This window comes from Beta vulgaris, chromosome 8 (assembly GCF_026745355.1).
Source record: "Beta vulgaris subsp. vulgaris cultivar EL10 chromosome 8, EL10.2, whole genome shotgun sequence".
Classification (NCBI taxonomy): Eukaryota; Viridiplantae; Streptophyta; class Magnoliopsida; order Caryophyllales; family Amaranthaceae; genus Beta; species Beta vulgaris.
The window spans coordinates 8734500-8867519 of record NC_079209.1 but is presented as its reverse complement, the minus strand read 5'-3'; the positions used below and the strand labels follow the sequence as shown (position 1 = coordinate 8867519).

Sequence of the window (133020 nt, the reverse complement as noted above, 5' to 3'; positions counted from 1 at the left end):
CTTTAACTCCGAACAAGCACACCCTAACCTGTACATCGTGTCGATAAGTTCAAATTTGTGGAGACGTTAATGCTAGGTAAGAGGTTGATCCTGTGAATTTCGAGAGAACCCAAAGGCAAGTGCCAATTATTAGCACAAGTACTAATTGTAGCAAGAGTCAAAGACAAAAAGACACCAACCAAAATATGTAGAATAAGTACAACCCTATTTGCAGAGGCACGGAGGCAATACAACACGTTTACAACATCCCCTGTATTTGTACTTTTATTTTTTTAGTAGACAACTTCGAACTTCCCCTTTATTTCCATGACACTCGAATCCGACACAGTTACATGAATAAAGAGTCTGAGTAACATATATTTCCATGGTAATTCTAGATACCAGCTAAGTAACTACAACAATATAAGCATAATGCAACACAGTTTTTTTAGGAGGGGTGGGGGGAAAATGCTATTGTTATGAGTTAGTACGGAAAAGCTTAAATACGGATGCGACATAAAGGAGGCACGTAATTGAAAATTTAGACAACCATACAACAACTTCAACGTTAATAAGTGCGAAAATACATGCTAAGTTCTCAAGGAAAGAAAACTACCATTTCAATGAAGGTATCATCTCATGATATCCCTCTAACCTTAGTAATAATTATCATTTTAATGTTAAATATGTTAATAGATAAAATAAAACTCAGGCCTCCTTGTTCTCCAAATCTCAATATATAGAAGCAAAAATAAAGATTAACTTACCACTTTAGTTGTTTGTGACTAAAAATTCCAACTAGTCCAGCAATTCCCCATGTTCATTTGCTTCTAATCCTATCTCTGAACAAATGACTGGAATTTTGAGTGCAAACTATTGGTCAAAAGAAACATGAAATAATAGAAAAATTAAATCATGACCTTGTTCTTCACATCTCAATAGAGCTCTGACCTCTTAATTCTACACATCTCAATAGATACTCCATTGCTTATAGATGACAATTGACAGCATGATTTTCAAACTCAATATTATGACATAGAAAAAGCTTAACATTGCTAAAACACATATAATGGAAATTTAAAGTTGTTATTCATTCAATCTATTTCATAAAAATTAGCTACATATCCTTTTCTTTAATCTCCTTTTCGAGCACTTATTTATTCGACTATCAAAGAATATATTCTACCATTGCACATTAAGATGTTCCAAACACCTCATTGTTTGAGTTAGAAATAATTATGTCCATCAAAAATAGAAGTTTTACATAAATGCACAACAAATATTTCATGTTTAAAAGACTTGTCAAGATTCAAAAATCTTTTCTACATATTTTAAGTTAGGCTTACAAAAACGAAACTTCATTAGGAAACACCAATTGCTAGGTAATTTACTAAACAATTGGAGACCATACCACATTATATCTTCAGAAGTTTCTATTGCAATACTAATGTTTAAGTAGAGATAAGGAGGATGTTATTAACCTTAAGCTTAGTGATCATAACCAAACTAAAGACCATCATGATAATTTGGGATTCTTTTTATGGAGGTAATTCATACAACGTAACTTCAATGAAGAGATTAAGATTTTACCAAAAGGTGATCAAAATACATTAATTATGCAACTCTATCACTAGACTCCACCACTGTAATTTGATTATATATAGTACAAAATTATATATTAAGATTTTAATAAACTATAGTGGCTACTTAGTGATGAGAATCATCATAAGTACTTTCAAGCTCCACTTTAAGCCAGTCAAGAGAGCCATTGGCTCTTTTCTTTGACTTGTCCCTCAACCTCAAATTTTTATTATAATAAATGGAAGATGCATTTCCATGTAGATCGACAATATATTGAGAGTTCATCATTACCTGAAGAACCAACATGCATTGACTAGAGAACACTATAGGAAAAAGAGGAAGGGCTACGTGTTTTAGATAACGCATCCCTTAGGTATGAAGGGATGCGGTTAGCCAAAAAAACGCAACCCTTCGTATACGGAGGGCTATGGTTTTTAAGGTAACCACAACCCTTTAAGTGTAGGGCTACGAATTTTTCCAAATAACCATAACCCTTCTTTTTGGAAGGGCTGCGGTTTATTGACGACCGCAACCCTTCACTTTTAGTGAAGGGTTGCGTTTAGCCCTTCGCTTTCAAAGAATTGCGGTGAAGGGATAAACACAGTCCTTCGCTTTACTTAAAAAATGTGCACACACTTAGAACTACACACACAACACGAATTTTCCTCACTAGACTCTATCACTCACTGACTCACTCCCTTACTCACTCTCACTCACTTACGCAAAGTTATTACTCACCGAATCCCTAATTCAACCACTGAAGCAATTGCTTGTGCATTTGTCAACTTCTCGCTGCATTTTTCAACCTTACTTCTATGTCAATCATAGGCCCTTGACACGGTTTTGGAAGTCGGAGACAACAATTTTGAGCGGCACACACTACATTCTATCACTCCGTTCTTCATTGCTTCTACCACTAAATCATAAACAAATGGATTCAACATACTTAGATCTAATATCAAACCATAAAGCAACTCATACACAATTATCATAGTACAGTTAAAGGTTCACATTTTCATCAGCTCAACTAAATTATTATATATACTTAAATGTTGATATAAAGTTCAATCAGATCCCATCTACAATTAAATTTAAACTAATAAAAAACCCAATAAAAAGCAATCAATTATATACTCTTGTGTACTTACGAATACGCCGACGCCGACAAAATCATGAACTAATTACGACTTTAATACAATAACAAGCAAAAATCACATCTTGCTCAATTAAAATTCAAAAGCTAATCCTTTGTACTAATGTTTTAAAACTCAATTAAAACAAAAATGTATACTAACATAAATCCAAAACATTAACAAAAAAAAACATATCAACATAAAAAATTAAAAATAAAAAATAGAACAATTTCATAACAAATCTAGGGCACAATTCTCACAAAGAAATTTTAATCGAACAGTGAAAATCAAAAAAAATCATAGCATAATTAAACCCTTAAAACGAAAAAAGGATTGAAATCGCATCTAGCTATCATTTGAAACCCTAAAACACGGAAAAAAGATTTGAATCCGCAATGAATTTGAAAAACAAAATGAAACAACTTTACTGATGGCAGGAAAATGAAACGAAATCGCATCAATTGGAATCGCCTCACTGAGTTGTTGGGCTTCGCTGATGGCGTTGTTGGTGAAAACAGGAGGACATGAAAAGAGAGAAATGGCGGTGAAAACCACATCCTTTGTTTTTTGTTAGGGCGTGAAGAGAGGAGGAGAGGATGATATATAAGAGTCAAGAGACGAAAGGGGGATGAATTTCGTTGGTTAGGGTTCAATGGGAGGAGAGAGATGGTTGGGTGAGAGGTGAGAGATGAGCTAGAGATGAAAGGCAATGGAGTGTTATGTTGAGGAGAGAGAGTGAGAGGGGTGTCTGGTAGGGTGAATGAGAAAGGAGAGGGGTCTGGTAGGTGAAGCGAGAGAGGATACATTGGACCGTTTATTTTAGGTCTTTCCTTTTGGGTCGTAACCGATCCAGTTGGGATGAACCAGAGTAATTAATGAAAATTGATCCGATTTTCCACACAGTCGAACAGTTAATTGTCCAAAATTTAGCACCCATATTTTGGTTATTTACTGATCCAGTTTTGAGAGAACTGAATCAGTTTTATTGTGTACATAAGGTTTTTCCACTAGTGATTGGTTTTTGAAGTAAAAAAAGAGGGAAAAAATTTGAGACTTAATCTCATCCGTTGATGATTTCGATCCACCGTGTTATTTTCCTAGGAACACTACAAGAGGAGGGGTGAATTGTAGGTGTAGAAATAAACGTAACTTTTTGCGGAAATTAAAACTTAAATGAATAAACAAGCTAGAGGAACACATGGGATTTTTACGAGGTAAAACTTCTTGGGCCCAACAAGAAGAAACAACCTGACCATAGCGATTTTAAACTCAACTCTTTCACTAATTAGGCCGGAGAACTAACTCAAGTCACACCTTGAGTTCTAAACAAGCCGACTCAACAGTAGTTCCTCTCAACTTCACTCGAAGTTTATCTACTCATACGCTTAAAAGCTCTTCTTACAGAACTTCACTCAAAGTTCCCTTACCCAAAAACCAAAATACAATTGATCGAAATAAGCTTAGTGGAATTAGAGTAAGAAAGCAAAGAACAAATGGCTATTATGAGAGAATGAAGGCACTGACACTTAATTAGTTAAACTCATTTAGACTTCAATATTTATAGTGACAATCACAAAGAACGTGGGAGTAAAACTCGATTTCATGTTAAGTCCATTAACCCATGATGTTCCTTCCCTAAGGAACACGTTTTCATCATCCATGATCCCATGATCTCAATATGAACGTGGATATATTTAGCCACAACTCCTAAGTAATAGGAGTTCCTTGAGCTTTTTCCGAAAATCAGTTAGTTTAAAAACACTTTATATTAAAACTAATTTTTAATCTTTAAGAAAATAATATCTTTTAAAAAAATTTTATAAAACCGGATAATTATTTTCTTATATTTTCCGAAAAACAAAATCTTTTTTAAACATTTTCTATTTAAAACTGATTTATCATTAAACTGTTTAAATTAGATAAAACTAATTTCCTATAATTTAGGCATGACTTACTCAATTGCATAATTGTACCTTATATCTTGCACGCCTAAGTCTAGTTCCTTTATAAACCAAGTTCCTTTAACAGATTCGTTTAGTGCCACTTAGTTTGTTCCTTAGAAAGGAAAAAACTCTCATTCTCAAATAAAACTGCCACTGTTTCTACCATTCCTTACTTTGTTACACTGGAACTAGAAAATAAAACGCCTAGCTTTTATTCTTCTTGATCCAATGCTTGCTCCAGTATCAACTTATAGAAATTCTTTCTTAGCCTTTGAAATCCTCTCTTGACTTCTTCCTTGACTTCGTATTCTCCCAGTTCCTTTCATTGATACTTAAACATCATCACTTAAATAACTCATTAGTTCACTACTTAGTTTGCATCTTTGTTTCTTTGTCATCATCAAACAGGTTCAACACACCGGATGATATATTTAGATACCTTATCTCTCCACTCCTCTACTCACTTCTACTCTCTCATTTTGATTTCTCCATGAGTCTGCTCTCCTCTACTCACTTTTCCTAACTTAATCCGATCACCCTCACCACACCAACACTCCTCACGCAAATTCGGTAATCTACCACCCAACATATCATTCTCTCAACCCCCCTCTGAAGACCACCAGTCCACCAGTCACGCCAAGCCATGACACCACCACCACCATTCATACGCATAGATTTTCACTCGCCACCCACCACGCCAACAATAGAAGGGCCAATCTAAGTCTTCGCTTCGCTCGTCACTAACTTCAACCATTTGGAGATGTTTTATCTCCTTCGCCTCGCGAATCGAAGAAACCCTAATCCGCACCTTGCAAATTCGGTACTATTTTTAGGGGTTTTTATTTTATTTGAAATTAGATTTAGCGGATTAGATATGATGAATTGATATTCTTGATAATTGTATTTCAAATTTTGTTTTTAGGGTCTCTTTTTATTTTTTTTATTTTGCTTATGTCGTTTTATTTTATTTTTGTAGGATCTCATTTTTACTTTTTTCCCTATTACTGTATAATTAATAATTCGGTTTTTCATCAGGTTCCCCTGTGGTTTTTCAGAAAGCATGGGGTACCATTACTTTTTTAAAAATGCACCATGTACCCTTACTATTTAAATAAAATTCACGAAATTCCCTTAATAACTAACGATATCATGTTTTCGTTAGTCATTAACCCTAATTCACCCCTCTTATCCTAAACACACCTAATCCCTTAACCCATAACCCTATGTAACGCCCCGACCTCTAATCAAGTGTTATTAAGTTAATTAATCAATTATTAGCAGCGGAACCTAGATAGTCGGCGCGATACTACCGTACTTTCCATTAGGAAAATACAAGGAAACATAAATTCATAAGCTTAAACATATTATAACATGAAATATAATACGAATCCAACATTAGTCTTGATTAATAGGAACTTAGTTACTAATCAGAGTCTGATATTAACTTAAATTAAAAACCATGAGAGTCTACTACATAAGACTAGATATTAAATATATCCTCACTGCTACGCCATCCTGCTATCACCATCGGTACCTAAAACATAAAACAAAACTTCGTGAGCCGAGGCTCAGTAACATACTATTATAACATCGTAAATTCATTTCAACTCATTTTATTTAGAAACATGGAGGAGAGAACAAGTAAAACTATTTCACAAACATATCATATCATGTTACAATATCTTCTTTATCATGTTCATCATAATTGTTCATATTATTTGGTAACTTGGCTCGTACGTACAACAGAAGGGATGCCTACCCAAAATATAGTAACATCGTAAACGGAAGGCAGTCACCCAAGGACAAAAGCCTTCACTAAACGGGAGGTGGCGTTAATGCCCATGATATAGAAATGCGCATTGCCACCCGAGGACAACATCCCTCACTAAACGGGAGGTGGTTAACCGGCCGGGAGGTACGTACACGACCCAGGATAACGGGATACATGCCAAGAACCATCTTTCACTTGAATTTATCATGTTTCATTTCTTTTAAGCATCTCATCATCATCGTGAATAATTATATTCTTTCATTGCATCCATAACATCGTCATCATCATTTTATAGCATCATATCATCATAACCATCATAAAGATTTCAGTTTCCGAATCCATATATAAAACATAATATTAATCATGATCATAAAAACATACTTCGTAGGGAATGCGAGTATTAGCAGTAGACGTGACCTGAATTCCTACTTAACAATCTTGATAGCCTGGGGAGGCTTGTAATATCCTTATCTTCTTTAATCTATTCAAGAATATTTTATTAATGAACGTTTCATTAGTTAGCTTTTAAGCCTAATATTAGCTAGCGTTTATTAATGTCATAACGTTCTTATAACGTTGTAAAGGTCTCATTAAAGGTCATTATTTCTTGATCGTGGTGCAATCATAAATAGGTGAAATAACTCCTTTGGTTATACTTTTAGAATTATTGAAACATTAAAGTTATATTATTACATAACCTATAACCATTCGAAAATATATTATTATTCGAGCTCATAGTTAATCACCAAATAATCGTCTATTATTAAACTAATTAAGTTTAAAGCTATAATCTCTTTCAAAAAAAAAGGTTTAAAGCTATAATAGAACCGTTAACATTATTATAACATTATTTAATCACTTACAACTAATAAAGCAAGCTAACTAGTTATTATAAGTGAATTTAAGTATTAGTGAAGGTAATAACAACCTAAACTTATATTACAAATAACAAGCTTATCAAATTAGTTTTAATTAGTTTTAGTTAACTCAAACAACTTAGTCATTAGGAATTATAGCCCAAACATAGTTTTAGGAAATATGTTAGGTGGTTTAATTTAAATTAACTAAATTAGTCATAAACTCATAACAAGTCCAGTTCATCATTTAGCCCAACAACATATTGTTCCCGGTTCTAGCAAAAACCGCAGCAATATATTAAAATAATATTATTTTAATATATTATTGTGGTTTTGGACAAAAACCGCAGCAATATGTCCTTAAAAAGTTTTTAAAAAATGCTAGGGTTATAAACCCATCTCTCTAACCCTAATCATTATTTGTGCACCTCTCCTCTCTCCTCTCTCACACCTGTCCTCTCTCCTCTCTCACGCTTGTCCTCTATCGTCTCTCCTCTCTCACATGTTCTCACGCCTCTCCTCTATCCTCTTTCCTCTCTCCTCTCACCCTCAACTTTGTCTCACGTGGCTTATACGTGCATGTTCGTTCAACTTTGTCTCCTCTCTCACATGTTATCAATTTGCTTCCCTCTCTCCGGCGAGGTTTGAACTTCGCGTGGTGGGAAGGCTTTCACCGTCTGCTCGTTCATTCTTCACGTCGACGTCTTTTGTGCCTCATTCTCGTCTGCTCGCGTGGTGGGAAGCTTTCACCGTCTGCTCGCATGGTGGGAAGGCTTTCTCCGTCTGCTCTCTCTCTTTCGTCCTCACCTGCAAAACGCGCAAAGGCTTTGTCTGCTCCCTCTTTCGTCCTCACCGGCAAATGCGCAACATAATTTTTCGTTTTTTTTTTTTGTTTCAGAATTTTCTGTTTTTTTTTTTTATTATTTTTTTTTTTCATTTTTTTTTTGTTTTCAGAATTTTTTTTTTTCCCTTTTCACCAAATTACATAGAAATTCGATTGCTGAAGAAGCACAGATTAGTGAGAAAGGCTATTAAAACTTCATATTTTTTTCCTTGAAGTACAGATTTTCATAACTTATTAACTTCAATTCGCTAAAAAGGAAGCATTTTTCTAGAACATGAATAAGTTTCATCAAAATTTATAGATATCACACAGCTAATACCCTTAAATCATAGGAAAACGAAGCATTTTTCCAATACAAAAGGATAACTAATTCGAGTAAACTCTAGGAAAACAAAGCATTTTTCTAGTACAAAAGAATCAAGCTTCAAGCACATGATTTATCCCTAACATTAGTAACAACCACTTGCATTTGCATATACTAACCAGTTTTTTTGGCACTTTAAACCACTATTAAGCTCAACAAAGATAGAAGTGGGATTGTAGAACTTGATATTGCAACGGACGCGTCACCATAGATGGTACTGCGCATTTTTAAGAAGAGAGGAGTATAAGTCATGGAGGGTACCGGAATTAGAGTACCATGAGGAATTAAGGAGTATGGCATGTTCTTGAGGCTTTATTTCTTCTTTAACTCCGAACAAGCACACCCTAACCTGTACATCGTGTCGATAAGTTCAAATTTGTGGAGACGTTAATGCTAGGTAAGAGGTTGATCCTGTGAATTTCGAGAGAACCCAAAGGCAAGTGCCAATTATTAGCACAAGTACTAATTGTAGCAAGAGTCAAAGACAAAAGACACCAACCAAAATATGTAGAATAAGTACAACCCTATTTGCAGAGGCACGGAGGCAATACAACACGTTTACAACATCCCCTGTATTTGTACTTTTATTTTTTTAGTAGACAACTTCGAACTTCCCTTTATTTCCATGACACTCGAATCCGACACAGTTACATGAATAAAGAGTCTGAGTAACATATATTTCCATGGTAATTCTAGATACCAGCTAAGTAACTACAACAATATAAGCATAATGCAACACAGTTTTTTTAGGAGGGTGGGGGGAAAATGCTATTGTTATGAGTTAGTACGGAAAAGCTTAAATACGGATGCGACATAAAGGAGGCACGTAATTGAAAATTTAGACAACCATACAACAACTTCAACGTTAATAAGTGCGAAAATACATGCTAAGTTCTCAAGGAAAGAAAACTACCATTTCAATGAAGGTATCATCTCATGATATCCCTCTAACCTTAGTAATAATTATCATTTTAATGTTAAATATGTTAATAGATAAAATAAAACTCAGACCTCCTTGTTCTCCAAATCTCAATATATAGAAGCAAAAATAAAGATTAACTTACCACTTTAGTTGTTTGTGCTAAAAATTCCAACTAGTCCAGCAATTCCCCATGTTCATTTGCTTCTAATCCTATCTCTGAACAAATGAATGGAATTTTGAGTGCAAACTATTGGTCAAAAGAAACATGAAATAATAGAAAAATTAAATCATGACCTTCTTGTTCTTCACATCTCAATAGAGCTCTGACCTCTTAATTCTACACATCTCAATAGATACTCCATTGCTTATAGATGACAATTGACAGCATGATTTTCAAACTCAATATTATGACATAGAAAAAGCTTAACATTGCTAAAACACATATAATGGAAATTTAAAGTTGTTATTCATTCAATCTATTTCATAAAAATTAGCTACATATCCTTTTCTTAATCTCCTTTTCGAGCACTTATTTATTCGACTATCAAAGAATATATTCTACCATTGCCATTAAGATGTTCCAAACACCTCATTGTTTGAGTTAGAAATAATTATGTCCATCAAAAATAGAAGTTTTACATAAATGCACAACAAATATTTCATGTTTAAAAGACTTGTCAAGATTCAAAAATCTTTTCTACATATTTTAAGTTAGGCTTACAAAAACGAAACTTCATTAGGAAACACCAATTGCTAGGTAATTTACTAAACAATTGGAGACCATACCACATTATATCTTCAGAAGTTTCTATTGCAATACTAATGTTTAAGTAGAGATAAGGAGGATGTTATTAACCTTAAGCTTAGTGATCATAACCAAACTAAAGACCATCATGATAATTTGGGATTCTTTTTATGGAGGTAATTCATACAACGTAACTTCAATGAAGAGATTAAGATTTTACCAAAAGGTGATCAAAATCATTAATTATGCAACTCTATCACTAGACTCCACCACTGTAATTTATTATATATAGTACAAAATTATATATTAAGATTTTAATAAACTATAGTGGCTACTTAGTGATGAGAATCATCATAAGTACTTTCAAGCTCCACTTTAAGCCAGTCAAGAGAGCCATTGGCTCTTTTCTTTGACTTGTCCCTCAACCTCAAATTTTTTATTATAATAAATGGAAGATGCATTTCCATGTAGATCGACAATATATTGAGAGTTCATCATTACCTGAAGAACCAACATGCATTGACTAGAGAACACTATAGGAAAAAGAGGAAGGGCTACGTGTTTTGATAACGCATCCCTTAGGTATGAAGGGATGCGGTTAGCCAAAAAAAGCAACCCTCGTATACGGAGGGTATGGTTTTAAGGTAACCAAACCCTTTAAGTGTAGGGCTACGAATTTTTCCAAATAACCATAACCCTTCTTTTTGGAAGGGCTGCGGTTTATTGACGACCGCAACCCTTCACTTTTAGTGAAGGGTTGCGTTTAGCCCTTCGCTTTCAAAGAATTGCGGTGAAGGGATAAACACAGTCCTTCGCTTTACTTAAAAAATGTGCACACACTTAGAACTACACACACAACACGAATTTTCCTCACTAGACTCTATCACTCACTGACTCACTCCCTTACTCACTCTCACTCACTTACGCAAATCTCGAATCCCTAATTCAACCACTGAAGCAATTGCTTGTGCATTTGTCAACTTCTCGCTGCATTTTTCAACCTTACTTCTATGTCAATCATAGGCCCTTGACACGGTTTTGGAAGTCGGAGACAACAATTTTGAGCGGCACACACTACATTCTATCACTCCGTTCTTCATTGCTTCTACCACTAAATCATAAACAAATGGATTCAACATACTTAGATCTAATATCAAACCATAAAGCAACTCATACACAATTATCATAGTACAGTTAAAGGTTCACATTTTCATCAGCTCAACTAAATTATTATATATACTTAAATGTTGATATAAAGTTCAATCAGATCCCATCTACAATTAAATTTAAACTAATAAAAAACCCAATAAAAAGCAATCAATTATATACTCTTGTGTACTTACGAATACGCCGACGCCGACAAAATCATGAACTAATTACGACTTTAATACAATAACAAGCAAAAATCACATCTTGCTCAATTAAAATTCAAAAGCTAATCCTTTGTACTAATGTTTTAAAACTCAATTAAAACAAAAATGTATACTAACATAAATCCAAAACATTAACAAAAAAAAACATATCAACATAAAAAATTAAAAATAAAAAATAGAACAATTTCATAACAAATCTAGGGCACAATTCTCACAAAGAAATTTTAATCGAACAGTGAAAATCAAAAAAAAATCATAGCATAATTAAACCCTTAAAACGAAAAAAGGATTGAAATCGCATCTAGCTATCATTTGAAACCCTAAAACACGGAAAAAAGATTTGAATCCGCAATGAATTTGAAAAACAAAATGAAACAACTTTACTGATGGCAGGAAAATGAAACGAAATCGCATCAATTGGAATCGCCTCACTGAGTTGTTGGGCTTCGCTGATGGCGTTGTTGGTGAAAACAGGAGGACATGAAAAGAGAGAAATGGCGGTGAAAACCACATCCTTTGTTTTTTGTTAGGGCGTGAAGAGAGGAGGAGAGGATGATATATAAGAGTCAAGAGACGAAAGGGGGATGAATTTCGTTGGTTAGGGTTCAATGGGAGGAGAGAGATGGTTGGGTGAGAGGTGAGAGATGAGCTAGAGATGAAAGGCAATGGAGTGTTATGTTGAGGAGAGAGAGTGAGAGGAGGGGTGTCTGGTAGGGTGTAATGAGAAAGGAGAGGGGTCTGGTAGGGGAAGCGAGAGAGGATACATTGGACCGTTTATTTTAGGTCTTTCCTTTTGGGTCGTAACCGATCCAGTTGGGATGAACCAGAGTAATTAATGAAAATTGATCCGATTTTCCACACAGTCGGAACAGTTAATTGGTCCAAAATTTAGCACCCATATTTTGGTTGATTTACTGATCCAGTTTTGAGAGAACTGAATCAGTTTTATTGTGTCACATAAGGTTTTTTCCACTAGTGAATTGAGTTTTGAAGTAAAAAAAGAGGGAAAAAAGTTGAGACTTAATCTCATCCGTTGATGATTTCGATCCACCGTGTTATTTTCCTAGGAACACTACAAGAGGAGGGGTGAATTGTAGGTGTAGAAATAAACGTAACTTTTTGCGGAAATTAAAACTTAAATGAATAAACAAGCTAGAGGAACACAAGGGATTTTTACGAGGAAAAACTTCTTGGGCCCAACAAGAAGAAACAACCTCGACCACTAGCGATTTTAAACTCAACTCTTTCACTAATTAGGCCAAACAACTTTGTTACAACCTAATTCTAACTCAAGTCACACCTTGAGTTCCTAAACTCAAGTTTCCGAGCCACTGTTCCCTTAACAGTAGTTCCTCTCAACTTCACTCGAAGTTATCTCACTCATACAAGCTTCACTCAAAGCTTCTCTCTTACAGAACTTCACTCAAGTTCCCTTACCCCAAAAACCAAAATACAATTGATCGAAATAAGCTTAGTGGAATTAGAGTAAGAAAGCAAAGAACAAATGGCTATTATGAGAGAATGAAGGCACTGACACTTAATTAGTTAAACTCACTTAATTACTTAGTCAGACACATTTTGGAACTCATTTAGACTTCAATATTTATAGTGATAATCACAAAGAACGTGGGAGTAAAACTCGATTACATGTTAAGTCCATTAACCCATGATGTTCCTTCCCCTAAGGAACACGTTTCTCATCATATCCCATGATCCCATGATCTCAATATGAACGTGGATATATTTTAGCCACAACTCCTAAGTAATAGGAGTTCCTTGAGCTTTTTCCGAAAATCAGTTAGTTATAAAAAACAGCTTTATCATTAAAACTGAATTTTTAATCTTTAAGAAAATAATATCTTTTAAAAAAATTCTTTATAAAACCGGATAATTATTTTCTTATATTTTCCGAAAAACAAAATCTTTTTCTTAAACATATTTTCTATTTAAAACTGATTTTATCATTAAAACTGATTTTAAATTAGATAAAACTAATTTCCTATAATTTAGGCATGACTTACTCAATTGCATAATTGTACCATTATACTTTTTCACGCCTAAGTCTAGTTCCTTTTATAAACCAAGTTCCTTTAACAGATTCGTTTAGTGCCACTTAGTTTGTTCCTTAGAAAGGAAAAAACTCTCATTCTCAAATAAAACTGCCACTGTTCCTTACCATCCTTACTTTGTTCCTTTACACTGGAACTAGAAAATAAAACGCCTAGCTTTTATTCTTCTTGATCCAATGCTTGCTCCAGTATCAACTTATAGAAACTTCTTTACTTAGCCTTTGAAATCCTCTCTTGACTTCTTCCTTGACTTCGTATTCTCCCAGTTCCTTTCATTGATACCTTAAACATCATACACTTAAATAACTCATTAGTTCACTACTTAGTTTGCATCTTTGTTTCTTTGTCATCATCAAAACTAGGGTTCAACACACCGGATGAGATATATTTAGATACCTTATCTCTCCACTCTCCTCTACTCACTTCTACTCTCCTCATTTTTGATTTCTCCATGAGTCTGCTCTCCTCTACTCACTTTTCCTAACTTAATCCGATCACCCTCACCACACCAACACTCCTCACGCAAATTCGGTAATCTACCACCCCAACAATCATCATTCTCTCAACCCCCCTCTGAAGACCACCAGTCCACCAGTCACGCCAAGCCATGACACCACCACCACCATTCATACGCATAGATTTTCACTCGCCACCCACCACGCCAACAATAGAAGGGCCAATCTAAGTCTTCGCTTCGCTCGTCACTAACTTCAACCATTTGGAGATGTTTTATCTCCTTTGCCTCGCGAATCGAAGAAACCCTAATCCTCACCTTGCAAATTCGGTACTATTTTTAGGGGTTTTTATTTTATTTGAAATTAGATTTAGCGGATTAGATATGATGAATTTGGATAATTCTTGATAATTGTATTTCAAATTTTGTTTTTAGGGTCTCTTTTTATTTTTTTTTATTTTGCTTATGTCGTTTTATTTTATTTTTGTAGGATCTCATTTTTACTTTTTTCCCTATTACTGTATAATTAATAATTCGGTTTTTCATCAGGTTCCCCTGTGGTTTTTCAAAAAGCATGGGGTACCATTACTTTTTTAAAAATGCACCATGTACCCTTACTATTTAAATAAAATTCACGAAATTCCCTTAATAACTAACGATATCATGTTTTCGTTAGTCATTAACCCTAATTCACCCCTCTTATCCTAAACACTAACCCTAATCCCTTAACCCATAACCCTATGTAACGCCCCGACCTCTAATCAAGTGTTATTAAGTTAATTAATCAATTATTAGCAGCGGAACCTAGATAGTCGGCGATACTACCGTACTTTCCATTAGGAAAATACAAGGAAACATAAATTCATAAGCTTAAACATATTATAACATGAAATATAATACGAATCCAACATTAGTCTTGATTAATAGGAACTTAGTTACTAATCAGAGTCTGATATTAACTTAAATTAAAAACCATGAGAGTCTACTACATAAGACTAGATATTAAATATATCCTCACTGCTACGCCATCCTGCTATCACCATCGGTACCTAAAACATAAAACAAAACTTCGTGAGCCGAGGCTCAGTAACATACTATTATAACATCGTAAATTCATTTCAACTCATTTTATTTAGAAACATGGAGGAGAGAACAAGTAAAACTATTTCACAAACATATCATATCATGTTACAATATCTTCTTTATCATGTTCATCATAATTGTTCATATTATTTGGTAACTTGGCTCGTACGTACAACAGAAGGGATGCCTACCCAAAATATAGTAACATCGTAAACGGAAGGCAGTCACCCAAGGACAAAAGCCTTCACTAAACGGGAGGTGGCGTTAATGCCCATGATATAGAAATGCGCATTGCCACCCGAGGACAACATCCCTCACTAAACGGGAGGTGGTTAACCGGCCGGGAGGTACGTACACGACCCAGGATAACGGGATACATGCCAAGAACCATCTTTCACTTGAATTTATCATGTTTCATTTCTTTTAAGCATCTCATCATCATCGTGAATAATTATATTCTTTCATTGCATCCATAACATCGTCATCATCATTTTATAGCATCATATCATCATAACCATCATAAAGATTTCAGTTTCCGAATCCATATATAAAACATAATATTAATCATGATCATAAAACATACTTCGTAGGGGAATGCGAGTATTAGCAGTAGACGTGACCTGAATTCCTACTTAACAATCTTGATAGCCTGGGGAGGCTTGTAATATCCTTTATCTTCTTTAATCTATTCAAGAATAATTTTATTAATGAACGTTTCATTAGTTAGCTTTTAAGCCTAAATATTAGCTAGCGTTTATTAACGTCATAACGTTCCTTATAACGTTGTAAAGGTCTCATTAAAGGTCATTATTTCTTGATCGTTAATAACTTCTTAAGGTGACTCGTTAATCAACTAAATAGGTGAAATAACTCCTTTGGTTATACTTTTAGAATTATTGAAACATTAAAGTTATATTATTACATAACCTATAACCATTCGAAAATATATTATTATTCGAGCTCATAGTTAATCACCAAATAATCGTCTATTATTAAACTAATTAAGTTTAAAGCTATAATCTCTTTCAAAAAAAAAGGTTTAAACTATAATAGAACCGTTAACATTATATAACATTATTTAATCACTTACAATAATAAAGCAAGCTAACTAGTTATTATAAGTGAATTTAAGTATTAGTGAAGGTAATAACAACCTAAACTTATATTACAAATAAGCTTATAAATTAGTTTTAATTAGTTTTAGTTAACTCAAACAACTTAGTCATTAGGAATTATAGCCCAAACATAGTTTTAGTAAATATGTTAGGTGGTTTAATTTAAATTAACTAAATTAGTCATAAACTCATAACAAGTCCAGTTCATCATTTAGCCCAACAACATAATCAAATCAGATTTATAAAACTTAGCCTTAGTTATGAGTCCAAGGTTCTAGGCCCAAACTAGTATATTAACAAAAGGTTTTAAACTTGGGCTTGCATTAAAACTTAGAAAAAATCAGAATTTCTTTCAATAAATAGAAAGGCCTTTACCTCTGCTACTAAGAGCAGGGGGAAGAAAATCGCGGCAGGAGGGGCGCGAGCTCCGGCGAACAGCAAGTGACGGTAGGCGGCGATCGGCAGCGACAAGCAGTGAGACGCGGTGGCGAAGGTCGTTTGTGGTGGCATGGCTGGCGCGTATAGCTGGGTGCATCGCGACGAAGAGGAACGACGAGAGAAGGGAGTGTGAGGAAGGGAGAGAATGCGAGGGTGTTGGTGGCTGGCGGAGCTCCGGCAAGCGACTGCCGAGGCAGGGGGTGACAAAGCGCGGCGCAGGTGTCACGCGAGGTGGCCGACAGTGGTGTGTTGTGGGAGGTCCGAAACAGAGGAGAGAGAGGGAAAAATTGGGGTTTTCTTTTGGGTTTCTTTGGGTCACGTTTTCTGGCAAATTGTGAATGAAGTTTGTGGTACTTGCAAGGTGGTTCGTAGGTGGTGGTGAGGTGAGAGGTGAGAGGATGAGAGTTGTTGTTGATGGTGTTCTTGGTGAGAGATTTTCATGGCTATTTATAGTGAAATTAAGAACAAAAAACCAGTGGTTGGGAGGGAGAAAATTGAAGTAAATATTTTGATTTTTGACTTGAGGAAGCTAAGAAGATGGATTGGTGACAAAATATTTGACAGAGGAAAAGAGTGGAGGGTCTTGGCATGCTTGCCAAGTGCCATGGATGAGTGAGGAAGAAGGCAAAAATAATGGAGTAGTTGACCATGGAATCTTTTTCTCTTCTTCCCTTTTGTTTTGTAATCCAAAAATCAGAAATTTTCCCACACTTTCACTCTAAACGTGGCTTAGTAAAATTTTGGTGAAATGTTGATATTTTGTGCTTTAGTAATTTAACAACAAATACTAATCTTCTTGTTTAATTCATGAAATCGTAAAATATAAGTTATCGTCACGTAGATATTACCATTTTAAGTTGGTAAATTTTATGTTGTAACTCTATAATCGTTTTATTATATGTCGCTTAATTAGTGAAACGATAAAATAAAATATATTTTAACTAATTATAATTAATTATTTACTTAACCACGTTTAAGTTTTTAGGATATTACACCATGTCGCTGTCCCTCCCCCACCACCCCAGCAGCCCCATTTCCCACCTCTGCAGGCCCCCTTCCCCCCTTACCCCACCCCCGCAGCCCTCCCTTCTTCGCAACCTCGCAATCCCCTCCCCCCTCCCTCTCAACCACCGCACACAACAAACCACCGCACCGTACACAATTTTCACTTCTCTCTCTTCGCACAAGCAATCAGCAGCCATGGCCCCTATCACCCGTAGCACACAACAGACCCGCCCCCAACCCCCTACATCACACAACAGACCACAACACACATAAACCGATGGGGTGGGGGAAATTTGAAGGAATCGACGGAGGAAGGGGAATTCGAAGGAAATTGGTGGGGAAGGGGGGGGATTCAAAGGAAATCGATGGGATGGGGGAAATCGAAGGGAATCGATGAGGGTGAGGGAAAATTGAAGAAAATCGACGGGGGCGGGGGGAAATCGTCGGAAATCGACGAGGATGGGGGAGGGAAGAGGGGTTGCGGGGGCGGGGTGGGCGTGGGGGGCTGCTAGGGTGGTGGGGGATGGTTAGGGTTAGATGGGTTAATTAGGGTTAATGACTAACGAAAACTTAACACCGTTAGTCATTAAGGGCATTTCGTATTTGAAATAGTAAGGGTACCTGGTGCATTTTTTTAAAAGTAAGGGTACCCCATTAATTTTGAAAAACCACGGGGGTACCTAGTGAAAAAACCATTAATAATTTATGAAATTTTATAATTTCAAGGTTTGTATAATTTATGCATTTTTCAGTATACTTTTTTTTATTTGTATTTAATTTATCTGTGTAGTCAAATTATTTTTTATGCATTGAATCTGTAAGTTTTTTAAATTATGTTTTTGTTTCTTGGAGTAGAAAGTGAAAATGCTGGTGAATGGTGGTTGGACTTGGATACAATAGTGAAGCTAGGTAGGAAAAGGCTGAAAGGGAATTAAAGGGTCGGTTCGTCCTTCTACAAATAAAGGTAGCAGGGAAGATAATGGGTAATGGGAGGGATTTTTTTTTATTTTCAAAAATTGATCAATCAAAATATTTTATGGTTTGCTCGGGTAAGGTTGGGTTGGAATATTTTTGGGTTGGGTTATAGTGGGTCGGAATGGATCGGGGTCGGGTATATTTGGGTCGGGTAGGAACTGGATCATGTGGTAACTAGGTGGGTTTAACTAGGTCATTAATTGACGGGTGGAGTTGGGTGCCGGTTAGTTTTGGGTCGGAAATATATTGGGTCTGGGTCATTCTACATGGGTCCAACTGGGCACGGGTCCAACCTGGGTCATCCCAGTTCGGTTTCGGTTTCCAATTCCGCGGGTCCAACTGGGCACGAGTAGACGTTAGGTCGGAATGGGTCGGCTTTTCAACTGCCCACTCTCGGCTCGTAACAGGTTAGGTCTGGATCGGATGTGGGTTCACCCGTGGCTCGGTCAAGTTATTGACACTTGTAACCAGCCTTCAAGGCTTTATTAATATAACAACCTCAATTATAAAAAAATATGAAGTTATGGATTAATTTCTAAATTGCAATATATAAAGTTCTAAAATTGATATTTTCGGTATTTCAAAACGATATTTATAATTTATGAAATTAGCAATTATAAATTTGGAAATTATACATTATAATTTATGAGATTAGTCTATATTAGACGAAAAAATTACTAAATTTAAATACTAAAATTAAACTTTATAATTTATGGAATTAGTTTATAATTCAGAAAAAATATACACTGTACTTTGAAGTCATTAGCAAAACATACAAAAGGATTGTAATTTTTTTAAAAAAAATCTATTTTAACTCTTAATTATTTTTTTTGTTATATACTTTTCTTTGGCATAAGTTAATAATATTGTTGAAGAAGATGGCCAAAGAAAGAGTTGAAATATTTTTTTCGTAAATTCGATTTTATTTATTTTTTGCATAGAATGATAATTGCTGAAGTAAATTGTCATATTCCTTCATCGATTACAAATGAATTTTTTGTATTATAAAGTTTATTTCAGAAATTATAATTGATATTTTTTTATACCATATCAAATTTAATATAAAAAACATTAATTTCAGAATTTAAAAAGTATAATTTAGGAAATTATCTATAACTAATTTTGAAAAGTAAAAACTGTTTTAAATACAAGTACACAATAGAAATACATTGTATTTAACTTTATCAATAATATCTAACCATAAATAACATAATGATGACGTGTACAAATGCTTGGTTCATATTAAAGTATTATGGTAGCCTTTTCCTTAAGAAGACTATTGTAAAATTTTCATGTATTTATAGGGAAATCCAAAAATTAGGGAAGAGTTTGATTTATAAGGTCATATCCATAAACGTGCGCATTGGATGAACAACATGCACCATTTTCTCTATTGATACTCTTGTACTGGATGATATAGAGGAAGAGAGTGAGGAAGAGGAAGAGAGAAGAAGCCAAGCAAGTAAGTTGAGTGCATGTCGTTTCATGTGCGAGTTTGAAACTAACAAATACTTCCTCCGTTAAGAAATAGTTGCACCGTTCCCAATTTGCATTGGGTTCACTATTCACATCTTACACTTTGATTGTTCTTTGGTGGTTTATATTTTAGGATAAACATAGTCATACGATATATTGTTAGATTCGCCTCAATGTATATTTTTTTTATATCAACTCTTTATAGTTTTTACTTATTGATAATTAAAGATGATTAGATTGAAACAATGTATATGCAAGCGTGAAACATGAAATGGTTCAACTATTTCTAAAAGGAAGAAGTATAAGAAAAAATGTATTTTTGAGATGTGCACGTCGCGCCAGGTCTGCTCTACGCATGACGCGGACAGTATGTGGTAAACATATGTCACTTGCTAGTTGCTACTCGCGGGAATGTTGCGCTCGACACATGATTCTTGTATCAATGTTGGAGGTGTTATAGGCGTTTCATAGTGGAGATGCCAAAATGGCATCTCACATAAATTTGGTACCAAAGTTAAGTCAAAGCGGTACCAAAATAGAGTTATTTGGTACCAAACCGAAATTTGATACCAAATTAGAGTTGGTACCAAAATACTCTATTTTAGTACCACTTTGACTTAACTTTGGTACCAAAAATTTTGTGAGATGTCATAGTTGCCAATATTTTCTCTAAATGTTGCATGTTATGCTTGTTGGTGGTGTATTACAATCAGCGCAGCGCGTCAGGTTGCCACAACGATATGATGCACATGATCTCCTGATTTTTTTTAAAATATTGTATCCTAGAACGATAATTTTGATTGATTTTAGAAGATTTTAAACTGACTTTATCGAAAATAGCCTAATTTATTAATTCCTTTAAAAAACCTAATTTATTAATTTAACGGGTAAATTATATGCGTTTCAAAGAAAGTACAAAAATGAGCTTGAAAACGGTTCTAATAGTAGGTTTAAATTGATTTTTGAAGATAATAAGTTTGAGAATGAACTTTGAAACAAAATCTTACAATGTTTTTCTAAGCTCCTTCCTAATTTTTCTTTCATCCAGAGACGCTAGTATACTTTCAACAAACACTAAAATGGAGTGAGATGAAAGAACGAAATCAAAATCAAAACAACGAATCCATCACAAAATCAAAACCGACGAATCCATAGATCCTGAAATACAAACCACAAAATCAAAATTGACGAATCGAATCAAATTAAAAGTGTGCCCTAAAAAATAAACAAAATAAAACGAGAAAAAATAAACTAAAAAATAAGGAAATATATTGAGTAATGAAGAAGTCGTATTTTGACGGGTTAGATTTCGAAAAAACTAAAAAACGAGAAAAAAAGAGGGAGTGTACCTTGAAGTTGACTAGATTTCAATAACCGCCATTGAAGGATTCACTTAGAATGGCAAAACACCACGAAATTGTTGTTTGTTGTTCTTTGTTCGATGTTTGTAGTACAAGAGCGGCGCGAAATTGTTGTTTGTTGTTGCTTTTAGTGTTTGAGGGTGAGGGTGAGAGAGAGGGGGTTTGAGAGTGAGAGAGAGAGGCGATGTTCGCCGGAGAGAGAGAGTTTGAGGGTGAGAGAGAGATATTTCATGAGTTTGAGGGTAAGAGAGAGACGCGAGAAGGAAAGAGACGCAAGAGAAGAGAGAAAGACCTACTGGAGTTTTTTAGGGTTTGAGGGTAGAGACGTGTTTAAGAGGCGCAAGGGGGGCTTTTTGGCTGATCTGCGTCAGATGGGCTAAGGGGTCCGACGCAGATTAGCCTTTTGCAACGTACTTTACTAAAGTGCGACGCAAATATGGCTTAACGATGTGCGTCAGATAGGCTTCAGTGTCCGACGCACATGAGCTATATGTGTTGCACATCGATAGTGTACGACGCATATAGCTCCTATCTGGTGCTTATGCAAGGGTGTTTTGTGTCGTACTCTTAATAGCATGCGACGCAAATTATGTTTTTGCATCGTTTTGCCTTTCATGCGACGCAAATCGTCCTTTTTCTACTAGTGAATTACATTCTCGTACAATTCCCTTTAATATTCGATAAATAAGTTTTCATATGCTTATGATTTAGTACCATAATACAAAATAAAATTACAAGTACACTTTGCGAAAAGAATTCTCTTTAATTTTCACAAAAATCTTTTCTTAAAACACACACATACATAATAGGGGAAGAGAACACGAATAGAGATGGGCATAAGCCATGTCTCTAGACATTTAAGGAACGTCTCCCCACCTTTCTTATATATTCTGCTTGCAAGACTTTTAGGTAATGACCCTACACAAAGGAGCAATATTCACTCCATAACACATAATGAGCAACTTGGTCCACAAATATTGTTCACTTTCCCCATAAAAACAAAACTAAAACATAATACTTGTTTCCTTAGTAACACAAACATATACTTTCCAAACTTATATCATTGTTTTCAAATATCGTATTACATATTCAATTCTCGAAAGTATATAACAACTTAAAACTTCCTTTGCAATTTATAAAACAATTGAATTAGGAATCAAATAACACATTTAACATTCTTGAATCTCAATACTTTTATTACAACTCCATCTCAAATTTTAAAATAATCTTGCTTACCACAAATGTATTAAAAGAGAATAATCTGCATAAACCGAATATAAATCAAATGTCTTCTGCGGTCAAAAGACTCAAAACCCATAACATAATCCAAATGTATTATATATTTCTTAAAGTAATTTCCAAAAATTTAGATAATCAGGATAATAATATATAATTAACCTGTAATCAAAGCTGTTTAAATTTTGGGCTATTACATAAATCTCCAACTCCATAAAGATCGACAACCATAATACACCTCAACAAAAATACCAATAATTAACAATCATTCTCAAACACTACAATTCAGAAAAAATAAATTGACTCTCTTATACTTCCTAAACTCTTTTATGGACTAATTACACATCCTTACAAGCTAACTTCATGCCTCAATAATAACAATAATCAACTATTATTCTAAAACCAATCTCACAATATTAATCTCTAACTTCAATTAATCCCAAGTCTGAATTTATAGTGAACTTTATCAACAACATAATTGACAAAAATCATATTTTATAAAATGACATAAGAAGGATTAATACATATTCTTAGCTTTAATCCACTAAATAAAGAGGAAGATTCAATCTGTAAGTTTAAAAAACTACCGTAAACTGATTTTTTGCATATCAAAAGCAAGACTTAGAACTCAATTTATTTGTAAAATCAGAAATTGAAATAAAACCCGTTTGCATGAGGTATTTGAATTCGTGGCATTGAAAAAGGAGGAAGAACACTTAACTTAATCCTTCCAATGAGATGAGTACCAACCAATGACATTAACAAGGAAACAACCTAGCAACAGCAAAGTTGGTAAACAAAGCCGAACACGGAAGCAACGCAATACAAAGTACCTCATGTTGGAGACAATTGCAGAAGGGCATATCTTCTAGCTCACAACTCTAAATTGGGTGATTTTTGTGCCTAAATTCAATAACTCGAAGAGATCTACAACTTTTATGAAGAAACAAGGAGCAAATTTGGATTTCATGTTGGAGACAATTGCAGCAACAGATTGACGAAAACAGAGGAGAGAGAAATGAAGGCAGCAACACACACCCACAACTCATGAACCGAAATTAAGGATGTTAGAGAGTTGCACATCGGATTTTGGGGTATGAATCGCCGGCGAGCAGCATCGGTCAGAACAGACGCAATAAGAGAGGATGGAGGAAGGAAAGAGCCACCATGAACAGAGAGAAGTAAATGAGGGATTTGGGCTCCTCAAGTTTTGTTGGAGGAAAGACTGGAAATTTGAAAACAAGGTGAACTTGTGGCTTGTCCATATTAAGCCATGAAATCTTCTTCTCTTTTTATCTTTAATAAACAATTAGGTTCACAATTGTAATTCTACAATGTTGCTTCAAAAGCTCATATGTAAACTCATAAATAAAATTTAACATAGTTTATATTTCTTAAAGCAATTTCCAAAAATTTAGATAATCAGGCTAATAATATATAATTAACCTGTAATCAAATCTGTTTGAATTTTGGGCTATTACAATACAAGTACTACTTGGTCAATTGGCAAGACTTTTACTTTAAATCATATATGTTTTCTTGCCAGGTGCAGTGTTTGGGGGTAGGCATCGTTTTATCTTCCCTTTTATTTATTATATCATATATTTATTATATTATACTTTAAATCATATATTAAATCATTGTCAAGTTTTTTATTTATTTTATGATTTTTTCACCAACACTAGGGGAAAAAAAAGGAAGGGCTGCGGAGGAAGGGCTGCGCTTTTTCTAAAAGCGCAGCCCTACTAGTGAAGGGATGCGCTTTTGTACAAAAGCGCAGCCCTACAGAACAGAAGGGTTGCGCTTTTTCTAAAAGCGCAGCCCTACTAAGTGAAGGGCTGCGCTTTTATAAAAGGCGCAGCCCTTCTGACTAAGTAGGGCTGCGTTTTTGAAGAAAAGCGCAGCCCTTCTTAAAAAAATTTGAAAAATTCAAGTTCGCAGGCTTCAAATATTAAGCGAGATTCGTCAAATATATCCCTCATTCTTCTCTCTCCTCTCTCACGTCCCTCATTATTCCTTTTCCTCCTTCTCTCACATTCCTCCTCCCTCTCCTCCTTCTCTCTAATCCTCTCAAAAACTTCCAGAAATGTTGCGACAAAAACGCTGAAATGATTTGCACGAATCATGCCGACGGAGTCTGATTGCCTATTGTGATACCTTTTCGGAAGCGGAACGAGCCAACGAGTCAAACACATCGCTACGCCGTGACGTTTAGGCTTTTTAAGCCATCCGAGTTCGTTTAAGCCTCCAAATAGCCATTTTAAGTTTTTCCGAAATTTTTTTTCCAATTAAATTATGTATTAGGGTTTTGTTTTATGTATTTAAACATTATTAGGTTAATGTTTGGAGGTAGTTCTTGTATTTTCAGATCTATAATGTTCTTGTATACTTCTCTTTGTTTATATATTTTGATTAATGTTCTTGTATACTTTTCTTTGTTTTGATTAATGTTTTTGTATACTTCTCTTTGTTTATTTTGATTAATGTTCTTTTATACTTCTCTTTGTATATAATTTTCTTGTATTTTCATCTTTGTTTTGATTAATGTTCTTGTATACTTCTTGTATACTTCTCTTTGTATATTAGTTTTTGTTCCTTTTTTTCATTTTCGTTTCATTCTTATTTTTGTTTTGGGTTTAGTATTTTCGTTTCGTTTCTCTTCTCTTCTGTTTAATTTCAGAAAATGTGAAACACAACAAGAATCCGCGCTTTTAGCGTCTGAATTTACCGTCCGCCTCAATCAGACGCAAATTAGCGTCCGTTTTGGAAAATTAGCATCCGTTTTTTGAGCGGACGCTAATTAGCGTCCGTTTTTCAAAAATTAGTATCCGTTTTCAGAACGGACGCTAATTAGCGTCCGTTTTTCAAAAATTAGTATCCGTTTTCAGAACGGACGCTAATTAGCGTCCGTTGTTCGAAAATTAGCATCCGTTTTTGGAACGGACGCTAATTAGCGTCCGCTATCTAAAATTTAACATCTGTCGGACGGACGCTAATTAGCGGCCTAGCGAAGCTAAATAAACTCATATATCAGAATCAAAGTCGACCCTCATTCTTTGTCTCACCTTATACTCTCTCACCTCTCTTATACTCTCTCACTTCCCTTGTCCTCTCTCTCATATCTCTCCTCCATCAGACATCACGGATCTCACCTTTCATTCTCTAATTCCTTTCATTTTCTCTCTCTTTATTCACTCAACCCACCCAGATTTTTCTCTCATCTTTGTCTCACATCTATTTACTCTCGTTTCTCTCTCATCTCTCCTTCTCCTTTTTTCTCTATTCTATATCTGGAAACACAACCGCCCCCGCTTTGTCCCCATACTCCGCCGCTTCATCCCCAGCCGCTTCGATTTGAAGGTAAGTGGGTTATTTTTTTAATTTTTTTGTTTCCGTTTCTGGTTTTTGATTTTGGTTTTTTTTTCATTTTTCGGATTTTATTTTCATTTTTTCATTTATTTTCGTTTTTTGATTTATCTTTTTTTTCGATTTTTGATTTTCGTTTTTTTATTTTGTCCATTTTAGATATATTTTTGGGTTGGTGGGTTATAGATCTTGGTTCATTTCTTGTTTGTTTGGGTGGGTTGGTCAGATCTGGGATGTGGGTTGTTTGGGTCTGTGGGGGTGCTGGGTTGTTTGGGTTTTTTGATTTTTGATTTTTAGTTTTTAGTTTTTCGTTTTTCTCATAATGGTTTTCGTTTTCTGATTTTAAAACTTTTTATTTTCGTTTTTTTGTTTTCGTTTTTATGCGTTCGTTTTTTCATTCTTTGGTATTCAATGTTTTGTTTTTTTTGAATCAGTTTTTCTTTTTTTCCATTTTTTGGGAATCAATTTTTCTTTTTCTTTTTCCTTTTTTCCGTTTTTTTTGGAAAACATTATGTATAAAGTTTTTAAAATCGATTTAGGGGTTATTTTTGGGAAAATATTTTGATTTTGTTCTACATGTTTGTTGCAGATAGAAGATCTTCAGGGTTTGTTCCTGATTTAAAGTTGGATTTCTTCAAGATTGGAGTTGGATTTGAGCTCCAGATTATGGATTCTTGTACCTGCAATATTGAAGTTGGAGTGTAATTTTTTAAGTTTGTTGTTTCAGATTGTATTATTATGGGATATTTTCCAATATATTGTATAAGTATTTTTATATTTAAATAAAAATATTTCATTTCTCATTTGTTTGTACTTGTTTAGCTTATAGTTGGTTTGTATTATTGGTATTTAATTACTTTTATAATAATTAAGAGTGAATTTTGAAAAGCAAAAATGGAAAAAAGCAAAAGTTAAAAGTGAGTAAAAAAAAAAAAGAGAAAACAGACTGTCATACATCATTGAAGCAGAAAAAATAAAAAGGACAAAGAAAAAACAAGAAACGGAAACAACATTAGCGTCTGGTTGTACAACTTTAGCATCCAAGATTAGCATCCGATTTTACAGACTAGCATCCGTCTTATAATCGGACGCTAATTAGCATCCGTCATCAGAATCGGACGCTAAATCTCAAAATGCAGACGCTAAATTTTTAGCGTCCGCTTGGAGGACGCTAACTGAAGAATTAGCGACCAAGGGTTTTGCGTCAGTCTTTTAGCGTCCGTTGACGGACGCTAATCTCTTTAGCGTCCGATCCCGCCTTTTTAGCATCCGATTTTGGCGGACGGAAAAGGGTGATATTCTTGTTGCGAAATTATGAGTAAAAAAATGTCAAAAAAAAAATTTTTTTTTTTTTAGTTTTTTTTTTTGTAGGAAGGGATGCGCTAGTTAGGAAAAAGCGCAGCCTGACTAGCTCAGAAGGGCTGCACTTTTTCCTAACTAGCGCAGCCCTTCTAAGCTAGAAGGGCTGCGCTTTTTCCTAACTAGCGCAGCCCTTCTAGCTTAAGGGCTGCGGTTTTTTAGCGCGGCCCTACTTAAAAAGTGAAGGGCTGCTACTGAAAGGGCTGCTGTCAAAAAGCGCAGCCCTACAGGCCTTTTCCAGCGCAGCCTTTCTTCATTTATCCACTAGTGCAAGTACCCCCGAGTTTTCAAAAAATTCACCTGGTACCTTCATTTTTTCAACATTCACCTGGTACCCTTCAGTTTTATGTAAATACACCCAAATGAATGCCCTTAATGACTAACGACGTTAACAGTCGTTAGTCATTAACCTTAATTTTCTGCTTTAAACCCTAATTCAACTCTAATTTTAAGTTTTTAATTCTAATCCTAACCCTAACCCTAAACCCTAAATCTAACCCTAACAACCCCTCCCTTCCCTCACACCACCCCTGCAGCCTCCTCCACCCAGTCCCACCCCCTCCCCCACCCTCACCCCCCCCCCCCCCCGCCGCCGCCGCAGCCTAAACCCAGTTCCCCCAACCCTCAATTTCGGAACAGCCTCTTCCCACTCCTACTCCCGCTACAACACCACCCCCCCCCCCTCCATTTTCGACATCTCCTGGTGAATTTGCGAACAAGGTCTTGCTGAGTAACCCGAACAAGCTGCTCGCGACGGAGGGTAGGGGGAAGGGTGGCGTTCTGGGCTCTCGATAAGGGGTGGGATGACGGGGTTTTGGGCTCGCGATAGAGGTAGGGGAGGGGTGGGGTTCTAGGCTTGCGACGTGGGGTGAGGGGCTAGGCTCCCGACGGGGGTAAGGGAGGGTGGGGTTTTAGGCTCGCGACAGGGGTAAGGGGGGGATGGGGTTCTAGGCTCGCGACGGGGGTAGGGGAGGGATGGGGTTCTGGGCTCGCGACGGGGGGTGGTGGTTGGGCTCGTGACGGAGGCTGTGGGGGGTGGTGGAGGGGGTGTTCGAGTGGTAGGAGGGTGGAGGAGGGGGTTAGAGTTAGGTTTAGGTTTAGAAGTTAAGTTAGGGGTTAGGTTTAGAAGTTAAGTTAAGGATTAGTTAGGTTTTTAGGTTAAATTAGGTCAGTTAGGGTTTATTTAGGGGTTAATTGGGGTTAAGACTAATGGTGGTTAACGTCGTTAGTCATTAAGAGTGTCTGGGTGTATTAGTTTGAATCTTAGGGCTACGTGGTGAATTTTGAAAACATGGAGGGCACGAGGTGAATTTTTTGAAAACTCGGGGGTGATGGAGGGACACAATAAAGTAATAAGGTAAACAATTTCTCCTAATGTAAGTATAAAGAATTGAATATAATAAAATAAAATTAACATTGACTTAATATAGAGCTACAATATAAAATAAATAAAATTTTCAAGGATAAAACTTTAAAGGAAAAAATAAAAAGAATAAAACGTAGAAAATGCTATAAAAGAATAATAGAAAACATGGATAAAGAGATAGTATCTTAATTTCGTATTCTATTATAAGGAAAAAACGGAGTAGAAAACATGGGTAAAGACTCTTTTTTATTTCGCATCTATATCCCTATTATATAATGGAAGGAGGAGTAATAGTGTCCCCCCATTAATTTACTTAATTGCCCATTAGGTTATCAACTACTACCAAAAAAAAAGAAAAAAGAAAGTTAAACTCAAATATAGCATTAAAATATTAACTTAAATAGTAAAGGTAATCAAGTTATAATTGAACTGCCAAACAAAACATTGATTATAAGATTTAGTACATTTATGCTTAAAAGAGTATTACATCAATTAAATATCTTATCACTCAATTCACGAACACAATCAGGTATTACATCAAAATGGAAAATTCAATCAATTAAAGAAGTTAAATGATTATTTTAACACAAAAGACCATGTTAATAAAACATAAGAAATCCTACAAAATTCACTTAACATTCTTTTATCGTTCATCAAGTTTAATTTTAAAAACTTGAAAAAAAGAATATAAGTTTAAAAAATTAATAAAAGAATGGTTAAATGATAGAGACTTAACCTACAAAATTTAGCGAACGATATCTAATGTTCAGATTTTTACCTCTATTTATGCCCAAAAAAGCTAGAATTTATGTTTGACCAAAAAAAAAACCAGGCACGCATCGCGTGTTGAATTTGCTAGTATTATATAAGGGAACACATGCAGCATACAAAACAATAACGGGTACTTTCACCAAATACCTCCGAGTTTTCACGAAATTTACCGGGTACCCTTCACTTTTGAAAATACACGGGGTACCTCAATTTGAACATAACACTCAAATGCGCTTGATGACTAACGGAATTAACCGTCATTAGTCATTAATCCTAATTATCTGATTTGAACCCTAATTAACCCTAACCCTAAATCATAAACCCTAAACCTAAACCCCAACCCTCTCCCATCCTCCCACCACCCCTACTCTAGCAACTCCCCCCTCCTCCACTCTTCTGCAAGTCCCCCTACCCCTGTCAACCCTCCAGCAGCACCCCCTCCCCGTCGAATCCCCCCACCCTCTCCCACCCCTGTTAAATCCACCCTCCTTACTAATTTCCGCTTCTAGGTTGTTCACTTCCACGAAAACACCCACCCCCAACAGCCTGCAGTGACGAAGAACAACGAAGATGAGAACAGGGAGAAACTACTGCGCCGATGAGGGGAGGGGAGTTGTGCGGCTGCGAGGGTGGGGGTTGCGGCTATGAGGTTAGGGGTTTCGGGGCTGCGTGGGATGCAAGGGGGTGGAGTGGGGGGTTGCCATCATGGGGTGGGGGGTTGCTGGGGGTGGGGGAAGGGGGCTACTAGGATAGTGAGAGGGTGGGGAAGGGTTGGTGGGCTGGTGGTTAGGGTTAATGTTTAGGGTTTAGGGTTTGGGTTAGGGTCAAGAGTTAGGATTAGGTGTTAATTAGGTTTCTAAAATAGAATATTAGGGTTAATGACTAATGGAAACGTCGTTAGTCATTAAGGGCATTTGGGAGTATTATCGTAAAACTGAGGAGTACCTAGGTATTTTCAAAAGTGCGAGGGTACCCGGTGAATTTCGTGAAAATTTGGGGGTAATAGGTGAAAAAATGATAAAGAAAAATAAAAAGAGAAGGATAACTGCCAACTATATTTACACGCAAAAAAGTATCCCTAATTTATTCTTAACTCCTAAAACAAGTTAAAATACAACATCTTCTTCCTCGTCATTATATTCCCTTTTTCCTCATTTGCAAACAAAAAACCACATTTCCTTTGTTATTTTTGTAAACAATTTTTGACAAAAATTACTACAAGTAATTATAGAATATATATGATTTTACATGTATAACGTGCATATTGTAAGATAGCTCTATGATAAGGAAAGTTAATCACGTCACCTCATAATAACACCAAATATGCCGATTTTCTTGCGTGGTGCAAATTTTTAAATTTTGTTATCTTTGAGCTATCATAGGGATGTTTACAGTTATAGTTCATATTTAATCTAATTATTTGACATTACATCCTTTTTTCCCGAGAAACATACTGTATTTTTGGTAGGCTAATCACTATGATTTTCAGGGTAATAATTCCATAGTTGCTTAATGCTTTAGGGGTTGATCTAATTAGAGGTGTCAATTCAGTTTAACAGTTCAATTATGGTTATATCCAAAATGTTCAATTCATATCAGTTCAGTTTACAATAATTAAAATTATTAACAGTTTAGTTCAGTTAACAAACTTTTTCAGTTCAGTTTAATTTAGTTAATTTTCTTTCCAGTTTCAGTTCTGTTGCAGTTTAAACCAGTTTTATCCAAACAGTTAAACCAACCAATGGTTGAATCCATAACAGTTTAAACATGTTGCAGTTATTTTCAATTTCGTTTCAGTTTATTTCAATTATTGAAGAAAATCACATTAGTTCGATAATAATTGCATTGGTTCGGGTTTAGTCACATTCTTGTATTTTTTTCGATAAAAATGGAACTTCATGTCGGGTTTTGGCCTCTATTTTTTGGATTCGACTAAAATTAACGTGGCAAATACATGTAGTTTGACATTTGCCTCGAAAAAACCCGATTGTATTGTACTTCACAAAAAAGTGTATGAAAGTGACATTGATATATGTGTACAAGACTGATATATTCGACAGTTTGGAATAAGACAATTTTATATAAGTCGATATTCAAACTTTTAATTGTATGAAAATTCCATCATGTTTGGTTAAAAAGGACATATCGTATCAATATAAATTTTTATAAACTTTCTCGAAAGACGAGTTAGACATTTATGAAAAAGTCGATTAGATCAATATCTTACTCTTACTTTATTAGATCAATGGATTAATATAACTATATTAGTCATTAAACTTTATGCATTTGAAAACTGAAAACATATAATCGACGTAAAATAAGTTAATAGTGGATTAGTTCAAGTTATCTATGTGAATCGATAAGTTAAATCATGATAGAAATACTCCATTTAAGTTAATTGTTAACAAGTTATATTCAATTTTGAAACTCATGTATCTTAGTCAAACTGAAAGAAATTGATGTTACATTAGATGAATGTATCAACATAAGTCGCTAAAGTAACTGAAACTCAAAACATTTACTTAAATTGAAACATGTTATTGGAATGAGTGTTTCAATGTAAGTCGATAAATTAATTCAAAAAGATAACAGTTTTCTACTTAAGTTAATCATCTTTAAGTTGAATTCATTTCAGAACCGAAAGCATTTAATTCAGTTGCAACAAATGTAGAACAATGTAACTCAGTAGATTGGTTCAATATAGCAATACTCCATTTAAGTTAATCGTCTCTAAGTTCTTGGATTTACATGTTGCTTTAAGTTCTTAAATTTTTGTTTCATCTACTTCATAAGATAACAAAAAAAATACTTAAGTACATCTAACTTCATATTTCTGTCAAATCTCAACTTCGGACGCTTAGTTTATGTTAGATGATGTAAGTGAGTGAAGGGTGTTAATGAGCCTAGGTGGCTCGCAAACTATTCGAGCTCGGCTCGGTCAAAGCTTGACTCGAGGGGGCTCGACTCGAGTTTGGGATCGGCTCAAGAACATAATGAGTTGAGCCTAAGCTTCCTTAAGTTTTGCTCGAGAGTTCGTGAGAAGCTCAGAAATATTTTATGTAAAAAAGTAATGTCCCACATTGATAAAAAAAAAAGTAAACACTTACCTTGTTTTTCCTATATAATCTTATTACCCTTTAAATCTTCAACTATAATTATTGTTTGATCTTTCTTATTTTATAATAATAGACAGTCATTAAATATGCAAGATCCAAAACCTTGAACTTAGTATAAAATTATTTATTCTACTACAATTCCATCATTTTCATTATTTGTGGAAACATCTTGGAAAAAATGATCAACACACCTAGCAAACCTTACATATTACACCTGCAGAACACATGGCATGATGGCGGTACATAATATAGAACATGCAGCAAATTTATAAAGTTGGGTTTTAGAAATCCCACATCGGCGAGGAATGAAAGGTTGAACATTGCAGTTGCTTATATAAGGCTGAACCAGACAAGCATTTCATACACCTTTTCTTGGCTCTTGCTGTAGTGCCAATAGTGGAACTTTCCGTTGGGATTTTAGAAGTCCCACTTTGGAGAGGAAGCAAGAGTAACAAGGCACCTGTGAATTAAAGGGGCTTGTATAAGTAGGAGTGTAATGTATGATAGTTGGGGCCTACATATATAATAAGGATTAGCCTGACAATTATACTATACTTATGAGTTTGACAATATTTTATTGGGATATTCCTAAATAAAGGTCCGGTCGATGGATGTAAGCTAAGTTGAATTTTCTTTTAATATTTGAAATTAAAGTTCACGAGCCAAGCTTCAAGCCGAGCTTGGCTTTGATCTTTTGGAGCTCGAGTCAAGCTATCCTTGAGCTCGTCGAGCTCAACCATAATCATTCCCGAGCCGAGCTGAGCCGAGCTTGGACATGTTCGGCTCATTAACACCCCTCGTGTAACTACGTACTAGTCTGAATCCGTAAATTATAGTTCGGCTAGTTAACACCCCTCATGTAACTACGATCTAGTTTGAATCAGTACATTAAGGTTGGTCAAGTTAATTATCTCTTTGTAGTTTTTTCAGTTGGGCGGCAAGATTATTGTGGCTATATTTTCATTTTATATTTGTTATTTGCCTTTTCAAGTAAGTATTGTAACAAAGAAGTGTATTTGTTACTTGGTTTATACTAACACTCATCTTTAAACATGCATGCAAAAATCCTCTAAAAAGAAAAAAAAAATGAAAAATCTAATGCTCTACTAAAACGCACTCTACAACAATCCATGACATTATATTACTCCTAGACTCCCACATCAAACATAATGAAGACTAAGATGGAATCGAGAAATGTTGAAAGTTATGTAGTAAATTAGTCATGTTCCTAGAGTCCCACATCGGCGTGTGATAAAGCGTATAAGGGGTGAAATACTATAAAAAGGAGTGTATAGCATGCATAGAAATTACACTTACATGCCCAACAATTTTGAAGTCATATTGTCTTAGTTAGATGATGAACTGGAATACTGGACAATAGTTGAGGGATTGAAAATCGTAAAACTATTTTTATTTTCTTTAAGAAATATATAAAAAAAAAGTAAAAAGAATTTGTACATTGTTAATTAATTTCTTACTAAGCAATTGAGTTGAGCTAAAGTCGGGTTTTTCGAGCAAACTGAACTCGAGTCGAGTTTCTCGAGTAAACCTAGTAAGAGTATATCATAAAAAAAAGTCGATTTGAAACAAATCTTAACGAGCACGAGTCGAGCAAAAGTTTCACGAGATTAATGAGCACGAGCCGAGTAGGATCAGAAACATTACAAGAAAGTTTACGAGTCGAGAAGAGGTCTGCCGAGAAGAGGGCTTCTTGCAATCGACTCGCACCCTAGTGAGAGTATATCATAAATTTGAGTAAATTTGAAATTGAGTTTGGAGTGTAAAAGCAGTGAACTTGACATGATTGAAAATTACAAGAAATTAAGTTATATGTCATAAATTCAAGTACTAATAAAAATTATCATGATAAAATTTGTATATGAATTGGAGTACTATCATGAATTTGGGTAATATGTGAGTTCGATTAGGGTACAGTTAAAAATTAGTTTAAAATAATTTCAATTTAAATTGGTTTCAATTCAGTTTCAATTTCAGTCTAAATCAGTTCAAATAACTTAGTTACATATGCAGTTCAATTCAATTCTGTTCAGTTCAGTTGATCGATCAACTTTTCAGGTTTTACCGTTATTTTCAATTACATTTTATTTCGGTTTTGGTTTTTTATTGACAGTTGATTTCAGTTTCACTTCATCATTTTTCAGTTGACTTCAGTTACAGTTACTCCCAGTTCAATTTAATTCAGGTCAAATTTTAGTTGTTTCAGTTCAACCAGCAGTTCATTAACCAAACTGTCAACTCTAGTTCTAATCGTGTTGTGAATTCCGACGATGAAGGAGATCCGAAGCTCTTGATCCCGTCGCCATATTACATTGCGGCCATGTGATGTTCTTTGTGATGTACAAAGCAAAACTTTGATGAATCCCATTATGATTTTTGATATTGTAGAAGCAAATTAACTTAGTTTTTTTTTACAACGAGAAAATTTGCATTAATTAGAAAACATAATTACATCATAAGGATAGTCCATCCATTCTAAAAACAGAGAAACTGAACTGAACTTTACGTGCTCTTATATAACAAGTACAATAACGTAAATAACTGAAACATAAAATAACTGAAATATGGAAAAATCTGGTTGATTGGGAGGTCTCGAAGGTTGGATAATTGTATTGCTCTGCGACTGGTGGACGACGATCGCCTAAACAATGATGAAAGGAGTGGAAGGAGTGGACCGACTTCAATATCGGGGCAACAAAAAACCAGCGAGTTGGGGAACTCGCAACATGACAAAGTCACATTCTTGTGTGACTATATATCCTTTAGAATTGGTATTTTAGGCTTATCCTCAAATGAGAAGCTCAAATGAGTTGATGTGTTATGAACCGAATTAAGAAATTGGGGAACCGCCTTTAAATATCAATTTGTCAAGGCAATGATTGCTAAGATCATCAACAAGTGAGACTGAGATTTAACCATTGGTAGATCTCAAACAAACATCCAATTTGCAAAATCAGAGAAAACAAACCCTAGCCATGAAACCATGTGCCACGCAAATCTGGACGAATCACAAAAACCAGACCTAACATATTGAAGACAAGTACTACCTCTAGCAAGAAACAAAAGTAGCAAGCAGATTGAGAAAACCAACAATAAACTCATACTAACACAACCAAGAACTAAACTACAACTACGGCCGACACTCGACGACAACAACAATGATAATGGGAACGGGAGACGGGGAAGTGGAGGCCCACAACTACCGCAACACTAACCATGGGATGAGGGAGGGGAAGCCCAAAAAACAACCACAACTAACACTAGATAGGGGAGGGGATACCCACAACTACCTAAAAACTAAAAAGGGAGGGGGAAAGGAGGCCCACAACTAATACTAAGCAGGGGGAGGGGGGAGGGGAACCCCAACTCAACTATCAACAAACGCCAACTAGGGGAGTGGGGAGGGAAATCCTAAAAACTTGATCGACTCAACTTAGCGAAAATCGGGGAGGGGAAGGGGGAGGGGGAGGAGGACGGGAAACCCAACAAACAAAAAGATAGGGGAGGGCGGGGGAAATAAGACCTACCAGACGCGATAGGGAGGGGGGAATGAAAATGCCTTCGGAATTTTAGATCTTCCATCGTGAAGGGAGAACCAAAAAACCTATGAAAAACCGCTAAAAGAAATGAAAAAAGCTATGAAAAGCAAGGAGACTCGCCGGAGATCCCGCTGGAAACATACGCAGCGCCGCAACTCCGACGAGTTCCTAGGGTTAGAATGGAGGAGGGTCTGTTTTTAAGAGGGAAGGTAGAGGTTTTTGTTTTAGAGAGAGATATGTCACTGTTATGAGGCGTCTTAACTTAGTTTGTAAAGCCCTAAGGTTGATACAAGAAACTATGATTTCAATAACAATCTCCTTACATCACTATTTTTCTATCTCTTTATATAATTTGAAAAAAAAAATGATTGAAATCAAAATGGTGCGTAAAAAACACAATATAAAAAACAAACAGAGAATATGTATTATTAATATATTGAATAAAGCAATACAATAGAAAGGAATCTCAATTAAACCAACTTAAGCCCTCAATGGGAGATACATTAAAATAATGTCAAATAAAACAGTCACTTAGTAGTGTAATTCTCTTAATAGCCATATGAAGGGCTTGGAGAATATGTAGGAGTCTCGTAAGTTGGGGTGTAAACTTGTGACTTGTATACGGGAGATGGGCTGTAAACGGTGCCTTATAGTCTGAAGATGGGGTGTATACTGGAGATGCGGTGTAAACAGGGGACTTGTAAACAGGGGATGGGATGTATACTGGTGCGGTGTATTCAGGAGATGGAGTGTACACTGGTGACTTGTACACCGGGGAAGGACTGTATACTGGAGATTGAGTGTATACTGGTGACTTGTACACAGGGGATGGGCTATATACTGGCGACACGTACACTGGAGAAGGGGTGTAAACTGGAGATTTGTAAACAGGGGATGGGCTGTATACTGGGGCCTTGTATTCTGGAGATGGTGTGTACACAGGTGACTTATACACGGGGGATGGGCTGTAAATTGGTGCCTCGTATACTGGTGACTTGTAAATAGGGGATGGACTATAAACTGGTGCCTTGTATACTGGAGATGGGGTGTACACAGGTGACTTGTAGATGGGTGATGGGCTGTATACTGGAGTCTTGTATACTGGAGATGGAGTGTACACTGGTGACTTGTACACGGGGGATGGACTGTAAACGGGAGCCTTGTATACTGGAGATGGAGTGTACACTGGTGACTTGTACACGGGGGATGGGCTGTAAACGGGTGCCTTGTATACTGGAGATGGGGTGTATACTGGTGACTTGTATATGGGTGATGGACTGTATACAGGTGCCTTGTATATAGAAGATGGGGTATAAACTGGTGACTTGTACACGGAGATGGGCTGTATTTAGGAGATGGGGTGTATTTTGGTGACTCGTACACTGGAGATGGACTATAATCTGGTGACTTGTATGCTACACTGGTGGGTATTCAGGTGACTTGTACACGGGAGATGGGCTGTAATCTGGTGACTTGTACACTGGAGATGGGCTGTATACGGGTGACTTGTAGATGGGGGATGGACTGTATACCGGTGACTTGTAGACAGGGGATGGGCTGTATACTGGGGCTTTGTATACTGGAGATGGAGTGTATACGGGTGACTTGTATACCGGTGATGGGCTGTAAACTGGTGACTTGTAGAGGGTGATGGGCTGTATACTGGTGACTTGTATACTGGAGATGGGCTGTAAACTGGTGCCTTGTAGACGGGGGATGGGCTGTAAATTGGTGCCTTGTATACTGGAGATGGTATGTATACAGGTGACTTGTAGACGGGGGATGGGCTGTAAACTGGTGACTTGTAGACGGGGGATGGGCTGTATACTGGTGTCTTGTATACTGGAGATGGGGTGTATACAGGTGACTTGTAGACGGGGATGGGGTATACAGGTGACTTGTAGACGGGGGATGGGCTGTAAACTGGTGCCTTGTATACTGGAGATGGGGTGTATACAGGTGATTTATAAACGGGGGATGGGCTGTAAACTGGTGTCTTGTATACTGGAGATGGGCTGTATACAGGTGACTTATAGACAGGGGATGGACTGTAAACTGGTGTCTCATATACTGGAGATGGAGAGTATACTGGTGACTTGTATACAGGGGATGGGCTATAAACTGGTGCCTCGTATACTGGGGCCTTGTATTCAGGAGATGGAGAGTATTCTGGAGATTTGTATACTGGAGATGGTGAGTACACTGGGGACTTGTATACTGGGGATGGTGAGTACTCTGGGGACTTGTATACTGGGGATGGTGAGTACTCTGGAGACTTGTATACTGGAGATGGTGAGTATTCTGGGGACTTGTATACTGGGGATGGTGAGTACTCTGGGGACTTGTATACTGGAGATGGTGAGTACTCTGGGGACTTGTACACTGGAGATGGTGAGTACTCTGGGGAGTACTCAGGGGACTTGTACACTGGAGATGGTGAGTACTCTGGGGACTTGTACACTGGAGATGGTGAGTACTCTGGGGACTTGTACACTGGCGATGGTGTGTATTCAGGTGATTGGGTGTAAACGGGAGAGTAAGATGGTTTCTTGTATTCGGTAGCAGGGCTATAGGAATCACTGGCAGATGAAATCGCCACTAAAGTCATGACAAAGAAGGTCATGATAGCAGCATGATTGAGAGCCATTTTGATGGAATGAAGATGAAGAGATGAGTTATGAAATATTTGGTTTGTAGATGAGCTTAATAACATTGGCCTTAGTGGCATTCCATGATCTAAAATCTATAGTGGAGAGCAAGTCTTCAATGATGTATTTGGGTACCACCTTTTCAGCACGATTTAACCATGAAAAAATCAAATTGACTTGATCCTCACACGTTAAAAAAAAACATTATGTCCAAATACAAGCTTTACACCTCTATCATTGATATGCTTAGCGCCTTATTTTATCATCTTGTCGATTTCAGACTCCAAGGTTAACGATAGGAACTCCGCTTATCGGTTGCACGTATTCGAATTATTAACTGCAAATATTATTTCGTTGTTTTGTGATAATAAAAATCGTGTACTTGGTCCAACTGTCCATAAGAATATCTTTTTATGCTAATTCTATGATACCTTGTTTGAAAATAATAATATTGTTACATAATAATAGGTCGTATTGTAAATATAGGAAGTTAAAATAAAAATTTTCTTTAATATTCTTAATAGTACCTCTTGTAAGTTGTAAGGATTTGAAGGAAAGAATTGATGAGGTTAAGATGTAGATAGTGAACATAAAATTTAATATGAGTTTGATATTCGATTCGAATTTGTCTCTATCTTAGAAAAAAAATTATGTGAATTCAAATTAAAACAAATATGTCACAATTTTATTTTATTTTTGATAATTTGGGATTTCATTCGAAGGTAGTCAAATGCTTTGCAACAGAATTACAATTGTTATGCGCATCCAAGAAGCATAATAAGCCAGAATATGTGAAGGACTTGCAGGCTCAGGCAACTAATGCTTATCTAACGCACGCACATGTAACTAGCTTAAAGCCATGCTACAAAATTGTCTAACCTCCTAAGACGTTGTTTTGCAAGCACATCCGCCATTATGTCAAACTTTTATGAAAATTGAATTGTAGACCCAAGGCAAAGTTCTAATAAAATTAATGATTTCTTGATGTTTAAGAGGGATTCATAAGATGGGGTGCAAAATAGTATCGTGTCATCAATGTATTGTAAATGCGAAATTTTGGGACCATTTCGGCAAATACCATTTCCCTCCCAAAGATGAAGGTTAATGGATTTTGTGATTAGGAGGTTTAGTGACTCAACAACAAGATCAAAGAGAAAGGGTGATATAGGGTCATCTTGTCTTAGACCACGTTGTAACTTGAATGGAGTAGTGGGGGGATCCATTTATTAGAATGGAGGCCGAGGTCGACATCACACAAGAACTGATCCATAATCTCCATTGCGGTGGAAAATTCATTTGTACCATAATCCATTCTAAGAAGCTCCATGAGATGCTGTCAAATGCTTTATGAACATCCAGTTTCAAGATTGTAGCCCTGGATTTTCTTTTTTGCCATGAGTTGATGAATTCCCCGGCAATTAGGGCGCCATCGAGTATTTGTCTCCCTCTAATAAACGCAGATTGTTGGACCCCGATGAGAGATTGCATCACTCCTTGAAGTTGCTTTGCCAATATATTGGCAATAATTTTATAGAGAGAGCCTACCATATTAATGGCCCGGTATTCAACAAATCACGTAGGGTGATCGTATTTAGGGATGAGGACAATGAAAGTGATGGTGCAACCCCTAGGAAGACTACCCGATCTCCAAAATTCCTCCACCGCATCGTACACGTCCATTTTTATAATCTCCCAAGACTCTTTGATAAACATGAAGTTGAATCCGTCAGGCCCCAGAGCTTTTGAAATGTTAGGTGTCTTTGAAATAAATGGAGTTATAGTATTGTCACTTAGCTTACCTCGTTTCTATCATAGTGGTTCATTTTGATTGACATAAAAAAAAGACAAAGTTGTAATTCATATATTATAGAAAATTCAAGATTATTTTATTAACCAAAACATATGAGATACAATTTATGGAATCTAAAAGGAAAAAATCACTTATGTAACTGATCTATAATATCAAAATTTAATGAAAAGTAAACTCATGCGTCCAATTATATATCACTTTGAATTTGTTCTTTTCAACTTATTTTTACTTGTTCTAGTTATTTGAACTTGTTACACCTTATCTGAACTTATCTAAAGTAATTTGAAATTATTAAACCTCTTTTATAAGCCCTTCATACCTTATTTTTGTTAGACCCGAACTTATTAGACCTAAATTAAACTTATCTAGACTAATTTTTTCTTGTAAAAACTGAAAACACGTTGAGCATGACATATCTAAATTCATCTACTTCTATATGACAAGTTTTATTATTTGACTTGTCCACCATCATCCCATATTCCCATTTAACAAATAGCGTAGGCGGACCAATATAGGTTGGTCCAGTAAATTTAAGCTCCCCATAATGCATGTGAGGAGTTTAGTCCAAAATGATGGATGATGTATTATATATAAACTGTAAGGTTATTCTAAGGATTTATTGTTTGGAGCCAAAAAGAATTTTGTCTGTAGTCATGTTTGAGGATACAGTAATCTATAACTCTGAAAAAAGGGTGGGTTATGCTATATGCAGCCCTTAGGGTTGCATATAAGACATAAATACACTACTTAAAATGGAAATAAGTTGTAAAGTTATGAAAAAATTTTGCATCAACCAATGTAATACATGATCAATTAATGCAACTTATTTTCATTTTTAGCTTCTTATATACAGCCCTTATAACTACATATAACTTTTCCAAAAAGGATTGCTAGTCACGTACTGATGTAATTGAAAAGTAGTAGTTCAGAAAGTAAATCTTTCGACTATCTATTTAGGGACCCAAAAGAGAGAATCTAATGAACAAGGAAATAAAACAGGAAGGATTTTATTGTATAGATCATATCAAATGGACATCTTATTGATCATCTCTGTCATAAACAAGCTAATAGCCTACTGCTAAACATGAAAGATCAAAACTCGGATAAAGAAAAACATATTAGTGCTTCAGAAGTTTTGTACATTCAAGCCAATAAACATCTATTTATTAGTTTCTAAAATCAAAATAAAATCAGGAAAACATAACAGCCTACAACCTAATTCCTTGGCCCTATTGTGTGTGCCTCTATAGATAAACTTCTCTACATTATCGTATGCATACAATTAAGCGTCATACTGCCCACGACCAGCCACCAAGATTGTGTATTTTTGTGCATTGTGTATTGTTGCAGTTTTTGGGCATTGTTTAAATTGAGGAGGGTAAGCATTAAGGGAGCCATGGAGATAAATTGAAATGAACAAAGGTGATAATTGAAGAGATGACATGGGAGAGTTGGAAAGTGAAACTATTATCCTCATTCTGAGTGTAACACATTACCCGAGGGGGTGGCGGGTAACTATTATTTCCAAAATGAGGCTAATATTTTCCTCCCTTTTTACGCGATCAATTCATATTTCCATCTACTATCACCTCATCCACCTTCATTCTCTTTATATTTTTCTTTCGCTACTCCCTTAATACATTAATCTCAATCCAAGCATGTCCCAAGGGTTAGACATTGTTACACTGATAATCTACATATATCTTGCAGAGCGGCATGAGACCCTGTCGAGATAGTCAACAGACTGTATTGAGCAACAAAGGAGAATTATCATATCCACCTCTCACTCAAAAGCCGCATAGCAGCTCCCTGCGAAAATTTCCTTGCAAATAGAAAACATGGAACAGCAGTGGAATTAGTTCGGCACCACTCTGTTCTGTACTCTGATGCGTAATATACATGGCTGATATCCTGTTACGAAAAAAAATGGCACAAGCTTACACAACGAGCTTAATAAAGGGATGCAATTTAAATAATAGTGACGTCCAATCCTGGTAGCATTTTCTTGAAACTCTCCGCTTCAAAAAAACTACTCAATGTAAACACAGTTTTATACAAGAGGAGAGAGAACGGAGTTGGCTCCACATGCTTTCTTGAGCATATTTTGAGGGGAGAGAGGATGGTTTTACTAGTATACTTTGAGGAAGAGGAATAGTATTGGAGAGAGTTTGGGCAGAGAATGATGACTTATATCCTTTGCCAACATAGGAATAAAGTAAAGTGAGTAGTTCTTTGTGAAATGGATGGATGGTGGCCATTCTTTGTGCAACAAACGGACTATTTTGATAATATCAACTGGTGTATTAGGGTTTTCCTAACTAAATAGGATTGTCTTAACTAAAATAATAAGACACTAAAACCCGACTTTAGATTAAATGATCAATCCCAGGGAGTGGCCAAGAGTTCCTTGTGCAAGGGAATAACAAATTAACAATACTCTATAGACATTGAGGCCTACACATGAATGTGGACAATAATAATATTAAATTACTATAACACCTTTAATTCTTGAATGCGTTGGGGAGTTGCAGCTGAATAACTGAAGGTAACAGGATGCCAGCCTGTCCCTTCCATTCTAGATGCAGATTCATTCCATAACGTATAGGTCAATGTCCGACGTTCGAGTTCATTCTCAAGCCCCATCATCTGTTTAGAACAACCAGCTTTAGATTGACTGCATTTTGTCAATTACAAACAAAGCAGCAGGGCAGACAAAAAGAGCATTAAGGATGGTAAAATACTGTCACCAATCTTAAGATAGGAGATGCTACTTACAGTAAGTAATGTCTGCAGATAATGCTCATCAGGAATGCAATTGTGCTGTTTCTGAAGTTTCTGCAATTTATACAATAGTAGAATGTATATTAGATTTACTGACAGCAGCTTTACAAATCAAACATTTCATAGTTGTTCAATGGCAAAAAGAAAAGCAATATGCATACTGGAAATATACAGCAGTATCAGTGCTCAACTGACAGCTAGCCCTCAGGAGTTTATACAACTTTTCTACACACTGATTGAATTCTATTAAAACATCTAGTAACTACTACCAAATGACAAGAAAGAAACCATCTAAGTTAAGGCGGCACCTTGCAATATTTGCCAAACAAACCAAGGTAAGACTTGAAAAAGAAAGCTTGAGCGTTTAAAAAGATTCAAGGGGAACCATCTCTCAACAATCACAAGGGTAAGATTGCCATATTCATAAGAAGCATTGGAAACTGTTAAGGGTAAGGGAGTAATTGATTTCAAAAAAATTCACCAATAATACACCAGAAGGGGAGCACCTCGAAAAATAAAATAAATATATAGAAAAAGAAAGAACCCGGAAGGGATAATATACAGAAAAGACTGCCACACTCCAAATAGCTTTTAAAAAGTTGATATTTTGAAAGTGTACATTGAGGCGAATCTAAAAAGACGTCACTTATGTTTTTCTTAGTATAATAGCGAGAAAATAGACTCAAAATTAGTTGATAAATAGTGTCAATTTACTCAATGTAACACTTCTTTAGGAACACAGGAAGTATAAAGCTAAGTACCATAGGCTTCCATGGCTTTTGCAGCTTATTCAAAATTTCCAACGTCATATTATAGAATGGGTGAATGACCCCACCTAGCTGTTCCGAGATGCAAACCATCGAAAATGGACTCTCTACACGCGGAATCGCGGATATAATTGAAGCCTGTGACCTGTGTATATTACAACTTTAGGGTCTTTGCATTGATAACCTACCTTCACTACTCAACAAACTAGTTATGGCTGGAGCACCATGCATTGGCCTTTTTTCTGTTACCTTTTACACATCATCCGATCTCAATCACTCAACAAAAACTACACATTCCCAGTAAATATTTACCAAAATAGCACCACACATAAGACTTAACCTGATAGTTTTTAAACATCATTCCATCTCAATTACTCAACAAAAGCTACATGCCCAGTACCAAAAGAGTGAATCTTCCACTATCTATGCTCATATGCAAATGGCATTCTCAACTCTCATGCCCATCCCCGTTCCAGATATATCTGATTGTATGCATATCAAGTCCCAAAACCCTTTGGTGAAAATGACGTAATTTCTCGGCAAAAAAACAAAAAGGCCCTAAATATTAATAACCAGTGCATGGTATTCTAAAATTTCATCCAAAAAAGTTATCAAATGGGAAACATCATTAAAGCAACTCACCAGATTCAGCTTTCCCTTTGCATCATCAACAGGTGGACGTCGCTGCAAATCATAAATTTACAAAACAATAAAGCAGATCTTAGACAACAGATTGATTTGCTAGGTGAAAAACAAATCAGCAACAATCTTAAGTGCATTAGAAAGAGAAATCAAAACGTCGCAGAGCAATATAGAGAGAAAAGGGGATGGACAGTACGGGAAAAGAATCAAAGAAAATTATCCACCCCACAAAAGCAATAAAGTCATCTACAATCAGCAAAACTTTATACCTTGCAATACTTTCTGAAGACAGAAAAAACAAGCTCATCATCAACCACCACTTCAGCATGTTTCCTGATCAGAGTGAACCACTGAAATTTCAAGTGATATGAGTGAGTATGACAAATTTTCAAGTAAAATGGTCATCAGGATCATCGCAACAACAATTGTGCAGAGAAATCCCATTCTCAGGTCTTTTAGAGAAGCCCAGATGTGTGAGCAGTAGCCCTTACACATGATATGATAACACAGTCCAAATATAATAAAGCTAGAAAAAGAAACACACAAAATATGACATAGAGCACACAACCTGAGTTTAACATTATTACATCAAGTTTTCCAATTCAAGTAATGATCTAGAATCCTGAGTCATATTTGACAAACCTTATCTAACAGAATAAAATCAAATCCAAACAAGAATTGCCTTTTAACCCAAATTGCCAGATCAGTATCTAGACATAACCCAATCCAGATGCCAGACTTTCAGACACACTTTGGCCACTATAATCTTGTCAGTAGAAGTTGTAGATCACTCATTGTACAGCAATATCCTCAGATGATGTCTTTATGCAAAATTAAAGAGATATCCAATAAGATGTGGCTGGAGATATAGATGATGGTGCACCCAATATCTCCCCATTAAAGGCCATTCTGGGACCTATATGGCTATATCTCACTCATTCAAAGGCTCGACATAATGGAATTTAAGCTTCCGAAGTAACTCAAGGTATCCAATGATTAACATGAACCATTGGACGACAAAGAACACAAAATTGTTGAAGAAAACTGGAAACCCATCAACCATTTTTAAGAAAGTCAAAACAATCTCCAATAAGAATTCCTTTAGTCGTTTACTTATATTATTATGTGACTAAACTAATAATCTAACCTTTTGAACTTTTTCTTAATTGCTTTCAAGTAATTGTTATATCAAATACCTTTCAGATAAGAGTCTGACTCCTACTCTACCAAGGTGTGTGTGCCTTGTTAGCGACTTTTTAGATAAATGTGATTACTAACCATCTTGATAAAGAATGGAAAAAATCTCCAAGGAGGTCTGCCGTGACATAGGACCACATATTTCCCTCTGAAAACCAATACTAAGGGTGCAATTCATGCCCTTGATACCATTTGAGTTCTAAAGGCTGCTTGCACTCCATCGAACTTCTCAAATAATTTTGAAGGAAGGCTGCTTAAACTACCATGAAACTTCTCAGTAAATTTGAGGAAAGGCTGACATACATCCTTGACAAAAGACCAGAGAAGACACATGCCATCTGGAGACTAATACTCATACTCATTACACTGTGGTGAAGCATACAAGTGGGACCTAAAATTTCCCAACTTCACCTTCTGAAACCTCTATAATTTTGGGTCACAATTCTGCATATGCAAGCATGAACGTCGAAGAGCTGCAACTAATATGGAATGGAGGGAGTATAGCCAACATCGCTGAGACACAATTAATTGACACTACAATGTCAGATAAAAATAGGAGAGATTAGGGGAATGGATCTATAATCTTTTGAGGACCCAATAATCACCCAGACCATTACACCTGACTTAAAACACCCTACGACAAGCGAATTAGTAAGTCCCTGTTTGCCATCTCAGGCCCGTAATACATTCTAGAAATTGCTATATGACTTCTATAGATATTAAACAGGAGATGCTGCATTCAAACATTTCCCAACACACAAAGTATAAATGACACTGGAACAAAAAAGAGTACCTAATGCAGCCCACTCCAGAAACTATTAATCATACCACAAGATCTTCTTCAGACACTTGAGGACGTTGAGGTATTCTGAGAGCCAAATGGAGGGAACTCTTCCTGATCCCCCTGTATGCAAGTCAAACAATAACCACCAAGAGTATGGGCTCAAATACTCCCCAACTAGCCGATTTTAAATGCAAGATCCTTTTCAATGGCCAAATAATGTCAAGAGAACTGAACTCTGGAAAAGAAGATTTCTATGTTGTTGTAGGAGACCAAACCTACATTTTCCTCTACAAAGATCAATTTGAAAGTAATAAGCCTTAACATACCCATGTTGGATATTGAGTGAAGATGGGATTCATGAAGATGTGAAGATTGCAAAGAAATTCAGAAAACTAATGAGATGCACCAACTCCATATAGAAAGAAGTGCCCGCTCCGAGCAAGGTGAATTTCAGCAGAAGTGGCAGATAGTATTTGAGCAACCACTCAAGATTAGACGGAGCTTTCGCTCCGAGGTTAGGAGTGCTCTCGAGTTCCACAAAGTCCACAAGGACTATGGATGGTCCCAGAATACAAACCCAAAATTAAATAGATACCACTTCAAAATTTATACGTTCCAGAATATGATATTTAATCGAGGCAATAGAACTGAATGTCCAAACACTCCTAGGGACACCCAAACTCGCCTAATGTTCAAACCATTGACAATGAACGCAAAACACTCTGGAGTCTGGTGAAGCCAACTCAAAAGATAATATTGCATGTAAGAACCTTGTAAGTATCACTTTAAAATATCATTCAATATTGAAGGAGGCTATCTGGTCACTGAGGTCCTTAGATGATCTCTAATCATAAAATCATGAAATTGATGTCATGAAATCCTTTCAGACGTCAAGCACTATCCCACACAAAAATAAAGGACATTCACATGTTTGCTTACGTCACTCAACGGCTATTTGATACTAGACCCAAGTCAAGCAGATAAACCATCAAGGAAACCAATAGAATTTCCCTGCAGCAATCATATGGTAGGCTCTTGTGTGGCTGGTCACCTAAGATATACCATAACTAGATGAAAATGATGATGCCACAATCAAATTAGCTCATTCCCAATGAACGCTTATTCCGGCCGATAGAATTTCTTGACACAACTTTGAGCAGAGCTGCTCCTGGACCCACTTAACAACCAACGAGATCAAACATAGAACCTAAAACTGAAGAAATTCAAACTTGAATTATTAGCTATGCTATATTTAGTATTAACTAATATAACGTGAATGGATGTTATTGTAAAGAAAAATTTGCACCTACGAAAACTTAGCTTTGTACGTAAGGTCATAATCAATTTTGTAAACTATAAATAAGTTGTAATATCATTTACTTAAAATTCGAGAGAAACATATAATATAATTCCAAGGCATACTTTTCCTCTCATATTGTTATTATTTTAGAATTAGAATTAGCAAATTCTTGTTCTAACATTTGGTATTAGAACCATAATATTTATTCGAGAAATTATGTCAACCTCTACCGTTGCGAACAACACAATGCAGGTGCAACTCTCGAAATTGAATGGAAAAAATTATGATAATTGGTCCATCCAATTAAAAGTATTTTTTCGCTCACAAGATGTGTGGGAGAATGTGGAAAAAGGATTCATAGATTTTACGGATGCAACTGCATTTCAAGCATTGTCTGAAGATGCAAAAAATACATTATTAGAGACACGAAGAAAAGACCAAAAGGCATTATACACTATTTTTCAAGCAGTAGAGGAGCCTGTATTTTTGAAAATATCTATGGCAGAGACATCTAATGAAGCCTGGAAGATTCTGCAGAAATCTTACAAAGGCGATGATCGTGTCAAGCGGATACGTTTACAAACATTGCGAGGGGAATTCAAGTCACTAAGCATGGATGACCCGGAATCAATCTCGACATATTTTGATTGTGGGCAATCAAATATTAATCAAATGAAGATTAATGGAGAGAACATTACCGACGAGAGAGTAGTGCAAAAGATTATACGATCATTAAATAGCAATTTCGATAATGTTGCTTCCGCAATTGAAGAGGCGCATGATTTGTCAACCTTGTCCATTGAAAGGTTGTTCGGTTCGTTGTTGTCACATGAGCAAAGAATGAGGCAATGAGGTAAAAACTCCAATTCTAAACAAGCTTTGCAAAGTAGAGCAAATGTGACTAACCGTGGTGGTTGTCATGGTAGTCGTGGACGAGGTTGTGGTAGAGGAAGAGGTGGTAATTTCTCTTCATATAACAGAGATAAAAATGTGGAAAGCGGATCCACCGGAGACCAGAAAAAGACACCTGGGATAAATCAAAGATTTAGTGTCACAGGTGTGAACACTTCGGACATTATGCATCTGAGTGTCGAACAAAATTAAAAGGAAACCAAAGTGAACGAGCTAATGTCGCTGAAGCGGAGGAGAATTTGGTTCTTGCTTGTAAAGAAGGACCAATCAACAAAATAAGCAATACTTGGTATCTTGACACAGGGTGTAGCAATCACATGACAGGAAAGAAGGAATTCTTAAACATGAAGAAATTGAGGTTGAGTTTTGTAACTCTACGGAACAAGTTACAATCAATAAGATGTGTTATGAAAACTAGAACTCACGCCATTAAGAACTTTTTATAAATTTCTAGAAAGAGAACGCGAAGGCTCCAAAGCTCACCTGTTGGACACTTTTAGAAGCCGGTGAATTTCACAGCATAAAGTGAAGGAGAATACATAATCCAGAAGGCCGTCAAAATAAACCACATAAAATATGTCTGAGGTTGCCCAAAGTTCCTAATGACCTTAGAGTAATAATAACGACCTCAGAGAAAACCTATATTGGAGCTGGTGGAATTTCACAATGTAAATTTGGATAGAATGTTTCCAAGGTTGCCCAAAGTTCCTAAGCCCTAACAGACACTAGGAGAATAAAAGGCACTAAAAATAACCCACAACAAAAATAATAATTCTAAGCTTCGAAGGCCAGAACATGCTAGATGTTTTAACACAATAAGACCTATATGTGGGTAGAACGAACGTCGCTTTATTATTCAACTGCTAATTCTATTCAAAATACTTCTCCAAATAACAATGAATGATATTTTCGGTGCAGTTTTGACAAAACCCAAACAAAACCAGAATATACAGTTTACCATTTGTCAAACAACAAAACAACAATATAAACCAAAACTCACTCTATAATACGGTTAAGAGCAATGAGGTTTGTGGTTTAACAACATTTTATTCTTGTCAAGTCACTGACACAATACATAAATCACAAACACAAATCTGTCTGCTAGTGTCGACATTGTTCCAACACAATTTTACCTCAAGCTAACAATATTTAACAACCATCCAAAAAAATAAAGCAAGATATAAATTGAGAAACCTAGAATAAGGACTACCACTTTATTATAACAAGGTCAAGATATACTAGAAATATGTCAAACACAACCTTAAGGAGCCATTTCGTTCCAGATATGGAATATAAAGGGAACAAACTCAAATAAAAGAAGGGGAGAGGTAACAAACATGGTAGCCTTTTATGAATGTTTGGTTCAAGCCAAGAAATAAAAATGAATGGTAACCATTACCACCAAACAGGCTTGTTCAATGGGCGGGCCCGGTCGGGTCAGGTAATGTTGTATGCGGGTCGAGTTGGGTCAGGTCTGAATTCATTACCGGCGGGTCGGGTCGAGGCAAGGGCTAGACTGACCCGACCGTGACCCTATTTAAAAAAAATCAAAAAACTCCTCATACTTATCGCACTTTGTCAAAATGCATGATGGAGTTCGCGACGTTGCATTATGGATAGCCAAACAGAAATATGGCGCCTTTATCGTAGTAAACTCCTTTAAAGGGTTGAAGAAGAGAGGAGAGAGAAGAGAGGAGGAAGAGAATCGTGAAAGCTAAAGCGTGATCCTTTTTTGACAAAATGAGTATGATAGGTTAGACTCGCATAAAACCCAAGTGATCCTTTTTTGACCCGACCCGCTAATGTCTTATTAGGGTCAGACCCTATAAGCTCCGATCCTATTTTAATTGGGTCGGGTCATGACCCTATAATATAGGGTCGCATCACGGGCCTTTTTTAGGGACCCGACCCATTGAACGGGTCTACCACTAAGTAATAAATTTGTTACTTGAAAGGAAAGGGAAGGTAACAAATTCAGGGAATCTATTACCATCAAGTAATGGTAATGGATTCATCAAGGGTTAGAATCAAATAAGAAGAACGGGAACCGGTACTAGATTCCGCTTCTTGGAGCCCAAAAACAATGAACCAAACTGGCTTTAAACCTATTGCTTTATATCTTAGTCGTACCCCAGTCCAACAATCATGTGGGGGTTGAGATCTTCTAAAATAATAGCATAATGAACTTAAATGCATAATAGTCATCTCTAAATTAAACAGCAAGAACACGTCCAATGAAGAAATGTTCATTTCTCATTAAAAAAAAAAAACCGATGGTATATAGTTTAAGAATCAAATATTATCAAGAATATTGTGTAATGAAGTTCACCTTGCAAATTTATTTGGTTTGCAGTATTCCTTTCAGAACATAACCATGTTAATATTGTGATCTGGTTTGGTCTTTAACTTCAGAGAAACCAGACGAAAACACACACTGCAATTAGTCAGAAGTGCAAACCAAATCACATTTTTTAAACCGCAAAAATTATGTTTTGGAGTAGATTAATTTGCAGTTCCTCAGAGTGTGAATCCTTCAACATCATCACGAAATGCACTACCATCACCACAATCCATTTCTTCAGGCAAAACACATGTATCTACAACTCAAAAACTCCAAATAGAAGATTCAACAAATCTACAACTTGGACTTTGGTTCCACAGCTCTATTAGAAAACACATACATAGATAAATCACCTAAGAGATCACTTTTGGGTGAACGATCTGCCAACCCAACAAGCAGACTTGATGTCTTCTACTTGACCAAATAATCAACGTTTGAAGCTTTTCAACTTACTCAGGGACCACAAGATGAAGAGAAAAAAATAGCGTGGGTGGCATGGGAGAAGATGTTTTTGCCGAAGAAGGAGGGAGGTTTGGGCATTAGGAACTTTGAGATTTTTAATAAAGCATTATTAGCCAAACAGGCATGGAGAATATTAACAATGCCAAACTCTCTCATGGCTCGGGTTCTTAAAGGGAAGTATTTCCCGAATGGTAATTTTCTGGAGGCCAGGGCTCATTCGAATGCAAGCTACTCGTGGAAATCCATCCTCTCTTCTGTGGAGACGTTGATGAAAGGGGTATGTAAAGTTATTGGGAATGGCCGAAATACTCAAATTTGGCGTGACCCCTGGGTTCCGAGGTGTGCTAACTATAGAGTGGAGAATAGAGAAGATGAGGGAGGTGAGAATACCCCGCACTATGTGAGTGAGTTAATTGAGGATGGACAGTGGAAAAATGAGATGTTGGAGAGATATTTTCATCCCTGGGAAGTGACAGCAATTAAAAATGTTCCCCTCCCAATGCATGACTCGATGGATTCTTGGATGTGGCGTCTCTCCAAAAATGGTCAATATACTGTTAGAAGCGCTTACTTCTCAACTCTCCAGGACGAACGTCGGCAGCTCCCATCTACGTCTGCTGGGGCCAAGCCTTCTGTATGGAAAACGTTGTGGAGGCTGAACATTCAACCAAAAATTAGGATGTATGGGTGGAAGGCTCTTAATAATGGGTTAGCGGTTCGGGCTAATCTTGCAAGGCGGGGGGTGGAAACTGAAAGAGCTTGCCCCCGATGTGGGGAGGCGGACGAATCTTTGGAACACATGATGATCTTATGCGCGGAAAGCCGGAAAGTATGGTATTATTCGCCTCTTCGGATAGATGTTGCAAAAGTGGATCCTGGACGGTTTCGAGATTGGGTGGGAAGGCTAGCTGAGGAAAACCATGAAGATGCATGGTGGGCGGTGTTCTGGTCATTATGTTGGAACATCTGGTTGGGACGCAATGGATGGATTTTTGAAAAGAAAAGGAGAGAAGTTGTGGAAGTGATTAATCGTGCAGTGCGAAGGGTCAATGAATTTGACAAAGTTGGGATGGTGAGTGGTAAAGTGTCGCCTATGGAGGATGGTCCTGTGACTTGGAAGGCGCCACCAGTAGGTGTATATAAACTGAACTCTGATGCAGCCATTTTTGACAGAAATCAGGTGGGCATGGGAGGTGTGGTTCGTGATTCTGCAGGAGATGTCGTGATGGCGATGTGCTGTAAGAAGGAAGCGGGAGATGATGTTGCCATAGCGGAAGCTCTTAGCGCTAGAATGGGAATACAAATTGCAATGGAAGCTGGTTTTGGGAACTTAATTTTGGAGGTGGACAATATGCAGCTCTACTCCTATCTCAAAGGACAAAAATGTGAATCTTCTCACTTTGGAGTAATTGTGCAAGATATCCTGTGTTTTGCTTCGAAATGCAGGAGTATTTCTTTTAGTCACACTAAGAGGAAAGGGAATGAAGTAGCTCATAGACTAGCAAAATTCAGTAAAAATGTAGATGGTTTGAGAGTATGGATGGAGGATGTTCCTACTGAAATAGCTAGTTATGTAATTGCAGACAAGGTTGATTAATAATATTCTCTTCCTCTTTCTGTCAAAAAAAAAAACTTACTCAGGGACCACATAATGAACATGGGAGCATGTATTTCACTGTCGTCTATTTTGCAGTCTGATGTCCTTGTCCACGTCTTTATTTTTGGCCAAAGACTTTCATGTACATATTGTGTCTAACTGATCAAGAAAGCAAGGATTGACAAGAGGCTTAGAAAGGCCAGAGAACCTTAGTTATTTGCAAAACCTGAGACCTGATTTCAAGGAACCAAACTAATGTATACCAAAAGGTACTTGAAGTCCACTACTTTCTACGGGGTGAGGCAATATATTATCCTTAAAAGCTACTTGAAGTCCAAATTACACGACTAATAGTCCTATAAGCCAGTCACTACAGTTCAATGCTGAACTAAAGATCAAACTAGAAAACACATAATGACAATCAATCAATTTAAAATGCAAGGACTAAAATTACCTGTGATCCTTTTCGCCATTTGTCCTCCTTTATAGCAGGTGACATCTTCGGGTTATAGCGTTCGTCCTTTTTATCAAGAAAGCTAGCACAAAAGCAAATCATATCCATAGTCAGCCCAACAGGTCATAACGATCTTTTTGACAGCAAATATCTTAAGAAAGCAAGCAATAAATCACTAACAAAAAATTATACAAACAGACACGTGATTAATTAGGATTAACCGGTCATCAACATGAACAGATTCTATATTTACCTGTCCACAAAACTTCTAGGAGATTCCATAACATAGTGGTATATGTAGCTAAAATTATACAGAGGAACGCAGCTGCAATAAGACAAATGAGCATATAAGAAAACCAATGAAGTACAAGGCATGAACTCGAGCTTTAAATTCAAGATAAATATTACTACTCACTCTGTTCAAAATACTGTATCCATTTCATTTTTCAAAGTCAAATATCACCAAATACTGAATCAAGGTATTTTCACTAATATATAAGAAGGTTTTTTTTATTATCATGTGGTATATCTTTGAAATAACTGGAAACTGATAAAGTAACAATATGCATGATCCTATGTTCCATAAGCTATTTCTTTGTAAGAGGCATAATACACATAGTAAAATTATCACCTATCTGAAAGAAGAACAAATCTCTGATTGGCAGGGTCATCGAGTGCTGCATCAAGCAATAACCTCTCTGCTTCAATCATACTCGATTGGCCCCATGCTACCTACCACACCACAGATTCATTAAACTGAAACACAGAATCCTACCAAAGAAACAACAAAATCCACCAACATAACAATGTAGGATCATCACTATACCACAAACCTCAATACTATTGCTCAACTGCCGACCAAAAAATATAGGTGAACGCGTAGTTGATTCATCAAACACAAAACCCGGCTCGGAGTGAATGTAAATTGAGTAACTCGATGCATCAGCTCCCTGGCAGTATCCCATTCACCAACACATCAGAAAACCTCACTCCCAAAACTTTCCAATGCATAAAGTTATCCCAAATCAATGTTCCTCATTTTATTTGATCACACATTCCAGTTCATGTGAATGCATAGTAACTATCTACTTCATAGTCATATCAATTCATTCCAGTTCATCTCGATGTGAAAAGACTATACAACAAAGTATACTTGCATGCACTTCAATTAGAAAAAAAAAAGTGTAGGATTTCATTCAGACACAAAGCAGTTGATCGAAAAACCTAAAACAAGCTAATACAAAGAATCACACATATTCGTCTAGAGGAAAACCTCGAACATTCATTCGACTCGTTTCGACAAATCATACAGCATTATATCCTTTCCTATTCAACTTGCATTATTAAAAAAACCTTCAATGTCTGGAGCAATTTTATTCACAAACTCAAAATTCAAAAAAAAAAAAAAAAAAAAAAAAATGGAAGCAATTGAAAGCAAAATTCATCAAATATTATTCGACAAATCATACAGCACTATATCATTTCCTAATTCAACTTGCAATAGTAAGAAAAACTTCAATGCTCAGATCAATTTTATTCATTAGTAGAAAATTCAAGAAAAAAAAAAACTTAAGTAACGAAATCAAAAAAATCTGACAAATTATACAGCACAATATATCCTTCATATGCAACTAATTAGGATAAAATAAACAAATAAAAAAATATGAACAAAATTATACTACATTATTTTCAGCAATTTCATCCACAAAATAAAATTACATTATTTTCAGCAATTATATCCACAACATCAAAATTCAACTAAAACAATTACTTAAAAAAGGAAAAAGGACATCTAAACTTAAGTAAAAAAAAAAAAAAAAAAAAAAACTCCAATTTAAAGCAAATTAATTCATAAACACCGAAAAGAAAAAAGGAAAAAAAAACCTCGAAGAAGCTACCCCAGAGAAAGTCCAGAGGGAGATGACGGCGCGTGAGATACAAAAACGCGATTTTCGGGGGATCGACAAAGGAGGTAGGACTCACGCGCCGAGAAAAGCGCGTAGTTTTCGAGGAATTCATCGTAGTAGTAGAATTACTAGAAGAAGAAGAAAGTAGTAGTAATTGCGATTGGAATATCCAGAATCCGAGGAAGCAGAGTAAAATCGTGAGTGAAATTGAAAGCTTCAAATGTTGTTTGAAGAAACAACAATGTCGGTGTAACTTTTGTCGTTGTTTCGTCATCAATGACGTCGTCATCATCATCTTCCTTGGTAGCAACAGATTTTCTCCTCTTCCTGCCATTATTTTTGTTTATTTTTCTCAACAAAATTAGTCAAACTAATTGGAAAAATGCAAGGTGTATGTATGATTATGGAGATGGAGGAGAGAGAAAGTAATACTAGTATATTACATTTGAAGTGAAGGTTCGTCAATGGAGGAATAAAGAAGTGCATGTGAGTCATTGTCTCTTTATCATCCTTCCACAACGCAGCACGTAAGTAAGATTCAAGAGAAAGCAGAGAATTTTTGGAGGTTTTTTTGGGGAAAGTGATAATTTGGAAGGTGTCGTCTCGTTTATTAATTGAAGAAAATGAGAAAAGAGTTAACAACGATATTACAATTAATTAAACTCAATATCTAGGATGCTTTCTTTTAAGTTTTAAGTTTTAAGTTTTAAGTTTTAAGTTTGAGAGAGGGATGATACACATACATCGGGTATATGTCGGCCACACATAAACCGGATATATCATATATGTGTTACTACTAAATTGTATACCTTTTGTATGTGTTATTACTAAAATGTATACTGTTACTAAAAAAAAAATTACAAATTTACAATCGTTTGAACCAGTTTTGTTATTCAACAATATTTGAATTTACATGATATATAGAGGATTGAAATTTCAAATTGAATTTTATTACATGGTAGGGATGAAAATATAACATTATTTTTCTACAAATGAATTAAATAATTGAAAATAATAAGAAAATTTAGTAGAAATCAATAGTAGAAAAATGGTGAAGATGAATAAGATGAAACTAATATATGAATAATTTAAAGAAAAAATTACAATTATTTTATTAGTCTCAAATAAAGGATTCATACAAATCTAAACAATGAAAATTTCATAAAACATATTTTTTAAACAAAGATAAAGAACAAATCATTAAAAACAAAATTATATGTCGAAATATTGTAAGTTTGTAATATTTTTAGTAACAATATACATTTTAGTAGTAACACATACACCCAGTGTATGTGTTTTCTTTGCGAGTTTGAGATTCAATTAGCTCAGCTTTAATAAAGTGTAGATAATTAAATATAAGGTATAGTTAGGACTCGTCAGTCTAATTAGTTTGATTGAGTGACCTTAAGTGTTGCCAACCCTCTTATTACTAAATTTTCATTGGTTAGGAATACATTAAAACATTATTTTTATATCACTTCTCCCTTCATTTATTACATATATATCAATATTATATTCTAATGTGTCTAATAGGATTGGTAAACCCTAAGGGTTACTCAAATATTTTCCAATAAGTTTACTTCAGAGAACTTTAGTAGAAGAGAACACATCCCTATATTGACCCATTAGGTTTCCTTTAATTGTCGTGACTAACTAGAAGTACCTTAATCATTTTATTTTTAATAGTTATCTTCTAATTTTTTTAAAAAAATCAAATTCTGTTCTAAATTTTAGAATGGATTGGAGAATGGAGAGAGTTAATCATATTACAGTATGGCAAGTTCTTGTTTTAAGGTGGTGTTTCAAGAAGTGAAGTGACTAGTTCATTATATTAGGGCCTGTTTGATTCACTGAACTGGAATGGAATGATATGGATGTCCATATCAGGGTGGTATGGATCCAGAACCCCATACCAGTTTCAAACTGTTTGGTTCAATTCTGTAATGGATTCAATGTCCATTTCTCCTGTTTGGTTCACTTTTAGAATGGATTTTGCATTCAATTTTTATATTAATATAATTGTACCAGCTATATATATAGTTATGGCTACTGGTGCGGGCTGGGCGGGCCGGACCATGGGCCGTAGTGGGTTGGGCTGAGATTTCACGGCCCAGGACCAGCCCGTGAAATTCATGGGTTGGGCGGGCTGGTCCACGGGCTGAAAAATCTCGGCCCACATTGGTCTGTTATCGATTTTCATAGTTCGAAAAGCGGTTCGTGGGTCTAGTGGGCTGGACCGGGCTGGCGGGTCGACATGAGAATTTTTTTTCAAAATTATTTAATCATTGAAATTATTCATTATTGTTACATAAAATCTTTAAAATGAATTAAAATATATGCAATTATTAATATTAATGAATAATTTCATTATTTTAAAATTTCATTGAATTATAATATATGCAATTTGATTAAAATATATACGATTAGATTAAAATACATACAATTTGGTTCAATATTTACTTGGACTGGGCTGGTCCGGTTCATGGGTCGGGTTGGACCGGTTTCGTGGTTTGGGCTGGGCGGTTTTAGTAGTGGGCTGGGCTCAAAAAATCTGACCCATGACCCACCCACCAATTTCACAGTTCGAGCTGGGCTAGACCGGGCTTTTAGCGGGCTCGGCCCACACGGCCCACGAGGTGGATTGGGCTGGATGGGCTGGATGGGCTGGATTGGCTCGCACTATTGGCCATCTCTCTCTCTCTCTCTCTCTCTCTCTCTCTCTCTCTCTCTCTCTCTCTCTCTCTCTCTCTCTCTCTCTATATATATATATATATATATATATATATATATATATATATATATATATATATATATATATATATATATAGTACGGTCACTGTAATTGAGATGGAGCCATTTCTGTAGACAATGACATATAATTTATATTAATACAACTATACTTGAACTCAAACTAGTTATTATAGAAATATATAAAAATATAACAATTCACATGAAATTGCTATATAAAAGTAAAAATAAACAATTTATGAGTTTTATATATACATATACTATACTCCATTCACTAGTTAGTATTAGAAAATTACATTTAAACAAGCCCTTAGTTAACCACTTAACTAGTATATGAATTCACCATAGAAAATTAATGGGCGCAGTAATAATGAAAAATGAGGGTAGATTTTGTGGCACACAACGATGAACTATTACTACCGACCAAATCCTTTAAATAGGCCAAACTCAAGCAATTTTTTTTATTTAATTTTGCCCACCTTTATTCAATTTTTAAATGTAAGATGGGAATACACAGTATAGTGTACACATTACTAGCATGTTCAGAGATTCAGAAAAAGCATAAACGACCAACACAGTAGTGATTCAGAGCAAATTATAGTCTTCTTTTACGTTGGCTACCATAATATTGTTTTATTGTGGAAGCATGTATAGAATAGTGGAAGCAGTGGTGCAAATGCAGGTATAATGAATATGGAGAGTAAAAATGGAGCAGGAGGTAAGAGTGGAAGCGGTGATGCCAGTGGAAATGGAAGTGGTCGTGGAAGTGGGAATGTACAGAATAGTGGAAGCGAAAAGAGGACATACCTTCTGGAAATAAGGTGGTCGTCAGTCGGTGGTGGTCGGAAAAGGGTGGTCGGCGACGGTGGTGGTCGGAAATGGATGGTTGACGACGGTGGTGGTCGGAAATGGGTGGTTGGCAATGACTGGCTTCGCTTGTCTAGGGTTTAACCTCTCTCTCCCTTCTACACAAATTAGGGTTTGAAACTTGAGGGGAATGGAGTTAGAAACTTAGGGGGGAAGGGGAGATTGGGATTCTAGGGGGATGGGGTGGAGATAGATACCCTTGGATATGAGACTCTACCCTAAATACGTCCAACCAAACAATAGAATGGATGTCATTCCATTCTATTCCATTAAAAACACCCCAACCAAACACCCCCTTAGTTTGTCTGTGTCCAAATATTTGTTAAAACTTAATTAATAGATAACGTTTGTTAATTGCTTGAAGAGTAGTACCAAAATAAGAGACTAGCAAAGAGTTTCATGTTTGTTTCTTGTATTAAGGTAAGTAGGGAAGAGGTAAAATTAGCACATAACCTTGCTGTCAATGCAAGGAAAAGCTAATCTCGTTTCTCTCTTTTGTTTTACCCTTTGTCATATTTAACATTGAATCTCATTTTAAATTAATATTGACTTGCACATAAAAAAAACATTCTTTTTTAAGTATTTGAGAACTTCCTAAAGAGGGGATTATACCATTACTCGCAAGTCATAGGCTCTGTTTTGGTTAAAAAAAACTCGTATAAACTCGGTGCACACTAATTAGTGTGCACCCGATTGATGTTGTGTAGGTTGCAATGATTACAACTTTTACTATTTTGTCTTTCTCTCTCCTTAGATATCCTTACCTTTTCAGTTTCTCTCCTATACTACTTCATTTTCTATTTCTTCAAGTTCTGACTCAGTTTTTCAGTTTTTATGATATAGTTGATTGTACAATTGAACCTGTTATAAAAGATTGAGATTAGATTGTCAGCTTCTGTATAGTGTGTTTGTGTGTGACATAGTGTGTTTCGCTGTGCTATAGTATGTTTATTTGTGATGGTGTTTTTTTTTTTGAAATTAACATTAATTCATTGATTTAAAGTCATACGACGACATTTACAATAGAAGTTAAAACTAAAAAATACATATCAAATGAAATAAATACAATTCTAATATAACAAAACCACGATCGTTGAGTAGATCTAACACTTCTGAAAACCCTCGTCTTTCACATCACTGTCTGATACAACCTTCTGCAAGGGGGGGTCTGTCGATCTTTTGTAGTTTTGAAAAAGAACTGGATTCAATTCAAGTGATTGTAAACGAAGTCTTGACATCTGTTGCAACTCCGCACAAATTTCAATCAACAAATCAACATCTTGAATTACACAAAACCCAAAAACAAATTCTCTAAACTCTCACATGGAGAGAGATAAAACCAATACATGGGTAGATATAACCCACTATATGGGTAGATATAACCCACTATATGGGTAGAAATACTCTCCATTAGAGAGAGACTGAAGTTTATTAGAAACATAAACATTAAAAACACTAGTAACAAAAGGAGAAAATGGGCTTACCACAGCCCAAAGGGGTGGTAGTAGCCCCCTAGGTTGAAAATTAGGGTTTTGTGGAAGATGAGAGAGAAGAGAGAACAAAAAAGGAGAGAGGAGCGTGTTAGTCTTTGATTATTTGTGATAGTGTTTCATTGTGCTATTGTTTCTTTGAGCTATTGTGTGTTTTTTTTATGTGATATTGATATAGTGTATCTGTTTGTGATATAGTGTGTTTATGTGTATTATAGTTGATTGTACAATTGAATGTTATAGAAGATTAGGATGATATTGTCAGTTTCGATATAGTGTGCTTGTATGTGGTATAGTGTGTGTCTTTATGCTATAGTGTTTTTTTTTTTTTTTTGCAAGAGTTAGTATTTATTTGTGATAGTATTTCTTTGTGTTATAGTGTATTTGTTTGTGATATAGTGTATTTCTCTCTTATATAGTGTATTTGTTTGTGATATAGTGGGTTTATGTGTATTATATTAGTGCATGTCTCGATTCACTACGTGAGCCTGGTGCATACTAATTTTACAGTGAACCGGGTCAACACAAGTCGAATTGCTGATTGGGAAGTATTGTAGTTATCTTAAATGATTAGGTGCTAAAATGGTCAGTATTGTTTGGAGAGTACCTAAAATAAAATTTCAGGTGGTTAAAATCATTTAAATGATAACTAAGTAAAAATCTTTACCTTTGCAAAATCAAGTGACTGAATTTTTTTGGAAAATCTTTACAAAATTTTGATATCAAATAATTTATCTACTTAAACAACTAATTTTGCCAAACAGTTAAGCTAATCAACTACTTTATTAATTCCAACACCTTATCAGTTTCAGCCTTATCTTATTAGTTTTAAATAACTTATCAATTTCAGTTTATTTCAGCTAGTATTGCCAAACAGAGTCATAATCTTAACAAATTAAGTTCAAAAAGTTCTTAGAGCTACACACACCTACCTAACTCTTATAGTTGAATATGAACCAACTAGTTAACGACTTTATTATTTTCCTTCAGATAAGAACAAAAATTCTATGGTTGTCGTGATAAAAATGAACTAAGGGGTGTTAGTATGTCTAGTTTTTTCTTTAACAGCATGTTCAATCTCCGAATAATAGGAGTGTTGTTTTTCTCAAGTTTCTAAAGATGTTGTATGTGGTTGGTTGTGACCATCGACAAGTATTTGTCAGTTGGATAAGGATTGGTGGTTCAAGGTTGTAAAAGTAGAATATGTCAGTTTTTTGAAATACATGCTGAGGGACAAGATGGCACAAGAAGTTTGTAAGCACAGATGAGGCAATGATAGTTTTTCATGGTCCGGAGGATTGTTTTCTGATTTCGCAAATCGGAGGTGTGTTCCAGAGCTTAACTTGTTCGACTCTCTTTTTAGTTTGGCATTGATCTTAATGATCTTTGCCTTGACAACTTCAAATATGAAGGTGGCACCCTAGTTGCATCTGGGGGTTTTCAGCAATCCTACTCTTTGGCGTTTCTCCTACCTCAGGGAGAAACATGAAATGCTCTTGATCGAGAGTATTGAGTCACAATGGAACGTGACTCCTCATATGATCATGAGGTCGAAATCCCAAGCGATAGCCGATCGTTGGGATTGCTCATGCAGCGAGATGCGATGCTCGCCGTTGGTTGTTCATTGTCTGGATCGTGATCGTCGTCAGCTTCTTCTACCATTTCCATCAGCCATCCAAGGTTTGCATCCACCGTCACAGACACTGACCAGGGACGTTCCCCTACCTATGCGACTTTATCAGTTTCACTTATTTTCGTTTTAGGTGGAATATACGAGCTCCTAAAGCTTCTTTAGGTTTATCTGTTTGTTTTAGTTTGGGTTCTATTAGCATTAGGTTGTTCTTCCTCTTTTAATTAATATGCGATTTATCGTTGTAAAAAAAAAAGAACTATCATAATTTTCAATGGAGGTCATGTTTGCATGCGAGCTTAATAGGTAAGAGGAAGGGTTACAACTGACGACGACATTCATTAAAGATAAAAGAAGAAACTAGAAATACATCATGTGTTTGTGGATGGCGTATACAAGTTAAGATTGCCTTTCTCACATGGAGATCTTATTAGGACTATATAGAGTACAAGCTTAAGTAATTAATAGCCATAAAAGAGTAGCACTTAATCCACAGTGTTTGGTGTGTGGTTAACCTAATAAACTAAATCATTTTGACTTTTGTCTATGATACGTTTTGAGAGTGTTACCAGAATTTCTCCTACTTCATTCTATCTTGGAAACCCAAAATGAATGATTTGTGTGTTTGCCATCTAAAGGAGATTTTGAGTTTTCATTATTAAGGTTTTTTTTTTCTTTTTCAGTTGCTGGTTGAAGATTTAACTACTTTGCAATCTTTTGGTAGTTTAATTATTATCTTTTACTGATATATTAAAATCTATATAAATATATAAAAGACGTTCCCATTAAAGAAACGGTGACACGTGACACTCTTATCAAACTTATAATACAAAGAGAACGTATTGTGTCGGACTCGTCCGACCATAATCTTGGTTGGACGACTTTCAGGTGGTTCCAATTTTTTTTCAGGTAGTCTTCATTTTTTTTCAGGTGGTTCCAATTTTTTTTCAGGTAGTCTTCATTTTGTTTTCAGTTAGTCTTCTTTGTTTTTCAGTGGGTTATTGTGCTTCAGTTAGACTTACTTAGGTTTCAGTTGGTCTTTATTCTTTTTCAGGTAGTCTACATTTTTCTTCAGGTAGTCTTCATTTTGTTTCAGTTAGTCCATTATTTCTTTCAGTTGGTCCAACTGAAAGAAAAGAAAGTCTAACTGAAAGAAAAGAAAGTCCAACTGAAAGAAAACAAAGTCTAACTAAAAGAAAAGAAAGTCCAACTGAAAGAAAAGAAAGTCCAACGGAAAGAAAACAAAGTCCAACTGAAAAGAAAACAAAACACTAACCTCTACTTTCTCTCCTTCTTCTTCATTCCTCTTCTGCCAGCTTAACAGAAGTCTTGTTAGTGTTGTTCAACACCACCACGTCCTTCTAACAAAGTACAGGAGATCAACATACATATTATTAGAAGCTTTTGCGATAAGATTATTACAAGCAGCAAAGCATTCTAATCCTGTCTCTGTTGAACACCAAGATAATCCAAATGGAGATGGTAGTCACAAACATCCATCAAGGGCACAACCGTGATTTCATTTCACCTACTTTCTGGCTTTATATACTGCATTTCTTTGTGGATTAAAGCTTCTTTTTTTACACCGTTTTATTTATTTCATTTTCTCTCTCCTTACTCTCTCTCTGTGTCGGGTTCTCGGCGGCGAAACAAAGTAGTTCTTTCGGTAGCGGAAAAAAAAGATCAATTTGTGGTTTATTTTGTGTTAGATCGTTGACAATTGTCGTCGTTTTTGGTTGTGTCGTTGGCTGGGGCAACAATGGAGATGGTAGTCGCAAGGACGAGGAGTGGGAGGAGCAGTAATAGGAGAGTTTTTAGTGCTGCCATTGTTGGTTCTTTTGTGGATGGGATATGGGAGGAGCAGTAATAGGAGAGTTTTCAACATGACGATGGTCCGACCAAATGTATTGTGTCAGACGGTCTGAGACAATACTTTCACTAATACAAATGTTTATGATCTAATCTAAAAATATTAATAATGTGTAAGTTACTAGGAATCGAACTCATGATCGACCTTTGAAATAAAATGTGAGAGTTTAAACTCCAATCCACTTTCAATTTCAATGTTTAATTTTTCAAAATAAAACCTAATAAAGTTTTATAATTATATGTAACTATAAATGCATAGACAAACCTTTTGATCTCTAACACTTCTATTGAGGTGGTAACATTTTCTTGCCCCTATTCCATTCAGATTGTTATTTTTATCCCCAATTCTTTTGAAGTTTTTTTTAAAAACTTATCATATCATAATGTCCATTTTCCAGTTACGCACTAGACAGAAAATCATGAAAAACTAATAAAATCAATTACGTATGAAATTTATAAATAATAATATATTTGATAATTGTAACTATTCCGAGAACTCCTCCGGGCCAAAATACTAATTAAACCTCCTAAAAACAAGTGACAAAAAGAATTAAGAAACAAAAACGTCAAAGACTGATTGGACTCGGCCCGTTAAATTCATTATATCCAGGGGCGGATTTACAGGGGGTACAGTGGGTACAGCTGTACCCCCATTCCCCAAAACTTGTTTGAAGAAAATAAAAGCAAAAGGGTAAAAAAAATAAAAATAAATTACACTGTATTCCTCTCTTCCTCACGCGTCGCTCTCTTTCTCTCTCCTTTGGGCTCTCTGTCATTCATAACGTTATTTTTCCCTCTCCCTCATACTTTTTCCTCTTTGAAATCAACAACAAACACTGAAGGTTTATCGATAATCTGTACCGGGATCGGTTCTTTTGATAAAGATGAAGAGGGTAATATTGATTACATCAAGGAAGAATTTTGCCTAGGTAAAAATATGCTTTACAAAAAAACCCTAATTTGTTTGTGGGAGCTGATTTTTGTCATTCATTGATTTAATTGTTTGCTGAATTTCGTTTATTTGTTAGATAATTTGAAGGATTTGTTGAGGTATTTGCGTCGTGATGATCCGACGACTAGGGATGGGATCTGTTTATATCCCTTTTACTTTTCTGATCACGGCTGGAGTGCCGCTCGCCGGACACTGCTGACTGCCGCCTGCGGAGTGCGGTGTCGCCAGTAGCCCAGAACGCCAGTCGCCAGAAGCCTAGAACGGCAAAACCCTACTGGTTGAGGTATTTTATTTTTTATTTCTGTTAATTTATAAGACTTCAATTTTTTTGAATGGAATTTGGAGATATGATTAGAAGTATGTTAGATGTGAACTGATGAATGGAATTTTGATGTGAATTAATATTTTGAATTGAAATAAGAACTTGTGAAAATGAAATTTCAATGTTGTGCAATTATGAAATCTGGAAATTGAGATTACTTGAATTGAAATTAGAGATTAGAAATTGTGAAATTGAAATAGAGGTTGTGAATTGAAATTAGTTGAATTTGGAATTAGAGGTGTTGTGAAATGTAATTTGAAACAAGGGATTTTGGAATTAATATCTAATAATATGTTTACTTTATACTAGATTTGGAAGATGAAAAAAAAAAAAAGTTTACAATCTGTTTGGAAGAGAGGTGGAGGAAAATCACAAAAGTCTTTTAACTCAAGTATTGGCATTGTATTTTGATTTGAATTTTTAGTCGTAAATTCACTCTGATAATTTCGTACCCCCATCCCGTAATTCCTGGATACGCCACTGATTATATCTATAATTAAGGATCATGGATTTTTGAGTTTGATTACATGAAAATTTTCGGATCTGGGTCTTGTAATTTCCAACCCATGCACATAAATCTACCAAAGAATAGGAAAGAATTTGTAAATCTTGTCAGTGAAGATCAAGAGTTGCATCATGTTATGCAATGCTGCATGATCAATGTCACATGGAAAATTAAAAATGAGTCTTATTGTTCCCTTTGGCCTTTACCACAAAAAATGGATCCACCATTAAGAACTGCAAATGAGATAAAGATACATACATTAAAGATGCAAATTTTACCATATTACAAATGAGTTTTGAGCTGGAATTCCAATGCAATAACACAAACCGGAATTTAAATCTATGGTGCTCGGAACCGACATACTACCCAGTCGTACCCGTGTCAACATGGTGCAACTCGGGTGCGAATACAAAATACGGGGCAGACTTGGGAGGGAAAAGACAGGCTCGTCAGTTCCTTTTTCCTTTGGAGACCATGGTTGAAGTCGAGGGTTTCTGCATCTTTTTTTATTTCTCTTGTTGTGTTTTTTCTTTTCTGTCCTCTTTCCGACCTTTCTTTCTCCCCCAATTAATTAAGTACTTTAATTTGACTGGGATAGTAAATACTCAATAGTCACATGGAATTCGAAGGCAACTTTTACTAGCTACTTTAATTTTTAAATAACAATACGGTCATGCATGTAAGTCAGTCAGTAATCATTTATTATATGTGTATTTTCCATGTAGTCAACATCTTTCACTTTTCTCGCTCTATACAAACTTTTACTAGAGAAGTTGAATAGTATTTTTACCGAAAGTGGCAATTTTATCAGGAAAATAATTTTTAAATCTAAAATTATACTTAACATCTAAGGGGGCGTTTGGTTCACCAAGGAGAAAGGGAAAGGGTTTGAGAAAGGGATACAAGGAGAATGGAAAGCTACGCCCTTAGATTTACTAAGTTGTTTGGTATAAAATATCTAAGGGAAATCTAATATTCACCACCCTCTACAATTGCCACCACACTTTATCTTTCAACTAAAACCACCTTGCCACCACCCCCAACTCCTATTATGCTGCCACCCCCATCTCCCGCCGCCACCCCCATCTCCCGCCGCCACCGCCCCACTTCTTCCGCCACCACCCTCCTTCCCCTCTTCCTTCTCCGCGGCTGCCCCCCTTCCCGTTAAGTGATCTTTCTTTTTCTCTCTCCTCTCTCTTGTGGTCTAGTGGTGTGGTGGTGTTTGTAGGGCTAGATTGACTTTTTTGGTGGTAGATTAGGTGGATTTTTCTCTCTCCCTCGAATCTACTTGATGGGGTGGGATTTTTGGTGGTTTATATGGGTTTCGTGGGGGTGGCCGAGGTGGTTTTGGTGGGTCATGGTATGTTTTCGGGGGGTGGTTGGGTAGTTTTCGGGGGTGTTTGGATGGTTTTCCTCGGTGGGGACGGATTTTCGGGGTTAGTGTAAGAATTCTTACGAGTTTTATGGGTTGGGTTTTGTGGATGGAGGTGGTAGTTGTGGGAGTGTGATAGGTGGTCGGATTAGGGTCGCCGGCAGGTGGGTGGTCTGGATGGTCAAGGAAGCGGTTCTGGTGGTGGTTGGTTGAGCAGGTGGAGGAGTCTAGTGGTGGTAATGATTGGGTTAGGTTGTGATGGTTTGGTGGTGGTGGTTGGATGGTCAAGAAGGTGGTCAACAGTGAGTCAAAGAAAGGGAATCTGAAACCTTTGGGGGGTGTGGGTAATCAAATTAGAGGGATTTGGGGGTAAGGAGGGGAAAGGGGGGGGGGGTAAACCCCAAAACAAACAACATAAAAGGGAATCAAGAGGTTCTATTCCCTTTCCCTTTTCAGTTTCCCCCAAACCAAACGCCCCCTAAAAACTAACAAGTCCCATACTCCCATATCCATACATACATTTCGAATCCTTCTAAAAACATGTCTCTAGGTCCTTGATTTGAGTTTTCAATAATCCGATACTCAAATTTGTACCTGTGTCAGACATTTGTATTATCCGAGTCCGAGCATCACAAGCTTAAACCATACAAAATAGGAAGATACCCAATAGTAACCACTAACTTTGGCAAAATTTCATGGTAAACCAAAATTTTGTTGATTATAAAAAATATTATATATTATCTTATACTAACGTCTGTTTTAAAAATAAGTTGCAATAGTTTAACTTTTACACTTGCCAACGCACAACTTTGACCACTCATATATCTCATTATGTATTTTTAAAAATTATAAAAAAGTGAATATTAGGAAATAATTCATTGGTACAAATCCAGCAACACTTTATATGATCATTTTTGTTTTTATATATTAGTAAAACATACGGTCAAAAAGAGATGTGTGAATAGTGCAAAAATCAAAAAGTTGCACTTATAGGTAAACAGATGTAGTATTACTAGACCGTGACATTAATGAATGTTGAGTGGTTAAAACTTCCATTAAGTCTAGTTATTTGACTAACCAAGGTTAACTTAGGGTTTCTAACCTAATTCACATACACACCCCATTAAGTCTAGTTATTTGACTAACCAAGGTTAACTTAGGGTTTCTAACCTAATTCACATACACACCCCTTTATAAAACATTCCCTCCAAAACAAATTATCCATTTGCCTCCAAAAACACAACAATAAAACCTTCTCTCCTCTCTCTGAAAATTCCTCCCTCCAAACCCTAAATCTCACCTGCCGCAAACCCCAAAACCTAGCGGGCTCGACTATCGCGTGAGCTACCACGGGCTCCTCACGCGGGCAGTCGAGCCTACCTTTCTTCCTTTTAGTTTTTTCAGTTGTGGTCGAAGTACTGGGCTAGCTGGTGTCCCCCATCCCTGTCGTCGCTAGCAATTCCCCCCCTCTCGTCGTCGTTGGTTTCTTCTCCTCCCCTGTTGTCGTTGGATTTTCCGCTGCCCCGTCGGTGATATTGCTTAGGTCCCCTCCTGCCGTCGTCGCGCCGGTTCCCCTGTAGCAGTAGGCTTTCCCCATCCTTTTCTTTCCTCGTTTTCGGCCGAGTCCGGGCCTCCCCTTCCCTTTCCCCCTGTCCTGGTTTTTCTTGTTGGGCCTCCCTGTCCCCTTCCCCCCTTTGTTATGTCGGGCCTCCCTATCCCCTCCCCCTGGTTTATTTCGGGCCTCCCTGTCCCCTTGCCCCCTTTGTTATGTCGGGCCTCCCTATCCCCTTCCCCTGGTTTATTTCGGGCCTCCCTTTCCCCTTCCCCTTGGTTATTAGTCACCCTAAGTGGGTTAATTTTAAGGTTGTCTATCAGTATTCTTAGTATGTGTATCAGTTTTTTCAATATGTTTCTTCAAAGGTTAGGAGTCACTTGGTTGGATAAGGCATGGGGTTTCATAACAGTAGAAATTGTGGTCTTTTTGGAATATGTGTTGTGCGCGTGGCCGAGGCGATGCACGTTTTTCATGGTTGGGATCTTTGTTTTCAGGTTTCACAAACAGGCGAAGTGTTCGAGAGCTCACTTTATTTAGCTCTATCCCTAGTCCCTAGCTTGGCATTGATCTTTTTGATTCTTACCTTGACAAAATCAAATCTGCAGGCGGCACACCAGTTGCATCTGGTGGTTTTCAGCACCCCACTCAACATCGTTTCTTCCTCTTATTGGAGAAACCTGCAATACTCTCGAGCGAGAGTATCAAGTCACAAAGGACTGTGACTCTCATCCAGATCATGAGCCCATAATCCCAGGCAATAGCAATTTGTTGGGCTTGCTGATGCGGCGAGGTACGACGCTCGCTGTTAGTTGTTCGTTGTCCGAATCGTGAACGACAATCGTTCCTCTCACCACTTTCATCAGCGATCCAAGTTTTAACTCCACCATCATTAGCTTTGACTAGCGATGTCCTCCGTGACATGTGACTCTTTATCGTTTTTTGTTGGTTTTGGTTTCTCTGTATTGTTAGAGCTCTTAAAGCTTCTTTAAGTTCGTTTGGTTGTCCTAGATGTGGTTGTATTAGCTTTAAGCTATACTTCCTCTTTTAATTAATGCACGATTTTCCGATGTCCAAAAAAAAACCTTTTCTCCTTTTTCTACGAACCCTGGATGGCTACATCTTGTGAATAGTCTGCTCACAATATTCCTCGATGTAGTGTTTTTAGGAGTTCTAATTTCTTTGGTCCAGTACTCAATGATGAGATTAGGGGTGTTAATGAGCCAGGGTGGCTCGCAACTGTTCGAGCTCGGCTCGGTCAAAGCTCGACTCGAGAGGGCTCGGCTCGAGTTCGAGATCGGCTCGCGACCTTAACAAGACAAGCCGAGCCTAGTAGAGTTCGGCTCGAAAGCTCGCAAACATGTTCGAAAAATTTTAAAGTACAAATTTTTATACATTAATTTCTAACCCAACTTGAATTACAATTTGAAGTCCACTTTAAAAATATATACAAAATTAAAAGTTTTAGCCCAATTAAAAGATACAAACTAAGGGCTTTTTTCTTGGCCCAATTAAAATTTAAAATAAACAAACAATTGAAACACCAAAAACAAAAAAAGCTAAGCACTTCAAGTCACGTTCATTCAGTCGTTTACTGTTCAAGGGTTTTCGAAAACCCTAAATCTCCAATCTCCAGTCTAGTTGACGGCGGCGACCAGCGTCTTCGGCGGCGACCAGCACTGCGACGACGATCAATATCGTCTTCGGCGGCGAGCAGGATGATAGGTAAAGTTCATAGTTTTCGTTTTTTTTTTTTTTTGATTTAATCTGAATTCTGAATAATTTTGTTGCTGAAGAAACCGATTGTTTCTTTTTTCTTCTGGGTTGAATTTAAAATGCTGAACTTATTGTTGTTGTTGTATTTGCAATAGAAACTTTTTATTGTTGTTGTTGTATTTGCAATGGAATCTGAAGCTTGTAATAAAAATTTGTGTTTGTTGAGATTATAAATCTTATGTGATCAAGGACATTGAAATTTAAGAAAAAAACAGTTTTTTTTTTTTTTGGGCAAAACTGGTACTTTGTTGCAATTTCGTCATTACTGTAATCACTGAGATTATTGGGATGATGATTTTAGAGTTTAAGAGATTGTTGAAGATAACAAATGTGCCCAAATTGTTAAGTTTCGATATGCTTTAAATATTTTCGAGCCTTTTCGAGCCTTTTCGAGCCGAATAGTTCGCGAACTCTTTCGAGCCGAGCCTCGAGCCGAGCCGCATTTTTTTTTTCGAACTCGAGCCGAGCCCAGATTTTCGAGCTCGAACCGAGCTCGGACCCTCACATTCTCGAGCCGAGCCCTGTTCGGTGTCGATTCGGCTCGTTAACACCCCTAGATGAGATCATTTAGCATAACTTTATCAATATATTTGAACATAATAACAATGTCTTTCCTCTTATATTGAAACCTAAGGACCACATTATCCATACTGCATGTGAAGACTAGGAAAACAAACACAGACAAACAACTTCTAAAAATACTCAGGTTACTGGTTATATAAACAAAAAAAAAAAACCACCAAAAACAAACATAATAATCAAGTACTTCACTACAATTAAATGTAACATAGCATAGAAATAAGGGCAAGATAATTTTCATCACAAACTAGTTTTTAAGTCCTGACAATGTCCCGAGTAATTGTAATTTTTATTTATTCATATTTTACTATAAAATTTTAATTTCAGACATTACTTGGTAATGATTAGTCATTAACGTAGTGACTTAAAGTCGTGGGATCAAATCTTTTTCATGCATTTTCTAATTTTTTTTCTATGTAGGGTACATGAAGTAAAACTCTAAAGCACAGCAGCTAATGCCACGTGGGACAGTTCCTTATTTAGGAAGGCTTTCTAATATATCAGTATAGATAGATACATGGGTTTTAAGATGAAATTGATTACCCAAAAATGATACTTATGATGATTAATGAACAATTCAACCAAAACGATGAACAATTTCACCCAATTTCCTTCAATACACCACAAGGCTTGCAAGCAAAACCACAACCTCCAAAAAAAACTCACTCAAATTGGTACGTTTCAAAGCACAATTGAAAAGAGATTGAGTTTTGGATGAATCTAGAAGAAAACCATAAAATCAGAAGGGAAGAATTAAGCACAATTGGAAGTGAATTATCAAATCAGGAAGGAAATTAGAGAAAATTAGAGGTTAGCTTTTCGAATCAAAGTGGGGCATGATTATCTCCCAAGATTGGTTAGTCAAGTAATTAGACTTAATGGAAGTTTTTACCGCTAAACACTCATTAGTCATTAATGTCACAGATTAATAATATGAAATAGTATCGGATTATTTTCGATAATCAACAAAAATTTTGGTTTACCATTAAGAATTTGCCAAAAATTAGAGGCTACCATCGGAAACTTCCCTCTAAAATATTACAGCAGTTTAGTCCTGAATAAAATAGCACATAAATAATATACGTAAAAGAATGAAGATACAAGAGAACATAAGTTTCTAGGAGATGCTTTTGGAGAAAACATCGAATGCAAAATTCTTTTATCCAGAAAAAGAGGAAGCAGAAATTGTCTTACCAGATCCATGATAAAAGATACAAAGATTTCGGACAGTTCGTCTACCAATTCTTCATGTTCCATACTGTACTCCTGTGATAGTGTGATATACTGATCTAGGCTGCAGAATTCATTTATTCTGGAATGTGATGTTCATCTGCTCCCAAAAGAGGAACTTTCAACAAATGCATATATGACCCAGGAAAGGTTATCACCGCTGACCTACTTTGACGTTTTCAGGAGCAACGATCACATTCAAGATCTTACCGGCCACGAAGATTTTCTTTTTGATGGTTTTGCCATCTATATACTTTGATAGCTTTTCATCAGTAGACGCTATTCTGAAAGCTTCATCTTCGCTGCATGTTTCTTCTACTTGAATGGTTCCTCGAGTCTTTCCATTAACCTGAACAGGAAGGACTATTTTGGAGTCCTTCAAATATGCCGGATCGGCCTGAAACCAGAATTTCCAACTGTAAGAATACGGATGAACTAAAATCTGTTCAAAACTAGTATTTTTATGGTCTTGAAAAAGTCCAAACTGCGAAGCAAAAAAGTTATATTTCCAGAACAAAAATGAATTTTCACGAAGTATTTACTTGGGAAAGTACCATATACGGAGAAATGTGCTCATATCATGAACAAACAAGGTAAAATGCACCATGCAAAATGCAAGTCATGTATGATAGTTGCTACAAAGAATAGGACAGATCATTATGCCATCATCCGGAATTATGAGATGTGGAGACAATGTGACATTAGGCGAAGGGAGTATATGATTTTGGAGACAAAGAAAAAGGGAAACACTTGAATCTTACCTTTGGGAAAGGCTCATATGCAAGTGAATAAGAGTTTCCTAGGCGGAGCCAAAGCTCCTCGGCCATATGAGGTGCATATGGTGATAGCAGCAGAACAAACGCTTCAAAGATTGACCTTGGATGTCGGTCCCACTATGAAAGTATCAGCCATGAAAAAGGCAGTAAAATCAGATTATTATTTTTTTGACAAGATCAGGAAATTTTAAATCAAGTGTAATCAAGCAAATGAAGAACATATCAATGATGAGCAGAAAAGAGAAATGTGATAATTCTGTTTGACATTAGATTAAACTTCACATAAGACATATTAATTAGATAAGAGAACCAATAAGAAAGATAGTATTTACTTGTCACAGAAACCAATGGCATCAAAGTCCTCAGGTGGATCTCAGAGTTATATCACCAAAGGGTGATAACAAAATATATGTTCAGAAGAGATGAGCAAGAAGAGTGAAGAGGTCAAAACCTTATATGCTGCATTTATAAACTCCATCATTGCTGAGATACCAGTGTTAAACCGAGTTCCTTCAATTTCCTCTGTGACCTACACGACATTCAATCAAATGTCAGCATTTTATTCCTACGAAAATACAAATTTTAACTTTAAGATGGGATATAGGGAGAGACAGAAGGGGTATTCCATTTGTCTTTTCTACCCGACTTCTTGCACTTCTCCACCAAAAGTAAACATATACTACTATGTTCGTCGTCCACTTTTACATACTTATAAAGCCAAAAGTACGACAGAAATAGTGATCTAAGAACATTCGACCTTTTCAATGCATTTATGAAGCGAACGAAGTTGTTCTATAGTGGGATCTCTATCAACAGCAACTGTTCCATCTCTAAATGAACCATCAAGTAGAGGTGAGCCCACAATTAGTCTCCATACTCTCCCCAGAAACCGATGAACACCTTCGATTCCACTGGTATTCCATGGTTTTGAGTCTCTGTGAGCCCAAGATATATTAGATGGTCTCTATTGTGAATAAATTCAAACTCTAACATAAAAAGCAGATGGAACACAGTTAAAAAGAAGAGCCTAAATCAACTTGGTGACTGCAACCAACCTCAATGGTCCCATGAACATCTCATACAAGCGAAGTGAGTCAGCTCCATATTCAGCAACCACATCATCAGGATTGACGACGTTGCCCTTGCTTTTACTCATTTTAAATGCCCGAGCAATCAAGCGAATGGTTGGATTCTCTTTTAATACAAAGAATTCTCCTGATTTCATTACCTTCACCCAGGTAATGAGTTTATATCAGTCTGATATTTGGAGATATCAAATCCCAAAAAGAACTGGTAAAGGATGAATAAGGCCTATGAGAAAGGAAACATACTTTCTCCTCAGAAACTTGTTCTTGATTAAGCTCACCCAGCATAGTTGTGGAATCTGCAGATACATAATTTCCATTTGTGTCTCTTAGTGCTATATACTGAACCTGGAAAATAGACAGAAGAAAACTAGTAAAACGCTGGATCAACATTATGTACTGGTTGTTGGTTAATATAAATTTCGAAGTTCCTGAAAAATGGAAAACACTGATGTTTTTTGGTTAATAAAATTAGCGAGTACAACTTCCTGGGAAAGTTTCTACCTTCCGTCTAGTGGAGGAAGTTGTTTACCTACTTTCTCATTGGTAAGTGGAACTTCTAACAAGAAGTTCTACTCCAATATTCAACTCATTTTTTTTTGGCACTTTCAAAGATATGGAGCTCCAGAAGAGTTACTTCTTCGTGAGAAATGTTACATCCTACGGTTAACCAAACGACAGTGTTGTTTAATCACTAAAGCCACTTACTTCCCCCAAAATTATCCCCTGGTTTATGACACACTTGAATGGTTCTTTTGTTGATACAACACCAATATCATAGAGAACCTGAAAAGGAAAGGAAAAAGAATTGTTGCAACCAGACATAAGGACTCAAAAAATACATAATGAAATCTAAAACTGAATTCTCAAGACTCCTTCAACTAAAATGTCTTGAATTAGCAAAGCATAAATTCAGATAAAGAAAAAACCTTGTGCCAAAACCTCGCATAAAGTAAGTGTAGGACTGCATGCTCAGCACCACCAACATATACATCAACTGGGCTCCAATACCTGCATGACGATATCTGCCAAAAGGTAAGTCACAGCATATTTTCATGTAATCTAGAACATGAACAACATCTTAATATAAAAGATAATTGAAAATAGGTTTTCTGTCAGAAAGCACCTTTATATAATACGTTTTTGTGAAAAGTACTTTATAAAAAAATGTTGTCGAAAAATACCTTATAAAAGTTTTTTTGTTGGGAAACAGCACCTCTTGCCGGATTTTGGAAGTTAACCAAAGCCTATGGCATTGACTTAGTCGCGTGACGTACACGTGATCATTAAACCAATACCAAATCCCTAGTTCTGACCTTCATTATCAGATTTTCCCAAATCCTCCCCCCCCCCCCCCCCAAAACCATCACTCTCTTCTCTCCCTCTGCTCCTCCTTGAATCTCCATTTTCCTTTCTTACATGGGGCAGCAACAACATCTGGGATATGATTTGCAGCAACCATTTGCAAATCCCCTAAGTCTTGGGAGCTCCAAAACCCATGTTCATGTATCCACAGTATCATGATAGTTCCCCAAATTTAATGAACTAACAATTTATACCTACAGTACAAATGATAATAGCTCCTCCTGAACCATTTAAGCATGAACCCTAATATCGCCATTCATTCAACCATCACAGAGGATGGTTGCTGTTCCCGCTGATCCTAGCTATAGCAATGTATACCAAACTACAGACGAGAGGGAGTAGAGGGAGAAGAAGAGAAGAGTGAGAATGGGAAATGGAGAGTTATGGAGGTGAAGAGAACGAAGAATAGAGAATCAGGCCAATTTGGGGGAGAGTTGGGGAAAAATTAGTTAACTGGTTCAAATTAGGGAGTTTGGGAGGGTTTAATAATCACATGCAAGGCACGTAACCCAGTCAACGCCGAAAAGTTTGGTCAGCTCCCAAAATCCGGCAAAAGGTGTCATTTCACAACAAAAAACCTTCTATAAGGGGTCTTTTACAACATTTTTTTTATAAGGTTCTTTCACACAAAAAACGTAATCTATAAGGTACTTTCTGACAAAAAGCCCTTGAAAATATTGTACTATTGTATAAGCACCTGACCTTTCTTTTTCTTTGTTGACCAATTCCTTTGAATTTCTTGGATCCATAAATCTCAAATAGTACCTGTACACAGTACAAATAATTATACGGTTTTCATGTACTACCATTAAATGTATAATCTATCAAATACAGATGAACCTTTTATAGCAGTTGTATAATCGTGTACTACCATTAAATGTGCAACAAGTGAACAAACAAAAAGACCTACTGAAAGCAAAGAAAAACCAACCTATAAAAACATATGCTACAACTGAAAGTCCATTTATCTCTAGAAAGTACTATAAATGTCAACCAAACAAGAGAGGTACATAAAATGATAAAATTGAGTGCAAAAATAAAGACGTTACCAACACGAGCCAGCCCACTGAGGCATGGTGTTTGTTTCTCTACTAGCTGACTTTCCTGATAATGGGTCCACCGTTTGTACCTATAAACCAAATAAAATATGAAATCTTCTAGATATATTTGGTCCATAATATTTCTGTAGCTTTCCTTTCAAAATCAAAGGAAAAATGGGATATACTGAGGAAATCTAAAATATTGTTGTAATTTTACGTACAATTTCAATACTTTTCCTCGCTAAACAAACCAAACAAGGTATATATAAAACTGCATTTTTCAATAGTTTTCTACATTAAACCACAAAACAAGTGAAAGTTAGTGATCTTTAAAGTCCTGCACTTCTGCATATTTCCGTAGTTGTTTTAATATTCCGCAGAATTCAAAGAAAACAATCAGATCAACAGATGTGATAAAACTCTCCCAAGTTACTTATCACCTTATGCAGAGATAATGCCCAAATTGTTCTTTAAAATTCAATGCCAAGATGTTATCAAATGTCACGAAGGGAGAGAGATAAAAGCCTGGACGTGCAAATCCAAAGAAACAGACAACACATTCATATCAAATGCAAACCAGAGAGCTTAAAGATAGGCAATCGTATGATCAACTATAAAGAGGCAAGTGAACATACCCATGACACTGATTTAGCTAATGGAGGTTCACCCGTCCCAGTTGGAGAAAAATCATCCAACTCAGGAAGTGTCAGAGGTAATTCAGTTTCAGGAAGAGGAACGCTCTTGCCAGTATCATCCAAAAAGACGACAGGTATAGGTTCCCCCCAATACCGTTGCCTAGCGAAAAGCCAGTCCCTTAACTTAAAATTGACCTGAAACACAAGAGCCAGTAACCAATAAACTTTTAAGATGTCTATATTGTCTTTTTCTCAACTGGTGCCACCTGTTTTGTACTTATGCATATATAAGTCACAGTTATGAACTTGAAGAAAAGAAGACATACTTTTTTCTTTCCGTTCCCAGTTTCCTCAGCCCACAAAATTACTTTAGATTTGGCTTCTTTGCTAGATAAGTCATTGATATCAAGCCCTGTTGTTGAACTAGATGAGTTCATGATAACACCATCGCCAAGATAGGCCTTTCCCACATTGCTGCCATCTTCATCATCAGGTTTCACAACCCAATGAATTGGAATATCATACTTTGTAGCAAATTCATGGTCACGTGTATCATGCGCAGGTACGGCCATTATAGCTCCAGTTCCGTAGCTGCATAAAAAACAAAATTAATTATCAACAGATTCACATGCAGATATAACAAAATTTCCTATGAAACTGACATCAGCACAACAAGATGGGAAAATATTAAAATTATAGTATAAAAGATTGTGTGTTTGTGTGTATAATATATATATATATATATATATATATATATATATATATATATATACACATATATATATATATACACACTCCTAGACACTACAATCAAAGGAAAACTGACTCACACCTGCCTAGGACATAATCTGCCACCCATATAGGAACAGCCACTCCATCAGCGGGGTTCTTTGCATAACAACCAGTAAAGACTCCAGATTTTTCTTTTTGCAGCTCAGTCCTCTCAAGGTCACTCTTTCGTGAGGCGAGTTCTTTGTAATCCTCAACCTAGTTTCAGAACAGTACTGCTCAAACTTTAGAAAGGAAAATAAATATATATCATTCAGATGGTGAAGTAGAATAGATATACATATTTTGCTTGGTCTGTAGATACTAGTGATTCCAACAAGGGATGCTCCGGTGCCAGCACAAGATAGCTGCAAATAAATATCAACCAATGAAGATAAACCCTGCAGTATATCATATGAACACTGCCAAGTAACTGCAAGATACATACGTAGCTCCAAAAATAGTATCAGGCCTCGTTGTATAAACAGTAATTTTAACCCCTCTTTCTAACCCATCGACATCAAGCACCGGAAATTCCAGCTCAGCCCCTTCTGACCTCCCTATCCAGTTCCTTTGCATATCTTTTAGACTTTCAGGCCAGTCAAGCTCTTCCAGATCCTCAAGAAGGCGATCTGCATACTCAGTGATCCTAAGCATCCACTGCCTCATTGGCTGCTTGTAATAAACAATGATACTGAAATTATGAAAACATTCAAAAGAAATAGAAGTAAGACAAACATAAGAAGTACGCACAAGGAAAACACAGCATAGTAGAAAGTATATTCCAATATACCTTTCTTATCACTGGATGACCCCCACGTTCACTAACACCGTCTACAACCTCCTCATTCGCCAAAACCGTACCCAGAGCAGGGCACCAGTTTACCGGAACTTCTGCCTGTGGACCGTAGTTATCACATTAACATCGAACAGATGACAGATGAATTATGATTATAAATCACATTGTGGTGTATTGCTGACCTGATAAGCCAATCCCCTTTTCAAAAGCTGAAGAAATATCCATTGTGTCCATCTATAATATTCTGGTTCTGTTGTAGAAATTTCACGATCCCAATCGTATGAGAAGCCCAACGATTTAAGCTAAGAAGCACCAACTAGCAAGATTTAATGGAGGAAGAATCATACAGAGCTAAAGATAATTCATATCACCTCAAAAATATATCCTTGACACTTAGACTATTGTATAGAAGTTTGCAACGCTAGGCATGGAAACATTGATGTTAACATGACGAGCACCAATTGCTCTAATCTGAAGCAATTAACAGATGGAAATCACACAACGACATCAATAATACCGAAAGTAACTGACCTGTGATCGAAATCGTCCAATGTTCCTCATAGTTGTGACTTTAGGGTGGGTACCTGTCTGTCACGCATTTAAGCTGATGACCAATGGGTTGGGATAAAAGGCAATGTGAACAAATATTAGATGACCCATGTACTAAGATCAAAATAACATACATCAATAGCATACTGCTCTGCTGGCAACCCAAAAGCATCCCATCCCATTGGGTGCAGAACATTGAAACCCTGCATCCTTTTGAATCTAGCAAGAATATCGGTTGCTGTATATCCGAGTGGATGACCAACATGTAACCCAGCTCCACTGTAAAAATATTACCATAAAATTCAGGCAGAAAACCCAGATGCAACGATATCACATTAGATGCATAGTTACACAACTAAAAGACAAGAAATTATCTTGGTCTAAGGAAACTTTTTGCACGAGACAGGTTCAAACAGGAGGCAGACAGGCAAAGCAGAGAACATAGCTTACTGCCTAACAACACTACTGACATAGCAAAACTTATAAGGTCTGAATTACAAGTGGCATCAGTTGTTTTCTTCTTATAAGGTGTATAATAAGCACAGAAATTTTGCCATTTCAAATGTGAAAGTATGCATTTTACATAAAGATCAAGTGAGAGTATCCGGTATCGCTACAGAAATCTACTAACAAGACAAGCCACAATTTTTTGACAGAATTACTGTTCCTTTGTTTTTGTTCAAAAGACCAAAACAAACGAGAAATTGGACAAAACAAAAGGAAAGGTACGCCCTAATTAAATTTCCTATTGGAAATTGAACGGGCGAAAGGGGAAGTCTAAATAAAGATATATGTTTTTCCCCCTGTGACCCCCCATCAATCAGCAGCCCCTTCAAATAAATTTTTTAAACAGCTAGGTTTCCATTTTGCATAGTCTGGTCACTCAATCAACTGCTCTTATTTTGTGTTATTTGTCATTTAGAATATTCATGCACTATCATATGTCGCATTCAGGTATCACCGTATCAGTGCAACATTACTTGTCAGTTCCATATCAATGCTAGCTATTACTTTCTTAATTTGTTGCATGACCTTAACAACCCCAGGTAGGTAGCAACGTATACAGACAACATTTAGAAATTTGACTGTAATTTTGTAAGAAAATTTTCAAAATAACATCCATGGTATTGTTTGTTCACTCCTAAACATCAATTTTTCTTCATTGAATTACATTTCCATCCATTACCATGTAATGGTAAGTTATGAAGATAATCATATGTTTAGAGGAGTATCATGACCATAGACATTGACATTAAGCTTTTCTAGCAAAATTTCACTTAAGTACCCTTATAAGATTTAATACAATCTATCAATTGGGCCGCCAAATGCACTTATTTTGGAATGGACAAAGTAAAATTGATCCCCTTCGAGCAAGAATGTGAAAAGAAATTTCCTTGGTACTGATAAAATAGGTATACCTTCAATTTTACATTGCAATAGCCAAACTACACTTAACAATGAAACTTTCACACTCGCTTACTCTCTCTTTTATCTACTCCCTCCGTTTCCTAAAGATCTTCCTTGTTACTGTTCCTACAGATACCAAGGAGGATCCATTTGTGTGGGGTGTGGAGTGGGTAAAGTAGGAGAGAGAAAGGGGTTGAGATAAATAAACAAATAAAAAAGGGTTAAAGTGGGAGAGAAAAAGGGAGTAAAATTGAATTAATAATGTAATGGTGGACCATATGATAAGGACATGAGAGGGTAAAAAAAGAGAAAAAATTCCAAATAAGGAATAAAGTAAAAGAGGGAAGATCTTTTGGAAACGCACTTAAACGGAAAGAGGGAAGACTTTAGGAAACGGAAGGAGTAGGAGCTAGTATTTAATTTATCCGGGCAACTAATTTCCTCATAGTCTTAGACTCCTGGCTTCTTAAGTCAAAGAAGCTACATACAAGCTGGTCGAATTTGAACAATTGATTAATGTAACTTTAAAATTTACACCTTAACTGGAAAATTCTTAATCACTACCAGGGAGAACTCAATCAACAGCTAAAACTGACTATAAATGTAGCACTAGGCAATATCATCACCATCAACCATTCTTAATTTTTTCCTCCACCATTCCAAGAGTGAAAAATACATAATGTCAAGGGCATACTCTTGTCTTATCCTCCCCCCTAAAAAGGATTTTATTTCAGTAAATACTAACACTTCTATTAATTAGTTGCAAGTCTTTGACTTTTGCACTATTCAAATACTAACCTTGATCGGAAATTTTTGACTAATATATAAAACCAATTTCAATATGCAAGATGTTATTGAGTTTATCTCAATAAAAATTGGCTAGAGTGAGACATGACAATATGAAAAAGCTAATTATAACCTGCAAGGCAGATTTTGCATATATTCCTAAATCTCCTTCTATATCTCCAGTTACGTAAATAATGCCTGTGTCAACTATGGTTGATATTTCTCATCTATCATTCTATCAAATCCTATATTCATATATACTTCATAAAGAAAACCAACTTCTTATCCATTGAAAGAAAATACATCGACTTTATGTAACTTTCAGTGATAGAAAAATTTGCAACTAATAAACGGAGGAAGTACTTCTATATACAACAGAAAAATTTAGATGAAATTCAAAGCTCAACCCATCTCAATGATCTCATTCCACAACCTCTAAAGTCTAAACAATCTATACTAGAAGAATGAACATGATCAATGCAGTTGCAAAAGAATTTTAGAGTTTCAAACTACAAAAAAAATCATGAAATATCAATAATAAGAAGAGAAGAAGAGAGGAACCTGGGGTATGGAAACATATCAAGAACATAAAACTTAGGCTTAGAAGTATCAACATCATCTGGGGTCCTAAATGTTTTATTATCATCCCAATACTTTTGCCATTTGGGCTCAATTTCATGATATGGGTATGCCCTTTTAACTTGTTGCACATTCTTCTCTTCCTCAATATCCTCTACTTTACCTAATTCTCCATTAATTTCACTTGCTCTTCTTCTAATACTGCTTCTAATCTTACCATTTATTCTGGGTTTCAAGGTACCAGTTTTTGCAATTCTAACACAATTACTACTACAAGAACAGAAATTTGATGAAGAATTGAAAGTGGGTCGTATAAAGATTTGATTTTGAGGAGAAAAAAATGGTGGGTATTTCAAAATTGAGGGTTTAATGTGATTAATTTGCAGAGGTAGTCGAAGATTTGTCTCCATTTTTGGGTGAAGAAGGTTTAAGGAGGGAGAAGAAGGGTGGAGTTTGAAAGAAAGAAGATAATGTTGTTTTTATGGATAGTTTGTTTTTGTTGACGGGCTTTAACTTAAATCGTTTTCTCTTCCATCCATTGGGCTTGGGAGGAGGGAGTTTGGGACTTTGACATGAACCCTAAGGCTTGTTGTTTACTTGTTTTGACTTATTTTTGGTTCATTTCAGTTCAATTACTCTCTGCATTCCACTTTCTTTCACTTCAGTTCAGTTTCCCTCACTTCAATTAATTTCAATTTATCTCAATCCAAAAGAACGAAGCCTAAGTCATTAACCTTTGCATAATTCGTAGCCCAATCAGTTTATAAAGTACTAGTATGATGATTGTAAATTGTTTTAAATTCTATGTATATATTTTGAAATTTATAGCACTCTAATTGCAGAAAATTGTGCCTTGAATCTCGTCAAATCGGTGTTTTGTCGGCTCGCCCGACCTGGGGAGGTCAATCGTCTCAACAAGGGGATAAAAGTAGGTCGCCCGATGAGATCGAAGGGTACGCCCAGCCCAATCGGGCGTCGTTACCAAATTATGAAAGGGCGATGGTCGCCCGGTCGGGCTCGTGGTGCTTGGAAAATAGGTCGCCCGATTGGGCGGTGGGCTTTTTGTCGCGGAAACGTATTTTTCTAAACGGGGGTATAAATAGGTTTTAAACCTAATTCGTTTATACTATGAATTAGTCATTAATCACATTTGTATTTTGATTTTCCTCATCTCAATAAAACTATTCTCTCTCTCTACCTGTGGACGTAGCCAACACTCCGTCAGTGAACCACAAAAATCTGTGTGTTGTTTATTTGCTCGCAGTTCAATTTCCATACGGAAAATGAGGGCCTGCATTCATTATTTGTTCTTCCTCACATCCGTTATAACAAATTGGTAACAGGAACTTTGTGTTCAATCTGAGTGAGAAAGATGTATGGGATGAATGTGAAAATTAATAAATTTACTAAGAGAAACAGTTTCAGTATGTGATAAATCAAGATGCGGGCAGCAACAGGGTTGTGGGCACCGTTGACAAAGAAGCCAACATATTCAGTTACCGCTGAGATGACCGTTCTGGAGGAGAAGGCACATTTAACGATTATGTTGTGTTTGGATGACGACATAATCACTGAAGTCGCGAAGGAGGAAACCTCATCTGATTTGTGGTTGAAATTAGAGAGTGTGTATATGACAAATCTCTAACCAACAAGTTGCTTTTGAGGCAACGTATGTTTAGTCTGCGTATGAGTGAAGGTACACCTCTTAGAGATCACATAGATCAATTAAATGCAATATTGTTAGAACTGCGTAATATTGATGTTAAGGTGGAGGATGAGAATGCTGCTTTGATTCTGCTTGTTTCTTTACCTTTGTCCTATGAAAATTTTGTGCAATCTTTCATTGTTATCTCTACATACTGGGGAATTGCGTCATAAGGCATCTGGTAATACAGGTACAGATATTCAGGCCACTGGGTTAATGGTCAATAATAGTAAGGGGCGTGTGAATTTTGGGAAAAAGAATTTCAAGAAATCCGAAAATTCCAAGAGGGGTCCTAAACCTAATGATATATGTAATTACTGTAAGGAGAAGGGGCTTTGGAAAAAAGGAGTTTCCTAAAAAAAAAAGGAGAATCAGGAAAATAAATCTGGGTCTGGTTCTGCTGCTGTTACAACAGAAAATTCGAATTATGAGGATGATCTTGCTTTAGTTGCTAATGAACAAACATATTGTAATGATGTGTTGGTTCTTTTTTTCTGGAGCATCGTATCATATGAGTCCTCGTAAGGAGTGGTTCACAACTTATGAGGAGGTAGTTGGAGGTAATATTTCAATGGCTAATAGCTAGTGCAGTCTATAAGACAGTTGGAATAGGCTCTATTAAGATACGGACACATGATGGTACATTCTAAACTTTGAATAATGTCAGGCATGTTCCACAGATGACCAAGAATATAATTTCACTTAGTCTGTTAGACAGTAAGGGGTTCACTTTCAGAGGTGAGCGTGGTGTTATGTATGTCTGAAAGGGTTCAAAGGATGTGTTGAAGGGGGTCAAGTGTGGTACCTTGTATGATTTGCAGGGTTCTACTCTCTCAGGTTCAGCTGCTGTTGCTTCATCTAGAAATTTGGAAGGAGGATATGACTAAGCTATGACACATGAAACTTGGGATATGAGTGAGAGAGGGATCCAAATCCTCTCCAAGGCATATCTTCTGTGTAGCCATAAGGTCACAAATCTTGAGTTTTGTGAGCATTGTGTTTTTGGCAACTATATCGTAGCAAGCTTCCCAAGGCATTCATAGAACAAAAGGTACTCTGGATTATATCCACTCTAATTGTTGGGGTCCTTCACGTGTGGAATCTGTAGGAGATCACATTGTTGGGGTCCTTCACTTGGTTGATTATTATGAAGTTAAAAGGTGAAGCTTTTAAAAATTTCAAGCAGTGGAAGACATTGGTGGAAAATCAAACTGGAAGAAGATCAAAAGGCTACGAACTGATAATGGTATAGAGTTCTGTTTGTCAAAGTCCGATGAGTTCTGCAAGAAGGGATTGCTAGCCATCATATTGTAAAGGATGCACCACAACAGAATGGTGTAGCTGAACGAATGAATTAGACACTTATGGAGAGAGCGTGGTGCATACTCTTCAATGATGGGACGACTAGGAAGTTTTGGGGAGAAGTTGTTAGTACAATGTGTTATCTGATCAACCGTGGACCCCACTCCGGAATCAATCTCAAAACGCCATATGAGATGTGGCCAGGTAAACCTACAGATTACTCAGATATACGAGTTTTTTATTGTAATATTTACTATCATGTAAATGAGGGTAAGCTGGAGCGAAGAGCCAGAAAGGGAGTGTTTGTAGGATATGGGGACGAGTGAAAGGTTATAGAATTTGGTCCCCGGCTGAGGGTAGGGTTATACTGACTAGAAATGTTGTCTTTGATGAAAATTCTATGTTTAATCCTACTATGAAGTCCATTGTTGTAGTTGATAGTGGTAGTGTTGATAAACAGGTGGAGCAGCAAGTTGCTCACGAGGAAAGTGATGATCCACAAATTAATTCTAAAGCATCATAATCTTCAACACCAAATGAAGTGGTGCCTAGCCTTGCTCGGGAGCGTCCTATGAGGACAAATTTTGGGAAACCCCCAAACATGTATGGTTTTGAAGATATGGTGGCTTATGCACTACAGGTTGCTGAGGAGGTGGATGTCTATGAGCCATCTACCTACAGGGAGGCAGTTACATGTACGAAGTTTACCCATCGGCTTGCTGCAATGGGAGATGAGATGGGGTCACTTCACAAGAACGAGACTTGGGAGCTTGTGCTTAAGCCTCTAGGGAGAAAAATTGTTACTTGTAAATAGGTTTTCAACAAAAATGAGGGAATGGCATATGCAGAGGAGGTCAAGTATAAGGCTCGACTAGTTGCAAGAGCGTTCATATAAAGGGGGGGTGTATAGTACAATGAGATTTTTTCGCCTGTAGTCAGGCATACTTATATCAGGGTGCTACAAGCAATAGTTGCACATCAGGATTTTGAGCTTAAGCAGCTAGATGTTAAAACAACTTTTCTACAAGGAGAGTTGTAGGAGAAGATATACATGGCTCATCAACCAGATGGTTTCCAGGTTCCAAGAAAAGAAAATTATGTTTGCAAGTTGAAGAAGTCCTTATATAGGCTAAAGTAGTCTCTGAGGCAGTGCTACAAGAGGTTTGATAGTTACATGATGGAGCTAGGCTACAACAGGAGTTCATATGATTGTTGTGTATATCACAACAAGCTGGCAGATGGATCTTTCATCTACTTAGTGTTGTATGTTGATAGCTACTAGGAACAAGTCGGATGTTCAGAAGTTGAAGGAGCTTCTCAGTTTTGAATTTGAAATGAAATATTTGGGTGTAGCTTGAAAATTTTTTGGTATGGAGATTTATAGGGAAAGGGCTTATAAGAAGCTTTTCTTTTCATAGAAAGGCTATTGAGAAGATATTGTCAAGGTTTGGCATGACAACAGAAAAACCTATAGATACTCCAAGTGCTTCCAATAGTCATATATTCGTTGCTTTTGCACCTAAGTCTGCTGAGGAGAAGGAGTACATGAGTCAGATTCCTTATGCTAGTGTAGTAGGGAGCTTGATGTATGTTATGGTTTGCATTAGGCCAGATCTTGCACATGATGTCAGTGTTGTTAGTAGATTCATGGGTGATCCTGGTAAGGATTATTGACATGTAGTCAAGACAATCTTTCGGTATCTTAGAGGTATGTCAGATTTTGGTCTTATTTATGGAGGTGATATTGCATGTTTAGTTACAAGTTTCTCTGATTTTGATTATGCTTGGGATGTGGATGGTAGGAGATCTATAACTGGTTATGTGTTCACTTTTGGTGGTTCTATTATGAGTTCGAAAGGGGCTTTGGAGCCTACAGTGACTTTGTCTACTACCGAGGCAGGGAAAATGGCCTTGACAGAAGCAGCTAAGGAGGGAATTTGGTTAAAGGGAATAGTCAGTGATTTGAGTCTACATCATGATCATGCGACAATGTATTGTGACAGCTTGAGTGCGATATGCTTGGCCAAGGATCAAGTTCATCATGAGAGAACTAAACACATAGATGTCATGTATCATTTTCTGAGCAGTGAGACAAGAATTAAGGTGAAGAAGGTAGGTATTGTTATTTCCCTAGGAACACTACAAGAGGGGGGGGTGAATTGTAGGTGTAGAAATAAACGTAACTTTTTGCGGAAATTAAAACTTAAACGAATAAACAAGCTAAAGGAACACAAGGGATTTTTACGAGGAAAAACTTCTTGGGCCCAACAAGAAGAAACAACCTCGACCACTAGGGATTTTAAACTCAACACTTTCACTAATTAGGCCAAACAACTTGTTACAACCTAATTCTAACTCGAGCCACACCTTGAGTTCCTAAACTCAAGTTCCTGAACCACTGTTCCCTTAACAGCAGTTCCTCTCAACTTCACTCGAAGTTTTCTCACACATACAAGCTTCACTCAAAGCCTTTCTCTTACAGAACTTCACTCAAAGTTCCCTTACCCCAAAAACCAAAATACAATTGATCGAAATAAGCTTAGTGGAATTAGAGTAAGAAGGCAAAGAACAAATGGCTATTATGAGAGAATGAAGGCACTGACACTTAATAAGTTAAACTCACTTAATTACTTAGTCAGACACAATTTGGAACTTATCTAGACTTCTATATTTATAGTGTTAATCATGAAGAACGTGGGATTAATACAGTACAGTTTAATCCATTACCCATGATGTTCCTTCCCCTAAGGAACACGTTTTACATCATGTCCCATGATCCCATGAACTATAAAGAACGTGGATAAATGAGCCATTACTCCTAATAATAGGAGTTCCTTGAGCTTATCCGAAAATCAGTTTTATAAACACTTTTTATCTTTAAACTGAATTTTAATCTTTAAGAAAATAATATCTTTAAAAAATCTTTCTAACAACCGGATATTTATTTTCTTATTTTCCGAAAAATAAAATCTTTTCAAAACAGATTTTCTTTTTAAAACTGATTTTATCATTTGAAATTAGAAATAACTAATTTCCTATAATTAGGCATGACTTACTCCATATTATTTAACCGTTATATGTCACGCCTAAGTCTAGTTCCTTATTATTACAGTTCCTTTAACATATTTCTATAGTGCCACTTAGTTTGTTCCTTACAAGGAACAAACCTCATTCTCAAATACTGCCACGTTCCTTACCATTCTTTCTTTGTTCCTTTACATTGGAACTAGAAAATAAAACGCCTAGCTTCTATTCTTCTTGATCCAATGCTTGCTCCAGTATCAACATAGAAACTTCTTTACTTAGCCTTTGAAATCCTCTCTTGACTTCTTCATTGACTTCGTATTCTCCCAGTTCCTTCATTGATACCTTAAACACCATACACTTAAATAACATTAGTTCACTACTTAGTTTTTTCCTTTGTTTCTTTGTCATTATCAAAACTAGGGTTCAACAATTTCCCCCTTTTTGATGATGACAACAAAGGTACAAACTAAGGAAAATAACAAATAATATAAGTGAATGAAACAAAAACATAAAGAAGAAAATGAAAAATAAAACCCAATTATGAAACACAATTATGTGAGTAACTGAATTTTGATTTTTCATTTACCTTAACCTATTTTTGATTTTTCATTTACCTTATCCATTTTTAATTTTTAATTTATTTTTTCAATTTTTTATTTTTTAAGTTTATGTACAGTTTGTTCCTTAAATCCTTTTCCCCCTTTGTCATCCTCAAAAAGAATAGACTCTGCATGAATTGATGAATTGATTTAACACCTTAAGACCAATATCAAGCACCATTGTGGTTAAGTTAGAAAATCAAAGAGTAAACTTGCTCAAACATCAATCACATAATACTAGCCATTCCAAGGAAGAAATTATGCAAAGCATTTGAAACAGACAATATAGCAAAAGTCATTGATTATATAGCACTTGTTCCATAACAAAACAAAGAAAGAAAAGAAAAAGAAAACAAAAGTTGTGTTCCTTGATAAAGAAACAGGAAACAAACAAAAAAAAAAAACTAAGAACGGGATCGGAAGGGGTATGGTGTTCATCTACAACTTCTTCTTCAACCACATCCTCCAATTTTTCTCACCACCCATGATGAGTCAACCTGTTCCTTCAGCTCCTCCAAGGCACGAGCCATAGAGTCCATCTTCTTTTGTCGCAACCACGTATCACTCAATCTTCATAAGACTTACATAGTATCAGTTTTGGCATCCAAAGTCCAATGAAGATGATTGTAAATTTTATCATATGTTGTGCAGGAAGGCAGACTTCATTAACCCAGTTAGTCATATCCGGATTTCCTGTTCCTTACCCTTGGAACTGAGGCAGATGGGGATTTGTGAAGGAACTGGAGGGGTTTAGTGGAAGGCTCATCTGTTCCAGGAATGGAAACAGAAGGTGAAGGGTGATAAATGGGAGGAAGAAATGGTGGTGTGGGTGGAAGAGTTGTGGAGGTGGAAGCAAAAGGATTTGGCCTTTTATTTCATCCTTCAACTGCTCAAAATGAAGGAACAGAGAAGGAGAAGGTGAAATGGAGGGTATTTTGTGAAAGGAACAGAGAGTTTGGGAGATGGTGGTGGATAGGTTCCTTGAGAGTGAGGGTACCTGTTCCTCATTATCCGAAAGGACTAAAGGAGAGTCCTTGTTGGAAGGAGAAATGAGAGCAATTTTTACGAGTGCTCTTCTCACTCTCAGGAACAGAGGGTTTAGGCTTATGGCAATGTGTTTGCGCCTCTTAGGTTTGGTTCCTCCGGTTAGGAACAGGTTATCCAAGATAACATCATTATCTTCTTCTAAATCAGTTAGGCAGTTTTCTTTTTCCTGAGGAACTGGAAGCCATCTTCCTTGAATGAGAACACCTTCTTGGACAGACAACCAAGTCCATTTAGAGGTCTTCTCATTCAAGATGTTCCCTTGTTTGACCCTATGTGGTCCAACCCGTAAGTCTTACTTCAAAGTGATGAAGTAAAGAAGTTATCAAGGCACCGTACCAATAACACAAGTTTCTCAATACAGTGAGTTAAGATGTTGAATGAAGAGGGAAGGGAAGTTGATTTGTATGTGGTGGTCCAAGCAAAACATGTAACACATATCCAAGAGACCCACATCATTCCTCTTTTTCAGTTCGAGGAATGAGTGCTCTCCAAACCAAGTTAAAGTACTTTGTGAAGGGGAGAGAGTAGGTTATGGTTAAGTTTGTTTTGGCCAGCTGTTCCTCCAAAATATTCTAAATTTTGTCTTGAGGAAAATTCGGAAAGAAACAGTTCCTTTCCTTTTAAAATACAAATCAGTTCCTTTGCAAGGAACTTCCCATACTTTGCTAAAGTGCTTGATTAAACCTTATTTTGCCTCTAACTCAGTTGTGCAAGTTCCATTAGTATTAACAAAATTTGCACAAACTCATCCATAGCTAGAGGAACAAGAGCATTATTAAAGGCGAATTCAAACAAGAATTCCATGCCTTGTTCCTTTAGAATGGAGTTAATTCTGAAATTCAATTTTATTTGCCCATTCTAAATCGACGCAAAAACCCAAAATACCTAGATTCACTTCGTTCGACCCTTTTCTTGGAAGACGAAGAAACAGTTCCTTTGGAAGGAACAGGTGGATTTCTTCTTCTTCCCCCTGAGATTGTTCCGGGGTTTCTTCTTCATCATCTTCCCCAATAATTTTCTTCTCGCATGCTCCTTCTAGGAGATTCTAATTGCTGTTCCTCTATGGGGTTTTCTTGAATTATGTCGGTTTCAAGGGTTTTGTTGGAGATGAAGAAATTTCCATTTTTGAAGTGTCGGTTGTTTTTGATGTTGGAAAAGGGAGTTTCTTGAAGTTTTTGCCATGATTTGTGAAGGTTTGGAGGTTTTTATGGAGTATCAAAGGTGTGATGATTTCGGATTGGTGAAGATGAAGAGTTTGAGAGGAACACGGTTTCTTAGATGAATTAAAGAGGAAGTTTTGCATGTAATAGTAATTATGACACGCGGGAAAAGAAATAAAAAATAAAAATAAAATAAAAGAAAAGAAATAAATAAGAACCAAGATTTAATTAAAATTGGTTCCCCTTATTTTTGGGATTTTTTCGGATTTTTATGAATTTTAATTTTTGAAAGAAAATAAATGCTAAGGAACTTGTGCTATAGGAACAACTAATGCTACATATCAATGTCCTTTATATATGCATGTTTCTTGACCTTAGGAACAGTAAGGGGAGTATTATGTGACATTTGTGAGTTGTTTAATTTCTTTGATTTCATGTTTATGTTTTGCAACATTCCAATTTGCAATGGTCTTAGGCAATTAAACACAATTATTTTTAGCACACAAAGTCACTCAAATTGATTCAAACATGGGGGAATGACATAGGAACAATCACTTAATTTTTTTAACCTAACTCAAGCCTTAATTTTTCATATCTATCTCTTTGCAAAGGCTTAGTTAGATATCAGCAATCTGATAATCAGTTTGACAAAACTCAAGTTTAATCAAACCTTTTTCAACATTTTCTCTTAAAAAGTGATGTCTTATGTATATGCTTTACTCTAGAATGATGCACTGGATCTTTAGATATACTATAGCACTTGTATTGTCACAATAAATAGGAACACATTCAAAGTTTATTCCATAGTCACTAAGTTGTTGTTTTATCCAAAGCATTTGAGAGCAACATGCAGCGCAGCTCTACATATTCTGCTTCAGCAGTGGATGAAGCAACTGTGTTTTGTTTCTTGGTACTCCAAGAAACTAAACTATGACCAAGGAATTGTGCCATACCTGAGGTGCTTTTCCTATTTAAGATCTCCAGCATAATCTGCATCTGCATATCCTTTTAGTTCGAATGTATCACTTCTCGGATAGTAGAGTCCAAGATCATCTGTTCCTTTAAGTATCTAAGAATTCTCTTCACAGCAGTGAGGTGAGACTCCTTTGGATTTGCTTGAAATCTAGCACACAAACCAACACTGAAAGCTATGTCTGGACGACTAGCAGTTAGATACAAAAGTGAACCAATCATTCCTCTATATTTTGTTTGATCAACACTTGTTCCTATGGAGTCTTCATCTAATCTAGTTGAAGTTCCCATAGGAGTGTGATTTATCTTTGAATTTTCGAGGCCATATTTCTTTAATAGTTCCTTTATGTATTTTTGTTGGTGAACAATTATCCTTTTTCAGTTTGTTTGATTTGTAGTCCAAGAAAGAAATTTAACTCACCCATCATACTCATTTCAAATTCATTGCTCATGAGACTTGAGAATTCTTTGCACAATGTTTCATTAGTAGCTCCGAATATGATGTCATCAACATATATTTGAACAAGCAAAATATCAGTTCCTTTAGATTTTAGGAACAAGGTTTTATCAACCTTTCCTCTTTTAAATTGTTTTCTAAAAGGAACTTGATAATCTCTCATACCATGATCTAGGTGCTTGTTTTAACCCATAAAGAGCTTTATCAAGCTTGTAGACATGATTTGGGAGATTATTATTTTCAAACCAGGGGGTTGTTCAACATATACATCTTCGTTTAGATAGCCATTTAAAAATGCACACTTAACATCCATTTGATATAATTTAAATCCCATGTAAGCAGCAAATGCAATTAAAATTCTAATGGCTTCTAATCTAGCTACAGGAGCAAAGGTTTCTTCATAATCAATTCCTTCTTGTTTGTTATAACCTTTTACTACAAGTCTAGCTTTGTTTCTTACAATGGTTCCATATTCATCTAGTTTGTTTCTAAACACCCATTTTAAGCCAATTACTTTTTGTTGTTTAGATGAGAGGAACTAGATGCCATACCTTGTTTCTTTCAAACTCATTTAATTCAGCTTGCATTGCATAATCCAATCAGAGTCAGTTAAGGCTTCTTCATGATTTCTTGGTTCCATCATTGATAGGAACGCATGAAATGCACAAAAGTTCCTTAACTGAGATCTAGTTTGCGTACCTTTGGATATGTCGCTGATTATAGTTCCACAGGATGTGACTTTTGTAATCTCCAAGGTTTTGGTTGAAACTCTCTTATAGGAACATGTTGTTCCTCATGAGTTCCTTGAGTAGATGAGGAACTCTGCTCAGTTGTTCCTCTGTTAGCCTCGGTGGACTCAGTTCCTTCATTTGAGGAACAGGAGATCTTCTCCTCCTTGAGGAACAGGAACATCATTGATTCATTATTTTCAATTCCTCGTTCCTTTCCTCTTTCACTTCTTCTTCTTCTTGTGAATCTGGTTCCTTGTACTGGTTGTGCTAACCCTATCTCATAGTCATCAACCTGTATGCTTGGATTATTTTGTCAGATTCATCAAAGATTACATGAATGCTTTCTTCAACACACATAGTTCTCTTGTTATATACTCTATAAGCTTTACTATGTGAGGAGTATCCTAAAAATGTTGCTTCATCACTCCTTGCATCAAATTTTCCAAGATTATCTTTTCCATTATTATGCACATAACATTTGCACCAAATGTTCTAAAATAGGTGATTTTGGTTTCTTTCCAAAGTAAAGTTCATAAGGAGTTTTATTAATGATAGGTCTCATCATGGCACGATTAATTATGTGACAAGCAGTATTAACAGCTTCAGCCCAAAAGTTCCTTGGAAGTTCACTAGCAATTAACATGGTTCTAGACATTTCCTCCAAAGTTCTATTTTTCCTTTCTACAACACCATTTTGTTGTGGTGTTCTAGGGGCAGAAAAATTATGATCTAGGCCATTATCTCTGCTTAGTCATCAAATTTATAATTTTCGAATTCCTTGCCATGATCTGATCTAATGTGCATTATTTTATGTCCACTTAGGTTTTGAACTCTTTTAGCAAAGACAAGGAACTCATCATAAGTTTCATCTTTACTGAGAAAAATAACCCAAGTGTACCTAGAGTAGTCATCTACAATCACAAGTACATACCTCTTTCCACTTCTGCTTTGAATTCTCATGGGTCCACATAAGTCCATATGAATTAATCTAATGGTTTAGTGGTACTTACAATCGTTTTAGATTTGAAAGAGGATCTTACTTGTTTACCTCGTGCACATGCATCACAAACTTGATCAATATGAAATTTTATGGATGGTAATCCTAAAACAAGTCTTTTGATCTAAGTTTCTCAAGTAATGAAAAGCTAGCATGTCCTAGACGCTTGTGCCATAGAAGTGAATCATCTTCAATAACACTAAGACAAGTTAAATTGATTTGAGGAACAAGGTCTAGATCCACAATGTATGTGTTCCCTTTCCTTGTTCCTTCCAAATAACCTTCTTAGTTTTAATGTTGATGATTAAGCATTTTTCCTTATTAAATTTTACAGTATTTCCTTTGTCACAGAATTGAGAAATGCTTAATAGATTATGTTTTAGACCTTCAACTAAAAATACATTTTCAATGGAGTGTAATGGTGACTTACCGACCTTACCCATAGCAACAATGTTACCTTTCTTATTATCACCAAATGTTACACTGCCACCTTCATAGGTTGTGAGTGAGAGAAACTTCGTTTTGTCTCCTGTCATGTGCTTGGAACAACCACTATCGAGATACCAAGTGTTGTTCCCCCTCACTCCAACCTGCAAAAATCAACTAGTTGTTAGTTGAAGGAACCCCATCTTTCGTGGGTTCCTGTTCTTGACTAGGATTTGTTTTGACAACCCATTTTTTCTTACTTATTGTCACATTTTTCCCAATCATCTCAGATTTTAATTGACATTGATTTATGTAATGACCTACCTTGCCACAATACATACAGAACTTATCACTAGGTAGATCAACATATTTCTTTGTCTTGTTCCTTTTCTTTAGTTTTCAAAACCAAGACCTTCCTTCCTTTTGGTCTGTGGTTTCTCAATCCACTTAGGAACTTTCATGATTTTGCCTCTGTTCCTTGCGACAACCAGTTCCTTTTTAAGATTACAGATCTGTTCCTTTAAATCATTTTTCTCTTTATTTATTTTTTCAATCTCAGATCTGTATCCTTTCAAAGGGGTTGATCTTATATCAAAGGAACTCAGAACAGGGACAAATTCCTTCAAGTGTGAAATCTCTAAATTAATTAGATAATTTTCATTTTTCAAACTCTCATAACATTCTTTGATTTTTAAGTTTTTATCAAAAATCAAAAATCTTGTTTCGACATCGTTCTCATTTTCTTAAGCCATTCTATGTGTTCCTTGCAAACTTTAAGGCTTGTTCCGTTTGTTACGTTTTTCACGTTCATCTCTACATTAAAGAATTGCATCATAAAGAAGATCATATATTTCAGGCCTCGTTTTACCATCTAGTTCTGACTCAAGTCCATGTAGACTTACCTCAATTTTTTCTTCTTCTTTTTCGTCAGTGTTTGCCATGAGGCAAAGGTTTGCTGTTTCTTCAGTTGGTTGTTCCTCTTCTTCTTCCGTCTCTGAATCTCCCCAAGCAGCTATCATAGCTTTGCGCACATTTGCCTTAGAGAAAGGTGCTTTTGATTCTTTGTTCCTTTCAGCAAAGCGTTCCTTGTTCCTTTCTTTGGTTTTGTCATTTTCCCAAAGAGGACATTCTTGATGAAGTGATCTGTACTTCCACATTTATGACAAGCAGCTTTGTTAGAAAATTTCTTAGTTTTACCTTTGAAGTTTCCATTCTTCATGTTCCTGTACATCTTTCGAAATTTTCGAACCATGAGGGTTGCTTCTTCTTCTGAGTCCGAATCATCTTCATCATCTGCTTTGAGAGCAATTGATTTTGATTTGGAGCTTTCACCATATTCAGTATCAAGGTGAAGCTCATGAGTCATAAGTGACCCTGCCAGCTGTTCTAAGTTGAACTTAGTGAAGTCTTTTGTTTCTTGAAGAGCAGTGACTTTAGCCATCCATCTGTCCTTAGGAAGACTCCTAAGAACCTTTCGAACCTGTTCCTCAGATGAAATAAACTTTCCAAGAGAAGCCAACTCATTATAATGTTAGTAAAACGAGTAAACATGTCTCGGATGCTTTCTTTGATTTCATGCAGAACAGTTCATATTGATTCATAAGTAAATCAATTTTCGATCTTTTAACTTCATTAGTTCCTTCGTGGGTTACTTCTAGTAAATCCCATATTTGCTTTGCGGATTTGCATCCCATGATCCTATTATGTTCATGGGGTCCAAGTCCACAATGCAATAGTTTAATAGCCATGGCATTTACTTCCATTTTTTCAAAATCAGATTTGCATAATCAGAGAGGGGTTTAAGAGTTACCTCATTTTTGTCATTTGTAGTTGTGACTTCGAAATCACCAACTTCAATGACTCTCCATACCTGATAGTTTTCAGCCTTGATGAATATCTCCATGCGGTTCTTCCAATAGTTGTAGTACTTCCCATTGAACATAGGAGGCCTTTGAGTGGAATAACCTTCTTCAAGTTTCTCGGTGGTATTCATTGTTCCTTGGATCTTTTCTCAATAGGGTTTCCTATCTTACGTGAGTTCTAGCTCTGATACCAATTGTTATTTCCCTAGGAACACTACAAGAGGGGGGGTGAATTGTAGGTGTAGAAATAAACGTAACTTTTTGCGGAAATTAAAACTTAAACGAATAAACAAGCTAAAGGAACACAAGGGATTTTTACGAGGAAAAATTCTTGGGCCCAACAAGAAGAAACAACCTCGACCACTAGGGATTTTAAACTCAACACTTTCACTAATTAGGCCAAACAACTTGTTACAACCTAATTCTAACTCGAGCCACACTTGAGTTCCTAAACTCAAGTTCCTGGACCACTGTTCCCTTAACAGCAGTTCCTCTCAACTTCACTCGAAGTTTTCTCACACATACAAGCTTCACTCAAAGCCTTTCTCTTACAGAACTTCACTCAAAGTTCCCTTACCCCAAAAACCAAAATACAATTGATCGAAATAAGCTTAGTGGAATTAGAGTAAGAAGGCAAAGAACAAATGGCTATTATGAGAGAATGAAGGCACTGACACTTAATAAGTTAAACTCACTTAATTACTTAGTCAGACACATTTGGAACTTATCTAGACTTCTATATTTATAGTGTAATCATGAAGAACGTGGGATTAAATAGAGTACATGTTTAAGTCCATTTACCCATGATGTTCCTTCCCCTAAGGAACACGTTTCACATCATGTCCCATGATCCCATGAACTATAAAGAACGTGGATAAATAGCCATTACTCCAATAAGTAATAGGAGTTCCTTGAGCTTATCCGAAAATCAGTTTTATAAAACTCTTTTTATCTTTAAACTGAATTTTAATCTTTAAGAAAATAATATCTTTAAAAAAATCTTTCTAACAACCGGATATTTATTTTCTTATTTTCCGAAAAATAAATCTTTTCAAACAGATTTTCTTTTTAAAACTGATTTTATCATTTGAAATTAGAATAACTAATTTCCTATAATTAGGCATGACTTACTCATATATTTTAACCGTTATATGTCACGCCTAAGTCTAGTTCCTTTTATTAACAGTTCCTTTAACATATTCGTTAGTGCCACTTAGTTTGTTCCTTACAAAGGAACAAACTCTATTCTCAAATACTGCCACGTTCCTTACCATTCTTTCTTTGTTCCTTTACATTGGAACTAGAAAATAAAACGCCTAGCTTCTATTTTCTTGATCCAATGCTTGCTCCAGTATCAACTAGAAACTTCTTTACTTAGCCTTTGAAATCCTCTCTTGACTTCTTCATTGACTTCGTATTCTCCCAGTTCCTTTCATTGATACCTTAAACACCATACACTTAAATAACTCATTAGTTCACTACTTAGTTTGCATCTTTGTTTCTTTGTCATCATCAAAACTAGGGTTCAACAGGTATAGCTGATAATTCTGCTGATATGTTCACCAAACCGGTTCCGCAGAGTAAGTTTTAACATTGTTTGAACTTGCTCAATGTTCGTGATTGTTAATTGTCCTTTATGGGGAAAGTCTAGGGTCCTTTGAGGCTAATCTGGTGGGGGAAAGTTTGGGTCCTTTTGGGCTAATCTGGTGTCCATAAAGCACAAATTCGGTCAGGTTGTCTTTCGCGGAAAATCAGGTTGCAGGGAGAATCTGGGCATTGTGTTTAATGCATCTGTTATATGGTTTTCTAGTTTATTGGGAGAGGATTCAAGTCAAGGTGGAAATTTTATAGGAATTTGGGCCTTGAATCTGGCCAGATCGGTGTTTTGTCGACTCGCCCGACTATGCGAGATCGATTGTCTCAGCAGGGGGTAAAAGTCGGGGGCCGATGGGATCGGGCATCGCTACCGAATTACGACAGGGTGATGGGCCTCTGGTCGGGTTCGAGTGCAATTGGTGTTTGGAAAAATAGGTCGCCCGATCGGGCGGTGGGCTTTTTGAAGCGGAAACCCGTTTTCCTAAACGGGGGTATAAATAGGTTTTAAACCTAATTCGTTTATAATACGAATTAGTCACTAATTACATCTGTAATATATATTTTCTCATCTCAATAAAACTATTTTCTCTCTCTGCCCATAGACATAACTAACACTCCGCTGGTGAACCATGTAAATCTGTGTGTTATTTATTGCTTTGGCATTCATTATTTATTCTTCCTCACATCCATTATAACACTACTTAAGTTTAGTTTTAAAAGATTATGATATGACATGTTTATGCGGCATTCTATGTTCTTAAGTAGAAGTTTCTTCTTTATAGGTATATAGATTTGTAGACATTCCAGTAGCACCTTTCCTTTGTAGAGTGGAAAGATTAAGAATGAGACATAACAACTTAAGATTAAGACTATGTGTACGACCTATTAGTATACAATGAAACTAATTAATAGGAAAATAAGTATAATTTTGATATGAAATCTCAAATCAATTTAACCCTACTTAATAAATCCTAACTTTAAAACTCAAAAAATCAATTAATTATGATATGACATGTTTATGCGGCATTCTATGTTCTTAAGTGGAAGTTTCTTCTTTATAGGTATATAGATTTGTAGACATTCCAGTAGCACCTTTCCTTTGTAGAGTGGAAAGTTTAAGAATGATACATATCAACTTAAGATTAAGACTATGTGTACGACCTATTAGTATACAATGAAACTAATTAATAGGAAAATAAGTATAATTTTGATATGAAATCTCAAATCAATTTAACCCTACTTAATAAATCCTAACTTTAAAACTCAAAATATCAATTAATTGATGTTCTTTTTGGCATCATCCCCTCGATATGGTACCCTGCTATAATCCTTAATATTTTACCCACTCTTGAAGACCATTAACTTTCAATCTCATGCTAAAGCTCTTCAATCCGACTTGCATGAACCTAGTTTACGTTAATATTAGTGTGCACCGGGCCAAAAGCACATATCGTTTATGATAATCCACTACTATATCATTCGAAAACTCACTAGATCATGCAAAATCCCACTATATCAAGCGGAAACTCACTATATCATTCAGAAACATACTATATCATGTAGAAAATTCATCATTTCTAAATAATACCTTATATCATTTAAAACCCCATTATATCATGAAGAAATTAACTATATCATTCAAAAACATATGTATCATGCAAAACCTGGATCATTTATGAACAATCCATTATATCATTCAAATACTCACTATATCATGCACAAACTATATCTTTTTATATGTTAAAATATGTGCCACGATATATGTACTATACAACCTAAATCTTCATGCAAAAATATTAAAATTAAATCGTCCACTATATTGCACATACACTATATATATTTTCTGCTAATAAAATTCACTATATTGTATATGAGTTGAATATATCTCTGTAAATCTCACTATTTGAAGTTAATATCAATAATTACCAACCCAGTGCCATAAGTTAGTGTTCAACGAGTCCATTTAAATTTTTATAGCTCTTTATCAAAAGAGTTTGACATACCATTATATTTAAATATATTATCACATACTCACTTCAAAGTTAATTACAAAATATATTTTGTGTAAGAAAATCATATTGGATAAATGTATTTTTTATAAAGTTTTACTTATGAAGGACTTTTTTAAGGTCCATTTATACTATTTAAAATTTCATATTAAAGTAACATATAAAATCAAATATTGACTATACTAACGTATTAAAGTAACCTACTGCAATTGAAATTATGAATTCAATTAGAATTAGAATATAGGATTGTTATAAGAGATTCAATTAGAATTAGGGTTGTTCTACAAAACCTATTCATGTTAGATTTAGAACATTCAAAGTTATATATACTACTATACTAGATTGTCAGCAGTAGTATAAAAAGCAGAGTACAAAACCCAACTCATGAGGTCACGAAATTTGGCATCCTCATTGGACGCTATTTGTCGCGCTCATTAAGTGTCATGTCATATTTTCTTTGAATATAAATAGAGTTCTAAATTGGCGTCCTCATTGAACGTCGTTTGTCGCGCTCATTAATGGGTCACGTCATATTTTCTTTGAATATAAATAGAGTTCCAATTGATTAAATTACACATATAGAGTTGGGTTCATAATGAAAAACTTAAATATAGTAAATTGATTATAACTTTAAATATATAGTTCGTAAAATTACAATTTTTGTACCATTAGAAAGTGTTTAAAAAGTACTTTCAAATAAGATCCATTTATACTGTATTTAAGATTTTATATTAAAGTAACATATAAGAGGAAATATTAGTTATACCCACGTATGAAATTAACCTATTCCAATGAATACTTTATGGACTCCTCTTAGCTCATTTTGATTCTCTTTCTCCCCTTTCTTCCCTCTTTCTTATCCCTTTCCCCTTCTATTTCATTCACTTGATCGTAGTGATATTTTCCTAGAATTTTAGTCATTTTTGACCGAATTTCTAGTACATTTGCTTTCACCTTGTTTTGCCATGTTCTTGATATAGGTGAAACTACTAAGATGGATATGATTTGTAAAGTTGGAAAAGGTAGCAATGAAAACAAAGCATACATTGAGAAATGGTACGCTTGCACCATTCCCCATGTCCGCTCGCACAAAGGAGCGCATTGCACAATAGAATCTTGAACAGAGAACTTCAAATGAGCATAACTTTCAAACCACAAATCGGATGAAGGTAATTTCAGTTGGAGGTGAAATCTTGTTTCGATATCTTTTCAACAACTGGTCATAAGCTTGATTTGGATATAAAACGAAGAAGTTATGCTCGTCTTAAGTTGAACTGTCTAAGTTTGAGGCAGAAGGGTGAGGTGCGCCCGCACCTTTTCTTGGTGCGCCCGCACCTTTTCTTGGTGCGCCCGCACCTTTCTTGGTGCGCCCGCACCCTTCATTTCCGGAAAGAAAAAAATCGAGCCTTCATAAAAAATGATAGTTTTGTTTTTAGTTTGAACTTATGCTTTATTATTCTAGTTTTAAGAGAATATTTTTAGGCTTCATACTAGAGAGATAAACACTTGAGTTTTATTGAGATTTGAGATTTAGTAATCATAGTTTGTGATTCCGATAACATTGAAGGTACTTTTCATTGAATTTAATTTGAAGTTTCAGTTTTTATTTCATTCTCTTCGTGTTTGTTCTTGTTCTTAGTTATTCTTAGATCTTCATTCTCACAGTCTCATAATTGTGATTTCTATTAGCTTAATTATCTCTTATTCATGTTTAGCCTTAGATTAGCCATAGATTTTATGTTTAATTGCTAAGAATCCATGATTATTGAGTAGTTTCATATCTAGGGTTAGGGTGAAAGTATGAATTAGGGTTTTAAATGTTTTGTTGATGTGATTGTGATATTTTAAAGAAGTTTATGCATTGATCTTGGTGTTTTGAGACCTTAGGATCACTGGTGGAAAAGTGAAGAAGGGATGCGCTGAAAAAGGTCTGTAGGACTACGCTTTTTGACATCAGCCCTTTCAATAGCAGCCCTTCACTTTTTAAGTAGGGCTGCGCTAGACACGTGCAACCCTTCACAAGGAATGGCTGCACTTTTTAGGTAAAAGTGCAGCCCTTCAAGCTTAGAAGGGTTGCGCTTTTTAGGTAAAAGTGCAGCCCTTCTAAGCTAGAAGGGTTGCGCTTTTACCTAAAAAGCGCATCCCTTCCTACCAAAAAATAAATAAATTTTTTTTTCGACATTTTTTTATTATTAATCTCACATTTCTGAATTTTAACATTTGCATTAAACTTTAAAGTAAACCATCCAAATCCAGAAGATAAGAAATTACAGAAGAGAAGAAATTATAGATCTACAATGCAACTAAACCCAAAACAAACAAAAAAAAACGAAACGAAAAGGAACAAAAACTAATATACAGAAGAGAAGAAATTATAGATCTGAAAATACAAGAACATTAATCAAAACAAAGATTAAGAAATTATAGATCTGAAAAGTGAAAAACTGCCTCCAAACATTAACCTAATAATGTTTAAATACATAAAACAAAACCCTAATACATAATTAAGGAAATAAAAAAATTCGGAAATACTTAAAATGCCGATTTGGAGCCTTAAGCGAACTCGAATGGCTTAAAAAGCCTATACATCACAACATAGCGGTGAGTTTGACTTGTTGGCCCGTGCCGCTTCCAAAAAGGTATCACAATAGGCAATCGGACTCTGTCGGCATGATTAGCGCAAATCACTTCAAGCTTTTTGTCCCATTTCATGGAGTTTTTGAGAGAGAAGAGAGGATGAGAGGAGGGACAGGAGAGAGAAGGAGGAAAAGGGAGGAGGGACATGAGAGAGGAGAGAGAGGGATATAATATATTTGAAGCCCGCTTAATATTTGAAGCCCGCGAATTTTTTATTTCAAATTTTTTTAAGAAAGGTTGCGCTTTTCTTCAAAAGCGCAGCCCTACATAACAGAAGGGTTGCGCCTTTGAAGAAAAGCGCAGCCCTTCACTTAGTAGGGTTGTGCTTGTAGAAAAGCGCATCCCTTCTGAGTGTGAGAAGGGTTGCGCTTTTCCTAAAAGCGCAACCCTACTAAGTGAAGGGCTGCGCTTTTTTTAAAAAGCGCAGCCCTTCTGTTATGTAGGGCTGCGCTTTTAGGAAAAGCGCAACCCTTCCTGCGCAGCCCTTCCTTTTTTTTCCCCTAGTGGATAGATATTGATCACATTTATACTTTGGTATTTTGAATTCAAATATGCTTGAATCGAATTTTGAACTCTTTTATCATCCCCAAGAATCAACTTTATTTCTAGGCCAATATATTAGGTAGAAACTAGCAATTTATGCACGCGATGCGTGCCTCAATTTTTTTTTAAAAACAAAGTGCCTCAATTTTTTTAAAAAAAACAAATTTTACCTTTTTTGGGCATTAGCAAGGGTAAAATTTGATCCATGATCCCAAAATTGTAACCGGAAAGTATAAACTAATTTCACTTCTTTTTTTTCCTTGTCTAACTTCTAAATTCTGTTTTCACACATTGATATTTAAAATTTTCATCATTTTAAATTTTGTCCTTTTCTAAATTTTAACACTTTGAGCTTCCATTATATTTGAAATGAAATTTTAAAATTTTCATACACAATTTGATATTGTATTTTTTTAGAAAAACAAAAATCGTTACTTTTCGCAAATTAATGTAGTTTTCTTTTTCTGAAAATGGATTTTTGCAAAAGTTGTTCGCAAAAAGTTTGATATTGTTTTGTTTTTCAAAATTTATATCTAAACATGGATTTTTTGCAAAAGTTTTGGGCAAAATTTTTAATATTGCCATTTTTTCAGAAAAAACTAAATTTATTTCATATGAAAATGAATTAAATTTAAGTCTGATTGTATAAAAGCCGTTTTGAACTCATTGTTATCATCTCCATTTTTTTAACTACATAACAGTCGACTAAGTTGCTATTGTTTATTTCAATAATGTGAAATAATTTTGAAGGTTAAAAGAATTATGTACTTTTTGGAAGTTCGTAAATTGTCGATGGATGAATGTGTGATATCGCCGTCAAAATCTTATGTTTTTTCTCAGATTTGTGTTTATAGGTAATTCTTGTGAGTATGTAATTATGAATGGTTCTTGAGAATAGTGATTTGTAAGCATGTTTTCTTAAATTTGTGTTTATAGGTTACTTTTGTGCGTATGTAATTGTAAATGGTTCTTGAGAATAGTGATTTGTAAGCAAATTTTTGTATGTATTGACGTTCTAGGTTATTAGTTTTAATATATATGTTAATTTTAAGTTTTAATAAAGTTTCCTGATTATTTGAGTGATTTGCGTGATTTTTATAATGTGATTTTCTCAATTGTATGGGTGATTTGTAAAGTTTCTTCTTTTTTAAGTGATTTGTGAGTGAGTGTTGTAAATTAATTTTCGTTAGTTTTCTTTGAGTGTCGATTTTGATTTTGACATTCCTTTTGTAATTTAAAAATGGAAAGGAGGCAATATAGGCATTTCAAAAGAGGACACCATTGCTCCCCCCTTCCCTTATATAATAGAGACTAGTTTTGAAGCCCGTGCGTTGCACGAGTTGTTTTTTATATTTTTTTTTTTGTAATTGTTTGTTAACATTATTGATTTTGTATTACCTTTACTTTATGTTAATAAAATCATCATTAATTATTCATCAAATTGCCTCATAAAGTTGCGCTTACTTTATTAAGGATTTACTTATCCCCTACACTTGTTGATAAAAAGAGTACCTCTATGCTAAACTACACATTTTTTTTCATTTTCTCAAAAACCATGCCCAAACCGATTATTGTAGTAGAAAAAGAATTGATAAAATATTTGTCATTATACCCTTATTTTTAGATTATCTTTAATTATCTATTAATAAAGTTTATAAAAAGTTGATATAAAGTTAGTATTGCAATGGTTGTTTCCATCTCTAATAAGTGAAGGCATGTTGACCGGTATTGTCAACTAACATATCAGTATATCACTATAATAAAAGTTTAAAAATAAAATAAAGTAGATATTGAGTGGCCACAAATGCAAAGAAGCTGTTAATGAAATGTTGGCTACTTTAGTAGATTTGCAGCAGTTCATTAGATGTTATCGTATGGTTTAGGTAAATCTCAAGAATCAGGTTTTTTTTATTTTATTTTGTGATTTTATATGTAAATCATCATAGCCGTAGAGTGAATATACAGTATAGTAGTACTTATAATAGATCCCTAAAAGATAAATTTTTTTGGTTTTTGTCATAGTCGTAGAGTAAATAAAATCTTGTCTCTCAAACTCTAAATTTTATTATCTCTCAAACTCTAAATTTTATTATCTCTAAATTAATAAGATGACGTGGCAATCCTAGGTGGCACGCTCTATGCTCCCGAAAGTTCCTCTTTTATATATATATATATATATATATATAATATATATATATATTATATATATATATATATATAAATATATATATATATATATATATATATATATATATAATATATATATATATATATATTGATTTGTTTTAGTAATGTCAAAAGAGATGGGAATTTTGTTGCCCATAATCTAGCTAGAGTAGTGATGTTTGGAGTCGAACAATATTGGGAACGTTATTGTCCTCGTGATGTTGCCCCTTATAAACTCATGGACTCGTTGTCCCTCACTTAATGCACTTATCTTTCCCCTAAAAAAAAGTTATAATGTAATATGTTATCGGATTTCTCTATATGTTTATTGATAATATCAACTTTATTAGTTCCTTATAAAATACAAAGTGAAAGATATTAATGATTAGAGTGTTTCAATGTCAAGCATTATTGTAGACACATAATCGTGTCTTCCCATTTAAGGATCCGATGATGAAACATACCGTGCTCTTAATTGGTCCGACCCAAGGGCAAAGCAGTCTGAAAAGTCATTTAGAATTATTTCCAAAAGTGTTGAAGTCCTCTATTAAAGCCCAATTAATTATTCATGATATTTAATTGTATTTTGAGTCTAATCCTTTGAAAAGGCTAATTAATTATTTAATAATAATTAATTATTTTAATTAAATAAAATAATATCTTCAAGATATTTTTATGGTTAAAATCAGATTTTATTCGTAAAATCGGATTTCCGGAATTAAAAGATGAAATAAAATCTTTTAAAACACGTTTAACAAAAAAAACGGTAATATGCGGCGGCCGTACTTAGCGCGCAACGTGTGTCCAACACATTGGCTAGAACGCGTCATGCGCACCAATGAGCGCCTAACATGTGGACTTGTGTGTAACACCCTTCTAATCAACATTATTTAGTTAATTAATCAGTTATTAGCAGCGTAACCTAGCTAGATAGTCGGCGCGTTACTACCGTACTTTCCATTAGGAAAATACAAGGCAGCATAATTTCATAAACTTAAACATCTTATAACACTAAAACATGATATTATCCATCATTAGTCTAGTTAATAAAAACTTAGTTAGTGTAAAATATCTACTATTAACTTAGATTATAAGTGTTAGAGTCTACGTAATTTCATATCTCTATATTATTCCTCACTGCTACGCCATTCCATTAGCCCCATCAATATCTGAAATAGAAAAGCAAAACGTCATGAGCCGAGGCTCGACAACATACTACTCTAACAACGTAAATTCATTTCAACTCATTTTATTTGCAAACAGGGATGAGAGAATAAGTAAAACCATTCCAAAAACAAATCATAAATTAGTAATTTAATTTATTTATCATGTTTATCATCATAAACCGTTCTTATTGGTAACTTGGCGAGTATGAAAGAAGCCACAGATAATAGTAGTTCTCCAACAAAAGGTGGCATAATAGAGTAAGGGAGCCACGAGAGATTACTATCCCCTAACAGAAGGTGGCATATCAGAATGAGGGTGCCAAGGGAGACTATGTCCCCCAACAAAAGGTGATAGAACCGCCAGGATGGAACGTGCATGACCAACAGAATAGAATACTGCCAAGAATCATCTTCCACTTTTATTTATCATGTTTCATTACTTTAAGCATCTTTCAGAACTCATCATTGAATATGATAGACATATCACTTCATCCATATCATTATCTTATTTTTATAGCATCATCATTTCATAACATCATTACATTTCATATCCCGTAATCTAGGTTCAAAGAAACATATTAGCATAACTATTATCATAGAAACATACTTTGAAGAGGAATGCACGTGTTAGCAATAGACGTTACTTGAAACCTACTTAGCAACTTTGATAAACGGGAGAGGCTTCTAATATCTTTTATCCTCTTTAAACTCGTCAAAAAAAATAGTTATATTAATAAACATTGAATTACTTAACCTTTATCCTTTATTATTATTTAGAGTTTATTATAATCATAAGGTTTCCTGCTTATATAGTCATAACTAGCAATTTACGCATACGATGCGTGCCTCAATTTTTTTTTTAAAAAAAACAAATTTTACCTTTTTTGGACATTAGCAAGGGTAAAATTTGATCCATGATCCCAAAATTGTAACCGAAAAGTATAAACTAATTTCAGTTTTTTTTTCCTTGTCTAACTTCTAAATTCTGTTTTCACACAATTGATATTTAAAATTTTCATCATTTTAAATTTTGTCCTTTTCTAAATTTTAACACTTTGAGCTTCAATTATATTTGAAATGAAATTTTAAATTTTTCATACACAATTTGATATTGTATTTTTTTTAGAAAAACAAAAATCGTTACTTTTCGCAAATTAATGTAGTTTTTTTTTTTTCTGAAAATGGATTTTTGCAAAAGTTGTTCGCAAAAAGTTTGATATTGTTTTGTTTTTCAAAATTTATATCTGAACATGGATTTTTTGCAAAATTTTTGGGCAAAATTTTTTAATATTGGCATTTTTTAAGAAAAAACTAAATTTATTTTATATGAAAATGAATTAAATTTAAGTCTGATTGTATAAAATCCCTTTTGAACTCATTACTATTATCTCCATTTTTTTTAATTACATAATAGTGGACTAAGTTGCTATTGTTTATTTCACTAATGTGAAATAATTTTGAAGGTTAAAAGAATTATGTACCTTTTTGGAAGTTTGCAAATTGCCGATGGATGAATGTGTGATACCGCCGTCAAAATCTTATGTTTTTCTCAGATTTGTGTTTATAGGTAGCTCTTGTGAGTATGTAATTATGAATGGTTCTTGAGAATAGCGATTTGTAAGCATGTTTTTCTCAGATTTTTGTTTATAGGTAACTTTTGTGAGTATGTAATTGTGAATGGTTCTTGAGAATAGTGATTTGTAAGCAAATTTTTGTAAATGTTTTTGTATGTATTGACGTTCGTTCTAGGTTAGTAGTTTTAGTTTATATGATAATTTTAAGTTTTAATAAAGTTTCCTGATTATTTGAGTGATTTGCGTGATTTTTATAACGTGATTTTCTTAATTGTATGAGTGATTTGTAAAGTTTCTTCTTTTTTAAGTGATTTGTGAGTGAGTGTTGTAAATTAATTTTCGTTAGTTTTCTTTAAGTGCCGATTTCGATTTTGACATTCCTTTTGTAATTTAGAAAGGAAAGGGGGGCAGAATACGCATTTCCAAAGAGGACACCATCGCTCCCCCTTCCCTTATATAATAGAGATTAAACATGTATATGTATAGATATATTATATATATGTATATATTTATTTCAAATAAATGCAAATACAATCTCTTCAGTTTACTTCATTTGGGCCGTAAATTTGTCCATAAATAAATAGAAATTTCTTTAATTGATTTATGTTTATTGATTTCGATAATTTTACTAACAAACTTAAGGAAATAAATAGATTACCCTGATATTCCCATTATATAAGCGAATCTCTTAATTACAAAAAAATAGAAAGCAAATCTCTCAATAATCTCTATTGTAAAAAAACAAATCATGATTTGCCTTCAATGCAATCAATTTAGGAAGGAATCGTGATTTTACATATCATATATTTTCAATTTTAAGAAAACCAATATATTATATTTTTGATACTAATTGCCTAATAATGTCAAAATTTCGAATTCTATGACATTTCATTTGAAACCTAAAAAAAAATATTGGTTTATTACAAGAGATCGAAAATAATGTTTTAAAAACCGTAATATTTCCTAAAAAAAGTTGGTTTATTGCAAGAGATTGAAACGAATGTTTTAAAACCGTAATATTTCGTAAAAAAATAATTTGTTGGGTTTTAAGAGATCGAAAAGAATGTTTTAAATCCGTAATCTTTCCTAAATATATGATTAGGGGTGTTTGACTATATTTATTGCTATAAACTTTTGTTCTTGGTGTAAGATTTGAATCCTAAATATACACTCAAAACCGGTGTGGTTTTCTCACTCCCGACATTGACCCTTCTATATTCTTTTAACCTCCTGTTTTCATTAACTGCAGCACCACTCTTATGTATCTCAAAAATCACACCAGAAAATGAGAATAAGTTTCATCTTTCAAGAATTTTTTTTCACAAAATTAAACTTTTAAAAGGTTTTTTTTCACAAATTTTCCTTATTATTAATAGAGGATACAAGCAATAATACTTAAACCTAGGAAAAGAATATTCTACATATATCTATCAATCTTGATTTCCATCATAGTGCGCCTAATAATTAGGGATATCTTCATTTAGAAAGCAAGTTATACTTTTTAATTTTTCACAAACATCGAGATGCAAAGAACGGTGGAAGTATCACGAAAGTCCTCCGTCTGTTTTTTTTATCGAACTAAATTGAATTTGTTCGAATTGAACTAAAATGAATGAAAACTGTGAAAGTAAACTAATTGAACTGAATTGAAATGAATGTATCTGAACTTAACTGAATTGAATTTTTATTATCAGTTGGTCTTGTAAGAGACCGTCTAATTTAGCTTAAAATTAGACAAGGCCTAAGCCTAATATAAACATGAGAACATGCCACTTTTTTTTTTTAATAAAGTGACTAGTTTAATATATTTAAGGATCAGGTTAATCTATTTTATGACCAATTTAATCTATTCAATAATGACATTTTTAATCCACTCAGTGACTAGGTTAATCTATTTAGTGACTAGTTTAATCCGTTCGGTAAAACTACCGAGTAATTTTTTAAAAAAATTGTATGTTGTAGTTCGATAATCAAGAAAAAAAAGGATTGAGAAGGAATGACTAGGATAGTGTTGGATTAGAGTGAAATATAATGGACTTGTTAGAAAAATTCAGTCTTAGATTCGTCTAACTTTACATTAAAATTAAACCGCTTATTCTAATAATTTTTATTTATTAATGATAATGTACATGTTTCTTTTGTTTTTAGAATATGGAAGTTAGCTTAACTAAAAAAAAATCTAGTATTTTTTTGAGGGAAATTTTTTTTGCAAGTTACATTAAAGTTTTTTTAATAATTTTTTTGACTTGTTGCCCTCATTAATTATGGGTAATTAAGAGAATTTAAGTAGACACTAAAGAGCCCAAGAGTACTTCATCTGTTTCACTTCACAATAAGTGAAATATAGAAAAAGTGAGGAGTTACTAAGGAATTTAGAGAGAAAGTTGGGATCACAATAAAGTAAAATGGAGATGTATTGATGTTGTTGTCCCTCCTACTTTTTGGTAGTATATTTGTAATAAGGGTGAATTTTTTTTCCTATTTGGAATTTTTTTTTTTATCCATATGAGCCACGAAGGCGGTACAAAGTACAAAGAAGGAGAGGGGGGATTCGAACCTGTGACCTATCGTTCACAGTACCTCAATCTTAACCACTAGGCCAAGACATCCTTGGTACTGTTTGGAAATTGATTTCACTTATTGTGATTATTCCCTAACAAATAAGGAAAGTGTTTCACTTATTGTGAAACGGATGAAGTATAATATTAGTCTTATATATCTGCGCTGCTCGTGAAAGCATATAAAATTCTTTATACTTCCTCCGTTTCATTTTACTCGCTACACTTCTCAATTCACGGATTCCTAGACAATTTTTGGAGAAGAGAGAGGTAGATAGTAAAAATAAAAGGGACTCATGTGAGAGGAGAGAGATAGAGAGAGTTTATTGCTCAAAAAAGAGTGTAGCAAGCAATGCGAAACTTTCCATAGTGGAAAGTGTAGCGAGTATTTTAAAACGGAGGAAGTATATAACAAAGATAGTGATGGGGTGATCTTAATTTTTTGTTTAATTAAAATAGGTAATTAACATATATAAGAGAGATTTGAATAAGTTTTGTAATATTTATTTGTAATATTTAAGTAATTAAGGGGATACCAAAAAAAATAAGGAGTTCACAGGTAGAATAAAAAAGATATGAATTTTATTCTGTTGGATATTTGTGCAAATCCAGACGTTTATCAACTGTATACCATCTCTGATGGCGGTTTGTATTATTGCCGAAATCTCCGTGTTTGTCACGCGACAAAAGCGGTGAGATTCCTTCTTAGCTACGAAATTATGTGATATTGTACTTTGCCTTTCAATCCTTATCGCTAGATGTTTAAAAGTATTGCTGATGTGTCACTATATGGGATTATAATCACATTACAAGGGTATATTAGTCTTTTACATATTGGTGAAAACCCTAACACATACCCCCATTGCTTTTTTGGGTATAAATAGCTGCTTATGGGTTGTGATGAAGGAGGTGAAAAAAGCAGCCCATCTATGGTTTAGTTAGTGGAAGATGGGTAGATAGATCTATCAACAACCAATGAAGAATCATTGAATTTTGGTGGCCATTGAAGTCACTTGTAAGTTTTTTTCACTACTATTTCTTGACATTTTGGATTTTTCTTTTTAAACTCCTTGTGATTTTAAAATTTTCTACCTATTTGTTAAAAAATATTGATGCTTAGTTTTGAAAACTATAAATCAAAATTTATAATTTTGTTGAAAAATATAGTTTTTTTTTTTTTCCAAAACTATTAATCAAAATTTGTTGAAAGGTACTTTTGTTTAGTTTTGAAAACTATTAATCAAAATCTATAATTTGTTTAAATTAAGGGTGTGAGAAAGCTTGGTGAAGATCTTAAGATAATAAGATCTTTTTAATGATGGTAAACTTCAATTTCTACTTTTATATACTTATGTTTCTAGTTTTTGTTAATAATAATCTTCTTTTCTTTTTGTGTTTAAGTGTTTCTATCTAATTTTTTTCATATAGAACGATCGGGATCCTACTTTGGATCGTAGGGGTTGATAAAATCGAATCGTATCGTAGGATCGTAAGATCCGACAATTTGGTGAAATAGAGATAATTGTACTAAAATATGGTGAGAACCTCATATTAAAAATTTACACATATTAATAATGATTTTTTTAATTAGCAAATGATGATAGCTTTTCAATACTATAAGATTGAAGTAACATGCGACCAAAATCTAATAGGAGAATTTACGATTTTTATATGGTAGGATCGGATCGTAGAGTTGTAGGATCGAATATTTTAAGGCTAATTTATGAAATTATTTATTATCATGTGAGATTTTGTCAGATTCATATTTATTTTTAAAATTAAGATTTTAGAATTTTTATTAATGAAGAATTAGATATGTTTAGAATGATTAAATGAAAGATAAAAAAGTTTGATAAATTTTTACTCTAGTATGATCATATATGATGCTAACAACAATAAGTAAGGTTAATTCAATGAAACCTTAAGTTTTAGAAACTAATTTCTACTTTAGTATTTATCCATGAATGAAATTTTCAACTCTAGTATTTTGAGGTAAGGTGAATATATTAGTTGTATACTTAAGTCTTGGTGGATTCCATATTTAAGATTTACCCCCATCAAACCAAGGAACATATTCAATGATTTATTTATCAAAATCATGTTGTTATAATGGTTACTTCTTATAACTTATAAAAGTTTGACCCTTTGGTGCATTCTCTTTATCTTAAAAAAAACATAAGTTTTAAGTATGAATAGTTTTAGATAAGTTCAGTTAAGTTTAGACAAATTTAGTTAAGTTTCGTAAATTCACTTAAGACCAAATAAGTGTAGATAAGTTTTAACATCCTATAAAATAAACTTCAATAAATTTTAATGAATTCAGATAAGTTCAGTTTAATTTAAATAAATTCAATTTGATTCAAATAAGTTCGTTTAATTCTATCTAGTTCGGATAGGTCAAGTTTAGATAAGTTCATGAGAACTCAAGTGAAGAGAACAAACCATTTTCAATGAGAATTTTGATTTGGAGTTTTAGCATCATACTCCTTCTGTCCCTATATAGAGTTCTCATTTCTTTTGGGCACAAGTATTAAAAATTAATCACAAGTGGAATCTTAATTGTATTAAATTAGAATTAAATTTGGAGTTCATACACTATTCACGTATTGTTTATTGAGGAGAGAAAAACTAAATAATATTTTAATCGGTGGACTTATACTAAATAAGAAAATGAAAAAGCTATTGGGGACAGACATAAATGGTTTAGGGGCAGATAGAGTAATACTTAGTATATATAAAAATATGCGAGAGAAATTGAATAGGTGGAAAGAGAAACTAAAAAGTTAAAAATAGAAACCAAAAGTAAGTTAAAATATCAAAAAGTGGATAACATATGTGGAAAAATAGGGAAGCATATGAGACATGTTACTAAACATAACCTAAACAACAATATATAGATTAAAAAGAAACATATCAAAAAGGAAAATGTTTAGATTAATAAATAGAGGGGTAGTACTACTTCTGTTTCCTAAAGATTTTCCTTGTTATTGTTTCTACAGATACCAATGAGAATTAATTTGTGTGGGGTGTGGAGTGGGTAAAATAGGGGAGAAAAGGGGATTAGATAAATAAACAAATAAAAAGTGGTTAAAGTAGAAGAAAGAAAGGGAGTAAAATTGAATTAATAATGTAATGGTGGATCATATGATAGAGACATGAGAGGATAAAAAGGGGGAAAAAAATTCCAAATAAGAAATAAAGTAAAGGAGAGAAGATTTTTTGGAAACGCACTTAAACAGAAAGAGAGAAGATCTTAGAAAACGGAGGCCGGTAGTATTACAGAAAAAAAAAGCCTTGTATGTAATTTGTTTTTTTTTCCTAAAGTGTTATATGAAAGTAATTAGCTATCACACATTCTCCCTTACATACCTATTTGTATTTTCAAAGTCTTATTCTATTAAATACTTCATCCGTTTCAAAACAATTGCACCGTTTGCTTTTTCACGTTTGGCAAGATGTTTTTTTTTTCTTAACGTTAATATCTCTAATTGCGTATAATTAAAAATTATAAAAAGTTGATATTTAGAATCCTCGTGTTAAGACAAATCTAACAAGATCTCATTTGACTATGTTTTTTTTTTTATATAATAGTGAGGAAAGCTTGTCAAAGTTGGTTAATGGATAGTGACTGAATGTCAAATTGTGCAACTATTTAAAACGGAGGAAGTATGACGGTATATTTCTACTACTACTTCTATAAGAAACTTTATTATCATGTGAAATTTCTTTAGATTCGACTTTAAAAACATATCATCAATTTTTGGATATTTTTCAGTCTCTAATATACAATTAGATATATATTTATGGTAAATGATGTATTTTTAAGATCATACATACTCATATGGATAAACTACTGCGATATTAATGAAACAGAATATAATGTGGTGTAAATAGTAGGTCTTGTTGGACAACCCACTAATTAATCATAAAGAAAAGTAACTTGTACAAGGGAATCTTTTTATTAGTTTGAGGTAGCTAATTCTCGTTATATACTCTTTTTCATCATCAGCTAGTTGTGTAGTTATTGGCACAGACATTAAGTAGGTAAGTGTCGGTTTTTTTTGGGTAGATTAAGTTAAAGTAAGACTTTCTTAATGGAGTAACAGAGAGTAAGGAAAAGTGTTAGCGGAGGATCTCACATCACAGGAGTATAAAGAGAAAGGGTGAGATAGGGTAAGCTAATGGAGAGACATATGTTGTATAGGTGGATGGTATATAAAAAAAATTATTTGAGGATGGAGAGAGTATATTACACCGATTGTATATAAGTTTTTTTAAGTCCAAATTTCAAGCTAAAAAATTACGAACCTAACATAACCTGTATATATGAAATTCTCTTGTAAATGGTAAGAACATTAAATTTGAGAGAATCGATAATTATACATTTGTAACATAACTTACTATTGGATTACTAATCAACAGGCATATAAGTTTCGATACCACATTTTCTGAAAATGTATGTGTGCTTTGCTTCATTCGTCTCACTGTTTACATACTTTTCGTATACTTTACATTCACTGCACCCTCTCATCTATGCTATACAAAAATTGGGCTGCCTCCTATAATCTCAAATCCTCTAAATGTTTTACTGTTTTGTTGACTGCATGAAGGATCATCTTCTTGATCTGGTCGTTAATGTTACAAGAAAATAGTTAATTAGGCTGCTCTGAAAAAAATGATACAAATACGAACCTGAATGTTATAATAAGGTGATATTTTGTTACCTCGAGTTTGTCTTCTCGAACCCTGTGGAATTTTGGGAGTTTCCGGAACTCCTCTGTCAGTCGGAGACACTCTCCAATGTTCTCTGGTGAGACAAAATCCACGGCTACCTTTGTGCATGACTGGCGAAAACATGTGCATATTATTAGTCACAAGTCATTCATATGTATGCTTTTTAAGATTTTAAGCAAAAAAATATGCAATAATAATCACAGCTTGGTTTCTTTACCTTGAGATTTCGAACCTGATGTGGACAGCCAGCAGGTATGAATACTGCCTCTCCGAGTTTTTGCTCAAATGTCCAGGGTTCAACCCCTAAAATAGTTATGGAATGAAACAGTTAGTACATCTGTATATGACATTGCTGTAAGCTGAAAAATATTCAGACAAAGAATCTGAATGTGGCACTATACTGATACTAACCATATTCCTCCTTCAGCTTTTGCTTGTGTTCTGAGGTCAAGTAGAACGATTGGTCGTGGATGGGATGGATGACCTGATCATTGAAAACATACAAGTTATTTCTTTCCAAAACCTCCTTATTGATGTTGGTAAATATAACGCAGATTTGGTGTTGAATTCAGTGAGATTTAAAGTTTTATGATTGCTATGCTCAGAAAGGAACACGAAGCTCAAGTTTTAAAAGAATTACAAAGTTTTGGCTTAACCATTACCTGTTCTACAGGAGAACAATACATATGTCGAAATTCCTTAGAATGTTTCCGCAAATAATCTTCCAACTTGGTTACATCTTCTCTTCTAAATATGTCCCAAAGAGCAGCACCCTTTTCTGTTGAAACACTTGGCGTTAGATCGAGGTCCTCTTTGTAATTTACCACTTGTAAGCTCTGCAGTTCTGCTCGATCTTGAGCTTTGTGTTTCTTTTTGAGCATGTCAATCGCCATCAATTGATCCTCACTTAACGAAACATCAGCAGTATGCATTAAGATGTTTACCTGCATCAATGAAATGGATTTAGGAAATGTCAAGAATCAAGTCGAACATCCATATGAGATGTACCAGCCAACCTTGAGTTCATCCAAACCAACAACATAAAGGTGATCAAGGGACCTCCTAATGTTAAGGTTAAGATTTATTTTGCTTTCATTTTATGTCAACTTCTGCAGGATTATAAGTTGGATCTTGAATCTGGAATTTACCCTAAAGATTAAGTATATTGTGCATATTGTGCTTTGTTTCATATTAGAAAATTGAAAAAAATATGACATACCGCATCTGACATGTCACAATGAAGCTTAGTCACAGAATCTCCTCGTCCGAGCTCTTGAGTAGTCCCGTAAGCAATGTAAGTCTTTGGTCCCAAATCTGGTTTGAGGACGTTGGAAGGCAAAAGAGTAGCAAGGTTGAGGATACCACCAGTAGGATCTGTATACTCTTGAAAGGGCAAAGCAGTGATAAACTCATCACAGTGTCTCGGCAAAAGATTTTCAAACTTGTCAGATGGAGGCCAGTCTTTTAGCTTCAACATCATAGGCCAGAAATTGGTGCATGCTCTACCTTGTTTATATCCCTTGAAAAAATCCCTAGTACTGATTTCTACCTGTATGCATTTCAATTTCAGTTAGCAATTATGCAAGAGTCTAATTCATAACATTATAGAAGGCTAATCCTCTCAGAAAGACACTAATGGCACATTTCCACATGCATATTGCAATATTTCAATTGCACATTCCTTAAAATCAAGTTAGAGCTAATCCGTTTCTTTTTAATAAGAGATTCACAGTGATAATCCGATCAATTTCTAATGCCAGAGGATGAAGTAGCATCTTTACCTCACAGTTAGTTAGACAATCCACCGCTTTGATATTCGAGTCCATATTTTCACAGAGTGCTCGTGACATTACCATTGGCTCCCAGCTCAAACCGAGCGTTTGAGCTAAAGTCTCTCTTACAACCACAGGTTCACCATTGGCCCAATGTTTTCTGAAGTGAATTATCCCATCAGGTGCAAGCATCTCCCTGGCAGACGGACGATACAAGCAATTTCCACTAGATTTTTCTCGGAAGTCTTCAAGGTTAACATTCTTTAAGGGGCTTGCAAGAGTTTGTTGAATACCCTCACTTTTGGCTATTAACTTTGCCCTTGTTTCCAAGTTTTGTATCCAACTCTTAGGAAGAAGTCTCCTTAACTCCAAAACCCGATCACCACACCCTCCTCGATCTTTTGAAGGACAAGGAATACTGCCATCATCATTAACGATCCATACACTCAATGTGGGGATGGTATCAGTTGATTCAGTTGAGCTTCTTGGTAGGGGCTTGCCACCATGACAGTAATCATGTCCCCTGTAATTATATCTGTGTGGCGTTATATCAGGGCCTCCAGAAAGCCTCCCTTGACGAATCTCTCGAGAACAACTCAAACAAAGTTCAAAACTGCACCCAGGGCAACTTCTATGGAGATCAAAAATTGAAGTGGCACACTGATTGCTGTTAGGGAACAAAGATAAAAAAAAAAAAAAAATTAGTTTAGTGTATGAAAATAGAATTTTCCTTGTATTTCCATAAGAAAAAAATGTACCAGTAAATTCGCTCGTCATCAAAGCAGGTTGACTCTAGTATATTATCTTCACTTATTGTAATGCCTGCACATAATAGAAAATCATATTGTAAGCAACTGTGGAGATGAAGAAAACAATTACTGGTAAAATGGGTTACTTCATACCTAATATCTTGGATTCCAACTCAATTTCTTCAGACTGCTCTTGAAGAATTTCACTTATGAATGGCAACAAAGATTTGACTAGATAGGCGAGGTGTTCAGCCTTTTCTTGGTGTAGAATGTCTCTTCTTGATGTCTTAAAAAAACCAAAAATAAACTATCAGAAAATCTGAATTTTCATATGAAAGGTTAACGTTACATGGAGAATCCACAGCAAGGGGTACATACTTTGATTGTATTCCTTAAATGTAGACAATCGTTGCAATTACAAATTTTCCGACAAAAGGGGCAGGCTAGTGAAATATCCATCTCAGATTCTTCAGGGTACCTACTCGAGCAAGAAAGGGCGCGAATCAGAAAGAATGATGCACAGAGTTGGAAATGAAGCTTACAGAAGTAAAATATTTGCACATTGCACGGCAGTGTCTTACCATTGTCTAATGCATCGCATACAGTATTCCTTCTCTTTGCACTTGAAACATCGAATAACAGCTGGTCTATCACTTTTCTTGCACTGATGACACTTTAAATGACGTTTTTCATGTTTTTCCTGTCGCTGAAAAGCAAACAGTCAAGTGAACTTCGGTTTGTAAGAAATGCCTACAAGTGCAATTTTATATGATAAAATAGATCAAAATTAATAGAATAACAGTGTCGTTAGAATAGAGATTGCAAACAACTTATGAAAGACAACTCACCATTGTATTTTTGGTTGATCTTGGAGCACTAATTCCATCACAATCTGTGCTTGAAGTTGAATTAGTTGAAGTTCGGGAGCAAAATGTCAGAGACGAAGCAGGAGATGGTGAATTATAAGGATCAGAACCTCCTGAACAAGAAGTACTGCTCAAATCAACACTGTTACTTCCCCGAACCTTAGGCCCCGAATGCTTGATTCTTGTGGTTGTTTTGTTTTTCTTAACCACTGGTTTGCTTGGTTTTTCTTTCGCACTTTGGTGTTTATTTGCAGAATTTCTCTTTATTGCACTAGTTCTGCTTCTCCTTGTCGATCTTTTAGACTTCAGGATCTTGTAATCCTCATCATCTGTTTCTTCCTCTACTTCGGAATTCTCTTCATCCAATTCAAAATCATCGAACAAATAATCTTCAATCTCTTTACTAAGACGTTGTCGCTTCATTAAAGAAACATCCTGATGATCAATTTCTTTACTTTGTTCAGCTTCAGATTGCAAGAGTCCTTGGAGCTTCCTTTTCATGTTCATCTGAGAAATATCACGTGACTTTATCATCCTTTGCGTATCTTTCCTTAACGGCCTTTCATTCACAACCATAATAGACATTTTCTCTGAAAAAGAGGTGCACATAAATATAATGTGGTCAGCTGAAAGAAAACATAATCTCTAGTTATACAAAAACCATTAGAGTATGCACAATTGATAGATCATATGCAACTCACAGCAATAAACAAGAAAAACCATACATCTATTTACACAATTTCGCTATAATTTTGGGATCATAATGCAACAACTATTCTAAATTAGGTTTACTCAGTGTCACCTAAACCTAATTTAGGGTGCATTTTGGTACATGAAATATGTAAACAAACACCGGCGAAGCCTTTATATTTCAGGTTCAAGAATGCAATTTGTTACCTAATTTATTCAATGAGTTCATATAGTTGCAATGAACCGAATCAAAACATACCAAAATCGGATCATAATTTCTTCCAGATCAGCAAACTAGGTTAACAGACTTTTTCCAAAGTAGAGATCAAATGTGTCATAATTAAAAAAAAAAAAAAAATCAACCTTTAGCACTAACTACATTAAAAAGAATCATCAGAACACGATTAATCAGCATTAAGGTTGAAAAATCAATGCTCAAACCATCATCAGAAATTGATTACAAAGTATATATATTGTATATTAACTGTCTTACATTGCATTGCACAAGATAATATCAATCGATAATGGAGTATTAGCCATGTCAGTCACAGTAATTTCTAGCTAATTACAGTAATTACAGCAGAATAAAGAAGATCAATCTAACAAACTGAATGCAGATTACACTCAATTAGCTCACTATCAAATTCATAAATCAAACCTCATTAATATCAGATAAAATTAGCGTCGAATTAATCAAACAAAACCAATAGAACAGATGAAAATTTAACAGGGAGATTATTATAGACTCATCTTTATAACACAAAAGAAAGAACACCCACAAAAATATTCTTTCTGGGTAATGAATTTACAATAAAACTAAGCCTCACCCAGAAAAAAATAAGGAAATTAATCAACCCAGAAATTCCATTCATCCAATAAATCAATAAAATTCAACGCACCAAAAAAACATAGAGAAAAAAGAAAGAATAAAACTTACCTGATTTTTGATGTCAGAAAGAATGGAAGTTGTATATTATGTATAGTAGTCGTATATTATTTATACATATATATACGATCTCGAATCTCGAATTCTAGTTTATCTGAATTGAAGGGATGAAATTTATGGAAATTAAATTTTGATTGATAATCGTATCACTATCCGAATCCGATGAGATTCTAGTTTGTTGAGAAAAGTTAAGTAGTTTGGTGTAGATAAAATAGTAAAAATACTAGCTACATGCATTCATCACAAATATCATAAATTTGATCTAATCTCGGTTAAAGAAGAGTCCAATATGCAAAAAAAACGTGTTCATAATAAAGGGAGACTTGATTCTAAAGTCTTTTTAAGTCTTTTTTTTTGTTGTTGTTTTTTTGTTGTTGGGTTGCTTTTGAAGTTATTTTTTAAGGTCCACGGTTTTGCAAACCACTTTGAGTAGATCAAGGTATCTAGAGTTTGTTTTTGCATTTATTTCACTGTAAGGCAAATTATAGTTAGTTTAACTTGAAAATAAATTTGTAGTAATCAATCTCTATCTTTTTAACTAAACTTATCTTATTATCTAAACTTATCTTATTATACGTGTTTGTAAAATGTACTTTTTTTTTTTTTTAACCTTAAAATTAGTTGTTAGGTCCGGGATATGCCCCGGATAACAAAAAGTTTCATTTATCAATATAATATTTTATAACAATAACACTATACTATGTAATTTCTAATTTTTTTTATTGACATGGATTACATGAACTAAAACTTCCTAGAGAGAGCACTACGTGGCACAGTTTCTTGTTTATGCACGCCTTTTAATATATTTGTATAGATATCTTCTATTTTATATTAGTAGAAATTATTATAATTTAAAATTAATGAATTATATGTTGAGACGAATTAAATACGACTTCGCATGACTGTTTCTTATCCATCGGAAAGAATTTAGAATTTCTCTGTAATTATGAATAGAATTGAGGGAGTAACATCTACACTCTAAAGTGTGTGCTGTGAAGGTGTTGCGCCTGGTAGCATGTGCGAGCCAATACCATGAGCTCATAGATATGTTTATATCATTATGTGTGTAAATATGTGGATGTCATTCATGTCAAATTGTCAATATGTGATGCCTCATATAGGAATTGGGATATGTCATGTGTGTGGTTATCAATACGTCATGCACCATATGGAAAATGTCAGAATTTTTTCCTTGGATAATGCAAAAGTGGGTTTTAATTTCCAAATATGTCCAAAAAAATTAAAATTCCCTGTGTACCGTCCACGTAGGACGGCACGCGAGATTTATTTTTTTTTTAGTAAAACCGCTACTTGAAGTAGCGGTTTACAAGTGCCGAGAATTTTTTTTTTTTCAACTTAGGTAAAACCACTACTCGGAGTAGCGGTTTACTATGCAAACTGATATCTGCTTACCATATTTTGCGTAGGTAAACCGCTACTCAGAGTAGCTGTTTATTTTAAAATTAAACCGCTACTTTGAGTAGCGGTTTCCGTGGGTTAAAACAAAAAAAACAATTTTCTCGCGTGCCGTCCTACGTGGACGGTACGCAGGGAATTTTATGTTTTTTGGGCATATTTTGGAAATTTAAACCTACTTTTGCATTATTCAAGGAAAAAATTCGAAAATGTCATGTGTGGTCCATGTAGATAAGTTTTTTTTTTTGGGGGGGGGGAGAAGGAACATTCATTAAACATAATTAAGGTTAAGATACAATAATAGTATGAGAGGTAGGATTTTCATGAAGGTTAAGTTTGGAGCAACTAAGCAACTATTTTTGTCGGAAATATAAATATTCATGTAATTCATAGTGAAGGTTTGACAAAATACAAATATTCATATAACTCATCTCTCTTTCCTTTTGCTTTTTTTTTTTGCTATTAAATCAGCTAGCATGTTTGTGGCCTGATGAGTGAGAATTTGGTCTCACTCATATGCATATTTTGGCAAGATTTACATGATAATTTTGGATCCAAATGCACTTTTCCCCTTAATTTCATCATTTTTCATCCTCTAACAATGCATGCTAGGTAGATGAAATTTTATGGTTCTTTCCCCTCTCCTTTGACCACTAACTATTGTTGATGTGTTTTTTATGAGGAAAAAGGCAGAAAGGAAAACGGAGCGGGCGCTCCTGAACGTCCCTGTACATGAAAAAGCAAACCAGAAAGTTGGAGCTAGGAGGGAGCCACCAAGGAGCTGGAGCTCCTAGCATGAGGAGCAAAGGAGCGGGAGCTCTCAAGGAAACAGGAGCGGGCGCTCCTTTATGCGTTGAGGATGGCAAAGGAGGGCATAAACTTTGGAGCTACCAAGGAGCTACCATTGAGCAAGCGCTCCTTGGAGCACATAATACAAGGAGCGGGCGCTCCTTTATATTGAGGAGCGGGCGCTCCCCACCTGCTGGGCAGCCACTTTTGTTGGCAGAAACTTTGGAGCGACCTAGGAGCTACCAAAGAGCTCCCGCTCCAGCGCCTCATTTTGTTAGGAGCGGGAGCTCCTGTTTTACAAAGAGCGGGCGCTCCTTGTTATTTTCGCGATATTTTTATGTTAAACGCTGATTTTAGCCTCGTTTTTGTGGGGATATAAATACCTTTTTCACTTAATGACAAATTAACTTTAATTCCAGTAAATCATTTTTAGGGAGTTCTTAGCTTAATCTAGTGAGGGAAAGTAAGGTTCTAGAGAGAGAAAGTAGATTTCCATGGTTTTGTAGCTTGGATTATGACAAAAATTATGGTTTTTGTGCAAGATCTTCATTTCTTCTTCATGGTTTAAGTAATATCTCCTCTTCTCTCTACTTCTTATACTCTTATCTTTTTGTTTATTTAAGTTTTGTCTAAAATTAGTTTAACCCATGTTTAGATTTTAGTTTTTATCTTAATCTTGATTTAGTTGGTGTGTTGATTGTTTAGTTGTTCATGTTTGATTCACTTTCTCCTTCTATTAGTATTATTATGATGACTATAATGATTAGTGAGTAGTTAATTAGTTGGGGTTGGGGTGAAAACCCAACCATGATTGATTTTGGTATTTGAATAAGAAGATAGGGGTTCTTTGGGTTTCTTAATCGATCAATAGCATAACTATTATCTACTTGCATTCTAGAATTATGATGTTTGTTGATTTATGCTTTAGTCAAGTTGAGAGAGGAGACTAGAGTTGATGTTTATGTTATCTTCTTACTTAATTGCTCATGAGAGTGAGAATTGAGTGAGGGTTTGTTATTTGATCCTTCCCCCTACACTTCGCATTTCTTACTTCCTAAATCATGATTGGATGGTGTTTATCCCCTTCTCCCAATGTTTTTATCAATCAATTTCTTGTCTAATCATTTAGCTTTTTCTTAAGACCTTAGTTGATTACTTAATCTAGTTCTTAGTTTAACAAACCAAACCTTTTGCTAAATCTTCGTCTTAGCTTGCAACAATTAGCAACATTGGTGTTCTTCTTGCTATTCCCTGTGGATTTCGACCCTTACTTATCACTTTACTTAGTCTAGTGATTTACTTAGGTTTGTTTGATTTTAGGAAGCTAGTGACGACCTAGTTTTTCCTTTGTCAAAATGGCGCCGTTGCCGGGGACTAAAATCAAACAAAACCTAACTAAATCACTAAACTAGGTAAAGTGATAAGTAAGGGTCGAAATCCACAGGGACTAAGGAACACCAAAATGTATTGATAAAACAATAAGCTAGGCCGGAATCAAGTCGGAAATTGTCAATAACCAACTAAGAACTACGAAAAAGCTAAATATCAAAGATAACTAAAGTTAGGAGATAGGATTAAACACCAACTAATCATGAAATAGGCATAAGAATATCAAACATAGAGATAATACATGAACACTACTTGAATTAGCTATTGATCCAACACATAACTCCCATCCTACTCTCATAGGCGGAGAAATCCTCAAAGACATCAAATAAGGACTCTCATCCATTACTAACATATCCCGAAGTTCAAAGTAACCCAAGTCAATAATAGAAATCAATAGGTCACACTCTCATGCCAACCTAAATCAATCAACTCCATCTAATACGACATTCAAGTGATCAAAGAGAATGCAACATAGATTAGAAAAGCTAAACACGCAATAATTTAATCACGCAAATCTCTAAATCCAATCTCAAATGCCCAATTCAATCATGGTTGAGTTTTCACCCAAACCCTAACCAATGAACTACTCCATAAATACAAAAATGAAGACTTTAGAGAAATTAAACTTTAATAACATGATAATAATCAATAATCTAACATTAAACTAAATAAAATAAATCATAAATAATTAAACTAATCATGGACAACTAATCTAAGATAAACAATTAAAATAAAACAATAAAAGAGGAGATAGAGTAAGAAATGCTCATTGATGAATGGTTGAAAGTTTAAATACAAGTGTCACCCTTGAATCTACAATCTTCAACCTCTCTTTGAGTTTTCTCCCTTTTCTCTCTCTAGGTTTTGAGATTTCTCTCACTTAAAATCCTAATATAAGACTAATGGAGGCTAATCCCCCTTGAAAATTCGGTCCCCCTTCATGAATGGGGATGATTCCTATTTATAGGTCCAATTATTACATCATTAAAGAGTCGCGAAAAAAAACAGAGCTGTCCGGAAAATTTGAAAGGAGCGGGCGCTCCTTTATAAATAGGAGCGGGCGCTCCTATGGTAACTGGGCAAAACAGAAAGTTGGAGCGACCAGAGAGCGACCTGGGAGCGGGAGCTCCAAAAACAAGGAGCGGGCGCTCCTTTGAAAAAGGGAGCGGGCGCTCCTAAGAAAACTGCACAAACAGCTCAACTTCAAATGACCATAACTTTCTCGTTTTTAATGCAAATCAAGCATGTGACCTATTGTTGGAAAGATAACGAGCCAAATTTTACTCTCCAATTTGAATCACTGAATAATAATTTGTAGTATGGAAGATATGGTCGTTCAAAGTGAACCATCTTGTGAACCTTGCTTCTTCAACTTTCATTTGCCTCCGTCCCTTCATCATTCATGGTTTACTCCACATTTGTGCATTCCTTTGACTTCTATAGATGAAATTAAAAGTATATTTTAATTGGACCTATAAAGAACCAAGAAAATAATGAAAAAGTAACTTGAAAAGTAAAACAAAGACATATCTACAAAGAACTAGTAAAACAAAAAAAGGTGCATTTTAAGCAAAACAAACAAATAAAAGAGGGTAAAATACAAAATAAAGGTTAAATATAGGGATAAATAAGAGATTTAGAGTGATATAAATATCACTCATCAAATTCCCCCAAGCTTAACCTTTGCTCGTCCTCGAGCAAACAAAATAAAAAGAATGAAAAACTATGCTAAAAAGCAATAAATCCTAACTCACTTTCGTAGGAATCACGGTTGCATTTAATATATGCAACAAGCTCTTTAAACCCCTAAATCGCTCTAGAGGGCGAGTGAGATCTCGCGAGGGTTTCCCAAGAGTTTAAACCCACAACTCTTAGCTTTTCATCAATCATTTATTCACAAACTCAAGATTTATGCCCAAGTCAACTATCAATGAAATGGTTCACAAGCAATGATAAAGAGCAACTTTAAAGACAACTAATTTTCAAATGTACTCATAGGTTATGGGTAGAGAAAGAGACTAATCAAGATTGCAATAGGACACCTAATTAGACTTTTTACTCGCTCATTAGAGAACACCTAGCTATCCAAAAGACTTATGGCTCTTCAAGTGTTATAGAAGCTCAAACCACTAGTCCACCATCCCTAGACACACAAATAGGCCTTAGACTCCACTCTACTCAAAACTTAAGAAAATAGAACTAAGTGTGGGAGGCATCCACAAATTGACCTCTTTTATTGAAATTCTTCTATTCTTTTTTCATTTTCTTCACTTTTTCTCATTTTTCACGCCTTTTTTGACTTTTTTGGCTTTTTCTTTTTCCCTTATTACGGGAATCTTTGATTACAAGGAAGAGGTAACTACTCACTAAAGAGAAACATAAGACTTGTGGCTTTTGTGCCACTTATTTCAAACAAAGAACTATAAAACTAAGCTTCTTGTAGAGCTTTGCTTGGGACATGATGAGCATATCTAGGGACACAAGGGACCGCAAATTTGAAGCTAAAATTATCCAAGCATGAGCAACATAGTCAAGATTCAAGACTAGACATTCAATTGAGCATTCATTAGTTTCATTTTGGTAGACTCTAATGCAATCAAGATTAATCACCTTCTAAAACATCACAACCCAAGCTCACACTCTTTCAAAAGGAGCTCTAAACATGTACTCAAAATCAAAGCAAGGAATCCACATATATCATCAACTAGCATCTTCCTTGGCATGAAATGCTTTGTACTTTTGTTATTATTCAATTTTTTTTTTTGTTTTTTCATTTTGCTAAACATCCTTTTTTTCATTTTTTTCAATTTTTTCTTTATTAAGAAGAACTCAAAACTTGAAGGAAAAGAAAAGAAAGGAAAATATTTTTTAAATTTTGAAATTTTTGAAAATGAGAAAAGTAAAGAAATAAAGTATATACACCTCCCCCAAGCTAGCGAATAGCTACTCCCCCAAGCTAGAATAAAGCATTGTCCTCAATGCTTGAACAAGACGATCAAAGGGAGGGAGGGAGGGGAAAAACATCCAAACCAACAACACATGTTCCACAATCATAAAGCATAAGAGAAAGAGAAAAGGAAGGATGCTACCGGATGATAGGTGGGTGTAGATACCCGCAAATGACCCAATTTCTCCATTTCTAATCATGTTTCTCAAAACCATGATTTGCTTTCCACGTGCTATCGAGAATGAATGTTATTCCAATTATGTACCTAAAAAACAAGGATAGAAAATAAAAATAAGAAAGACTAAAAGGAAGAAAATGAAAGCAATAAACCACGGGTTACTTCCCGAGAAAGGCTTATTTAAGGTCCTAAGCTTGACCTTTCTAGTAAATAGCAATTCAAAGATCGCAAGAGTTTGTCAAATGCACTAGCACACATTTCCATTAACATAGCATATGCAATACTTAAATAAAAAGCATGCACAAGATAAGTGCAACTTCATGCAAAAGAGGAAAGTATGCCAAAACAAGAAGGATCAAAAGGAAAAACAAAGAAATAAGAAAAGAAGAATCAAAATAAAAAGAAGAATAAATGGCAAAGTTTCCTCAACAACTCTTTTTTTGTGGCAATCTCACTCTCTTCCTCAAAATTAATCAAATGGGCACTTGAAATGAAGGGATGAAGGTGGCTCATTCAATGGAGGATATTTTGGTGAATAGGGAAAAGGATGGGAAATGAGGAAGTAGGTCAAGCTTTCTTGAAAATGGATATAAGGTGAAGGAATAGAAACTAAGGTTTCACAAATGACTTCTCCTATATCACAAGTCTTAAATCAAAACTTTTTCCACCAATGACTCCTTACAAACATTTTTCCATCCTCTAAATCCTCAAAACATTACCAACCACAAATGAGATCTCACTCTCAAATTGACCAAGATCTCACTCAGCAAGAAGGGGTATGAGAGGGTGGCACTCTAAAGCACAAGGAGGGAAGAGTAAGGTCCAATTCATTAGAGGAGACACATTAGATTCAAAAAGAGAATGAATGACTCATAAACATCTCATTTCAACAATATCCTAATAATACTTTTCTCCTCAAAGCATACTCCTCATCATCACTACTCCAAAAACCATCATCAAGATCTAGGCTACTCTTTCCCAATCGATTTTCGTTTTAACATCCCTTGAATCAACATAATCAAACTTGAGAATGTCATCGTTACATCCCCATTTTTCCCTCAAAATTTCAAATTAATTTCCAATTGAAAAGGGGATCAATAATAGGTTGGGGAAATTTCGAGAATCAAATTGGGTTGGAGATTCACAATTAAGCATTTAAGAATCACTATCGGGAACATGAGGCACATAATTTGGATCCATGCACAAATTCAATGAACATTGAGAAATAGCATGAATATCTTCAACATTAGAATTATCTTCAACATTAGAATGCACCTCATTATTACAAGCATAGGAGGGAGGGAGGTTAAAATCATGCATAATAGGCTCACTAGTAGAAACATTTGACTTATTAAAGGAATTCATGCCAACATTTGATGAATCATGACAATTTGCACAATCGAAATCATAAGTATCCCTAGCTAACCAAAAATAGAAATCCCAAGCTTCATCTAAAGATATAACTCGAAATTCACCATTAAACATATTTTCAACCACTCCTCTAGTATGCTCATTTAAACCCCAATAAGTAATCTCACAAGCCTCCCAAAGACCATAACCATAGTACTTTATAAAGTCCTCAAGTCTATCAAAGTAAATCCAAAAGGACTCATTCTCATATTGAGGAAAAGAGATATTTGCCATTTTTTTTATATTAAGAATAAGAAAAGAAAGAAAAACAAAGAATATTCACAAATAGCCTAGACTCATCTAAACAACACAAATCAATGTAAGCCGAAGTCCCCGGCAACGGCGCCATTTTGACAAAGAAAAACTAGGTCGTTACTAGCCTCCTAAAATCAAACAAACCTAACTAAATCACTAGACTAAGTAAAGTGATAAGTAAGGGTCGAAATCCACAGGGAATAGCAAGAAGAACACCAATGTTGCTAATTGTTGCAAGCTAAGACGAAGATTTAGCAAAAGGTTTGGTTTGTTAAACTAAGAACTAGATTAAGTAATCAACTAAGGTCTTAAGAAAGCTAAATGATTAGACAAGAAATTGATTGATAAAAACATTGGGAGAAGGGGATAAACACCATCCAATCATGATTTAGGAAGTAAGAAATGCGAAGTGTAGGGGGAAGGATCAAATAACAAACCCTCACTCAATTCTCACTCTCATGAGCAATTAAGTAAGAAAATAACATAAACATCAACTCTAGTCTCCTCTCTAACTTGACTAAAGCATAAATCAACAAACATCATAATTCTAGAATGCAAGTAGATAATAGTTATGCTATTGATCGATTAAGAAACCCAAAGAACCCCTATCTTCTTATTCAAATACCAAAATCAATCATGGTTGGGTTTTCACCCCAACCCCCAACTAATTAACTACTCACTAATCATTATAGTCATCATAATAATACTAATAGAAGGAGAAAGTGAATCAAACATGAACAACTAAACAATCAACACACCAACTAAATCAAGATTAAGATAAAAACTAAAATCTAAACATGGGTTAAACTAATTTTAGACAAAACTTAAATAAACAAAAAGATAAGAGTATAAGAAGTAGAGAGAAGAGGAGATATTACTTAAACCATGAAGAAGAAATGAAGATCTTGCATAAAAACCATAATTTTTGTCATAATCCAAGCTACAAAACCATGGAAATCTACTTTCTCTCTCTAGAACCTTACTTTCTCTCACTAGATTAAGCTAAGAACCTCTAAAAATGATTTACTGGAATTAAAGTTAATTGTCATTAAGTGAAAAAGGTATTTATATCCCCACAAAAACGAGGCTAAAATCAGCGTTTAACATAAAAATATCGCGAAAATAACAAGGAGCGCCCGCTCCTTGTAAAAGGAGCTCCCGCTCCTAACAAAATGAGGCGCTGGAGCGGGAGCTCTTTGGTAGCTCCTAGGTCGCTCCAAAGTTTCTGCCAACAAAAGTGGCTGCCCAGCAGGTGGGAGCGCCCGCTCCTCAATATAAAGGAGCGCCCGCTCCTTGTATTAATGTGCTCCAAGGAGCGCTTGCTCAATGGTAGCTCCTTGGTAGCTCCAAAGTTTTGCCCTCCTTTGCCATCCTCAACGCATAAAGGAGCGCCCGCTCCTGTTTCCTTGAGAGCTCCCGCTCCTTTGCTCCTCATGCTAGGAGCTCCAGCTCCTTGGTGGCTCCCTCCTAGCTCCAACTTTCTGGTTTGCTTTGTCATGTACAGGGACGTTCAGGAGCGCCCGCTCCGTTTTCCTTTCTGCCTTTTTCCTCATAAACAAACACATCAACAATAGTTAGTGGTCAAAGGAGAGGGGAAAGAACCATGAAATTTCATCTACCTAGCATGCATTGTAGAGGATGAAAAATGATGAAATTAAGGGAAAAGTGCATTTGGATCAAAATTATCATGTAAATCTTGCCAAAATATGCATATGAGTGAGACCAAATTCTCACTCATCAAAATTCCCCCAAGCTTGCCAATTGCTTGTCCTCAAGCAATCAACTAGAGAAGGGATACATGTAAGAGAGGGCAAGGGATACATGATAGAGAGCTATCAAAAACCAAAGTGCTTTTTACGGTTTCGCCCAAATCGAGTAATGAGAAAATGGTCCACAATCAAAGAACAAAGAGCAAATTTTTAAGATCATTTCCTTCCAAATGTGCTCAAAGGTTAGGGTGGAGGAAAAGACTAAACAAGATTGCAATTAGGACACTTTCTTAGGCTTGTTACTAGCTCATTAGAGACACTTCTAGCTATTCTAAAGACAAGGGCTCTTCAAAGGCAAAAATATTCCAAATGCTAGTCCACTTTCCTTAAACACACAATTGAGCCTTAGACTCCACTCTACTCAAAACTTAAGAAAAAGAAACTAAGTGTGGGAGGCATCCACAAATTGACCTCTTTTATTGAACTTTCTATTCTTTTTGTGCTTTTCATTTTGCACTTTTTTTTTTCTTTTTCACGCCTTTTTTAACTGTTTTTGGCTTTTTCTTTTGTTCCCTTATTATGGGACTTCATTACACAAATATGAGACTAACTTTGCATAGAAGACTATAAGCACTTGTGGCTTTTGTGCCACTTATTACAAATAACAAAAATTAAGCTTAAGTTTCTTGTAGAGTTTTATTTCGGGACACAAGGAGTGCATTCAAGGACACATGGGCCGCAAAGTAGAAGCAAGAATACCCAAGCATGAGCAACTTAGTCAAAATTCAAGACTAGACGAGCAATTGAGCGTTCATTAGCTTCATTTAGTATACTCTAATGCAATCATGATTAAGCAAATCCTAGATGACTTAACCCATGCCCACATTCTTCTAGAGCAAACCTCTATTCATGCACTCTAAATTCAAAGAGAGGGAACCAAATGACTCATTCTCGAAAGTTATTCTTGGGCAAGAACCAAATTTTTTTTTTTTTTTTTTTTTCTTTTTTTTTTCTTTTTTTTTTTTTTTATTTGTTTTTGTTTTTATGCAAATGTTTTTCATGCAACTAGTCTATGAAAGCAATTTAAACTATTTACAAGATAGAAGTGAGAGAAGCTTACCATGAAGGATTGTTGAATCATCATTAGAAGGATCAAAGAGACAATAAATTGTTAGTTTGACAAAAATAAAAATATGTACGTATCATTGTTAACAATCCATTGTCTCTTGGTGGGACAACTTTCATACAAACCAAAAAGCATAGATCACCCACCTCACTACCACTAATCTTCCTATTTCCTCAAAGACCACTCCTTCAAAACTTGACTACCCCCCAAACTATTCACCACCACCCCTCATGCATACAAAGCCCTTAATTCAAATTCAAATCAAAACACCCCCCCAAGCTTAGCATTTGCACTAGTCCCTAGTGCATAAAACATAAACAAACAATGAGGGAAGGGGGGAAGGGCAATGACTAGACCGTGGGTCTAGTCCATCCGCGGGCGAGGATCGCCATAGTTGCCATAAGGAGGCATCGGATGAGGGTCCCAACCGCCGGAGTATCCGGGAGGGTACCCATAGTAAGGGGGTGGGGGAAGACCACTACTACTACTACCACCACCGTTATCGGGAGGAGGCACAAAAGGATAGTTGGGATCACCAACCGGGTTTGTGCCACCGGGTTCCCTATAATCATAAGGTGGATCACGGTGGGGGTGGTAGGGGTAGGTGGGTTGGTTGTTTTGCCAACCGGGGACCGGCCCATGTTGAGGGGGCCAATGGGGGTAGTTCATGTATGGTGCAAAATCACCGCGTTCTACATGGTAGTTGTAGATTTGGTTAGTTTGCACCATCATGCCATCATAGTCACTCCGCATGCCTTCCATCATAGAAAGCATACGATTTGCCTCCGTCCCTTCATCATTCATGGTTTACTCCACATTTGTGCATTCCTTTGACTTCTATAGATGAAATTAAAAGTATATTTTAATTGGACCTATAAAGAACCAAGAAAATAATGTAAAAAGTAACTTGAAAAGTAAAACAAAGACATATCTACAAAGAACTAGTAAAACAAAAAAAGGTGCATTTT

General features: G+C 35.4%; 4 protein-coding genes and 2 long non-coding RNA genes across 11 annotated transcripts; 1 reads left to right on the top strand and 5 right to left on the bottom strand.

Moving 5' to 3' along the window:
* Positions 1 to 14951: 14951 nt before the first annotated feature.
* LOC125492607 (uncharacterized) lies at positions 14952 to 17467 on the bottom strand. Its single transcript, XR_007269256.2, has 2 exons — positions 16609 to 17467; positions 14952 to 15084 (listed from the first exon to the last, which is right to left on the bottom strand). It is a non-coding gene; the product is annotated as an uncharacterized LOC125492607 (long non-coding RNA).
* Positions 17468 to 36660: 19193 nt separating this feature from the next.
* LOC104900955 (repetitive proline-rich cell wall protein 2) lies at positions 36661 to 38936 on the bottom strand. The gene is made up of 3 exons (XM_057391072.1): positions 37930 to 38936; positions 37831 to 37882; positions 36661 to 37583 (listed from the first exon to the last, which is right to left on the bottom strand). The coding sequence occupies exons 1-3, from the start codon at positions 38904 to 38906 to the stop codon at positions 36774 to 36776; spliced, it is 1839 nt and encodes a 612-aa protein (XP_057247055.1). The 5' UTR covers positions 38907 to 38936; the 3' UTR covers positions 36661 to 36773.
* Positions 38937 to 41708: 2772 nt separating this feature from the next.
* Positions 41709 to 56540, bottom strand: LOC104900953 (hypothetical protein). 3 transcript variants are annotated; one of them, XM_048634475.2, is made up of 12 exons: positions 56305 to 56540; positions 55839 to 56188; positions 54788 to 54904; positions 54586 to 54686; positions 54208 to 54279; positions 53955 to 54036; positions 45177 to 45257; positions 44908 to 44949; positions 44260 to 44403; positions 43493 to 43552; positions 43217 to 43363; positions 41709 to 42628 (listed from the first exon to the last, which is right to left on the bottom strand). In XM_048634475.2, the coding sequence occupies exons 2-12, from the start codon at positions 56154 to 56156 to the stop codon at positions 42488 to 42490; spliced, it is 1305 nt and encodes a 434-aa protein (XP_048490432.1). In that variant the 5' UTR covers positions 56157 to 56188; positions 56305 to 56540; the 3' UTR covers positions 41709 to 42487. The 3 variants fall into 3 exon arrangements, with proteins under 3 accessions (XP_048490432.1, XP_048490431.1, XP_048490433.1); XM_048634474.1 differs by lacking the exon at positions 56305 to 56540 and having other exon boundaries at positions 55839 to 56298; XM_048634476.1 differs by lacking the exons at positions 44260 to 44403; positions 56305 to 56540 and having other exon boundaries at positions 55839 to 56298.
* Positions 56541 to 72452: 15912 nt separating this feature from the next.
* On the bottom strand, positions 72453 to 83037 carry LOC104900952 (leucine--tRNA ligase, chloroplastic/mitochondrial). 2 transcript variants are annotated; one of them, XM_010688490.3, is made up of 20 exons: positions 82525 to 83037; positions 79905 to 80049; positions 79753 to 79809; positions 79404 to 79523; positions 79216 to 79320; positions 78871 to 79094; positions 78724 to 78790; positions 78487 to 78641; positions 77981 to 78245; positions 77655 to 77849; positions 77029 to 77108; positions 76682 to 76744; positions 75544 to 75625; positions 75323 to 75400; positions 74861 to 74962; positions 74585 to 74757; positions 74287 to 74464; positions 73981 to 74058; positions 73515 to 73646; positions 72453 to 73150 (listed from the first exon to the last, which is right to left on the bottom strand). In XM_010688490.3, exons 1-20 carry the CDS (start codon positions 82950 to 82952, stop codon positions 72908 to 72910), a joined length of 2970 nt encoding a protein of 989 aa, XP_010686792.1. In that variant the 5' UTR covers positions 82953 to 83037; the 3' UTR covers positions 72453 to 72907. The 2 variants fall into 2 exon arrangements, with proteins under 2 accessions (XP_010686792.1, XP_057246999.1); XM_057391016.1 differs by lacking the exon at positions 75323 to 75400.
* Positions 83038 to 111952: 28915 nt separating this feature from the next.
* On the top strand, positions 111953 to 117465 carry LOC104900950 (uncharacterized). Its single transcript, XR_791127.4, has 3 exons — positions 111953 to 112091; positions 114668 to 114750; positions 116238 to 117465. It is a non-coding gene; the product is annotated as an uncharacterized LOC104900950 (long non-coding RNA).
* Positions 115079 to 123789, bottom strand: LOC104900951 (lysine-specific demethylase JMJ26). Of its 3 annotated transcripts, none has more exons than XM_010688488.4 (12): positions 120825 to 123789; positions 119180 to 119787; positions 118913 to 119037; positions 118710 to 118809; positions 118485 to 118617; positions 118341 to 118404; positions 117592 to 118249; positions 117030 to 117359; positions 116473 to 116754; positions 116222 to 116294; positions 116028 to 116113; positions 115079 to 115920 (listed from the first exon to the last, which is right to left on the bottom strand). In XM_010688488.4, exons 2-12 carry the CDS (start codon positions 119780 to 119782, stop codon positions 115729 to 115731), a joined length of 2646 nt encoding a protein of 881 aa, XP_010686790.1. In that variant the 5' UTR covers positions 119783 to 119787; positions 120825 to 123789; the 3' UTR covers positions 115079 to 115728. The 3 variants fall into 3 exon arrangements, with proteins under 3 accessions (XP_010686790.1, XP_019106714.1, XP_019106713.1); XM_019251169.3 differs by lacking the exon at positions 120825 to 123789 and having other exon boundaries at positions 115079 to 115701; positions 115801 to 115920; positions 119180 to 120796; XM_019251168.3 differs by lacking the exon at positions 120825 to 123789 and having other exon boundaries at positions 119180 to 120797.
* Positions 123790 to 133020: the final 9231 nt, after the last annotated feature.

What these genes read in the sequence shown, in the direction of transcription:
- LOC104900955 (XM_057391072.1), bottom strand. Translation starts at nt 38,906, where the DNA reads ATGGCTCTCAATCATGCTGCTATCATGACCTTCTTTGTCATGACTTTA. An exon ending in AGCCCATCTCCAGTATACAA is followed by an intron (nt 37,883 to 37,929) that starts GTCACCAGTATA and finishes ACCAGTTTACAG; the next exon opens with CCCATCACCGGTATACAAGT. An exon ending in CTCCATCTCCAGTATACAAA is followed by an intron (nt 37,584 to 37,830) that starts GCCCCAGTATAC and finishes TCCGTGTACAAG; the next exon opens with TCACCAGTTTATACCCCATC.
- LOC104900952 (XM_010688490.3), bottom strand. Translation starts at nt 82,952, where the DNA reads ATGGAGACAAATCTTCGACTACCTCTGCAAATTAATCACATTAAACCC. An exon ending in GATACTATTTTTGGAGCTAC is followed by an intron (nt 78,791 to 78,870) that starts GTATGTATCTTG and finishes ATTTATTTGCAG; the next exon opens with CTATCTTGTGCTGGCACCGG. An exon ending in AGGGGATAATTTTGGGGGAA is followed by an intron (nt 74,963 to 75,322) that starts GTAAGTGGCTTT and finishes TCTATTTTCCAG; the next exon opens with GTTCAGTATATAGCACTAAG.
- LOC104900951 (XM_019251168.3), bottom strand. Translation starts at nt 119,806, where the DNA reads ATGTGCACCTCTTTTTCAGAGAAAATGTCTATTATGGTTGTGAATGAA. An exon ending in ATTGTCTAACTAACTGTGAG is followed by an intron (nt 117,360 to 117,591) that starts GTAAAGATGCTA and finishes AAATGCATACAG; the next exon opens with GTAGAAATCAGTACTAGGGA. An exon ending in ATTGTTCTCCTGTAGAACAG is followed by an intron (nt 116,295 to 116,472) that starts GTAATGGTTAAG and finishes TTCAATGATCAG; the next exon opens with GTCATCCATCCCATCCACGA.
- LOC104900953 (XM_048634474.1), bottom strand. Translation starts at nt 56,195, where the DNA reads ATGGCAGGAAGAGGAGAAAATCTGTTGCTACCAAGGAAGATGATGATG. An exon ending in CAAAGGGAAAGCTGAATCTG is followed by an intron (nt 44,404 to 44,907) that starts GTGAGTTGCTTT and finishes CACAGGTCACAG; the next exon opens with GCTTCAATTATATCCGCGAT. An exon ending in AACGCATTCAAGAATTAAAG is followed by an intron (nt 42,629 to 43,216) that starts GTGTTATAGTAA and finishes TTTTCGTAACAG; the next exon opens with GATATCAGCCATGTATATTA.